This window comes from Pollachius pollachius (genome assembly GCF_949987615.1).
Source record: "Pollachius pollachius genome assembly, chromosome: 12".
In the NCBI taxonomy this organism is placed as follows: domain Eukaryota; kingdom Metazoa; phylum Chordata; class Actinopteri; order Gadiformes; family Gadidae; genus Pollachius; species Pollachius pollachius.
Genome location: NC_136945.1, coordinates 16,155,803 through 16,298,783, shown reverse-complemented (window position 1 = coordinate 16,298,783; position 142,981 = coordinate 16,155,803). Strand labels below are relative to the sequence as shown.

The window sequence follows — 142,981 nt, the reverse complement described above, 5'->3', positions numbered from 1 at the left end:
AAACAGCTACCAACAATTCCAACGATTGTCCTCAGATTTCATATTCTCTAAATTTGTTTTGTTTTTAAAAGAGGTGCCGTGAAGATTTAAAAGATAAAACCGAAGAGAAAAAACAAGAGAAAGGAAACAACAACAAGCCAGGTGTAGCTATGTGGCAGGTGACACACACATAGGAGTAGAATGCAGCAAGGCTGTGGGGGTCACTTTAAGGGGTTACCTTCAACACGATCTCAAATGTAAACATACTAGTGAAGACATAATCTGCATAGCCTAGGACCTGGAAGTAAATAAGACGTTGGGCGTGTTACTGGGTGGGGGGTGGTTGGGACACAGCAGGGGCAGGGGGTACACAGAACATTTACCTTCAACACGATCTCAACAGTAAAGATAGCCGTGAAAGCATAGTCAAAGTAACCAAGTATCTGTAAAGAGCAACGTACATGTTTAACAAAGAAACACACACACAGAACAAGTCGTGTTATGCATGTTCATTACAGAGGCAGTGTGTGAGAGAGAGAGAGAGAGAGAGAGAGAGAGAGAGAGAGAGAGAAGGAGAAAATACATATCCTGGATGTGATTAGCATCTGTGTCATAAGCAATATAAATACATATAGAAATATAGAAACGTATGCATTTACACATTTTTGCAATATTAAAATATAGTTGTTAATATCTTAACTAACAACAGTTAGGAAAACATGTCAATTGCGTCTAGGTCCCGAGGACCCTTGTCGGATTGCGTTTGGGAGAATTACACTGTAAAAGAAAAAATGTGTTTAGATCAAAATAGCAATGGTCAAGCAAACTAATATGAATCCTATAATTCTCCAAGTCAACTTTCCAAATTCCAACTGAAAATAAAGTCCCCTTCGTTTCTTAACGAGAGGCTAACAGGAAGTCTTACTACCATATAAGGTACAGTCTTACTACTATATAAGGACTTACAATGTTCCGTGCTGAGAAGTTGCGGATGGGGTCCTCTGCTGCCAGGGAGGCCGAACTGAGCATGATGAAGACCAGGATGAGGTTGGTGAAGATGTGGTGGTTGATCAGCTTATGGCATCCAACACGAATCCTAAAAAGAAAACAAATACAGTACAAACTATTGTTTCTCTATTTCTTAATGTTACTGTATTTAGTTGGATTCTACTGTATTGTGATTACACAGTTCAAGTACAAAGTACAGTAATATCTGCATTTATGGGTACAGAGCAGGATGACTATATATTCATAAATATAGTGTGTGTGTTTGTGCATTTCTGCACACGTGTGTGCATCATATGCATGTGCGCACATGCATGTGAATGCACACGTGTGTGCGTGCGCATGCACGTGTGTGTATGCGTGAGTGCGTGTGTGTGCACGTGTACATGCGCGCTTGTGTGCGCGTGTTTGCACATGAACATGCAGGCCTCTCACGGGTTGGTGTTGCTGAAGATGAAGAAGGCGCTGCCCTCCGGGATGGGGGTGATCTTCTCCTTCTTCACCAGCTCCGAGATGGGCGGCCGCGGGCCCGACGGCACCTCTGGGTCATCCTCCTCTGCTGCGTTGTCCTCGATCTCCTCCTCCTCCTCCTGCCGCCGCCGCAACACAGCCACAGAAACAAAGTCACGGGTCGGAGCCCAGACAGCACCACACGACAGACGGGTATTTATATCCACTTTACCTTCTCGTCTTTCTCGTCATCCTTTATGTCCCTGTGAAGAAAAAGCCAACAGAGAACACAGGTTTTATACTCAGAGTGGCGGTGTACTTTATACACGCCTACTTTGCACTATTAATCGCCCTGGAAAAGGGGGTGTACACATTGAAATGATCATACTTTATGTGACACTGTTTATAAAAACGTTTATACAATCTCAAAGTCACCTAATAAACTCTGCTGAAAGAGCACTTTTATTGAATCAAATGTGCCGTTCCGCAGAAGAGGGACAGTGTCTGATCACAATAAAAGTGTTTGAGCGTTCTTTGTGATTAAAAAGTTAGTGCGTCTAAAAATCCCTTGGCTTGCTCTTTGCCGACAGCGCCTTCACAACCTGCTGCAAAACCGAATGGCTGTTGTATATTTAAAGTTGAGTATTTTTCAAACTATCATCAAAAATGTATTATGCTTTGTTGCTTAACGCACACTTAAATAGCCCTTAATAACTTGGGCCGACCAACAGTTAGCGATGAACTCTATACCCACTTCTTGTCCGCAGGGTCAGTGTTGAGAGAGTCAGCGTCTGCCAAGTTATCCACAGCGATGGCCAAGAAGACGTTCAGGAGGATGTCTGAGGCACAGGGTGGAGTGAAGGGCCGACAACGTACCTGCACTGCGATCACAACAGACCCCTCCTTCGGTATACCGCGCTCACAAGCTTAAAGGATACAGTTTCCGCAGATGAAGAGGATGATGAAGTAGATGGAGACGATCATCCCGGTGGAGGACGGGCCGCCGTACGCCATGATACCGTCGTACATGACGGCGTTCCAGTCCTCTCCGGTCAGGATCTGCGGGCGTAAGACAACCCGGGACACCGCCGTCTACATTATACGGTATCGGTAGCGTCGGCCGTATCAGTGTGTGAGGCTTGGCGTCTTCCATTGGGTCATTTTCTTTCAGGAGGCGATCATTCCAAGGGAAACTGCAGCTGCTGTTCGGTCTAGTTGGGGGCGTCCGTATTTTGTACCATGCAAAAAACTAGTAGTTGGTCCTACACTTGTGGAATCGTCAGAGCTGTGGGGAGCAGCTGGTTTTGGGAGCTGGATTAACAAACTCCCTCAAGATTTATGAGGAGAAGGAAACTCTTTAGTAGGGTTTGCGTTGACGTAGAGTAGGTTTTGTGGAGAGGAGCACATAATGACAGAATTTGATTTGAGAATGAACTTTTGAACTCCTCCCACGGTTTACGAGCATTTCAATGTGTGAGTAAGAACATAGCAACCATCCCTCTGAATCACACACAGACCTTCACCACCACCACACACCTGAAAGACCGTGAGCAGGGCCTGGGGAAAGTTGTCGAAGGTGCTCCTCTTGGTCTGGGTCTCGTCAAAGTTGAACTTGCCCCCAAACACCTGCATGCCCAGCAGGGAGAAGATGATGATGAAGAGGAAGAGCAGCAGTAGCAGGGAGGCGATGGACTTCATAGAGTTCAACAGGGACGCCACCAGGTTGCTCAGAGATTGCCAATGGCTGGAAAACGGGAGACAAGTTGTAGAGAGAGAGAGAAAAAGAAAGAGAGAGAGAGAGCGAGAGAGAGAGAGAGAGAGAGAGAGAGAGAGAGAGAAAGAGAGAGAGAGGGAGAGAGAGAGAGGGAGAGAGAGAGAGAGAGAGAGAGAGAGAGAACATGTCAGTATTCATGGGTGCCATAAGCAGGAATATAATGATACAGGCGCGCACACACACACACACACGCACATGCACGCGCACACAGTGAACGTGGGGACCCGTACCGCGTGACCTTGAAGATGCGGAGCAGGCGGACACAGCGGAACACAGAGATGCCGAGAGGAGGCATGATCTCCAGCTCCACCAGGATGGTCTCCGTGATGCCCCCGCACACCACGAAGCAGTCGAAGCGGTTGAACAGGGACACAAAGTAGCACTGCAGCCCTAGGCTGTACATCTTCACCAGCATCTCACACGTGAACATGGCCAGCAGCACCTTGTTGGCCACGTCTGAAAAGAGGGGGCAAAGATTTGAAGACAAAATTGTTCACGTCACAATGACCGCCGCTATTTGGAAGCGTAGGAGCATCAGGTTGTTAGTTATTATGTAAAGTAGTGATGGTTTGCTGGTAGAAATTAATCGTGAAGTGATTTTTTATTGTTTGAAACTGAAAGTGTTGTGTTTGAAACTGCCACAACATTTCAGACGCGAGAAACAGCAAAACAACGTTTTCAACGCCTAGGTGAAGGTAGCTTCACGTTGATTTTACAGTACTATGACTCTCTAGTTCTCTCAATATTGTATCACCCAAAGAAACTTCCATGATGCATTCTGATGTACAAGCCCTATTGTCGATCGGGATCATGATTGGTGTACTGGTCAGTGTACACCAAAAACGTCAAGAGGTAAAATGATCAGAACAAGAATTTATCTTAGAATTCAATGCCGAAATGAAGTTTCCTCTGAATCTAAAACGGTCCAACTTAACATTGCGGCGTATTCATTTGAGAACAAAGTACCTTGGACTTGCGTCAACCAATCGGGTTGGTTGTAGTGTTCGGATGAGATGGTGAGCGTGTTGAGGAACACCAGGATGATGACCAACCAATAGAAAGGCACCGATTTCACCGCAAACCGGCAGTTTCTTCGACAGCACCTGTTCCATCGACGCCAGCGCCGACTGGAGGTGTGACGTCATCGGGCGGAGAACGCATCGAGACAAACGCGATTTTAGTTCACCTCGTGCAGGAAAAGCCAACCTACCGATGCTTCATAACAACTAGATGAATTGCGTTAATTAAATTTCTCTTATTGCCCTGCCCGATTCAATGGAGTGGAAAAAGGTATGGGGTGATACGAGGTGAAAGCATAATATATTTTATGCAAGTAATGCAAGTATTGTATATTTTTGCAAGCCGCAGTGTAAATGAGCCATAAAATAGTGCATACCGTGAGTTCTAAAAATACAATGTGGTGCATGCAGACTCTATAGGTGCCACTGATTGATTATCCACAGTTAAATTCTGTATAGTTCGGTAGAAAAGCGATCTGGGCATACTGAAAACCCATAATCTTAGGGGCTCATGCTCCAATAGGAGGGATTATAAAATCTGCAGGCACATGTTTAGTTGAATTATGTATTGATTTGCCTGTACCATAACTTTAAAACATAAATGCATGGATGCAGATAGAACATGCATTGACAAGACGCACAGAAACACATGTGAAACAGAAAGTTTAGACTGACCTGAACTTTGACTTGGAAATTTTTTGACTGAAAGAATTGAAAGTTCATGAGAAGAGTTCATAAAGACAGGCTTAAACATATGTAAGAAATAAGAAAGTAAGAGGAATAATAATATTATTTAAGAACAATAATATTAAAGACGTGAAGATAAAAAGTCAATAGACTGACAACAGAGGAGCACATGCTTATGCCTGTATTTATGTGCGAGTATGCGTGTGTGTGTGTTTGTGTGCATGCGTGTGTGTGTGTGTGTGTGTGTGTGTGTGTGTGGTCGTGAATCTGCCTGAATATGTATGTGTGTATCTCTGTGTGCATGCGTGTGTGTGAGTTGTTGTGAATCTGCATGCATGTGTGTATGTGTGTGTGTGCGTGTGTGTACATGTGTGCGTGCGTGTAAGGTTGATCAGTGCATGGTTCCTTCTCCGCACCAAAAAGGCCCACAACATGGCGCCTTCTCATCCTCTCCGTTGGGATTCTCTGTGTTCACAGACTCTGTCTCACTGGCCGGCACACTCGCTGTGAACATACAAACACACAAAAACACACACACACACACACACACACACACACACACACACACACACACACACAACCACACACAAACACACATACACGCAAGCACACACAAACACACACACACACGCGCAAACACACACAAACGTACACATACACGCACACACATGAACACACACACACACACACACACAGTGTTTGCACAGTGATGAATGTATACAATCCAGAAAGACTCCATAAGCACCCCGCTTACAGATATCAATAATCATTGGAAAAATAGCATGCAACATGTCACTGACTGCAACAAGCAACTTCTGAAGGCACATAAATAGTGAAGTTGGTCCTATGTAGGCTAGTCACTGGTTCCAGCAACAGTGGGTCAGACCACTAGACAGCTGCTCTATCAAGGCTGAACGGTACAGATGTCGAGGAGGAAAGAAGGGGAAGCACACTGAGGCCAAGAGAGAGAGAGACCGAGAGCTCCCTCACAGCTGTCCTGCTAATTCTCTAAAAGCATGGCTCATGGCGAGACAGTTAGCGTGGCCGCGTACACAGTGTCACGCGTGCCTGTACGAGAGAGCCCATAAACTAGCCAGCTGCTACTAGCGTTGCCTATGGGTAAGAGCTAGCCTCTATCGCTAGGCTGTCACCGAGGCTCCCCACTGAAAACAGCGCTTACTGCAGGGGCATGGATCTGGGTTGAGCCTTGTTTGCTACATTCGCATCACGCTATGTTCCAGATTTTAAAAATGGGACAGGTGGAGGGGAAGGCAGAGTGTGGCTCCTAATATGGTCATATTGGTGTGTGTGTGTTATTATTCCTAGTCAGTATTCCTCTTCAAGGGCATATTCGTTTAGGAACAGAGGAAGGGTTTATAAAGGCAGGGTGGGAACGGGAACACACACGGTGTGGGTTGTAGGATAAAAAACACTCCAAAATAATGTGATCAAACAGAAGGGCTGAACACAACTGAAAAGCACGAGCAGTATGGTGGATAGGACACATAGACACACATACACGCATAGTCTCTCTCCCTTTCTCTCCATATTCCTCCCTCTCTCTCTTTATCTAAAAGCATCATGTCATAAATAATACCAGTAACCAGCAGGTGTTAATATAGCTATGAATACCGCGGTTACGTACTACACTCCTCTTGCCATAAATACGTCTGTGATGCAGCGAGCAGCGCACCTTGTTAGTTTTGAAGAGGCCTCGTAGGTTAATAAACAGGTTCATGAATTAAACAGCGGAGGATCGAGTGAGTCTCGTTCCAGCGCTGGTTGTCTGTGTAACAATATACACCAGGCAGCAGATGGTGACTGCTGGCTAGAGCCATGGATCAGGCATCGGTTGAAACAGTAGCCTCTCTCAATTTCATTATTATAATAGAAAATTAATCGACACATTTCTATGTATATCACATGCTCTATCATTTTTACAGACTTTAATACAATCACACACACACACACACACATACACACACTCACACACACACACAAAAAAATACAGAATAACAAAAAAACAAGACAGAGCAAGAGAAAGAGATATGCTTGTGTGAGAAATAGTGAGAGTGAGAGAGTGAGAGAGACATAGAGACATACAGAGAGAGAGAGTAAAGGAGTGAGAGAGACAGAGACAGAGAAAGAGAAATAGAGAGTAATAGAGTAAGGGAGAGAGAGCGCGCAAGAGAGAGAGGGCGAGAGAGAGAGAGAGAGAGAGAGAGCGAGAGAGAGAGAGAGAGGGAGAGAGATAGAGAGAGAGAGGGCGATAGAGAGAGAGAGAGAGAGTGAGAGGGAGAGATAGAGAGGGAGAGAGAGAGAGAGAGAGAGAGAGAGAGAGGGAGAAAGAGAGAGAGAGAGAGAGAGAGAGAGAGATGGAGATAGAGAGAGAAAGAGAGAGAGATGGAGATAGAGAGAGAAAGAGAGAGAGTAACACACATAACAGACACAGTGACAAAAGGAGAGTGAGAGAGAGAGACACGTACTGGTGACCGGGAGCACAGGGACTTTACCATGTGTCTCGGAGGACTGGCTGAACCACCCAAAGCCCCTTCCTTTCTTCTTCTCTGTGAGGTCAGCCAGAGTCACTCCTTCATGTGCAATGCATGCAAGCCCATGCATTCACAGACAGAAGGGCAGAGCACAGCAGAGGAACGTGGCGACATGGAGGGGCGAGAATGGTGCTGCGGTCAACATGGGCTCAGAACACACAGAAGACAACACAACAACACCCGGGACAGCAGCATCCAAAATAAATACAACAACAACAACAATAACAACAACAACAACAACAACAAAGGCAAATGGTTGGACCACCGGGGGCCACATGGACTGTAGACACTGAGGAGGAGGTGGGTGGGGGGGGTTGGAGGGGTTTGGGGGGATACAGTGGGGCAGGTGCACAGCTGCTCGTCACAGTGGGGTCTCCCCACGGTGGCCGACCAGACACTGTGCTAACATGCTCCGTGTTCAAAGGAAGACGGCTTGACACCTGTTAGCACATGTTAGCACGGGTTCACCGATGAGACGCCGACGGCCAGGAATGGACGCCGGGGCCAGAAACATCCAGTGGATCCATTTCACGGACACCGAAACGACTTGAAACACATCACTTACCGTGGAAGAGAGATACATCGGCTCGCGACTAAAAAGCCCCTCTGTGCCTAAAGTTACACGTCTAAGCCGGGCTGGCTGTGTGTAATTGGGGCCTAGTTAAAAGTAAGTGTGCCACTATAATGAAAGCGATGAAGTGTGATTGTGGGCAGGAAGAGGACAAGAAGGGGGAGTTGGCCTTCAGTTAGAGCAGAGGCAGGGTCGGCCCCTCCTAAAGCTCCTTCCTTTTTATAGGAGGGTTGAGTGCAGAGAACTCTGAGCTGTCACAGGACGAGTCAGGGAGCCAGAGAGAGAGAGAGAGGGAGAGAGAGAGAGAGATCTACAAAGAGAGAGGGGGAGATAGAGAGAGATAGAGGAAGATAGAGAAGGAGAGAGAGGGAGTGAGAGCTAGAGAGAAAGTGGTAGAGAGAGAGAGAAAGAGACAGAGAGAGAGAGATAGAGGAGAGAGGGAGTGAGAGTGAGAGTGAGAGAGAGAGAGAGAGAGAGAGAGAGAGAGAGAGAGAGAGAGAGAGAGAGAGAGGGAGAGAGGGAGGGAGAGAGGGAGGGAGAGAGGGAGGGAGAGCGGCAAGGCGATCCTCAGCTCTGCGCCTAGGTGCTGGAGTCTCAGCATACTGCTTACATAAAGAGGATTTGGATTAGAAGTCTTCCTTTTCGCCCAAGTAATGATTTATCCCCCTTTCTCCTCCATTGGTACACGGCTGACGACAGCCCCACTAACTGTGTCAGAGCCGTGGTGTTGCTAGTCCGTCGATGGTTGGGATCCTCCTCAGTGAAGTTCAAGTTCAGGTGGAGGTCTTTCATTGTCAGAGGCACAGAACCGTACAGAGATTCTTATGAGACATCACCAGCGACTACCTATTCAGGGCATCCTATTGTACAACGATAAAATAGGCTGGACAAAAATAAAATGTGACAAAAGTATCACACCCCTCCAAGCGATGCTTCACATTTGACAATACAACGTTCTCACAAGAGCAGACGCATTCTCTGCTCTTTAAATTAAGTGCATTTGTTCGTATTTGCGGTTTGGAAAAAAAAAATAGACAGATCAAACACGGGGCACCACGTAACAAAACAACAGTTTTTTATCGCCGTGGATACTCGTTGGTACGGTTGCTTACGGTTACGCTTGCTCCCCTCGTCGCCCTCGTCCTCGTTCTCGGGGTCGATGTCCTCGGCCTGGGTGATCCAATCCAGGTACCCCTTCAGGTCCTCCTCCAACTGCTGCTTCTCCCGCAGCTTCTGGAAGTCTCCGCGCGCTTTGGCCTTCTCCCTCTCCTTAGAGAACTCTCTGTGTTGACACAGAGACACACACCACGCAGGCACACCGACACGCAAACACACACACACACACAATCATCAGTCATACAAAAACGTGCACGCACGCAAAACGTTCACACGGGCAAACATACTCAAGGAAACGCAGATACAGATGCACAAACATACACAAGCATACACAAACGTAGAAGCACACGTGCGCAGGCACGCACAAACATACACACACGAGCGCACGCACGCACGCACACACACACACACACACACACACACATACAAACACACACATACACACACACACACACACACACACATGTTCATACATGTATATTTATAGACATATGTTCCCCAATCATGTTAGTTAACTGTACAGTATAGCAAATATTTCAGAAATGCTTGTCACTGCAAACCACAAATAAATGTTACATGCATCATCAAAAGATCCCCACAGAAAGGATACAGTTGTTAAAGCTTAAAATGTGATTTTGACTTGGAAAGGGCAATGTGTAGATTGTCTAGTGTTGTGCCTGTAGCAGTTTTACATGTTTACCCTTTTATAATCGGTTTCTTAATATAGCTTCTCTGAGAGCAAAATAGGTTAACTCTGGAGTCAAATCTGAAAATGTTTGGATATAGATATAATAACCCTGATACAGATAAACCCTGGTCGGGGCTAGGTTTACTCTTATTATATTATATTATTCATTGTATAGTACTTCTGCATTTCTTGCATCTCTTCAATGTTTTCTTTCTACATTTCAACAAACTAGTACAGAGTACATGTTACACATTATCCTTTCTAGAAATATCCATCGTCAGTCATCTGTAGTACCTAAGATATTAATATCGAAAGACTTATCACTCATGTGTGTTTTTCTTAACCCTGACCACTGGAGGGAGAAGTTCACTGCTGAAATGACCAAACATTATCATATTCTGAATATGATAATCATAACCTCTTGTATGCTATAGCCAAGCAGGCGATATTATGTGAAAATATTTTGAACAAACTGAACACATTTACAAAATTATCTATAAACCTAGCCACTGCTTATCATTGCTATAAAAAAATTAGTTGAATTAGAAATATCTGCGTTATCGGCATTCCAACATTAAATACATTGAAAGTAAAACATTTCAATAATCAATATAAATAAGAACGTATAAAAATGTAATCCGAGCTCATGAATCAAAAAGACGGACGGCACGTTAACGTTTGCGTTGATCTGATTCTTCTCCCTTCATTATGGCAATCTCACGCGCACAGGAACTATAAGGGCGTCTGAGCTAATGATTTCGTTAACCTTGTGGACTCCATTTCCTTCTCCCCCTTTCTAAACCCTGCCTATGCTCAGTGTGGTCAACCACTCAGAGTTAATGTCAGTGTAATACCCCACCCCCCACTCCGCAGAGCTGCGCAGCCAGCACACTGTGGCTTGAGAAGCAGCTTAGGAGGCAGTGAAGGGAGAGGGAAAAATATGATTAATGTTCTGTTTTAGGAGGCTGGGGTGGCGGGCGCGGAGGGAGATGAGGCTGGGGTTATCAGCTCAATTTGGGGGTAGGAGGGGTTCGGGGAGGGTAGGGGCAGGCCTAGTAAAGGTCACGCTGAGCGCAATTCGCAAACATTGCGTGAAAGCGCTCCTACGCCTCATCATCATCATTGCTTTAATCTCTTTCTCTTTTTATGGGTCTATTAAAATTCTACAGCCGTGGCGACGGTGTGTGTAAGAGATACGAGGAGGAGAGGGTTGAACCGACGTAGACCTTCAGGGATTCTTTTCCCCCGCATCCCCTACACAGCGTGTCCGCGATACACACACACACACACGGCACACTCACTGCAAACCAATGGGAACCTCCACTGCACACAGACAGGCCTCTTACCCACTCAACACACCCAGAACCAGGTTAAGTACGAAAAACGATCCCAGTATGATCATGGTAACAAAATAAACCGCAGGAGTTCCAAATCCCATGGCGTCATTGACCTGTAAGAGCCCAGAGCAACGACGGGTTAATGACGGACGATATACACATATAGACAGAGAATCCCCCGCCCATCACCACCACCACCACCACCACCACCCCCACCCCAAGCACCACCCCACAACGGAGGGGGGATCCTCTGTCGCCATAGAGAACCAGCTGCTTACCCGCTCAACACACCCAGAACCAGGTTAAGAACGAAAAAAGAGCCGAAGATCACGAGACTGACAAAGTACACCCATGGAAGCTCCAAGCCCATAGCATCGTTCATCTGTGGGCGGGAGGGATGGCAGGAAGGCCGGCGATGGCGGAAGAGGAGGAGCAGAGCCAGAGAAGAGAAGAGAGAAAAGAGAAAGTAAGGCAAAGTGAGAGGGATCCTGAAGGTTACGAGGACTTTGGAGGAAGCAGGGAATTTAAATTAAAGCAGGAATAATCTAGTGGCTACGAGGTCTTCACAGACACTAGAGTGCCCCGGTGAGAAAAGCGTGTGTGTTAAAAGTGCTGCAGTCTTTAGTTTTAGAAACACAAAAAATCATGCAGCCATTTCAGATTGCGGAATCTAGAGGAATGGAATAAGGATCCACACAGAGTACACAAAGAGTAGGGTGAGGGACATTCTCATGGTATGTCTGGATAAGATGCTGTCTGTAGGTTTTAACAGATATAGCCATCCATCAGCATTTCCTATACAGTATATCTGTTTAGAGTTGACTGCGTCAGCCTCCATACAAGCAAATAACGATTGTGGACTGCTCCTGGCTAATTTCTGACACATCAGGGCATCTTTTGTGATTGGCTCGGGGAAACGTTCTTTCCTTTCAATAACAGGTGCATTCAATGCAACACATCCCAATTGTGGGAAAACGTAGGTAGAGAGGGAGCAGAGAGGGAGGGGGACGCTTTTTGGCTTGTTTCAAAATGATTCTCTCCACCCTTGTCTGCCCCCTCTCTCTCTCTCTCTCTCTCTCTTCCAACTCTCAAATCTTACCTACAGCACCTTTAAATCCAATGCATCTGGGGTGGTCATCGAACAGGCTCTTACATACAGAGAGAGAGCCCTGGAGGAACCAGCCAAGTACAGTACATCCAGGCAGCTCTCCCCACTCACCCAGTACAGCACATCTGTCCAGCCCTCCATGGTGATGCACTGGAACACCGTCAACATGGCGAACATGAAGTTGTCGAAGTTGGTGATGCCGTCGTTGGGGCCGTGCCAGCCCTCCCTACACACGGTGCCGTTCATGGAGCACGTGCGGCCGTGGCCTGAGATGGCACACGGAGCGGGGTTGTCCTCCGCTATGATATCCACTTCACCGGGGAGGGGAAAGGGACAGCGTCAAGGGCTGAAACCACTTCTGGACAACGGACAGCATGCTCCGTGAGGATAGAGGTGGGGTTGCGCCTCGCGCCGTTTTATGTGTGATTGTAATGAGCAGTGCTTATTTCAGCTGGTTTTGATGTTGTAAATAGGTAGGAAACATATTTTTGGGGGATTTTCTGTACTGACTTTTTGAGTCAGGTTGAAAAAAAGCAGAATCATGGTTTCCTCTTTCTCCAGAAAATTTTCATTGGCTAAAATGAATCAGTATACTGTACATTTCATAGCATAACTAACGGATATGTTTCCGTTGTAGTAAAATAATTATCGATACACAAATACATACAAGAGTCGTACCTGTGCCTGGGATATAGCAGGTAGCGTGCATCTTTCCGATGAAAAGCTCCAGGCCGATAATAGCATAGATGATGATAACAAACAAGACCAGGAGAGCAATGTGAAGGAGGGGGACCATGGCTTTGATGATGGAGTTCAGCACCACCTGTAAACCTGAGAAACGGTCAAACACGTCAGTGGTGGGACGCACTTTGAAAGTGCAGAGTTACTTTGTATTTGTCAGGCCGATCTGTATTAATAAAAAGGGTTTGCATAATTAAGTGTCTTACATACTTGGTTTTGTTGAAAATATAATAGGCTAGAATTGGCCTCTGGTGGTCTGAAATGAAGTCAATTAACTCTCATGTGCATTAACTGCTGTTTTTCTGTGCTTCAACACAGTGTCATGAGTTTCTGGGGCTATTTGTTTTGCGTAGCTCCTATCTCTCTGATCTAGGTTTTCCTCTGGGACTGTCCACACACGCTGTATGAATTTAAAACAAAACAACCATAAATCAGAAAGCTGCACATCCACTAAGAAAAGGAGTATTAAACGATTATACTATATATACAAACCGGGGTAAAGAAAAACATCCGGAACACAACACTGACTTGTCGTGAAGTGACTGCACGAGGCTTGAGGGGACTCGACATGAAACGCTAATTAACTAAGGGGGGGGGCATGGGAGTGTTGACAGGACATGGGTGCCTCGGGGGATTTGTGTTCCCCCCCCCCTGTGCTCAGAGGTCAGAGGTCAGAACACTCACTGGGTACTCCTGAGACCAGGCGCAGGGGCCTTAGCACACGGAAGGCGCGCAGGGCCTTGACGTCGAAGCCGCCGGGCTTGCCCCCGTGGCCGTGCATGGACGGGTGGGTGTTGGATGCGGCCGAGGCGGCGGCTGCAGCGGCAGCGGCGGCGGCGGCGGCCACGGCGGCGGCTTCCTCCGCCTTCTCATCTTTGGTCAAGACCTCCAAGACGACACTGAACAGTCTGCAGAGAGAGACGAGGGCCACGGAGACCGTCAGGGCGTTTCACCCCTAGGTTCGGGGCTGCACTTAAGGCTCAGTGATGGTTCCGTGTCGACGAAACGCAAGGACCACGCAGACGCTTCGACGCAGTCCTGAACCTCGCTGCTGCGTCGGCTCGACGCAAGGTTACAATTTTTGGGAGGTGCACGTCAGGCCCTTGCGGTGGACGCAAGGAGTGTCCGTAAGCCCCCTTGCGTTGCGTCGACGAGGGACCATGACTGAGCACTTCCCGTCCTGAGACAAAGTGTTTGATGAATGCTCTCGTTAGGCCCTGCGGTCTTGTGAACCGCCCCCCATGATGGTCGTATGGATTGTTGTCTCTCTACTGAAGTCTGTATCACTACTGGATGTAAAAAGTGCCCATCAGCAGCACTGCTGTATTGGCTTGCCACGATCCCCCAGTGAAAGCGTACCCCCTGCTTTAAGAGAGGACACTTCATCACACTCAGTTAGACATTCCTCACCTAGCCAACAGGATAAATCATTACGGCTCATTACATCAGAGCCGTGGATGGAGCTGCCAATAAGGACCACAGGGGATACCTTAGGCCAAGAGGTAAAGTCCCCTCACTCATGCCTCATCCCATACCAAGTCTCTAGCGTTTTATTGAGCAAACCTTTTAGCTGCTAATGTGTACCTTTATAGTGCCATGATAATGTTCCTAATTGGAATGGATGAATAAGTAAAATTCCCTACTTTATCTGACTATCGGTCTAGAGTGTATAGTATTGAAGCGTTAAAGTCCATTCATTTAAAAGCTCTTGGGGTTGCATTTCAGCCATGGCGATATTGACATAATGTGAGACCCTATAGCTTTGAGAAAGTGCTGGTGTACTGAATAGTGCCCCAGCAGTAAAAAATGCTGGCTTGTGGGAAATTATGTTTTTGTTTTTTTTCGTTTACGCATCATAAGCGTCAGGGAGGGAGTTACTACAACAACACACTCAGCAGATTCTGTTGCAGCAGGTATTAGGACAACAAAACAAATATCGGGCCCTATAGCCTGAAAATCACAGGGGAAATATATAACAACTGGCTTTTCAATATGTAAATGTCCCATTTACACCCATAGGCGTCTAATCACTTCATTAGCATGTGCTTGGCATTGGGCCTTTACTTATATCTTCTCCTGTCTATAAGGCACACTGCATGTGGGGATTTGATCAACTAAAAAATATATTTCTAACTTGAAGGCATGATGGGTTTTTGAGTTTGATGATAAATAAGTGGGCACAGACATAACCGCATAACAAAGCAGTGGTTGAAAGCCCAGTGAAAAATTGCACAAAATATGCGTTAAAAACTGGAACTATTCTATTTAGATGGCTATTGAGGGATTGATACCGCCTCCAAAGCAACTCGGAATTTGGAGGTTTCAACTCCGAGATCCCAACTTCCTACATCATTGCGTTCACGCAGTTAGTTTACTCGGCAAGAAAAAAACATGGATGGCCGAAGGTAGCTCTTCATATTGTGTTTCATTGCTGAATGCAAAAAATATATGTAGCAGCAAATAATGGTTATTTTGGAAAACATATGAAGAAGAGAAGAGACGAGCACTGGCTAATTTAGTCAGTAAATAATATAAACAATTCTAAAATATGGCCATAATGAGAGCAAAATACAAACAAACACAAACACATATTGCATAATTACACATCACGCCAACAAAAAACATAATAATAATTTCATTGCCATTAACAATGAAGGTGGCCATGTTTGATGTTGACTGCCGTCAACTCGGAAAAGTCAGAGCTCTGAAATGATACCCCAGTTTCCAACCTGTAATTTCAAACAGGATAACCATTAAATTCTAAGTCGAAGCTCATTTTTTTTTACAGAGTTGTCTTGAATGCAGCAAGAAAGCAGTATCTTAACAGGCCATGCCGAGCAGTGTTCCTGTGTGGTTCAGCTGTGTTTTTTTTTACTTGTCAGACGCCGGAGTGTCAGACGCTGCGTTTGACTGCGTGACATATCAAGCCTGCATGTTGCACACAGACAGATCTGACCCAGCTACCCACTGGACTGTATGTCTAATGGAAGAGAGTGATCGGGAAAAGGGGGAGAGAGAGATAGAGTGATGCAGCGAGAGAGAGAGAGAGAGAGAGAGAGAGAGAGAGAGAGAGAGAGCGCGAGGGAGGGAGGGAGGGAGAGGCATAGAAGGGTATACAGGGTGAGATAAGGATGAAGATAACCAGAGGAGAGTATGCGGGAGGTAAAGAAGAGAGGGGGGGAGTGTGAGGTGTGAGGTAATGTTAAGCATAGCAAGCCAGTGTACACATTTTGGGAGATCAAAATGGTAGAGACGTAACAAGGGTGGATTGGGAAGCACATAGAGCAAAGCAGGACTGGGAGGAAGAACGCAAAAGGAGAGAGGGAAAGGAAGAAAACAACATAGAGAGAGGAGAAGGAAGATGAAGAGAGGGCGAAGACATGGTAGTATGGTGAGATGGTGATGACTCACTCCAGCGGTGGTGATGCTCTGATTTATTCTCTCTGTCTTTTCTGGGTCAGATACTGTGGGTGTATGAGGGTCTCTGTTAGCAATTTGCTGCAAGAGACGACGCTTAAGAAACTTTAACTTTGACGCTGAACCTCTCTCTCTCTTCCTCTCCCTCTCTCTCTCTCTCTCTACCTCTCTCGGTCTCTCTCCCTTTCTCTCTCTGTCGCTCTCTCTCTCACCTTGACCTCGTTCACAGTGGCAGCAACACACCACACAATGAAGGAGTTTCAAAGCGCCCCATCAAGATGCGTCAAGGACCGAAGTGTGTTTCGTATGGACGGCATGAACCCAATGAGTCTGTTGCTAGACTTACCCGATCACAACAATGACGAAATCCAGCATGTTCCAGCCGTTTCTCACGTATGCATTCTGGTGTGCCACCAATCCATAAGCAATAATCTTCAGGAAGGTCTCAATTGTGAAAATGATGAGGAAGGCATATTCCACTGTTTCCTGTTGAGAGGAGAAAAACAAGGGAGTTATTTTTGTTAATGATTTTGATTAAAAAAATAACTCGGCAGGGAGGGGGGTGGAGAGACAAAGAAGAAAATGGCTATTTACGGTTAAATTCAAAGATTTTTCAGAGATAAAGAGGCCCTAATTATTATGTAAATACCTCACAGTGATGGATGTAATAAGCGGCATTAGGGTAGGCACAAACACACAGACAGATGCTCACACACACACAAATACACACACACACACACACACACGCACACACACACGCACACGCACACACACACACACACACACACACACACACACACACACAAACACACATCACAGAGAGGATGTTGTTGGATTAGCCAGTCCAGCGAGCCTAGCCCAGCAAAAGCAGGGACTTCCTGTTAATCCAGTTCATCAATGTCACATGAAGCGTTTTCTACACGTATCAAAGCCTGTCACAGCACTGCTCAATCCTGTCAATCACTCACCCAGAAGATTTGATACTGACAACATTGAAGGACAGGACAGAAGGATAGGCCTTGTATATGTGTAGAGGCCTGTCCTACTAAAACAATGTTAGAAGATCAGCAGTGTGTTGGTTTGTGTGAGTAAAATCTTTGCCTGGCTGGTGACAGTTCTAACACGATGACTGATAATACTAGTTTGTATGAAGTTTTCAACAAATCGATAGATTGTATGCTGTAGGGAAAAATGTACATTCTAATCCGGTTTATGATCAGCTGTCATGAGTGACGTGCTTACGCCTCTTGTGATTGGCTATCGTCAGTTATACCGCCACTGCTCTTGTGATTGGCTATCGTCAGTTATACCGCCACTGCTCTTGTGATTGGCAACAGATGTTCCATGGCCATTCTTGTGCTTATCAGCTCAATGCCATCAGCTGTTCAAGGCACAGCCTTCTTCCGATTGGCTTACCACTGTCAAGTGACAATATCCAATCCCATTTGACATAAGGTTGGCCTTTATCAACTGAGAGTGCACTCTGATAAAGCCATGGATCAAGCCGTAGATCATGATCCCTTTAATGAAAACAGCAAATTACTTGTATATGTGTACTGGCCAGTCTTGGCCTGTCCAATATGGCGCTGACGTTGACGTATGTCAGCAACAAGCAGAAGCAGTCAATGCAACGTCTATTTAGAGGTCTATGGATAAAGCAATCTGAATTATACACTGCTGCAAACTTGTTCTGTCCACCTAACTTCTTCTGCATATCCCAACGGTGTAATTTTTATGTATGATTCATGCATGTCATATTTGTATTCAAATTATAATCTACCACAACAAATGAACTAACAAGGTAAATGCTGTTAAGGAAAAAACTATAGATTGTATCATTTACAATATCTTGTATTAACATTAAACGTGTTACACTCTTTGTGTATGGAGAACGTCTAGAAAACTGAAAAGGTCTGAGAACATATTTTTATCAGTATGGCATCGTCTTCCGTCGACCAAACAGCATGGTTTTAATTTGGAGATCTCGTCTATCACTACATGATTATACAAAACAGTGGCTGACACAGCCTTGTAACCGCTGATGATTTGTGATACTGTGTCCAATTTGCACATGGGTTTCAGCTGGGTACACATGCCCACTGATTTGTATGCAGCATGAGATTTCCGTCACGCCCCCGGGACACACACACACAGCGTATGCTTTCCCCTCGATACTCGGATCATCCCAAAAACAACGCAATTTTGAAAATGATGTTATCTTGTCATACTGACACATCTTAATTCAAAACAACAATAGACATGCCATTCGTTGGACACTTTTACGTGTGCTTAGTGGGACTCAAAGCCCTAACCCAGGCACATAGCTCTAGCGGTTGAGTCAGACAGGACGCATAAGGAGTGGGTAACAGAGCGACCTCATGCACCAGTGAGGTGTGTGCAGAGCGCAGTGGCAGTACTCAGCGGTTGCCAGCACCAGGTGTGGCGATGGAGTGATATGCATAAGAGGGACCCGGAGAGAGGGGTGTGACTCAGCACTTCAGAAGACAATGAGCAGCGCCCCCAGAGACTTTAAACAGGAGAAAGGCCCACCTGCTCGTCCATTTTACATGAGTTCGGGCGGGTCAACCCGAGCTCTTTACACGCTGCCCGGTGTTGTGGCTACTGTATTTCAACACTGACCACTCTCTCCCCCCCCCCCCCCCCCCCTTCCCCCACCAGATAGAGTTGCGCTCAGTCAGCAGAAATGGCTCGGGTGCATTTCGAGGCTGGGTGAAGGGGAGGGAGCAGTGAATGATCTTTAACTCAGCCCATATAGGACGGCCACGGTGCTGCGCATGAATCACTTTTATCGCGGGACAAATACGTCATGCGTCAGCATAAATCCACGCATGGCAACATAAACCCAGACTTCTTTCGCGTTTCCCCTCTCGATCACTGTCTTTGGGATAGATCTTCTTTTGACATTTACGCAAGTTCACGCACACACACACGCACACACACGCACACACACACACACGTGCGCACACACACACACACACACACACACACAAACACACACACACACAGCCCCCAGGGCATTTGATACTCTGCTGCATCATGAACAGCAACAATGCAGGGGGATTGCAGGTTTCCTCCGTTTTGCTCACAGTTTACTGCTCCCTGAAAGGCTCTCTGGAGCCATGCGTACGGGACACCGGTCCCTTTGTGACCGATGCAAAAGACTGAGCGAGGCTTTTCAGCCCATGCCTCCTTTATGGAGGAGCCTAACTCAGACCTCAGGGTCCGAAGAAAGAAAAGAACAATTTGTGGGGATGGGATGATAGGAAATGTCAGAGACAAGTGAACTGTAATCGAGGCATTTACAGAGTAATGACTCGAGGTCAGCGGCAGTAATCTCTTCTGTTGGGTAAAGCCTGGAATAATAGCGGTGAATACCAGTATATTCTCTTGTTGTTTGAAAGCTTACATTAACACGTTGGTGAGATCTTTAAACTGGCAGCATTGGCATCACACAAGTGTGTTCATATATTATGAGAAGGGCTATTCATTGTGAGCTGGGTAATACGCAGAAAGAATGATATGTATAGATGCTATCATATAATAGTTTTTCAGCCATGTGGCGTTTCAAATTACAGTAATTAAAACAAATGATCCACCTATTTTTAAATTAAAGCCAATGAACAAATTACACAATTTCCCCTGATTAACCAGGCATTAATACTTAATCAGGAAATTAGATTGTCACTCCAAAAGTGCAAAAAGGGAAAGAGGGAGAGACACCTAGAGACACAGCAAAGAGCGAGGGAGGGAGAAAGAGCAAAGGAAGAGGGAAATAGGGACATGGGGGGAAGGAGAGAGCTTTGGGGTAGACCATAAATATCTCTGACTCATCTCATTTATGTTGCATTTTAAACAGGCTTGCTGGGCATCGACAGTAGTTACATGTTGTAGAATGTACAGTGAGAATATCATAGGGCATACCGTATCTTTTCCATAAACTGTGTCTGTTCTGTCTAATGATATATTGTTTAGCCATTGTTTAACATACTGCAGTTTGCAGTAAAACATAGCTTATCAAATGTTAAATGCATTCAAATGAACACCACCAAAACTCAATTGAGACAAAAACAACCTCAAATCATTCATAAAATTGATGAATGATGTGATTCATGAAGTCTAACATCAAGCAGCATGAACACAGGCTGCGTTCGCTCTTAAAAAGGCTGACTGCTGCATGTTCATGGGTGCATAGACAACCTACTACTACACTACTCGCACCTATTGCAATGCAGTATTATCACGTAAAAACATATGCAAAGGAAACCTAGGCGCCCGTTATCGTGTTGCTTGGAAAATGTAAAAAACTGTGCAGAGCAGGAGTAACATGCCAGGCTGACCTGAGGACCACGTTGGAACCGCCCCCTCCCCAGCCTGGCACAACAACCGACACGGAGGGGGCATACAACCAACATGCTATTTCTCAGCCAGGTTAACCTGGAGCTCCTGTAAGGGTGGGAACCTGGAGCTCACGCCATGAGTCTCTATCTAGAGTATGCGTCGAAAAATGGAAATTGCCCAAGTGAATCGGTATACAACATACCGGTATACAATATCTTGGATAAAAGCGTCTGCTAAATGCCCTAATTGTAACATGCGATATAAACTGTGTACTGACATTCTCTGATGACCTCTATGTTTCCTCCATGATAAATCAGTTAGATTAACTGATTAAAATAAATAATTTAAAAGACCTAACCATGATGATTAATATGGATTATGGAAGGGTGTTGCCACATGCCTGTTATTTAGCTGTATTGCTTTATCTATAATTCCGGTTATAATGAAACAGACACGTCATTCTAATTTGGCTTGTTTGCTTGACGGAATGTGCCTCAATTAGCGTCCTTAGTCCTTATACCTGCTATATTAGTGTGTCCAATGAGGTTGTAATGTACACAAATGAATCGGTCCAGTAAACAAAATGCATTTTGGGTTCATATGCTGACATGAGATTCAACACAGCATATTCTTTCAATATAATTGTTAGACACTAAAATATTACAGCCTCTTCCTAGAAAGACTGTGCCTTGTGTTGCATACAAAACATTTATAATACATTCTGTTTTGGCTGAAAACATCTTCTGTTGGACAGTTCAGACTATAATATGTTGCCCTTTCACTGATTACTCTGCCAGCGAGAGTGCTAACGGGTGCGCACGTTTGACGAGCCACATCTGTCCATGGAGCAGTCAGTACGCAGATATGTGACTCGTTGTGACATCACACCGGTTTGTGTAACAGTTAGCATAGCTTTAACCCAACAGAGACGGATCCAACAAACTACCACCCAGCTACTAAATATTGTATCACAATTAGTGCAAATGAAATGGACACTTAACAACACAGTATTATAGGATAGTAGCTATAAAGAGGCAGACCGAGGTCCAAATCTCATCACCGTCGTTAATTTGACGGATGACCTCTCTTCATATTCCATCATCTGAGTGGGTTTGTCGATTAGGGCTTGTACATCAGATTGCATTATGGAAGTGTTTGTTGGCAACACGCTACCATATTGAGAAGAGAATTGTAGTTTGGTTAAATCCTAAATCATTTGAATCACCCGTAACTTAGGCTAACGAAAACTTTGTTTTGCAACGCCTCGCATGAGAACTGCTGTGGCAGTTTCAAACACAACAATGCTTCCCCATAATCACAAGTCATTTAATGATTAAAGACTACACAATGACCAAAGAAAGAACCATTAAAACCAACACAAGAACTGACACCCAAATGCTCGTATGCTTCCAATGTGAAGGCTGTCATCGCGATGTAACTCCGCCGTGTACAAGCACTACACACAAAATTTACATTCTCCATCTTGTTCTCTAAGGTTGTACCCAATGAGCCGCCATATATGCATGTTGAGAGACGTGGTTGTGTGTCTCTTCATGCTTGGCGTTCCTCTACCTAGCTCGCTCTCCCTTGGCTTGTCTGTATAGATCATCTCCATCCAGGCGAGCCAGGGGCTTGTGGAACGTCAGCCGTGAGCTCTTCTCCACCGTCAACTCACGCAGGGTTTGGGCTGTAAGTAATGGTGCTTGAATGTGCAGCCAGACTGTACGGGGGGAAAATGTTGCATTCTGTATGTCCGTGGTGATTCTGCTTCATTGAGACCTGATGCATCATTCACACAATGGTGACTCTAAAGCCTCTGTTTCTTTATGCGGGAGGTTATTTTTGAAGTGAGGAGCCTTCCTTAACGAGACTCATAATATTAAGAACCTGCACATGGCCCAGAAAGAGGACACTGTTCGTAGCAACAAGACCGGCACTGAAGCAAGACAGGTCCTGAAGAAAGCTGAAACCTTTGTCTTTGACATTGATCTGCCTTGCCAGGATATAAATGGCAATTTTAATTTCTTTTTCCAAAGTGCCATATGGACACCGTTGACCATTCTCGAACCCCTACTGACCCCACTTGGTCTGGGCCTGTTAAGCCAAGCAGAGGCACTGTTGACCCCTCTACATCCACCCAACTCATGTAGCTGTAGGGCCGCCTCAGATATTCTCCTCTTGAATGAATTGTCTATATTCAAACAGGCATTTGTTGCAATGTGTCTTCAGTGCTTCCTATAAACATGGTGAATTTGATTTACTTTAAATGTATGGTATTTGGTATGAAGCTTTGACTCTAACTCTATTGTATACTCCACTGAGTTACTATGGCAAGTGTTGGTATGGTGTTTTCAGGTATCAGATTTGGTATGGTGTTTTCAGGTATCAGATTTCCCTCTGCTCAGTGTTTTAAACAGAAGGTCTACAATTGTGCCCAGTAAATCTACATTAACCTTAACCACTTACAATATATATAAAATTTGATTACAAATTATGATAAAAACATAATTTTTTATCACTCAGCCAAAGAAAGTAACAAAAAAAATCTGTTATGCATGACGACAAAAACAAATAAAATAAATATCGTTGTTTTTCCTGCTTCCGTCCGTTTATCTCATCTTTCCTTGATTGGCACGAAAAAGACCAAAACTAACAGCATCAGTCACACACTATCTATTATTACTATCCATTATGGTATCCAACTCCTATAATTGACTGCCAGTATCTGTGGCCGATTGTTGGCACTAACTGACTGTTCCCAATGTGAGCACTGGCAATGTTTGACTGACTATCCACGTTTACATCCATAATCAAGTGACCAACGGCATCCGCTGATCCCCTCTTTTCACACACATCAGCTCTATCCCTGGAGACGCATATTATTCACACAGTGAATTCTTGCTGTTACAATATTAGGTTGCATGCAAGGTTTTGGAAAGTTAGAACGGCATTACCTTTGCAATATCCTCAGTATTGACTGTATTTTAAATGTCATATTTTTTTGGGGGGGGGGTGGGTGACACCTCGACCAATACCAACCTTATATCAAGCACAGCCACCTTTTAGTTAACATCAGATTACTACGAAATACACCACTGAATGGATAGAGACGGTGAGTGTTTCCAGAGGAGGGCTGGCTTAACTACAGCATGGCTCCCATACAGTAGCCATCTGTCAGTCAGCCCAGAGTAGCCGCTCTGAGGTGAGCCTAATGAAGCCTGCCACGTTTCTGTTGTGAAGCAATGGAGGCTGAGCTCATTAGCAAAACAGCCAAGGCTTTGCCCTGTCCCACTTTGATGGAAGCAACGCTCGTTCACCACGTTGCCATTGTTGAGCATTGTTGATGATGAGCACACGGGTCAAAATGCTCCGTGCATTGTTTGGACACAGCTTCGGGCACACACACAATGCTTTACGTAATTAAAGAACCCCTTCTTCATCCTTCCGTTTCATACCACCTGCCCACACGCACATCCAGGCACATTCAGACACAAACACACACTCACACACACACACACACACAGACACACACACACACACACACACACACACACACACACACACACACACACACACACACACACACACACACATGCAAACACACACAGACACACACAAGCAAACGCACACACACACACACACATGCAAACGCACACACACATACACACACAGACGTACACACCTCATGCATGTCTTTTTTTTTTTCCACACAGACAATACCTGCAGACAGATAAATAAATGCACACACAAAACTAACAATTTGCAGGGTCTCTTGGTTATTGTTAACATTAATTCATAGGCGCAACTCTGTGAACCTCTGCCTTCATCCCCCTCTCTGTTGTAACCAACAGGCCTCTGCCTGTGAGTCACCGCGTGTGCGTGTGTCTTCTTGTGCTTTTGGATCTGGCAGAGTGCAGTCATGGATGTAGTGGCTAGTTACTGACCATCTGTATGTGTGGTTTGAATACACACACAATATGGCTGGAAACCAATGAGGACTGATGTTCAGTTTAGCCTTTTTGACCAATCAGTGGCATCTGGATGCCTTCTCAACTGTTTCTGTCGAAATCGGGACCTCTTAAATTGAAATGCAAACCTCTTGTCTTATGTCTTAGCCATTAAGTATTTCTCAGTTAATGAAAATTGGCTGGATTATAGTATATCAGCAGCACTGTATAGTAATACAAATAGACTAATCCATAAAGGACACCAAGATGAGCTGGAGAGTGGGTGTATCTCCAGCGTCCATTGTTTTGGCTCCAGCTATTCATCGTGTTTTCATGCAATGTCACCCCTAGTTACATGTCTTGCACGTTACGTCTGCATCCTCACCTCTCTCCTTGTCTGCATCCCTCTCCCTCGGAACCACTCCTTCACACACACACACACACACACACACACACACACACACACACACACACACACACACACACACACACACACACACACACACACACACACACACACACACACACACACACACATACACTCTAGCACACACTAGCACTATACATGTTTTTTTTAAATGATATATAATAGTTTAATTCTAACTCTGAATAAATAATATTTATTAGCACGTAAAATGTCACCATTTTAAGCGATTTTGTGTTTTGAAACACAAGATTCCAAAGTCATCCACAAGAATTGTCTTCATGTATGTGTGTTTATGTGTGTGTGTTTTCCCACAGTGGTGATTCACTGCCTGGCAGCTACACTGCTGTTGAATGCCTCATATCTGAAAGACGTCACCTGATCCGAGCACAGGACGGTTTGACATTGGCCTACCGGTCAGTGGTCACTGGTCACCACAGTGAAAATCAATTCAGAAACCACACCGGAGCATGTGGGACAGTGCACGTATGTTTCAAATATAATAGATTTAAAGTGTTTATCTGGAAGATCTCCGTTTTGTTCTCTTTGGTGCAACCTATGACAGAAAATAACAGTATACCACTGGAACAACCACTGCTGGGTAACGGAAAACAGGCCACTTACTGCGCCGAAATAGCTCTATATTCCAACAGCTAACCCTGATATCAAGTGTTTGATCAGTAACATTGGTCTACCAGTCCCTTCACTCTACAGTAAACAGAAAACAAACATGCTGATACCCCGTTCCTACTATGACCAATCAGGAGACAGGGGCCTCATTACAGAAACTTCCTAACTCTGAAATCCTATCCTATCTTGAGATAGTAAGGCATTTAGGGGTTTTGGTATTTCAGAAGGAGGTTTCCTAACTTAATTTTGGAAGAAATCCTATCTTATCTTAAGCCAGGAATTTAGCCATTACAGAACTATCCTAAATTAGGAATTTCTTAAGTTAGGATACCTAAGTTAGGTGGCCATACACCCTGTCCTAAATTCAAAATAACTGCCAAAAACGGTAAGAAATGGCAGCAGCACTGTTAGTAGGTCTGTTTGACAATGAAGACGAGGAACATCACAACAGAAATGTGATGGCTGAAAGGCTACCGAGACCGCATAATGATTTGTTAAATTTTCCTGACCATATTTTAATTTCATTTTATCGCCTGCAAAGACATTTAATTTTTAATTTGGTGGAATAATTACTTTACTACTTTATTACTCCTCTTCTTGTTCTCTGTACCAATATCCACCATGAACGTAGTACTAGTGCTACTAGCTTGCCGTCATTAACAAAGATCCTTTATCAACAGTCTCTGTTAACGTTAAAAGTAACTCGTTCTATCAATCTCATGCACATTCTGTGCATGAGATTGATAGTGCAGAAACAGACATGACGATTGCCGATCGAAAAATCTGATTGACAGAACAGTTAGGATTACCTAAGTTAAGATAAGATAGGAGGCCACAGATAAGATAGGAAATGGCCAACAGGTTAGGGACTGCTTCTGTAATAGGAAGTTAGGATTTTTCCTATCTTTAAGTCCCTAACTTACCTAAGTCATCATGCTGAATATACCTACTTAAGCTAGGATTTTTTCTGTAATGAGGCCCCAGAACTCCACAAAGAGGAGGTCCTCTCTGCACGGTGACCGGCAATTCGGAGGATGGAGAAAAGGGCGAAACTACCGATTCCAGCGCTCCCAGGAACAGCTTACAAAACCGATACGAAAAAAGAAAATGACGCAAAGAGAGCTGCTAGGACAAAGAGACAGGAGTCGCCCAAGACACACATTTATGGTGATGTGGGGAGGATGAAGGGGAGCGCTTACTGCGAAAACAGACCATAGTGAGCCCAAACGACGTCGAACGAACGCTTACACCGCCTTCAAAAAAGTTTTCTGTTTTTCTTCAATTCTGAGGGTTAACAAACTCTTAATCTAGCAACTTCTTTCTCAGGATTCAGTTTGGTTTATACACCTTCAAAAACTCTTGCATTGTAACTGACACACACACACACACACACACACACACACACACACACATACACACACACGTTTAAGTAGGCCGGCAGGTGCAGAGGGAGTTGTGGCTGGGGTTATCAGCTCAATTTGGGGTTCGGGGAGGGGTAGGGGCGGGCCTAGAGAAGTCACGATGAGCATAGTTACCAAAAAATTTGTGAAAGCGCTCAGACACTTCATTGTCACGACTTTAATTTCTTTGTCTTTTTATGGGTTTACAATTACAATTCTACGGCTGCGGCAACGGTGTTTGTAAGAGATACGAGTAGGAGTGGGTTAGACCCGAATAGACGATTTCCACCACTTCCCATACAAAGCAATCAGTGCCATGGTGTGTGGCTCACTCACACACACACGCACGCACGCACGCACACACACACACACACACACACACACACACACACACACACACACACACACACACACACACACACACACACACACACACACACACACACACACACACACACACACACACACACACACACGGACCGGATTCTCTCCTCACATATCCGCATTGAGGATAACAGGCAGGGGCAGAGCTGGCGTGAGCGGCAAATGAGCAGTTTAGTTAAGTGACTAAACACACACTTCCGCGCTCCTCTCCCTGGGAGTCCACAATCTAGACCGCGCCGCTCCTGCCAGCCACAGTAACACCCACCGCCAACTGTTTGTTTCTGTCACATACATACACACACGTACATGCATACACGCTACTACATCTCGTTAGACAGCCAAAACACTGACACATGCTCTCCGAGCGCAACGCCTCTCGTGGATGTAGGCCTATGCCCCGTCAAACACGTCCCCCCCCCCCCACCCCCTGTCCCCTTGTTGCAAACACACCAAATTGCAGCGCTGTGCTCGGCGCTAGGGCTGGCCGTCTTTACCGCTAACAAACATCCCAAACGTGCTAACCACATGGCCGGGGTGCAGTGGCGATGGCAATCCAAATGCGGAATCCAAACCCAAACCAGCGTTTGAACCGTGCTGTGTTCTGTTTCTCCTCACGACGCATGTGGGAAACACCGGGCGTAGCTTGAACGGCTATAGCAAGACTTCCAGCAGCCTGAGAATAAATCATTAGCTTCTCTTATAGAGGGCGTGCTGGTGCTGTAGAAGGTGATGACGTGGAGGCCAGTGTCCCTGGCAGGATCGTGCTCGATCCATTCACACGGGCTCCGGAGGGACTGTTTTACACAACGCAACACAACACCCTGCATGGCAATCAAACGGCCACAACAACTCAGCAGAGTCGTTGTAGGATCTCTGAGCCACCACAATATGGCTGTTGATAATTACTGCTAATTCAACCAAAGGATCCAACAGAGCTCACACAGTTTTCAATATATCAATAATATATATATATAATTTCAGAACCGTATGACACAAATAAGCAGCGAGTCATATAGCGTAAACACAATATAAAGGTATTCATTGTGTGTGAATAACAGTGTGAGAGCAGCCAATAGCAGCAGCTCCTCAAGAACGGTAGTCTCTGAGTGCTTTCCTGACGCTACCGCCCTATTGGGTGGATGTGCGGTCATTTCGCTCTTTGTGAGATGGTGTCCTCCTGTCCTCCTCAGTACAATAAATAGCCTGGCGACTGGGAGGTTATGCAATGACAGCGATACAGGGAAATCATGCTTGACGAGAAGCATGCTAGATGCACTGCATGTTACCTGGTGAAGGGTAAGATACATGAATCACATCCATCGCGGAAAGGTCATTGTTTGAGAGTGCTCTGTTACCTTCAGCGGGGAGCTGTCCGCAGTGTGTGTGAAGCAGATAGATAGGTCAGAAATGACCTTAACGCAAAATAAAGGGTGTGTGTGTAAGCGTAGGGGGAGGGGGTCTGTTGCGGCTGAGGTGTGTGACTGTGTGCTCCTTTGACATGGTGGAGAGATAACACAGGCGTTGGTGTAAATGTGTGTGTGTGTAGTGTACCCCGAGCATACAATGGAAAAGGATACAGCCTCGATGTAACAAGAGAAAACAGGCCAATAGAGGTGGGGGCTGAGTTACTGAATCTGTGTGTGTTTTTGTGTGTGTGTGTGTGTGTGTGTGTGTGTGTGTGTGTGTGCGCGTGTGTGTGTGTGTGTATGTGTGGTTGTGTGTGTGCGTGAGTGTATGTGTGTGTGTGTGTGTGTGTGTTTGTGAGTGTGTGTGGGGTTGTGTGCACGCGTATGCATGCGTGTGTGTGCATCCGTGTGTGTGTTTGTGTGCGTGTGTGTGAGACTACTGCTCACTGGTGCCTCCTGGTGGTATAGGGCCTGGAGTCTTAGCCCCAGGGAAAATGTGTCTTTCTTTTTAGGTCTATAATGAGCAGCATTTGAATACGCCTAGCTAACAGGACCAGTGGACCAGAACCAGTGCATTGTCGCACTGCAACGTATCAATGTTCATCCAGCATGTTCTACACTGTGTTTTCCAGCACTGGATAATTCTTCAGTATCAAACAACACACCACGGTTTGCCTCGGTTTTCCCCGCATGATCTGCAGGAAGCTCTGAAGCTAGCTTTGCAGGACAATATCTGCTGATAACCGTTGGTCGGTTGCTTCAAATGGTTTCTGTGTGTCTTTCTTTGTCTCCACGCTGTGCTCAGTTCGGCGGTGTGTGGCTCTGCAATGATTTTGCAGCTAAAGCTTTCTCAGCAACACACACCTTGAGTTCCACAGCATCTATCTTGAGCTTTAGAGCAAAGCGGTGCGAGATGGCACACTGCTCCACAGCCCGGCCCGCTGGCTGCCACATCAAGCCACTTCAGCATTTTCTCTCTCTCGCTCTCTTTCTTTGGCTTTCTCTCTTGCTCTCTCTCTCTCTCTCTCTCTCTCCCTCCCTCTCACTCTCTCTCTCTCCCACTCTACGTCTCCCACTCTCTCTCTCTCGCTCCCTCTCTATGGCTCCTTCTCACTCCCTCTCTCTCTCTCTATGGCTTCCTCTCTCTCCCTCTCTCTCTACGTCTCCCACTCTCACTCCCTCTCTCTCTCTCCCTCTCTCTATGGCTCCCTCTCTCTCTCTCCCTATCTCTCTCTCTCTCTCTCTCTCTCTCTCTCACACTCCTCCGGTGTGTACGGTATGGATACTGTATGAAACCACTGAGGGCACACTGGTACACCTGCCCTACAAAGCGTGCTGTTGTTCAACCTCTGCAGTAAAGCAGCAGGAACATAAATAAACGTTGTACTGTGTTGACTGGGCTCTGAACTAACGGTGACACTGCAGAATCGTATCCCATACCAAACCCAGGTCGTGTGGAGCTGTTTTTTACAAGTTCCCTTCAACACAAAAAATTCTGAATAAGGACAACGAAATTGTTATTTGTGCTCTTGTTTTTCTTTGTGTGATCACTGCGACTGCCACATGAAATATGTGATAGAAAGCATGATGTCGACTCATCAGCTTGATCTCTCATATGGGACCCATGTCATAGACATAGATGACCTAACTGCATCAATACAATTATGCATTGTGCATCATATTATTTCAAGTTTTGTACTGTATAGTGAACAAATTCATCATTCATCAAACATCGCTCAGTATGATGAAGATCCATGAAAAAAACAGCACACATTTGAGTCTCAGGGACAGGTAGTAGAAAGAATACAAATCCAAGGCACCATTATAAATACGGTCCTCTTTTTTACTCAATAACCTCTACAGACTCCATAACCGCTGCATACATATTCCGGTCATTCTGCAGAAACTTCTCCTTGCCTAACTTTGGTTCCCAGGTAGTACTGCCATCCCAAATGATACAGTGTCACACTGTATTGTCTCGGGTGACCTACTTTCCTTCAATGCAACACCAGCATGCAAACTCACCGCCGGAGGTCATCCTAACTGAGGTTAAACTGGAAGGCACACACCGGCACACACTTCTCCAAACTCCCACTGACACCCAAGGTTTAGCTTGGTTGTGTATACAGCAGCACAGTCTTAAAAGTGTTCTAAAAACATACATTCTGCCTTAATTCCCTTTATGGCCGTCTGGTAACCCGTACAAATCCGCTCGCTTTAAGATGTCACTTCAAAGAATATTCTGCGCTGGCAGACATATGAGCCCTGTATGAATCATTGAACAGAGGCACTAAATACTGCGCTGGTTAAAAAAACGAATCTGTGTGTTGTCTGGCAGCCACAGTACAGCACACGGGTCTTCAGCTGTGGAACATTGCTTACAACACTACATCACCCATAATTCATCACATAGACATATATGCAAAAGGTGCACCGAATGGTGCAGTGATGAGGAACCCTAAAAATAGAAAGCTGAATAATACCTCCATAGAGGATAAGCTATGACATGATATATCACCGGCGAGGACGGTGGTGGAGATGTTGCTCCGTATAAGCAGTCAGTATTCATATTCAGCATGATGAAGCAAGCCACTGAATACACAACTTAACGCCTCTTCTGTTTTGAGAACAGTGGCTAGAAACTCAACAAAGCCTGCTATGAGTCCGCTTATGCTGTATGTGATACTGCACATTGAGCGATCGGATGACACGTCAGATATTTCCCAGAGACAACACAAATAACAATAACAGAGCGATTTGAACTTATCGGTTGAGGCTTAGACTGTGTTTTACTCACCAGGTCGTGGTTTGTGGAGTTGGAATCATCTGCAGGAAAGGGAATATAGACAGCTAAGGCCATACAGTTGGCAAAAATAGCAATTAATATAAAGATATCAAATGGCCTGAGGAGGAATGTTAAGGAAAGCTCAGATTGTTTTTGAACATAGATCACACATCAAGTAAAGTAGGTGCCCTTTTTAGCATTCAAGTTTAGCATTGCTCTAAATACGATTCAATATGTAAATGGAAGCTTAGAAGCGGCAACTTAGCTGATTGACTATTAACATAAACTGTAGATACCTGATGTTTACAGTATAGATATGTATCTATAGACTAACACCACATCTGACTTAGGACACAGTTACCGGCATCTGTGACATGGCTGGATGTCAAAGGAAGGTTTTCCGTCAAATCTCAATCAACAATACACCCACAAACACTGTATTCTGTAACCAATATGTATGGTTAATATGTAACAAAAACATATTAACCAATTAATTTACACCCACTTACAAATATATAGTAGCCAATGCACATATCGATATATATACCCATCAACAACAAAAATATAACCACCAGTACAATCCACTAACAAAAACATAGGATATACACACAGACTAATACACTAATACACGTCCCAGTCCAGACATGCACTAATAAACACGGCACACCTATTCACATCCAGCCACTCGTCCACACCCAGCCCCACGGCACAAAGGATACTTCCACTCCACCAGGCTGATGCAGGCCCTGCGTATGGGGTTGTTGAGTTTGAGGCAGAACAGAGCCCTGGGCGGCCTGCTGTTGGCGTTACTGCCCTGCTTCTTGCTTTTGGCATACTGCTGCCGCTTCTTCTGCGCTAGCGCCCCGACCGGGATGGTGGTTGTGGCCGCCGGGACGGTGGGGGCGGGGGGCGGCGCTGGGGCCGGGGTGGGCGCCGGGGTGGGCGCCGGAGCAGGGGGGGGCGCTTGTGGGGCTGTAGGGGGCACTGGGCCTGGGGCGGGCCCGTTGGCGCTCATGCTGCGGGCGTGGCTCTGAGACTAACATCCAGCAGCATGGACCTGCCAGGGTAGACAGCAACGCTAGAACAAGGCAGCAGGGTCTGACCGGTTGGCCCGCACCTCACCAGGAAGAAAGACGCCGGTGCCGCTGGCATAGCTTTGCCTCTGAGGGGTGTCCGAGGTGGGGTGGAGGGAGAGAGAGGACAGGAGTTAGTTGGATACAGCACACACACACACACACTCAGTACTGCACATAGTCGGGTACACCGCGCCTCGTCTATACTAGGGGGGTACGTTCTGATTCTGGTCTCCCAAACCCAGGTGTTCAACTAAACCAGTGATGCTTCTCATTGTATTAAGCTATAGACCTTTAGGGTTTTCTATTGGTACAAAGGTGAAGGATGGGGGCATGACGATTATCCTGGTTCAATAGGAAATAGCCCAAGACGAGGAGCGAGTCCTTTAAGGTCAGAGGTCACATCATTTAAGTGAATGTGTCTTGTTTCCCAGCAGTGAGCTGAACATGTAGACCGAAGAGAAGCATTCAAGCGGGAGAGGTTAGATGGGTGAATAAGCCTGTAGCTTAATGTTAATGTCAATAACACCCCAGCGTGGTTCGCTCCAATGTCTTCACAGCTAGCCAACGATATCCGGGTAAGTTTAATGTCAGACTCGTCAATCTTCCTCCATAATCATAATTCATAAATTGCTCAGGTAATTTTGGTGATTTGACAAAAGAGAAGATATCATGAAGATAGCAAGATAGCAAATCTATCTCTGTCCGTCTATCTATCTATCTATCTATCTATCTATCTATCTATCTATCTATCTATCTATCTATCTATCTATCTATCTATCTATCTATCTATCTATCTATCTATCTATCTATCTATCTATCTATCTAGGCCTATCTATCTATCCATCCATCTATCAGCTACCTGTCTATAGATTTAGATATGCAATACATTTCACTGTATCATCGTTTTACAGTATCCATTATTCATTTAGCAGCAATGAAATATCACCACTGCTTGAAAAATGAATCCCGACCCAAAACACATGCAGATTAAGCATGTAGGCTACATTCACACTAACACAACACTTGTTCAAATCAGATGTGTATGTGCTTGAACTACGAACAGGCCACGCATAGAAAGAACAAAACAGGGTCATATTAAACGAAAGTGGCAAAAAAAATATGAATCTGTTAAATGTGATGTAAGATCTGAATGTTTTTACGACTGTCGGCGCTGTTGATATGATTGCCTTGAGAGAGCCACGTCGTCCTCTACGATGCTGTGCTTTATTCTAGCCTACGGTAGTACAAGGCCAATGTGCGAAAACAATGTATCATATAATCGCATTTTGGATTATTCATATGAATGCCACGTCTATAACAGGGAGCACGGGACCGTGGTGAGAATAAACACAGACATTACACCCATCGAGTCGTGACAAAGCCACCACGATTGAAACTGTCACAATCATTTCTCCTTGAAAAGCGAGCAAGGTAAAAAAAAAAAAAAAAATCGTTACAAAAGATTATAATCCCAAAAACGACGTGAAATGACAGCCTGACGCGAGGCTCTGACAGCGGTTGAAAAAAAAAAACTGAGCAACGCATCGCCGTCAGGTCTTATCGACGCTCAGCGGAAAACAGCTGGCCGAGCTGTTACAACAAAGCTGCTCTTCATCCCTGGCGGTCCGACGACCGACGGCTCATATAGTGGCCGGTCCGACATGCAACATCCCCCTGTCCAAATGGGTTACGGGTTACCTACCGGCCAGCCTGGGAGAGACGCGTCCGCGTCCGCAAATTGCCCACCGTGTGTACCGTGCATGTAACGTGATGCTCACTGCAACAATAAATAAATAGAAGCCTCGCTTATAAGTGTGAAGGGCAACCGGTCGCACGGAAATTGGCCATTAATAACTCTCCTCTGTCCTCTGAAAAGCATGAAAAACAGCGACATCATTGCCTATTTAAAACCGCAGCTATGCTAGGAGGCTAACTTCACACCGCAGACTACATACAAGGAACCATACAATGCCATACCTTCACTGGAGACTTAATTGTTGCCACGGTCCTCCTCTCCATACACCGAGAAAAGTCCAAGGATTTGGCGGACGATATAACGCAGGACCGGACTCAAAGGGCAAAGGAAAAGCACGGGCTGCGGGGCAGGAGGGACACATGAGCTATGCATTAATTAAGCCCCTCCATGATGCTCGTGGGGAGCGGGAGACAGGAGAGAGTGCGCACGAGAGAACAGAGCATCCTCATCATCATCTGCGGCGTGCAGCCAGTTCATCGTCACGGCGTCAGTGAACAGTAAAGAGTACATAGCTCTCTCTCTCTCTTCCTTCTGGCTGTGAGTCCCTCCTCTGTTCCTTCACATGCCTTTTGCTTATTTGCATTTAAGGTAAGCTAACAGAGCAAAAGAACAACAACAGTTTAATGTGTGTGTTTTGCGTGTGTTTGGTGAAGTGCTTTTCCCTAGGCTGGTACGTTAAAAAATAATTGGGAGGTATTAGGGCCACATGGTGTGTATTAGTCCATGGAAAGACAACATTGGGCCAAAGGATTCATTCAAAATGGCACCAACGTTCCAGCATTGTTTTGGTTTTCGCTAGATTTCCTTTGCCCTACAATAATGCAAATTTGATTCAACAAATGTGAAAGCATAAATATGTATACATTTGTGCCAGTGGAAAAAACAAAAACCATGTGAGGGTTCATCACAGTTTATGTTAGAATGGAGGATATGTGGATGTTATGTGGTAAACGTCTATCCCATAAGTGTGTGACCTTGGCAGCTGACACCATCCTCTGAACCCACCACTGCTACTATACTAGCCTTTTGGCAATGAAGCTCTGACCAACCAGTTCAGAAACGAAGCTCACAACACTTCCCATTAAAATCCAATCCTTTAAAATAAATAACATGATTATAATAATAATTTGACGTAATTCGATAAATTAAAATGTAACACATGTCTTATTAATCCAGTTCATCACAATAATAATATCATCTATTGGTCTAAATGGTCCTTTGGTGACTAACTCTGGGCCTAACTCTGCTAACCTTCAGCCAACAAAGTCATCCCCAATGAGAAAGTAAGTTAACACCAGAGTGCCTGCTGCCTCTCTTCTTACAGTTACTCATACGTTCCAGAATATTCTTCACGGGAATTACACGTGTACCCCATGGAGACGATCTTTATGCATATTTGTTATGTTTATCTCTATTGCATTTGTAAGGCGTTCTGTCTCTGAGACAGGCCCATTGTCATAAAACTATGTCCCCCGTTGTTAAACAGTAATGAGGAAAACTGCCTACAGTTCCCTGTACGGCCCAGCAATCTGGCTATTTAACCTAATTTACTAAGCAAATTGAGATCAACAAATTGGATTGTATGAATTGGTCAATTAAACCACTATTACATTAGCTTGGCCTTAACCATAGCGTAAACCCATTCAACTGCAGCCTTAACCATAGAATAAACCCATTCAACTGCAGAAAAGTGTCACCAGTCCATCTTAATAGCTAATGAATAAAATAAAATAAAATAAAATAATAAAAAAATATTAAACTGCCTACTTCATTCATACATGCAGATTCCCTACAGAATAGTAATTTAACCTACCTACCTTCTGTTCTCGAGGAAAATCCTTGGTGTTCCCTATAAGTCACCGGCAATAACAACAACACAAACGTCACAGAGACACATACTCTGTTGGCCAGAAGAAGACTCAGGATTAAGCGATGGGTGGCGATAGCAAGAGAGAGAGACTAGGCTCACCTGCTGTATCACCTTACCTGTCTACCCAAGATAATGGTTTCTACGAGAATGTGTCTGAATTATTAAACTCTGGACAGAGTACTCTGTGTCCATGTGTGTAGCTTGGTGGTAGCAGAAAAGCAACCAATGTATGCAGCTGTGTTTAATGCAACTAAAACGTTTATTTTCTCTGTTTAGAGTTACATGGACAATATTGGATCAGATCCCTACTGATACTACTGATACTCATGTTGACTGGGTGAATTAAGATCGAAAGGTCATACCATGCTTGTAAGATCCATATGAGAATATATGTACGATAGCTATTATTGTACCAAAATAGTTATTGGTCTGAAATGCATAATATTGTGCAGTGAACTTAAATGTAAGTACAGGATTAGAACAAAATACTTAATAAATTATGTAGCTCTGAACATCTCTTACACTTTGACATCTTATGTCACTGTCGGTCAGCAACACTCCCACAAAATATAGTTTCCATTCTGCATCCATTATATTGGTCAGAACGTTGCCCTTAACCAACCTGCTTGTGTGTTTTAAATGTAGTTCAGGTTCCAAGATCCAACAACTCTCCAGCGTGTCCTCTCTCAGACCCACCTTTAGTGTCCTTCTCCTGAGTCTCGCATGGCCTGGTTTCCCTCTCTACCTGCCACAACGATGATGTCTCATCGCTTAAAGACCACTCTGTGGTTGTGGGGATGGTTGAAATAGCAATTATACACAATGTTCATTCACCTGAAATAACTGATGCTTGCGTCTGTGTTTTTTATTTTTTGCATGGGGGATGGGGGTTCCTGTGCATATGTGTGTGCATGCACGCCCATGCACGTGTGTGTGTGTGTGTGTGTGTGTGTCTGTGCAAAAGCTTTTTCCCCTCCCGTATGAGAACGATACAACTTTTCTCCTCAGGTCCTGTACTAGACTGGCGCATTGCAGTTTGTTTCGAACTAAAAATGGAATAAAAACACAGATCGCGTTGCAGTGGCCCCACCAGGGAGTGTGGAAGCCATTTGGCTCTATATGTTAACCTGCTGTCTAACAACGGTACAACGGTTGAACAACCTCTAGGAAATCCTTATTCTTTACCCACTCTCAACCCCCACAAACTAGCTAAAGGCTCCCTTTTACTTGCAGCTGAAATGTTTGCCCAAAAGTTGTCCAATTCCCAAATACTACCTTGACACATATGCTTTTGTAGGTGTTAGCCCCGCGGTTGTCATGCAAGCCAAAATGTATCATTCATTGTGGTGAATACGGCCTTACATGGGAATATCTGGACCGCTGGTTTCTGTGCTACGGCCTACTTTTGAATGGGAGTAATGAGTCTCTTCCAGCTGTTAAAATGTCTGTGTTTCTTTTACGCTTGGCATTCATGAAAAACAGCTGCTGGTGTATTTCTGGCTCTCCTATACATGCGTTTTGCTTTATCTCTGCGCACCCTTGTCCTCTGTCTCCCATATCGACTCACTGTACCCCCCCCCCCCCCCCCACCACGAGTCTTTTCAATCTGATTGTCTGGAAATCTCTCGCCAGCATACAAGAGCTTCACTCAAGCTACGAGCCAATCATCAAAATGCTAAAAGACTCTATTTTTCCTTTCGGGAGCATGTCCTGATTCAATCTATAATTTAGTATCCGCTTTGAATGTGGCCCCAATGGGTGTGTTGGGTAAAATATAACGAAAACTCATATGTGTGTGCATATTGTGCGCATGTGTCATGTTGTTCACTTGGGCATGTCTAATGTAGCCTTTTATAACATGCCCGCCTTGTGGATGTGTCTCAAGTTAGCATCATTTAACAAACGTCGGTCAGCAAATTTTAGCCAGCTCTAAAATGTGGTGCGGTGTGAAGGTGGATAGCCCTGTGTCTAAACGGAAGCCTTATCCAAACACTCACAATCTAATCTGGCTCCCCTTGCAGTGCGGCTTTGTGTTCAGACGCCATAATCAGGTGTTTTGCATTTCTATGAGGCTGAACATGACATGTTAGTGAGCTTGTCACTGTGTCTAAGTGTGTGTGTGTGTGTGTGTGTGTGTGTGTGTGTGTGTGTGTGTGCGTGTGTGCACGTGTGTATGCCATTGTATTTCTGTGTTGAAGAGAAGAGAGGAAGCAAGAAGGAATAGAGAGTGAGAGGAACCAAGTGAGAGGACGAGAGAGTAGAGAGCGAGAGAAGAATAGGAGAGAGAGAGAGAGAGAGAGAGGGAGAGAGGGGGAGTGAGGAAGAGAGCGCCATAGAGAGCGAGGGATGGAGAATGAGGAGAGCAAGAGAGAGTGAGATAGAGATAGCTAGTGTGTGTGTGTGTGTGTGTGTGTGTTGGTGGAGCTGCTTGAAGGAGAGCAGTAGTGATGTAGCCTGAAAGCCCTGCGGCGCAGCTGTTCTCCAAGTACATCGTCAACTTCACCGCTGAGCCCACTGTCTCACAGTGGATCTCTATATCCCTCGCCCTCTCTCTCTCTCGCTACCACTCTGACTGTGTTATCTCTTGAATAACAACCCCTTTGTCCAACTCCCACCATTTTACACCATCTGCTGTCTTAGTCCTCGCCTAGTCCGACCCTGTCCATCATCTTCTCCTCTCTAATGTTATTGTCTCCATTTTGTCTCTCCTCTCAAGGTCTTCCCTCGGCCTCAAACCGCACCTACCCGTCAAGAAGGATCAACAACGTATATGCCAAGGCGATCAAGTGAACATCTGCTGATGATGGCTGTGTTGATCGGTCAGCCATTGATCTTCTGCTGTTGTCATGCATTGTCAAGGGGGCGGGACGTTGGGTGACGGACAGCCCTTGGATTGAAGGGTAAGTGCTGTGACCGCTGAGCGGTCCAAGGCAATGGAGTGATTAGAGCAGGAAGAGGCCCAGGCCTCAAGGAGTAACTGGCATTAAAGCAATGGAACACGCTGTGTGTGTGTGTGTGTGTATGTGTGTGTGTGTTTTTGAGCCTCTGTGAGTGTGTGTGCAAGGATGTGTGTGTTTCTCATCTCTGTCTGGTTTGCATGCTTTGGCAAAGAGTATATTTTTTCTTCCGTTACCGCTTGTGCATGTAGGTGTGTGACTGGTGCTTGATCAGAAACAGACACATATATCTCACCCAACCGGCGTCGTTTAAACGGTGAAAATATGCACGTACACATGCCCTGTGTTATATTAAGGCAAATGGTTTGAAAAGCGGTCGCATCGCTCCTCGTTTTTCTATCCGAGGGAATAAAAATAGAAATGTTCGTGCACTCTGAACGTACATTCCCTCCAGGAAGTGTGCCGCTGTGGAGCCTTAAGATTGGTTGCGCCGCGTCATGTGGCGTTCTCTTCGCAGGCGTCCATTGGCTGGCACCTGTGGGGCTCTTTGAGGAAGAGCCTTTCTGACGGGACTCAGGAGCCCAGAGGAGCTGCATGGGAAGCGGGGAGAAGGACAGCGTCGGTGGGAACGGGAGGGGGGGGAGAGCAGAGGGGGAGGGAGGGGAGAGAGAGCGGGAGGGAGAGCAGTGTGGCAGCACTGGAGCTGGAAGGTTAAAGGTGCTGGGGTCCGATGACTTCACAGGCACGCCACAGAAGAGGAACACAGGGAGATGATGTGTAGAAGCAGCGAGATGATGCATAGCAGCCCTGGGAAGCATGTCACACGGGGGGAGATAACCACTGAGGAGAGATCAGCCTTTGGTGTATCCATGATTCTTTAGGCCTTGGTTGTGTTTTGGCAGTTGAAATTAAAGAAGTCACAACTGTCCGTTTATTGGAGTCATTAATAAATGAAACATGAATCAGAAACATAATAAACACAAGACAGGTGATTAACTTGATAGATCAGAGACTCTGCTTGACCCCGATGTGGTTTCAAGGAAATTCGAGAGAAAACAGAATTGATTTTACTTCAACCATCATGTGAAAGATATGCAGAAAGTACACACACGGGCACACACACACACACACACACACACACACACACACACACACACACACACGTGCACACATGCACTGCCTAATATTTGAAAATGATCACATCATTAAAGAACAGCTTTCCTGTTATTAATCTATTTTAATATAAATATTGAATAAATATAAAAATATGACAAGAGTTTACATTACACAGGAATTAAGTGACAGTGTCCTCTAGTGTATAATATGTGATAATACAACTCGTGGGGACAGAAAGCAGTGATTGTGATGTTATAATTGAGCTTTTCATTGCATATAAGTCATTTTGGCTATTGATGATTTAATTTCCCTATTTTATAAAATTGTATTCAGAGCAATAATAATTACTACTCATTACAAGGTATGCAATCTTTCGCAAACATTGCATTACATTTATAGATTTGATAGATAGCTTATCTCCCCTGCATTCACACTTCCTGTTTTTTGTTCAACCTAACATAGATATTTGCAAATACTAATGAAATAAATACACTAGGTAGTTTCCTTCAATCATATTTTACAATTTTAATGGTAAAAATGTAAAATATTTCTATATTATATATTATATAATATTTCGTCATTGTCTCAAATGAACTAATGGATACACTGTAAATGTTGGTATATGCAGTAAGTTAACTATATTGATTGATTGTTGAAAAAAGCCACATGCACGTTCAATGTTATCCTCTGGGTGGCAGGCTAGTCTTATACCTACGTTTTTTTCTACATCGCTGCACATGCATGCACCCCTCACTGCACACGCTAGTAGGCTGTAATATCATCCACAAAGCACTATTCTTCAATTCATTATTTTACATCATCAGAGGTGTACAACAAAATAACTGAATGTAACTTTCTATTGCATTCATTGATTGATATCTTGATATATAAATCCTACAAATAATATACACAGACTACTACACTACCATACTACGGACATAGTCACTGACCGTACATTTGGCACAACACAAGAACAGTTCAAAGAGGTGTAGAACAAGATCAATAACTCTAATTGAACATGTTTATGTCAGGATTTGAAGGGAAAGCTTGAGGAAACTTAGGTTGAACGCTTGTTAATACAAAATAAATGTTCCTCACGAAGATCTCATTGCTGCCTCTTTACTCTTTGTTTTGTCACATCGACTCAAATAACATCTCCAATCTAAAATCCTAACAGTCGGCGACGCTGATTCAACCGGGAGTATGTGATCCGGTGGGGGCTGTGGGGTTCAACCACGGGCCCGGGGGGGGGGAGTGTACAGAACAAAGAACGGCTAATCGCTCTGATCGTCTCAAGTTATGAGTTTTGACAGTAAAGCCAAATGAATTAACTGCTACTGCATGCATCAAAGATGTCTGCCGTCCTGTCGTCCGCCCATCTGCAATACCCCCCCCCCCATCAGCCCGCCCCCCCTCTCCAAATGTGTCCCCACCCGTGGCCTAGTCTGGGACCCGCCCACCCCACTGCGTCCATGTCACACAGTAACCAATGAAACGGCTGCGGTTTGACTTCGGCACAGAGACCCATCCCTCGTCACTGGGCAGCACCCTCCTGTGTGTGCGTTCATCCGTGTTAGGGTGGGGGTGGGAGGGGCGGCGTTGGATGAGGAGGAGGACGATGAGGGTAGGTGGGGGGGTGGGGGTGGGGAGTTATTTTCGCCCGACAGGATAAATCCTGCTTCTCTCCCCTTTCTCCCTCCTTTCTCTCTTTCTCTCTCTGCTGCCACTCAACACACAAGTCCTACCCATCCCTCGCTCACTGTACTCCCACACGCACACACGCACAAACACACACACACACACACACACACACACACACACACATTCCTGAAGTATTTGTTCCACTTTTTTGTTGCCCTGGAACTTTTTCAGTTTGCCTTCATGGAGGACTACCACAAGCCAGACCAGCAGACCGTCCAGGCTCTGAGAAACATCGCTATCCGCCTCAGGATCAACTCCATCAAGGCCACCACTGCTGCCGGCACTGGGTGAGTCCCCTATATATCATTTATACCTTCCTTATAGACGTTCACTTCACTTCTCAGGCTTTATCAAGGCCACTGCAGGTGTTTTCTGTACCGGACATCCATAAAATGCAACGCGCCCCTTCGGCTCGTCCGCAACGCTTTGCAGACACGCGTGCTCACACGACGCGAGACACAGCTGCGCGCAAAGAGCATCGGGAACAGTGTGTCCCGCTTTTGTTCTCATGCGACACTCGCAGGCTCGCTAGACGCATCTTAAGGTGACAAAGGAATTGCTTTAGGATTTACTTTCCACATTTTAGTAATTTGGGAAAAATTGGGTTCAGGTATATTGTTTATGTATCGTTAAAAAAATAATCCATGTATGACAGTCTTATATTTTGTTAATATTTAATTTTACCATTAAGGATACTATTTTACTTTTATGACAATCATTTCTTGAAAATGCTAAAATATTCCTAAACAACAGCATTGTTATGATATCAATGTATCCGCCTTGTCATTTTCTTTTGAAAAGAAATTGAATTACTTAAATATTAATCCTGCATTTACTTTCATTCAAACAGAATAAAGTTATTTCATTGAGAAAATGATCCAAAATGATAAAAAATGTTTATTATATTGAATGAAATCTATGTAGATAATCCTTGACCTGATTCCAGTTGTCTCAATCGATAGGGACAAGATCTTTGTTAGATGTGGATTTACACACATGGCCTTGAGGTCTGCCTGCGTACTCTAATCCCGTAAAGCTTTTTTTATTTTAATCATTCATGGCAGGTTACATGTCCTTAACTCTCAAATATCTTTATGGAATCTGTCTGGCTTAGAATTACTCAGATATGCTTTAACAGCACTTTTCTACAGATAAAATAAATTCAATTTCATCAAAATGTTAACATGAAATATGGTAATGCATTTTGAATAAGGTTCATATTAATATTTAGGCCTCCTGTAATAGGTAAGGCCACATCCCACATACATAGCTGTCGTGGTCCAAGCCTTTGTGCAGAACAAAGGCTTTGGGTGAAGCATGGTCTACGTCAGCATGGCTGCTAACAGAATATCACTATTTACTCGCCATGTCATTTTATTGACTTGAAAGTTTCAAATCCAGAAATACAAACCATTAAATCCTATTTCAGTAACACAATATGAATCATATTTTCAATATTAGATGTCATCGTGGTCGAGGCAAAAAGAACGAATTGCAGATATTAGAAACCGGTTTATACTTATACTATACATATTATACAATTATATAACCGCTTGTACACTAAACTGTCACTGGGACGACAGCATCATTGTGAAAGCAGAGGCCTGTTTATTTTTCTCCTCGATGACTGTACGTCACAAAGCAGTAGTGCACCAGTGCTCCACTCATGGCCCTCTGATGAGAGTACAAAAGCCCACCGATGCAGTGGTCCAGCGGTGGTCGTCGTTGAGACGTGTCCATGGTGACATGTTGGCTGTGTCCTCCAGGTACCCCACGTCATGCTGCAGCGTGGCGGAGATCATGTCGGTGCTGTTCTTCCACACCATGAAGTACCGCCCGGAAGACCCCCGCTACATCAACAACGACCGCTTCATCCTCTCCAAGGTGAGACGCAGACCCCTTTAAGACCCCCCATGGCGGTGAGGGGTGCGAGGAATGGTAGAACAGACCTTTAATTAGTCGATGTGTGTGTGTGCGTGTGTGTGTGTGTAAAAGGAACAATGGGTCAGAGAGAAAAAGAGAGAAAGTGACCCTATGAGTGAAAGAAGTGAGAGCTGGAAGGGCAGACGAGAGGCAGACAAAGGAAGTGTAGAGGCACTCCCATTGGACGGACCGTTGATGTGCCGTTTGTCCCCAGGGCCACGCCGCCCCAGCCCTGTACTCCATGTGGACGGAGACCGGCTTCATCAAGGAGAGCGAGCTCCTCACCCTGTGTCAGGTGGACTCAGCTCTGGAGAGCCACCCTACTCCTGTAAGAGTAGTCCCACGTACCGTATGTCCGCCATCCCTTCCTTCACTCTTTCTTCCGGCATGCGTTGGTCACGCAGAGTCCTACTCTGCTGTGTAGAATAGGATTAGAAACCCAACAGTCGCACGAGCTGCTGCCCAAGTTTAGACCCACTTTGGGAAGGATACCACTTATTTTGTCATCTGGGTGTATGCGTGTATTTGTGTGTGTGTGTGTGTGTGTGTGTGTGTGTGTGTGTGTGTCTGTGTCTGTGTGTGTGTGTGTGTGTGTGCAGAGGCAGCAGTTTGTAGATGTTGCCACAGGATCTTTGGGGCAGGGCCTTGGAGTGGCCTGCGGAATGGCCTACACAGCCAAGTACTTTGACAAAGCCAGGTAAGACCCACTGACACACACAAACGCACACATGCACATGCATACACCACGCACGCATGCGCACGCACACCCATACACACATACACACACACACACACATGCCCACAAATACATGTGTCTACACTCGTGCACACAAACACAATAGATAATGGAGGGATATTGAATATTGCATACTTAAGAACGTGATCGCGCATACAATTCCTAGTGAGAGTGAGGGTTTCCCGTCTGGGTGGGAGTGTAGACTGGCTTCATGCTTTACGCTCCCAATTCTTCTGCTCTAATAATCACAGGCCCAGCAGCCATATTAGTGGCTGCGCTGCCATTCCACACTGATCTCGCCTCAACATCACACTCAAAATTGGTGCATTCAACCTGGTGTCCCTTTGTCCTCAGTCTATTGTCCTGGATTATCGCCGTACATTGACTTCAGGTCGCTTTATGTTCTAAAAATGCCAAATCAGCTTTTTTTTCTTCAGTTTTGCCTAAGCAGCCTTTCCAGATGAATAAATAATTGGTCAATAACATTCTGAAAAAAAAAAATACTTAAATTATAAAAAAAATACTTTTTATGGAAAACTGGATAGCTGAGCGCTTTATGACGCAGAGAAAGGTGTTGGAGGTGGGGAGTCAATCATGGACTTAAGGGAATTCCTCAAGGCCAAGATGCTTACCAAGTGATTCTGTCAAATGGAGAAACCTTAACTGATCGACTGGAAAACTGTCACGGTGCATTAGTGTCAGGCCGACACACCCTTCTCACACGCTCTTTTCATCCCCCTTTTACTCTCTTTCTCAATATAGATTTCCCCCACACACACACACACACACACAAGTGCACTCAACACACCCACACCCAACAACCCCCCACCCCCACACACACACACACACACGCAACACACACACAAACACACATGCACACCCAACACAACACACACCCACACAGCATGTCTGACCACGCCCATGTCTCTGTGTTTCAGCTATAATGTGTACTGCCTGCTGGGGGACGGTGAGCTGTCAGAGGGCTCGGTGTGGGAGGCCATGTCCTTCGCCTCATACTACCAGCTGGACAACCTGGTGGCTATCCTGGACATCAACCGGCTGGGCCAGAGTGAGCCCGCTCCCCTGCAACACCACCTTGACAAATATCAGAAGCGCTGCGAAGCTTTTGGGTAATAATGAAGGGCTTTTGGGAGGGATTGGGAGAACCCATGAGGGTCTGCCAGTGCGATTCCTGACCTACATTTAAATCAGGATTAACCATCATGCAGTCAGTGCAGTGTGTGTTGTTAAAGCAGCGTCAGGCCGTTACGCAATTTACACAAGCACATTTCATTCGATTTTTACAAATAAAGTCTCTATGTTGTCTCTGTGATCGTGTTTGTGTGTGTGTGTGTGTGTGTGTGTGTGTCTGTGTGTGTGTGTTTGCTGGTGTGTAGGTGGCACACCATCATCGTGGACGGCCACAGTGTGGAGGAGCTGTGCAAGGCGCTGAGCCAGGCACGCCACCAGCCCACTGCCATCCTGGCCAAGACGGTCAAAGGCAAAGGCATCCCAGGTAACCCCAGCTCCCCTGCTCCACCGCCGCCTCCCTAGACAGGTAGAAAGGCAGCCCTCTACTGCTGCGTGAAGCACTTTGTGCCAGGGATGAATAGTGCTAAATAAATAAAGTATATTATCATTATTATTATAACTCATACTACTACTACTACTACTAGTACTACTACTAGTTCTACTGCTTATCCTACTTCCACAACATTTACATTTACATTTAGGGCATTTGGATGCTTTTATCCAAAGCGACTTACCACCAGTACTAATGTTAATAATAATGTGCTCCGACAAGACACAAATCTAGACATGCAGAAAGATTAAAAGATCGGTGGACAGAAATATCACAAACAGAATAAACAAAGTAAGGCTAAGACGGTGTAAAACTGAACATATATGTGAAGAGTGGTGGCGCGGGTGTTTCGGTGTCTGGATTCACCTGATGCTCTCCTGGTTCCCTGGGTCTCAGCTGCCGAGGACAAGATGGGATGGCACGCCAAGCCGCTGTCCAAGGACATGGCGGAGGTGGTGGTGAAGGAGCTGCAGAGCCGCCTGGTGAACAGCAGCAAGCGGCTGTACCCGGCCCCACCCACCGAGGACTCCCCTCCGGTCAGCCTGAGGAACGTGCGCATGCCCAGCGCCCCCAGCTACAAGGCCGGCGAGAAGGTGCCTCACCGCACACCGTCAAGATGAATCAAATACAATAGCACTAACGTAACACATAAACGGAATAACATATAGAGTATATTGTTTTATGCATTTTATCATTTTTACTTTATACATTTTATAGATTAAGGCATTTATTTTCATTCATTTTTATGACATTTACTTATTATGTTCATAAGAGATCAAAATACGTTTCAATTCCACACACGACAAATCCAATACAAACTACTCATAAAAAATGACAAATAATTACAAATAATTCTATAGTATTCTCAAACAAGAGGACTCAAAAGTCAGTTGGATTAGTCGAGTCTTCGTCTATCCCTACAAAGACGAGCATGGAGGCGTCGTGCACACCCACTCTCACACGTGCGCTTTCCCCTCGACCGCCCGTGGCCGCTCCCCGTCTCTGTGCAGGTGTCCACCCGCAAGGCGTACGGGACGGCCATCGCCAAGCTGGGCCGCTACAACGAGCGCGTGGTGGCGCTGGACGGAGACACTAACAACCTCACCTACTCGGAGATCTTCAAGAACGAGCACCCCAACCGCTTTGTCGAGTGCTACATCGCTCAGCAGAACATGGTAGGACGCCTGAACGAGAATAATGTTCACACAATTAATGTTTTGTTTTATTTAAATTAGGCTTGCTGACACAATTGGATGACCTTTTCTGAATCAACTGACATTTTGTCATCGTCCAACCGAAACCATGAATAAAACTAGTCAGAGAGCATTCCTTTTATGCATTAGTGAGTGCTAATTGAACTATCGCCACCGCCTCCTCTCTTTTTCTCTCTCTCCCTTGCTCTCTCTTTCTCTCTCACTCTCTCTCACTCCCTCTCAGGTGGGCGACAGCATAGCTCTGACTGGATATAATTACCATAATGGAACTTCTGTGTATACAGCGGCCTATTGAATAATACATAACATGTCCATATGTAATGCACTAATGGAGCCAGACATGACCTACTTACTGAAGAAATCAACCTTTTATTTACGTTTCTTCTGACCATCGCTTCCCTCCGCTAATTACAGAGCTGACCTTAGTGTAATTAGAAAGAGAGGCCCTTTGTTCCTCCTGCTGGTCTGGAAGGGAAGCCAGTTGGGAGCTCGCTCAGACGTGCATGTGACGAGAAGTGGTTATGACAAGTCTATTGTGAAATGAAATATTCATAAAGTCCATCGGGGGGAGCCATCTGCTGAAGTGCGTGATAAACGAAGTGGATTTCGCAACTTAACGATTTTTTGTGCATTCAGAAGTCACAGCAGTTAAGCTGAGAACAGAATAGAACCAATGTGATGAGGATAATATACAGTTATTACATTTTCTCGTCACCCACATTTCAACTGCCAGCCACTATGTGCCATGGACCGTTTTAGCCTCTGGAAGGGCAGAATAAAAGGCATTGTTCCCCCCTCAGGCACCCTGGAGCTTTAAACAGATCTAGAAAAACAGACAGGGGGATTGAGGACAGGAAACAGGAAATGATGCGTTAGGGGAAGTATGTTGCTGATTCAACATATGTAGGACTCCAGAGCCTTGAAATATGTTCTTCCCCCTCGTCTCCCCCCCAGGTCAGTGTTGCCATGGGCTGTGCGGCCCGGGACCGTAACATTGTGTTCGCCAGCACCCTGGCCTCCTTCTTCACCCGGGCCTATGACCAGCTTCGCATGGCTGCCATCTCAGAGAGCAACATCAACCTGTGTGGCTCACACTGCGGCGTCTCTACTGGTTGGTCCCAAGAACAACAAACGTGCTGTCCCAGACTTTCTCTCCAACTCAACACCTTTTTCCACTTCCCACACCCTTTGACTGTTAGAGCCTCAGTACCTCCCAACCTTGTAGTTAAACACAGCTGAACCTCACTGAACTGCTCCCTCTGTTGGTGTGGATGTTTTCAATCCTTTTCCTGTTAATACCTGTGTCTTCTCCTCACCCCTCACACCCTTAGCCCTCAGCCCTTCCCTCTTTCACCTTTCCCGTCTGTCCTGGAGGCTGTCACCCTTGGAACCCTGTTGGTAAAAGGTACTCTGCATGCCACTCTGTCTGTCAATCCTACCTACCCTGTTTTGGCACACTTTGCACGACTGATCCTTCTAATAGTAGATAACACAATCCATTGCCATGGATGCTTTAGGTTTTGTATTGATTGTCGATTGTTGTAAATGTGTGTGTGTTTCAGGAGAGGATGGCCCATCCCAGATGGGTCTGGAGGATATGTCCATGTTCAGGGCTCTCCCCACAGCCACCGTGTTCTATCCCAGTGACGCTGTGTCCACTGAGAAGGCAGTGGAGTTGGCTGCAATCACTAAGGTACGCCAGATGTCAAAACCTCGAACTCCCACACACTTTCAGATGTAACGCACGCGTTTCTCAAGAATGATAATAACGACATGGCAAATTGTGTATCTATGCATAAAGGGTGTCTGCTACATCCGAACCAGCCGTCCAGAGAATCCCATCATTTACAACAGCAATGAGGACTTCCATGTTGGACAGTCCAAGGTGAGTCATTTTTTTATCAATATGTTGTGACACACACTTCACCCATCGTAATGGATAGTGGTTATGTGACTGCAACTGTGATGGTCCGTCTCCCCAGGTGGTGTACCAGAGCAAGGATGACCAGGTCACTGTGGTGGCTGCTGGGGTCACTCTGCATGAAGCACTGGCTGCAGCCGAACACCTGAAGAAAGGTACAGCATGACCAACAATGACTCATTTAAACTCTGATCAACTGTCTGTCCTTGGCAGATGAATTTAGGCCAAACATTCAATGTCCAAAGACATTCTAATCTTCCGTACATTTTCTGTCGCCTTTTGGGACTTTCGCGTTGTACTAAATCGCTCTCCAGAGAGGATCTATGTCAGGGTGATCGACCCCTTCACCATCAAACCCCTGGATGCCAAAACCATCATCGACCACACCCGCGCCACCAAGGGCCGCATCATCACCGTGGAAGACCACTACTACGAAGGTACGGGCCTCGGGAATATGTTATAGAACACTAACATCTTGGCGTGGAGGGTAGACAACTGCTCTTCTGGCAACCAAGAGCCCGGCTGTACGACCCCTGCAGCACTAAGGGTCTTCTCATTGGTCCATAAGGCAACATGAGTTGTGGTGGCGTGTTTGTATGGCTGCTGCATTGCTGAGGAGCGATCCGATGGCATCCAGTCATTGGCCACGCAGAGGTCCTTGGGCATTTGAGCTGGCATGGAGGGGCTGCTTTTAGTGCAGCATGGAGGGTCGCTGAGTGGCTGAGGGCCGGACATGCAGAGCGCTGTCAGATTTCCTGCGCTAAGCATGCGCCCACGGGGCTCACTGTGACCTAGATAACACTGGCGGCCGTGGCCAGCCCTGTGTCATGTGATATGATGGGTTGGAGCACAGGCTGCTGGACCTAGGATGCCTTGCATCTGCAACCACTCGGATGTCTGGCAGGATATTCTTCCTACCGCTGAAGCCTCTTCAGACGGACTGACCCTAACGCAACCTGAGGGCGACACACTAGATGTGTGTTACTAGAAACCTATTGTTTGGAATCCGTAGTTACTGTTCTGTAAATCTCCCTTTGCTTTTAAGAATACAAATGATGTTCAGGGTTTGGTAAGCGCGATTCCGTAGACCTCACCCCTTAGGTGGGTCCACTACCTCACAAAGACAGGTGTATTCCCCTTGTGTACTCTTCCCTTGCAGGGGGTCTCGGCGAGGCTGTGGCCGCAGCGGTGGTCAACGAGTCCAACTTCAGCCTGCAGCGCCTGGCGGTGTCCCACACCCCCCGCAGCGGCAAGCCCCATGAGCTGCTCAAGCTCTACGGCATCGACCGCGACGCCATCGTCCTGGCCATCCGCAAGATGCTCAACAACTCTGCCAACGCCAAGTAACTCTCTCACCCCCCGTCCGCGATCTCCACCATCGCCATCACCTCCCACTTCCCCCAAACCCCCCCCCCCCCCCCCACACTTCAACCACACACAGGGTGTGTGTCTTCAGTTCACACACAAGGGGCCCTATCTCTCGGGGGCCGTACACACCTGTGAATGCCCAACTACGTGTTAATCTAATGTAATGTGAGTTTGTGTCGTACAACTTTTGATGTGTTCCACAGTCCACTTTCTTTTATCTGGTCCACTTTTCTTCCTCTACACACAGAGCACTGCCTGTTCCCAATATTTCTTATCCCTGTTTTTTGTCATTCATCTCCACCATTTCAGGTTCTGCTCAGCTGAAGTATTGGCTCAACATATTTACTGTACTCATTGAATGGGATTTTAAGATTTTGATCATGCCACCTTACTGGAATCTGTTTTATAACTTTTATAATACTCTTAGGACAAGGTGGGGCCTATCGTCATCCATTAGATCATCATGCATCTAATATTACATGACTACTGTCTCTCGGAATGAAATGGAATTGATGTTTGTAGAATTTAGTCTTGAAAATAAAAAGTCAAATGTAGATGTAGCCATACAAATCTATCCTGTTAAACCCATATTTCAAAGCCCACTGCGCATACTTACCGGTTAACCCTTTAGTTAGCAAATATCTGCTTTCATTTCTAAACTGTTTTATTACGTTTCAAATAAACAAACCATTCGACTCAGATCTGTCGTACAAACTACTCAGTTTGACCCTTCAGTTATGACGTTTGTATGGTAGTTGGTGACAAAGTCATAGGGGGATGATTGTTATATTCATCAGCTATCTGGCACAATAACACCTTGTTTTGATTGAGATGTTGTCTGTACCTTGCTTTCATGTAATAAAGCCTTCTACATTTGATTTTAAGAATGTTTTGATTTTAAATATTTATGCTGACGAATATGTCCACATTCTCTAAAGGGAGATTACCGTGTATTGGCTTCTTCATTGGTCATTGGTTTCTCATACGCAACATAATAGGACTCATTTCATGATGATAATCATTTGTTTCTGATGATAAATCAGCAGACCCAGTAATATCTTTATGAGGCAGATTGCCTTGTAGAAATATGTGTGTGATATATATCTAATTTGAGTAGGTTACTATTTCAGTCAGGTAAGAAGTAAAGAAAAATGGAACATAATATAGAAATATGATATCAAAAAAGATTTATGAATATTTCAATGTCAGGGATGTGTTTCGAAAGCCATTTTTGTGGGAATAATTATTTTTAGACAAAGTGGGTAAAGCCGTATTCAAGGTTTAAGTTTATAATTGTTCATGTGACAAATCTGAGGTCAAATGTTGTGACCTTTAAAACAATGGTTTTGATAAATGAAAGATCCCATAGCACACTACACAGAATATGAAACAATACAAACATTTATTTGACAGCCTCATGCAAACTTCCCATATAGCTGACAAGGAAAATATTGCACAAGTATTCTATGCAAAGCCTGCATTGACGCGTCATAAAAAGGGTTGGAAATTCACTTTCTTCCAAGAAAACATTTTTAGTGTTGGTATTTCAATTGTCAGAGTTATCGCTAGGTGGCAGCACTGCCTCGAATGCAGGTCGGGGGTTTGGCTGGGAAACTCCTCCAGGAGAATTCGAAAAAGGTCGCAAGGCATTGTGGTCATTGGCGTTCGATTGTAGAAATTGACGTACACGTCCTTTGTAATGTCAGCGTGTAAGAACTACATTTCCACTGCCGCATACAGGATTGTGAACCAGCGTGCTGGTAGCCAACCGATGATCTCAACTTAGTTTCCTTCCCAGACTCACGGAGAGCCCAAAAAAAATTCCAATGATCTTCATGCACTGATAAGATAGTCGAGAATGTTAGCGTGCTCTCTCGGAGTATGTCTTGATGTATTTTGCGCCATTGGGCTGAGGCATCTCAGAGGTAAAGCAACAACCATGTCGTTAAAACACAAAGGGAATCGATTCCCATTGTAGATTTGTTGCAGTTCTTCGTGGGCTGGGTCCAGGGGTATTGTGTGTAGTTTGTATACCCCAGACCGACCAAGATGTCCACGAATGATCAGGAATATCCGGAGGCGACCCTGGTTAAGGAAGCTGGACCCCAGTGGGCCCATGTGGAGATCGAACGTCTTTCCCGGGAGTTGCGGGAAACCACCCATGAGAAGATCCAAGCGGCGGAGTACGGCCTGGCGGTGCTGGAGGAGAAACAACAGCTCAAACAGCGATATGACGAGTTGGAGACCGAGTTCGAAACAGTTCGACAAGAACTGGACCACCTAAAGGAGGTAACCGATCCCCGATGGATGGAAAAGATGAATGTACATGGGTTCTTGTTAATTCAACCAACCCTGTCGATCAAGACACATTATGAACTTTAAATAAGTTGTCTGCCGGGTCGCTGTGAGCTGTCATATAGTCAGCAGTGATCCAACGTGATTTATAACAGTGTAATTAAAAATGGCCAAGTGATCCGTACCAAAATAAACTGTAAACCAGGCCCATATTGTTCAAGTTAGCTGACAAACACTCGTTTGTTTATGGAGGAAGTCCCCAAGCCCATCTGCTCCCGCTCCACACAAACCGACGTGTTGTCTGACCTTGGCTGGAGCTTACCTCCTTATACTATTAAGTTACATCTTTATTAACCTTATCAAATCACGTTTTAAGTAACCACCTGAAACGCAATTGAATAACCCATCACGGTATTGTCATACAGCTTCTACTTTACTACTCATCCCCGTTTTCTTTCTGCTATCTAATGCCACGGCGCTGTATCTCTGGAACAGCCCTCTGATGACAGACGTCAAACGTGAGCCACACAGTCCTATGTCTGGGACTCTCTTGCTCTGTTAGAGCAGGTTGAATAATGTAGTGTTTTGCAATCATGGTGCAAAACAACGCACACACACACACACACACACACACACACACACACACACACACACACAGTAAAAAAAAAAAAAGGAATACCATTCTTTGCACAAAAAATGTCTACTAGTATGCAATGACCATAGACAGTGTCAGCCATGATGGAAGTCCCATCTGGTAGACTGCAGTACTTCCTGTCTGGACCCTGACAGCTACCATGCTTGTAGCTCCTACTGTGAGAGAAGATTGAGGGAAGTACACTTTCCTTTCCTTCAATGGCAGATGTTTAATCTGTGTTTGAGGGCATGGAAACTGATCTCTATTCCAAAACTATTGGCTGATGCTTTATTATTTGGTGTATCCCGTTTTGGCTTATTATAACTTTTGTCATTTGACGCTATTATAAACAATAGTATTACCTGTCTAGACGTGGTTCAGCCTCACACATGTGGCTGTTTGAACCATGTAGCATGAGTGTTATTGCAAATATGGTACTTCAGCCTCAGTCTATACATTCTCTATGTTCAGGACATGTATATCATATACATTTATGGTAAGGTTTAAAATCAAAATAGGATTTCTCTGAGACAAACACGACTGATCACCAGTTCTGACACATCTGCTGCTCATTATGTGTTTTTTTTCCACTGGTTACTTCAGCCAGTGAAACCCAGAGCCTTATGTAGACGTCTTACTGTGAAGCCAACATTATGTAAATGGTTCATGTGACTGAACTGAGACTTTTGGCTGTTTGTGTTCCTCTGTCTGATTGAACCTGTCAGCTGATGTTCCTCTGACTTCGCAGTTGTAGTTGTCCAGGTTTTGTCACTGATTCATGATTGTATCAAACGCTTCCTCCATGAGTGACCTTCCAAGTATCTAATGCTGACTAAGCCCTTCCATGTCAGTCAGACGTCTTTAGACTTCCATGAAAATTAAACCCTCAGCCAATCGTGTCTCCTACTCGATACTATGCTTTTCATGCTCTCTTTTGGCATATTCTGAAAAGGAAAGGCAGAAGGGCAGGAATTGAGAGATGTGTTGGCAGGATCTGTCGAACTGTTGGTGGCTTCAAGGCCTTAAGAGACCAAATATGATAGCCACCACCAGTCGGAACAGAGACTCACTGGGTTGTATGGGTATTATTAAGGGCAGCTAGCTGTGGAAATGCAGAGTCTTCATTCTTCCCTATTTGTCAAATGTTTTAGCTGTGTGCTAGCTACATCGCATGCTGCTATTATATGGGCCCAGGGGCCATAAGGCCATTAGAATGACATCATAGATGCCCATTAATATCTCCCTGCTGGGTAAATGACGCTACTGTGTCAATGAGTCGACTGATTATGTTATGTGTAATCTCTTAGACCCATCTAACCTCTCAAAAGAGTATTCAAATACTAGACATATGCACTCCGTCAAGGCCACAATAAATCAAAACAAAAAGGGAAGTGGTTGAGTTTCGCAGACTGAAGATAAACATTACTTCTACAAAACAACAACGTTTACATTTGTGGCTCCGTATCGTAACCTGATACCAACAGCCAACCAGTCAATCGATTCAATCCAAACATAAATCTAACATGTGTGTTCCCCCCCCCCAGGCCTTCGGACAGGCCCACCACACCCACAGGAAGGTGGCGGCGGATGGGGAGAGCCGGGAAGAATCTCTCATGCTGGAGTCCGCCAGCAAGGAGGCCCACTACCAGCAGAAGGTGCTGGAGCTGCAGAATGACCTCCGGCAGGCCAAGGCCTCGGTGGCCAGCACGCAGGCGGAGAACGACCGGCTGGTTTCCATCGCGCTCGAGGCTAAAGATGTGAGCCTTCCTCGTAGTGTCTCCCTGCGCCGCGGGGATGCCTCTGATGTGGAGTTATCCCTGAGCACTCTTTTGAGGAGCAGTGGGCGGCCATAGGGCAGAGGTTGTACAGTTCTTTTGCCAGTGCCTTGAGCAAAGGGCTTGGCAGGGGTATGATGAACAGGGGTACGCATTTTCCAAGTGCGGGCACCTGGAGATGGTTAACATTCATCATCAGGAATGAACAAATATACCAATACTAAGCACTCAATTTTGCTGTGGGGAAGATAACTGCCTGTAAAGAAGCCTCTGCCACCTACTCTCTGAAGTGGGTCGAAATGGCCAGGGAAATGTGTGTATACCACTGCTAAGGTCACTGGTATCAGTTGCCAAATTCATGCCTCACCTGTACATTCATTGCTGTCTCATTTATTGATGTGTGTGTGCCCGTGTATGTGTCTGTGTGTGTACCCGTGTGTGTAGAGCTCTGAGCAGGTGGAGCTGCAGCGCATTCAGATGCGCGATGACATCAGGGAGTACAAGGTGCGAGAGGTCCGGTTGCTGCAGGACTACAGCGAGCTGGAGGACGAGAACATCTCCCTGCAGAAGCAGGTGTCGGTGCTGAGGCAGAACCAGGTGAGACACCGCAGGCCCACCCTTACCTCGCCCGGAGCCGGGCAACGTTTACAGACCACGATGAGGATATTATCTCGGATCCCTAGTGTTGGAAGTTGTCCTCGCTCTGTTCCAAGAGGAGGAGCTGTTGATTAATAACTTGTTAGACAGAATATGATACGATGTCTAACAAAATAAGAATATGAAAGATGCCTCTAGCATCTGCCCATCCGATCCACATTGTGGGTTTAAAAAAATGTGTGAAATGTAGTAAATGGTTAATATGGAGGTATTCAGGCTTTCATGTACGAATTATATTATTCGTAAACGAATATGAACACATGAACGAACATGGGATTGACAATGCCGCCTAGTTCCAGGGATAGCTTCTTTATAATTACAACTTGAATATTAGACAAATATCCATTAGATATCACAATGTCTCATACCTTAAAAGGGATATTTAAAAGCCATGTGTTTCATTGGCAGATATCTAGTCAGTGTGAATCAGGAACACTTCCTGTCATTTAGTACTGACTGTGATAAATGAACACAAAATTTTCCATGACGTCTGTCAGTAATGGGATGTGAAAATCAGTAGTGGTTAGTCATATTCTGATTTTTTATAAGTATGATATATTGTTCCTTCCTTAATTTTGTATGACTACACATAGCTTATGCAATAAGAGAATATATCAGTTCCTATTTACAATAGCATTCTGCGATAGAACAAATATAATTTCTTTCTTGAAAATCACTTTGGGACTGTTATCAAAGTACAAAGTTGGACATCTAATCTAACTGAATCCCCATCTAATCTATGAGCAAATCTACCCGGCATGTCTAAATGCAGCGAGGATATCTTCAGAACAGCGCAGTATCTTGTAACAGAAAATTACATTGGCTTAAACTGCATCCTTTCAGAAATGTCCTTTTTATATTGACTAATATTAAAGACATTTGTAATAGCACTGTAATATAATCAATAGACACTTTATACTTCTTACACATCAAGAGTTCCAGTAACCGAAGGTCTTTTATTTTGTATTCCCGGATACACCATCAATATCTCATTGGTGAATTAAAAAGTGGCCTGCACTGGCCTGCCTTTCATGAGAATTTTTTGCTAAGGAAAGTGCATTTCTATTTCATATAATTTTTTTTCATTTTGTTTTCATAACACACGCACACACACTAGCTCTTCTTATGGAATGGGCAGAAGGTTGGGTTTAGTGGTATCTAGACTAAGACAACTCAGACCCAGCCCCAGTCTCTTCAAGGCTTACTTCGACAGTAAGTGGTACTAGATGATGGAAACTCAAGTCAAGTCAATTTTATTTGTATAGCCCTACATCACAGTTATAGTCTCAAAGGGCTTTACAAGCAATATATTTCAATTGCCCCCTAACCCTAGCCCCCCAAAATGGCAGAAAAGATCCTCCCTTAATTATCAAGGAAGAAATCTTGAGAGGTGCGCAGAGTGGGGGATCCTCCCTTCCAGGGGGGGTTAAGAGTGCATCGGTGCCATCATTGACATACAGAGTAGAATTCCAGCAAACATTTAAAGGAACAAAAAAGTTTTAAAAAAAATAAATACTTGCCCTCGAACTCTGAGCTAGATTTAACTCCAATGGCCGTGTGTCGTCCCCCGATCCAGGTTGAGTTCGAGGGCCTGAAGCACGAGATCCGGCGGCTGGAGGAGGACTCCCAGTGCCTGCAGAGCCAGCTGGAGGAGGCCGTGCGTCTGCGGGAGATCGCCGAGCGCCAGCTGGCCGAGGCCCTGGAGACGGTGAAGACGGAGCGCGAGCAGAAGGCCTCGCTGCGCAAGGAGCTCTCCCACTACATGACCATCGGCGACTCCCTGTACCAGGGCTCATGCAACGTGTCCGTTGACAACCTCAAGCTGGCCGACGACCCGTTCGGCGGCGAGGGCGACGGCCGCGACCTGCTCCGGGGCCTGGAGAACGGCCTGGCGTCGCTCTCTATGTCGACGCCGAGGAAAAAGGGGGAGTCGACGAAGCCGGCGCCCAGCCTGGTGGACGACCTGCTGAGCGAGCTCAACATCTCGGAGATCCAGAAGCTGAAGCAGCAGCTCATGCAGGTACAGGCAGCACACTGCGGCTTGCGCGGGCACAGCGGCACACAACGGGACAAGGAGCTGCCCCTGTTGAAACGAGACACGACATGGATCACCAAGTCGTTTGGTGAACGAGGGAAAAAACGCTTTTGGAGAGTCACGCACTTTGATTGTGCGCACTCAAAGTGGAGTCCGTTAATAGGTTCAAAGAGTGGTATTAATGTTTCCTATTCATTCAATTATTTCATTACTGCATGTTGCTTTAGTATGTTGACTAATTGTTTGTCAACAGTTATAACCAATAACTAATTTATGGAATAGGAGTATTGCATTATTACTCATCCGCAGAGACCTGTCCTCGTCCCCGTCAGTGTGAACGCGGGTTCAGCCTCACTAACAGACCGCTGTTCCCGCAGGTGGAGCGGGAGAAGATGTCCCTGCTGGGCTCCCTCCAGGACCTGCAGAAGCAGCTTGAGCACGCCCACGGCACCCTGTCGGACCAGCAGGAGACGGTGGGCCGGCTCACGGAGAACCTGGTGGCCATGCGCAAGCTGCAGGCCACCAAGGAGCGCCACTCGGCCCTGGACAGCGAGAAGGAGCGCGACAGCCGCGAGGCCGGCGACGGCGACTACTACGAGCTGGACATCAACGGGCCGGAGATCCTGCAGTGCAAGTACACGCTGGCGGTGTCGGAGGCGGGCGAGCTGCGGCAGGAGCTGAAGACGCTCACGGCCGAGTACCAGGCGTGCCGCGGCCGCTATGAGGAGGAGCGCACCCGGCTGGCGGCCGAGGTGCGGGAGCTGAGCGGCGGCCTGGCGACCCTGGAGAAGAGCAGCCGCGCCGACCGGGAGGAGGTGCTGCGGCTGGAGAAGGAGCTGCGTCTGGTCAGCGCGGCGGCCGGCGAGTCCCTGGGCAGCCTGAACGTGGCGCAGGACGAGCTGGTGGCCTTCAGCGAGGAGCTGGCCAACCTGTACAACCACGTGTGCATGTGCAACAACGAGATGCCCAACCGCGTCATGCTGGACTACTACCGCGAGGGCCTGGCCAGCGTGCGCGGGCTCCCCGCCGCCGAGGGCAAGGAGCAGCACTGGGCCCCCGTGCTGCTAACCAGGGGCCTGATCCCCGAGAACGACCCCGCCCACACCACCGCGGCGGCCGCGCCCGAGGCTAACGGTACCGCCACCGCCGCCGCCGAGGTGTGCCCCGCCCCCGCGCCGCCGCCGCCGCCTAGCCACGCCCACCGGCCCGAGCCCATGAACATCTACAACCTGGTGACCATCATCCGCGACCAGATCCGCCACCTGCAGCAGGCGGTGGACCGCACCACGGAGCTGTCGCGCCAGCGGCTGGCCAGCGCCGAGATGAACGGCGTCGGGGACCAGGACAGGGACGCCTGGATGGGGGACATCCTGAAGCTCAAGTCGCTGCTCAGCACCAAGAGGGAGCAGATCGCCACGCTGCGGACGGTCCTCAAGGCCAACAAGCATGTCAGTCGCGTCGGTTCTAACGTTAACTTGGGTGTTTGTTTTTGGTGGGGTGTGATCGTGAGAGTGTAGTGACTAGTGTAGTGTTTGAAAGGGATTGTACGACTCAATGGGGGCTGGGGGATAACAGTCGGAACCAAAGCACGGTACGACGGGTTTGATGATTGAATGGATGGCTAGCCTTGCGAACAGGTTAGTATAATGTACTTGCTCGGCCCAGCTGTAGTCCTGTACAACGTGAGGAGGCCCCTGTCTACAAATATACTGTGTGAATTGTCTCTGAAATAGCAATCAAGGCTTCAATGAGTGCTAACACGCTGCCGTCCGCCTGCAGACAGCTGAGGTGGCGCTGGGAAACCTGAAGAGTAAGTATGACAACGAGAAGGCCATGGTGACGGACACCATGATGAAGCTCCGCAACGAGCTCAAGGCGCTGAAGGAAGACGCCGCCACCTTCTCCTCACTGCGCGCCATGTTTGCGACAAGGTACGGTTTCTTCTTTTTCCTTTTTTTTTAACAAGCCTTTTAAATATTTAGGCGTTTAGGACACGCTTGAGCAAGTTAGTCCAGATGCAGGAACCGCCCTAGCCAGTACACTGCTTTGTTTTATATTCTTCACATGTACATTCATATATGTATATTTATATGAATATAAATTGTTCGCTTAGGAGTCACGTTATTTTTATTTAGAATAGTTGTCGAGCGAATTAGGATTGGTTTACTTGTCTAAATTTAGGTCGGCACAAAAAAAAGCAAAAGAACTTCTGCATATGTGAGAGGAGCAGAGCATTGTGGGAAATGTCTGATGTAATAATAGCTGGAGTCAGAGGGCTGGCAAAGTCATCATCCCTGCATCTGGCAATTGCAGGCTGGGGGGGTGGGGAGGGTGGACAAGAAGTCTGCTGTGTTAATCCTACCACCTGCTGGCCATGGAGGGTAACTTACTATTTATTCATTTAGCAACCACCCTTATCCAGAGCCATGGACCGTTATAACATGTAGAGGTCAACATGGAGCAGGTTCAGTACAGAGTGGGGCTAATTTCAGGAACTAGTCCGGTCCGTTGTGCGTCAAGAAAGGCGGTGTGGCAAATGATGGCAAGAAAGCAGATTACAATATGTATAACACTGTCGTTTATATATTTGAAAAAGTTATCAACCAATAACTATAATGTCAGCGCTGTGTGTAATGTAAACCCACAAGCAAACCTAACATAAGAGGAAATTATTCAAATTGTTGTATTTATTTTTGGAAGTTGCAAACGGCTTCACACTCCACACTGTGAATCACTTTTCTTCCCCCGCCCGTAATCAACATCCGGGCTCCAACTCGGTGCCTCTCGTCCGGGAGTCAAACACCCCCGGCCGCTACGCTGCATCCACCCGCCCTCCACTGCTGTGACGACCGTTACCCTTTCCCTCCGTTAACCTCCCCTCCCTGTGCCTCTCAGGTGTGACGAGTACGTGACCCAGCTGGACGACATGCAGAGGCAGCTGACGGCGGCCGAGGACGAGAAGAAGACGCTCAACTCCCTGCTGCGCATGGCCATCCAGCAGAAGCTGGCCCTGACGCAGCGGCTGGAGGACCTGGAGTTCGACCACGAGCAGGCCCGCCGCACGGCCGCTGGCATCGGCCCCGTCGCTGCCGGCGTCAGGAGCAAGCCCAAGGGGAAGGGGGCGCCGGTGAGCCACCGTGTAAGTCGAAGGCCCGCGCACGCCGCCGCCGCCGCCGCAGGCTTTAGCGACTAACATCGGCATCAGCATGGTTCCTGTGGTGCGCTCTTCCTTGCTCCGCGGGTCCGGTCGGGGGCCATCCCTGCATCAGCCTGTCGCCACCGTTTCATCATCAACATGCTTGGGTTGATATGCATTTTTTCCTTTTCTTTTCATTTTTTTTGTTACTTGAAAAGACATGGATGAGTTTTGCACGATTCAGAGCCCAACTGTTGACTGAAATTCTGGCATGGGAATGACCGCTTAGATCCCTGATGGTATTTACTGCCTGTGGCTGGCTGCTAGACACTCTAAACGGATGTTGCTTATTGTTTTATTACTAATTAACTAATATTTAGTTAAGTTCTAGGCAGAATCCTAAACCCAAAACATACAGGACAAAATTGTTTTCCTTTTGGATAGAATTTACATTATGACATTATTGCTGTATTATTATTTAGATTTAGATTATCTACACTGTGGAGTAGTTCTCGATTCCTTGCAATTAAAGTGCCATTGTAATGTTTCCAGTGAATGGGACTCAAAGGGCTGAGTCACACACTGTTCCATGGTGTCACGTGACTTTAATGTTATTCACAGGAAGTTCAACAAAGCTTTTCTGTCGCTTAAGACATTGGATTGTCATTGGAGCAAAAGCCACTTTGAGTCTACCGAGGAACCAAGCATTTGTTGTTAATCAGGGACTTTTACAACCTGGGAAGCAATGTCCAAGGTTATGTTAATAAAATAATACACACTTCTATTTTGCATTTTGCTGCAAAACTTGAAATGAAAGAATGGCATTGTAGTGCATTATCCGAATGCCAATAGATACTTAGTCGTTTCAGCTTCTCGCATGCAAAGAGAAACGCGCCTTGACTCAATCATCCTATAAAATGTCTCCGTCTTTGTAATGCATCGGTGTTGTCAACGGCTACAGTTGCCATTGGCAACCGCTGTCAAAGGCAACAAGGCAACCTGCCACATGACTTGCTCCAAGTGTGTGGCGCTGTGAAAATCCAACATCCAGCCAGTTATGATCCCTCTCATGAGAGCCACAGCTACTGGATCTCATCTACATTTTTTTTTCCTTTGTCACTTTGTTTAACATTTCATTCCTCACTTCACTCGGGACACCTCGTCACCCCTCTTTAAGAGAACCGTGCACGGTGGCTTTGGGGCGTCGTGAGTCTCCCTGATCCCCGCAGACCCCACCACTGCACACCTAACCACCTCGTAAGCTCCATCCCACTAATGCATCACCAACCTCCACACTCATTCAACTTCTCCTCCCAGACGGATGGAGGGATTGCTTGGTTGACCTTGTCTTGTTGTTTCATCTCTCCCATTTGCAGTAAATGACTTGAAGGCCAACGTCACTATGGAGGTCCGGCGTCAGCGCGTGTGTTTGTGTGTGTGTGTGTCGAACATGCCGCTGCCGATGGCGTCTGCGGGGATGTAACCTGGAGGTAAAGACAAAGGCAGTGGTCAAGACACATGTCAGGGAGGGGGGGGGCGGGGGGCTACACCGGAGTTAGCCCCTCTTTCCCCGTCGCTGCGCTCGCGCCTGTCATTGTAGCACACCTGTAAATGTAAATGAACCCCCCCGAATCACCCAATTCCAAACGTTTCACTCCCAGCGGCATGACTGCAGAAGGCATGACTGGCGGTGTCTCGCTGTATGTTATAATCCCTTCATTTCTAAAGCACACGATGACTCCGTGGTAGTGCGTCCGAAGCAGTCTCACCACACCTGCATGTCCTGTGTTTCATACTTTGCTGACGAAGCACTTTGTCCTGTGTGCTTTGTGCTGTCTCAGAGATACTCATGTTAATTATTTTTAGTATTAGCATCAATGTGTTTTTTGTTAACATTTCTGCCCTGGCTAGCGACATGAGGGGATAAAGAATATATCTAAATAACACCACAATGACTTTTCCATATTTATTTTTTAAAGTTTATTTTGTACAAAGAAATGGTTGATTTATTTTGAACGGGGCTGATGAACCATGAAACCTGTGCTGTTTTAAAGGTATCTTCCAGAAAGATTCTGACACAACGAATCAAGGGATTAATTTTTGATTTCAATGTCCTCCCCTCTCAGTTATTTACCTTTTTAGCCTTTGATTTAGGTGTGCCTTTTTGGACTATTTCTTTCCAGGAAGAAGAAAAGAGAGTACAGATGTGATGTAACCGCAAGGGTGCGAATACAATTTCAGGGTCTTAACCAGCTTCTGTTCAATAAGACACTTAGTAGTTTGCCTTAAAGACACATTGTTCTTCGAAGGTATTTTTAAGTATGCGTGATGGGACTTAGGAAAAGAATAATGCAAAATGTATATTTATATATGCAAGCTTTATAATTTAAAGTCATGTGATTAAGTTAATATTCGTCATCAATGCTAAGTCATAAAGAAATGCTAATAATGTTTTTGTTTTACTGCAATGTTAAAATCTACTACAATGCCAAGCAATTATGGAAGATAAATGCATCTTCATAAGCATGCAGTGCCAATTTTTTGTCCGTATTTTTATAAAGTGCAATTTATATCAAGAATTTATTAATAGTTCGTGTCATTTAAACCATTGTACGTTTTCGCTCACGTTTGCTCACCTAGCTAAGTTGTATGTTTTTATTTTAACCTTTCAAGTATCTATTTATTTAATACAATGTCAAACTGTTACAAGTATGGGTGCCTTTTGTTTCAATGAAGACTTGGGTGTGATGCTTGGTCAAATATTCAACAAACAATAACTGTGGTAACACGCTGCTATGGTAAATGCCTTAGCTGGTGTCCCTGCTTAGTTATAGTTTATAACTAATGCAAATAAATAAATCTCACTGTTCAAGACCTGGCCTTTGTGTTTATTAATGCATCTAAGAATTTAGCTATCCATTATGAATATCTCAAGAAGCATGCAATAAATGCAAGTATTTGCATCAAAACAACAATGGTGGTAAACGGGTTTAAAATGAGGACTGAAAACATGAAAGGGCGTATTGGTTAAGAAACTTTCCTCTGTCATTTCCGGTCTGCCACTCCTGTCAGTAGACGACCTCAGGGGGAGGAGCCTAACAAAGGACGGTCCGGGATTCTCTGCAATGGGAGGTTTGTGTTTTAGTTTTTAAATACATGTTGCGTTTTCCATACCATTGAATAACATTTTACTGATTTGTTTGAAGTGGACGATTGTTTCGCGATACGTAAAAGTTCCGCGATTCCCAGTTTCCTTACTTTTTTCCATACAACCTTGCATTCCCTGTCCTAAGGTTGTTTCCTCAAGTTTTCTCGCTGCTACAATTCGTCTTTTAGATCCGCTGTATTTGCAGTTGTTTCTTCTTGAAAGCCGAAATAGAACATGGATCTCATTCCGGTAATGCAACGTTCGACAGCATTTTGCAACTTTCAACACGTTGAAACCTGTTGGCAATCTGCAGCTATCTGAAGCCTGGGTAGAAACGATACGTAACGAGTTACTTCAGTACTTTTAGCGCGCTATCCATGTATGTATCGGTGAAAGGCACAATGCGGATGGTTTTTCACAAAGCATTCTTCTAAGGTACTTTCTATTTACATTCCGCAGACAGCTTCCACGACCAGCTGCTGGAGGACAGCCGGTTCCTCAGAGCAGACCAAAGATTGGATACAGAGCTAGTAGATAAACTCATTCTGCAGCTGAACAGGATATATCCCCAGATCCTCTCCGACAAGGAGGCCACCAAGGCTAGTGATGCTGAATTTGACAATACAGCCCACCCTACCTAGCGTATATGTCTACTTTATACATTGTGGTTTGATTTTGTAATGGACACACAGTTGTTGACATATGTGCATAAATAATTACTTTTCTTTCTTTAAACGGTCTAGTTCAGAGACTTGGATGTGCCCACCTGTGTGCGCCTTGGTGAGCTCCTAACTCACCTGCAGGAGAAAGGCGAGGAAGCCTGCAAGGAGTTTTATCGTGCACTCCACTTGCACGTGGAAGAAGTTTATTACAGCTTGCCCACACGCCTCCGTCTCAAAGGTTTTTCCCATTCCATTAGTCGCCGAGACTCTAAACATACCTAGACCGACCAGCTACAAATGGGAATTCCCAGACAATGTTGTAATGTCTTTATTTCAATGCTGATTTATGCTGTAATTTCTTTCTAGTTCCATGATTAATCATTATTTTTTTCTGAAATGGTTGTGAAACTTTATGTTTGAATCCTTGTCATGTTCCATCCCCAGACTCTTCTGACCCGCTGAAAAAGAGAGCTGTTCCTGGACAGAGATATGACCTCAATGAAAGAAGTAAGACGTGCCATTAGAAAAACCTGTATGATATCCAAATGTGTTTATTAGTTCATGGGGTCACGTGACTTTGTTCAAGTATAGAAAAATCATTTTCAAAAACGTATACTCTGCCAATAGTAGGCTGTTGCGTGATATATACTTTTAAGTAAAATAGGAAAAATGAAAAATGCAAATTTAAAATTAATTTTAGAAGTCTGGTTCAGAAGATAGATACAGACGTTTAAATATCATCCTTTCTCCTTCTCTTCCAGGCCCCATGTTCTTTCTCAGCTGTTTCAGTTTAGCGGCAGGAGCGGCCATGTTGTATTACTACAGCGGTGGGTCTCTTGCACCCTACATGTTCACTACCTTTTAGACAAATCACAAACTTACCTTAATTTGTCGTCTCGGTTAATTCAGCTTTAAATTGTACATCCAAAATGTCTGAAATGCTTGTTCTCTCCTGTAGAGTCCAAAGTGTCTTGCGGCAGCCGGGTCGTTGGTTTGGCGGCCCTCGGGCTGAGCAGGCAAGCCAGGGAGGTCCTTATCTGGTACACTGAGGAAAGGTCCACCAAATAGTGGTGGTGCTGGTGGTGGAGAAAACCTTTTTGTTACTACACGTGTTGAATACTATTTTTGTATATAACTAACTATGTTGCCTTGCTGATCTAAAAAGGGACGAATTGGGTTTTCCACAAGTATGTTTTGCCACAAAGTTGTTTTATTTTTATTTTTTTAATATGTGAGTGAATTGATCTAAAAGATTAATGAATTGGTTATAATTAGGTGGAGTAAATATGCCTTTTTCATTCATATACTTTTTTCAATTTGTAACAACATGAAGTTAGACATAACCTTCATAGATTGTAATGGTACTCCGTCCTTGTTTTATTTGAAGTCCCCATATAATAGATTATTGGTTTCTGTTTCTAAATGTTTTGTGAGGTCCCAATGTACTGTGACCTCTGTGCCGCAAGCATGAATAACCGAGTGTGCTGTTATACATGCAGCCTACTATTTATTTCTTGAAATATTGCTTAATTCAAAGTAACATGATATAGCACACAATGGGGTTTGAAACCAGCCACTTGTAGTCACAAATAGGCCTACACATTTATATGAGTAATATGTGAGGACTGTAAAAAAAAAAAAAAAAAAAAAGTGAAGGGTAAAGGGGTTAGGCACGCAATGCCCTTTATCTAAATCCATGTCTCTGATAAATGCAATATAAATTACATTTATTTTGTTGAATTTTGCTGCTCTCTCCTGGCCACCAAGAGGCACTATATGTTCTTACAAATCTGCGACTATTTCGTGCGTTCATCGTTTGGTTTTAATCCGTAAAAAAATAGTAAGATTAAAATCCAATAAAGAAAGGTATGATGGCAATCGGTTTCTGCCGGCTGAATACATTTAAAATGGTTTTCTGTATGCGATTCCACAGTAATATTCTGATTGGTCGGTCGTGAGCGGTGCATTATGGGAGTACAAATCAAAAACATCGTTTTACATTATACATTATTTAGAACTATCTATCACTATCATACATCACTTGAACGAGTATAAATTGGAGTGGAACGGTATTACTATTTTTATGATCCTGTCCAAAGTAACCCGGAAGCACAACCATAACAAGACGACGATCAGTATCAGCCTGTGTATAAAAAGACACGTCCGCCGTATTGTGATGTGTTGTATGAAAGGAGAGAAGGTTAGCACTCCCCTTGACAAGGATGGAAGAGGCCCTTGTGGCCTTCAACACATATACGGTTAAGGCATTGCCACCTACTTCGTGGCATCTCTGACCAAGTTTTTTAATGACACGGATCTCTTCATTTCGATTAAAATCAACATGGATTATTACAACTGCGTAAACTAGACTGACCGGGATACTCGAACTGGAATATTTAATTTGCCTTCAATTTACTTATTTACTTGTTGTCTTCAATATGCAAAGGTCTATATTTCTACTTCGATTAAACTTTAAATTAATAATAAAATAAAGAATTGCCAAACTGATGGTTGCACAGGTATACAATATTTATTAAAGAAAATATTCTAAGTAGTTTATTTCAATGTAAAACCATGGCCCACACCTTACAAGCGTGATACAATGTTTTTTGGTTAATGTACTCTTCACAATGTAAGTACTTCAGTTCCTTGTTTTGTTTATTTAATGAAATGTTCTGTAAGTTTGAAAGGAAATGTAAGTGTACTGGAAATAATGATGTTTAGCTGAAGCATACAGTATGTTGGGTTCAAGTGGTAAGAAAGGTTAATTATAGGCCCACAGGTGTTGCCATTTAGTATATTATTATATTATAATACATTTGTTTTAACCCAAACCTCTCATGCACTTCCAATCCAATAAAATAATCTACGAGACACATTTATTTTTTGCCATTTATTTTGTCACTCCTATAACTGCTGTATTTCGTCAACAAACTCAAGAATATATCACAACAGTAAAAAAAATACTAATAATTTGGTCCTCTTAATGAGTGCAAGAGGTCAACAGTGTATGACTGTTAATTTCATGTGAACCTACACCGTGAACCTATTATTAATAAAATAATAATACCTAGAAAACAAAAACATCACTAACTTAATCTTCTGCATAGCGCTTTTATGTACTCAGCATTTATGGTCTGTTTTCATGATTGACTGTAAAAATAGCTGTGGTTCAGTTCCAACAGGAAGCAGTTGTCTCCTGTGACAAGGCCCCATGCTAGGCTTTATACAGAGATTAACTTCCACCCTGAACCCAATTGCAGCAAAAGCCCAGAAGGCCAGTACACATGGTCAGTGTAGTTATGAAAAGTGTTATAATAGTCATAATAATAAAATCTTACACGTTCTAATGAATTGCGAGCTCTGACATTGACTTTGGATTAAAGCAAAGTGATTTCTTTGTTTTCGTAAGACATTTAACACTTTCTTTCTACCAAAAGACATGATGGTACATTCATTCGCTCAAGAGGCCCATGCCACGATAATTATTGTATTTTATTTTGTGCATAGGGCCTCTGTTACTTACATTAAATGCTTCTGATATGTAGAATATATTAGACAAGGTAACCAAAAGCACACCCTACTAATCTGGCCATTACCAGGAGAAATTTGGTGTAAAATGGATCTGGGATATGTTTGGGTAGGGGCCCCTATAACGATAGGGGCATGTCTCATGGTAAAAACGAAATCACTATTTTAAACCACTTATAAGGCTAGAAGTAGCCCAACACTTATTTGGTAGTATAATAAGGGTCTTAACATATAAAACCATATGTAAATTGGCAAACACAGAGCTTGTGACATCCGTCTACAACACGCAAGCTCTTTGTTAGCCAATCTACTTATCGAGTCTTAAAGACAAGATGGCGTCACAGGGGGAACTACTGATGGTATTGTGTGTAAAAAATGTCCTTTTTAATAAACAATCTGTACACTTACAAAGTCATCAATGCCCCTATCGTTCCAAGTTTATACCGTTTTGGTAGAACATTCCAACTCATTATCATACTAAACCTCCCAGATTCATTTTACACCGGATTTCTCCTTTAATTTTTATCAGTCTACGTATTGATCGACTACCACACAGCAGAATGCCTCTCTCGCCTGTATTTTCTTGAGAGTCATTCCTGGACACACAGACCTGAGAACTGAAGGAAGACCAACCCTGGGGCAGATTCCAGAGAGTCACATAAACCTTTCTCCTTGTTTCTCCAATGTTTACGCCAAATGTCTATCAAAGGGAGGACGAGCCAAGTGCCGTGTTTAACGTGTTTATAGAGAACACTATGATGGGGTGGGGGCGGGGAGGAGTTGCGCGTAGGGGTCATCCCTTGGCTACAGGTCCATGGACTCCGAAGGCGGTGATGAAGACGTTGACGACGACGATGATGAAGACGAGTGCCGTGCTGACGTTCTCTAGGATGTTGAGCTTGTAGTGCAGGGTTGTGTCATTCAGGTTCCACTTCACTGTGGGGCGGAGGAATGAGAAGTCAGGTTACTTGGAATCAGGGTGGACTCTGGGGTTGTGTAATAATTATTATGTTATTTTTGAAAATTCCCCACTCTCAGTTGGTGTGCCTGTTTAGCATAGACAAAATGTTACATTGAAAGGGAAAGGGTTTAAGAATAAGGAACCATTGAGTTTACCAGGAACCATGTGAACTCTATAGTTCCCCAAAAAGTTGTAATATTAGTTTCAAGGATTCCAATTGTGTCATTTGTTTGTGTATGCAAATTAGAACCTCATTTTATTATTCATTGTGGGTGCCATTAACTTTAACTGCCACCGATGGCCCATTCTGGTAACACAACTACAATGAACAAAGCCTATAACATACAACATAGTCACAAAGGCTCAACAAAATGTCCGGGGGTTGTTATGTGGTTATGTTATGCTATTACATAATCTGATAAAAGCTGGCAGGGGAGGAAACAAAAAGTGTAAATAGTAGCACTATAGCACTTACTATATAAGACTGGGACGATGTGTGTGTGTTACTACATGATAACAGGACTCATGATTATAGGATACATGATTATGTTGGCCCTTGGAATGGGACTACTGATGGCAATAGTCCTGGATGGTAAAATCATACTATTCAACAGACCAGTGTGCGAAATACCCGTCAATATTCGCCATCCCCATCCCCCGATTATCGATCTTAATTTGGTCATTTTTGAGTGAAAATTACCCAAAGGAAATTTTATATACCTCGAATTTCTTATTACATTCACATCCATTTGATTATTCCTTCATCCAAACAGTATTTTTTCCTTTCACCTTTCAACCCCCATCGTTCCAAGTTTATAGCGTTTTGATAGAATCGGCTAAAAACAGCCAACTGAAGAAAGCGTCTATATACGGTTTTTGTGCTCCAAAACGAACGTTTCAACTCGTTATCATACAAAACATATCCCAAATCCATTTTACACAGGAATTACCCTTTAACCATACAATGCTGGCGGGAACACTGATATTTGTGAATACATGATTTGAATTCTGAATACTGGACTTGGTGAGTTTAAAAACATTTAAGTGATCATTAGTGACAATAAATTTGAGACCCCCCTCAAATTTTGCTTTTGAGGCTTTCAGAGGGGCTCATGGGTAAATCGGGGGGGTCGAGCCCCCACAGACCCCCCCGTATTTCGCACACTGCATCAGACCATTCTGTGTTCAAACCAACCAAACAACCAACATAAACAAGTTTTGGAAAGAAAATACTATTTTCGGGGAAATTGCAATGTGTAATTATAAAACGGCATGTGGACCAACATTGTTCATCTTATTTTCCCCCCCCAGAGACACCTACCGATGAAGATAAGTAGAATGCCCACAACGATCTGCAGGATGAGCGAGATGCTCAGCAGTACAATGAGAGGTATGTAGAATGTGAAGCCAGGGCCTTGTGTCAGCACGGCCTTCATCTGGGAGGCGTTGGCCATTAACAGAGCCACGTCCAGCATGCTTTCCACCGCACTCTTCTTGTTGGCGTAGGTATTCATGTTTATGGGCCGCCGCGTGTGTCGCCCGTCCCACGATGGCCTCTGAGCAAAAGCACACAAATCAAGCAGAGGTGAGCGATGACGATTCAGGTAACTCAGTGGGAACATGAATTTGTCATTTGTTTTAGGAATGGAGGTATAACCTATTTTTAATTATAGGTCTCTAATAACATGATTCACTGATGATCAAATGGTCATTCTAACATCTGAGTTTCTTCCACTAGCAATTCATCAAACGGAAAATACAGAATGGCTGACTTGCAAAAATGATTCACTTTTTGTTGCACTACTGTAATCTTTCAAGTAAATTTTTTGACCTTATCGTCAGGTCATGCTATATTTACTAGGTGGATAACAATGACAACGGAACTTTCCAAAGAGGAACAGGGAATACCACTTACAAAACACTTAACTGCAAGGTTTGCAGTTTGTTTCATTCTGACCGAGGTCCACCACAGACCTCGAAGTACAAAACAGGAAACCGGATACAAGGCATGTATGTTCCTGTATGCGTGTTCCCCATTCTTTGGAATGAGGCCTAGAAAGAGAAACTGAACTGCTAGTCATTTCCACAAGAACACAACTTTTATTCCTGTTAAATATGAAGCTTTTTTCTTACTTTTCAACAGCATGGTGAGAAGTGAAAAGTCAGATCGGTTTTAACAATGACTTAACCAGAGTTTCTCAAGGTTCCCTTTTAGGACCCATCCTATTTTCTTTGTCAGCGCTTCTTTTGGAGCGAATCATAAGGAAACACAAAGACTCTTTTCATCGCCATGGTGTCAGCCCACTCCCACCAGAAACCATTTAACAGCCCTCCATAACAGCACCCCATATTCGGGAGACTCGGTTTGGGTTTGGCATTTGGCAGTGATGTCAACCATGGCGTGATATTTCCAAAAGCTGAGACTAATGACTCAATCTACATAAAGCAATACAGGAAAATATATGTCATCTCTGTCGGACTCTGCATTAACCCACTTCTTCTAACCAAACCTACTTCAGGCCCCTCAACATCAGGAGGACATGTCCGTTCCTCAACTCGAAGGCCATGCTTTTTTTCGTCCAGACTGCAGGCAGCAGGCAGTTGCAGTAGTCTAGACCCGAGATGATAAGCATCTCGGGTCTAGACTACTGCAACTGCCTGCTGCCTGCAGTGTGCCATTCAACATCTGCAGCTCGACCAGTGTGCATTAGCCTGGCTGGTCTTCCAACTATCCACTGCTCTCCCGCACCCTGCAGTGGCTACCAGTGGCTGGCTGCTCGAACCCGATTCAAGTCACTGGTTCTTGCCTCCCGTACTGCGAGCGGCACATGGCCCGTCGATACATCCCAGCCCGTCCACTATGCTCTCAGCGACTGTTTTCAGTCAAACTAACGCTTGCGGCATTCTTTTGAATTCACAAACCCTAAATATAAGATAGATAGATACAACTTCATTAATCCCCCGTAGGAGAAATTAGTTTAATGCAACAACCCAGCAGCAGTGGAGAAACACAGTGTAAAAATAGAACACAATATATATACAAAGTACTAATGCAAACAAAACAGAAACAAATCAATATGAGTTTGGTGAATGAATGAAAGGTGGACCGGGGAGGAGGAACAGCAACAAGGCTCGACGTCATCTTCTCTTTCTATTTGAATGAATGAATGAACGCCGCTCACCAATGTGTGGGGAGAAATTATCCCTGAACAGCGAGACAGCGCTAAAGTAAACACTGGCAAGGAGGGAAAGTAAACATCCCACCGTGGAGAACAATCCCACACTCTGCAGTCTGTATCCCCCCTCCGCAGGAATCTGCCACGGTAACCATAGCAAGCCACCACGTGTATTAAGACATGGTACTAGCAGTGGTTAGTAGCATGGCCTCTGACTCAGCTGGGACTGAAACTGAAACTGGGACCTGACTGTTTTTTATAGAAAGACAAAAGAAGGAAAACGATATAGTTTAAATGATTAATTATTTTAATAATGGATTATCCCAAAGAACTAACCTTATGGGTGGTGACGCCAAACATCTTCGGTTTGTGTGGTTCCCTGGTATTATGAGGCAATTTAATGTTTTTCGGGTTATTTTGACTATACCGCTCAATATTTAAAACTAAAGGTGCTATTTATTTTTCTTTCTTTATTCTTTGGCTGACAGAATCCAGACAAATGGCATATTTTCCTATTGTCTGTCTCTTTTCCAGTCTTTGGTCTCCACAAATGTCTTTCTTGCGAATAATATTTCCTTTATGAAAGTAGGCTTTATTTATTATGGAAAAGGCATATAATTATGTGATAAGTTATTACATATGTGAGTATAAAGGCAAGATCCTGAAGACTAATGAAGCACTATCATGGGTTTGAAGAGTCCCCTGCTGTTCAGGTCTATGTTTAAAGTTATTTTTAGAGAAAGTACTGGCATATGTGTTCTAACTTTGTATAGCAACTCGACGTTGTATCCAGGTCACGGCTTTCCATATTCAAAAAAGTACACCCTGCTATTACATCGTATGTTTTGACAGACCCATATACAAACCCACTCAGTATGAAATTGCTCACCAAATGACAGGGGACCCTTTACAATAATAATCTAGGTAAGGCCTATCAACTCTTCTACGCCAACGTGAACTGTGTATTCAACAGTCCATTCAGGCTTGGTAATACATTTACAAGCATCCTTAATAATATTGTAGTAGCCTACATGCTCTTTCCTACCTGGGGGCGCACTAATCCAACACCGTGTATTAGTAGGATTTCGTTCAAAGCTGGAGGCTATTAGCCCTCTCTCATGTGGCGTGAGAGTGAGACCACTACAACTAACCAGATTAAGCACTTTCGCCATAGCTCGAATGAACTGGACACACTCGGACATTGGGGGTTATTAACTCAAATATGCAATTGCTTTTATATGTAGAGCAATGCAAACGAGTTGCTCCTGACCAGATGACCAGGGAACATCTGACACAACTTTGATTCAGTTACACCTGTATTCTCGAATGGTTGTCTTAAAACGTTAAGGTTAACGGACGCATTGTACCCTGGATATACTACCTTCAGTACAGTATTGGGTATAGTATTAAGTAAAGTACTTTTGTAAAAGTAAGACACCGATTGTCTATAAACATCAACTGGTAGTCATCGGGTTGTGTTCAGCCTACACACACACACACACACACACACACACACACACACACACACACACACACACACACACACACACACGGTGTAGGTTCACATGAAATTCGCATTGCGCCTCTAATAGCAAAAAACATCTGATTGCTATCATAATCGCAGCCATCTCCCCATTGTTGCCGTCTCTGTCTGTTATCTTACCTCTCGCTCTCCGTCAGCAACTCCGTTCATCTCCAAAGGTTCGGACGCCATCCTCGGTAATAGTGGGAAAGACTAGGCGAGGTCCTATGTTTTGCATGTAGTAGGCTAGTAGTAGACGGAACTGTTCGTTGTGTTGAGTTTCCACCGTCAATGGTCCCACCGAGCTAGTCGGTTCGGGTGGACTTGGGGCGAGAGACAATTGGCTTGACTACCGCCCCTAATCTGGGGGGAGATTCCCCATACAAGGGGATTCCCTTGTGTTGTTGAAACCCCCCCAAAAAACATTCTTTGTGTGATTCTAAATTGAGCTATTTGTCATTGTTATATTAACACTTACATGCGTCCAGAAGGAAAACAAAAGCGAAGTTCGGCAAGTCAATGTGTATGTGAGTAGGCAGGGTAACCGAGACGTCAACGCCACCAGCCGGATGCATGCAGTATCGCAACCTAAATGAGCAAAGCTCTTTTTGGGGGTAAATAAGAAACCCCATCAAATAAATCACGAATAAAATAAACCCCATTAACTATGAATATTTCAGAATTGTCTTAACAGTTTTCGACGCGAACATGCCTTTACAGATTCTGGAATGAATTGCTGCGCATTCTGTTTGTTCAGCTCATATGGCCTTTTATTGCTATCGAAGGTTAAATTAGACCTCTAAAATATATAGCAGGCCTAGATAATGAGGACTAGTCTACTGTGTGAACTACATACGGCTGTGTGTTAATAGGCCTCATTATAAACTGATGATAATCAAAAGACAAATCAATTTAATAACAACATGACTATGTACATATTTTATATTTAAAAAGTAGTAATAATTAAATAAATATGATGAATTACCGAATAAGTAAAAAAACAAAATGTTTTTTTTATAATAGTATAACTTTACATTCATTATATCCATATAGAAGTGGAGCTCCCTCTAGTGTTAAAATAGAATAAGAGAAAATTTAAAGTGCAGCTTTCATTGTGTATCGTAATTTAGAGATAGGCTTGCTTTTATCTAAACTAGTGCTGAACACATCGTTATCCACACATTCTAGCACATAGCCTGGGCCTAATGTTACACGGCCAATGTATTTTGTTATATATATATTTTTATATTATAAATTTTTGTTATATTTGTTCAATCAAATGCATTGAACATCTATAAATTACATACAGGCGGGTACGTGGATAGAAAAGTAGCAGATTCAGGCAGTGGTGGGATCTGAATCGAATATTGCCTTATGCAAATCATTTTTACAAATACTCTGTATATATAAGCTATATTTTTTTTCCCTTCCCATTAAGGCAGAATATGCGACAGCTTGCTTACGTGTTTTGGGGGCAGCGCATTGGAAGGGAAATTCTAATTATTTAAAAGTAACACCAACCATATGATTCAGCCCATAACTTGAACTGTTAAAGTATCTTCGGGCTTACGGTAAATTATGCAACACAAGTTGCCTACGTGCAGGCAGCCCACTTCATTGTGGTTCACTTGTTCAAGGTTAAAACATTTAAATATCGCATCATAAAATATTCACACCTAAAATTACCTATTGAAAGTTAAAAAGGCCGAGGCCTAACTTGGATAATATTTCAGAAGCAATATTTCACCAATATTATATATAGTCTTCATTAATAAAGACACAGGGGCCTTTAATGATCAGATATGGTCGTGTTCTCCCAAGAGCACGTGGGCTCTCATCCATAATACAGCAGGGATGAGCGCGGTGCTTTCCCGTTGGAAATGTGCTGCGTCACGATATGGGGCGGACGAGGCGACGGTGATGAGGCCCACAACAAGCCGAGTCCGAGGAGGCTGATGGTGCAGCCGCGGAACGTGGGGCAGGCATTGGGTGCGTGTTGTTGCTAGGGGCGTTTGGCTCTGCGTCGAAGGTAGAACAAGTATCAGCGTGTCGATACATGGTCGCGGGGTGAAAGGTTCTGGAAGACACGGACTATATCTTGGCGAGGTCTGTGTATGGGCGACGCGCTGCTACGCACATCATATTCCAACGCCGGAGGCACGCTGCCGCAGTGGGCATTTAATCGGATAAGCGCCTTTTTCCCCGCTCCCAAGACAACGCTTAGAATACAAAAGTATTAGTTCTGGTTTAATACAGGGTGTTTTCAGGTCACTTCATTAACGACAAATTCTGATTTGTTTTGTCTCCTGGGAACTAGCCTACCAAACTAGTTATTTTATTATTAACCAGCATTGTGAATCGCACCTTTGCGTCCAGAGGATGACAGCTGCGCACTGGGCTCATGTCGCGTGACCGTGTCTTCAAAGAGACCGCTGAGAGTCCTGGACTCACGCGCGCACACCCACCTCGCCTCGCTACCCTTCGGGGGTCTTTCATAAAATTTTCCTAGACGCCATCAACACGGGGACTAAAGCGTTAAGAGGAACGAAACACATGATTTAATGAAGGTAGCCTATACCGTTCAAACCACAATGGCACCGGACTAAACTACGGGCTATACGTGCTACTGTGGCACGGGTGATCGGCGGGTGAGAGGGGCTACAGAGGAGCACGGAGCGATGCGCCCTTCATCCCAAGTTGGACATTCGGTTCACATTTGAGAAGTTCTCCCGAAGACTCAAGATATCACATCCAGGTTGAGTCTTTGTCACATGTGAGAAGGCTGCGTCATCCCCCGGCAGGTGATGCAGGCGCTATGAGCCAAGCATAAGGTGAGCTTATTCTCTCCTATGACTGGAAAGAGGCTGTGAGGCTTGATGTTTCCGCTAAGCGTTTGAGGTTTCACTATACGGATGGAGTCGGCGGACGATTCGGACGCGCCGTTGGGATCCACATTTTCCTCGGTCCCAAATTTGGAATCGGACGAAAATGCAAATGCCATCGGGCATATATACGAGAATGGGGCGACCGACTACAACGTTAACCTACAGAACGAGGCGATGCGGGGGTCCAGCGACCCCACGGCATACCCCGCCGCGGACTATCGAGGGATGGTCCGGCAGCGGTTCATTCGCCGGAGCCTGTGGTTCTCCGAGACGGAGGACCCGCAGCCCGAGCAGACGGAGAGTCTCCACAGCAGCCCGGTTCTCAGCTTCCAGCTGCGAACCATCGTGGATCGAACTCGTAGCAACAGGACGGTGGTTGAGACCCTCAGGGCCACCCAAGAAGACCGGGCTGAGACAGAGGTCTTGGCGGTGGACGCACTGGTGAAGCTCAGCCTGAGCGCCACGGACAGCGTGAACACGGACGAGGACAACGTCTCCAACGGAGACAACAAGGGAGACGTGCCGTCGGATGTCACCGCAGGAAGTGACGAAAACGAGGAGGAAGCCGGCATGAAAGCAGTGTCAACCTCACCCGGAGGGCGTTTCCTCAAGTTCGACATTGAACTTGGGAGAGGGTCTTTCAAAACGGTCTACAAGGGCCTTGACACTGACACGTGGGTCGAGGTGGCGTGGTGTGAGCTGCAGGTGGGTGGTCATTGTTCTTCATGTCACCGACTCACTAGGCCCTAATTCTTAACTCAAAAGCAACATGGTCTACACACTTGGCTTCACACACAAACACACACACGCACGCACGCACACACACAATGATACTAATACAGGCTATTATAACCAACATGAGCTGTCACAGCAGTCAAAGAGAAAGACATCACTTATATGAATTAAATGTGTCTGGGTGGTAAAGTTGAAGGTTGGGAGCATGCAACGTGCAACCCTCCAACCGCAGATCCAATGTATCCAAACTGAATAAAAAGAAACAGCAATTGTCGCATTTGGGCAAATAATGCTCATAAGGAAGACTTTGCTATTTATTATAAGTTTGGCAGTGGTTTGAACAGCTCATATCGTATTTATCATACAGTTACCTTTAACTAAACAAACAACAGAACATAAAATGTAAATGGTTCGCACTTGTACTACATGTTACTACTACTACTACAATACTTGTACTGTATTTCATTTCCTGTGGCAAAGATGCATTGAGTATGTTAGTGTGTGTGTGTGTGTGTGTGTGTGTGTGTGTGTGTGTGTGTGTGTGTGTGTGTGTGTGTGTGTGTGTTGTGTGTGTGTGTGTGTGTGTGTGAGTATGAGACAAAGCAAAAAGCATGGCAGCCATTATTGGTCACATAAATAAAGAAGAAGATGCAGTTTAAAAGATCCTCATAAAATCGAATCCTCATAATGTTGTTGAGTCCTCGACAGATGACCACCCAGGTCGCTTAATTATCCGACTCATCCTCAGGTAGCGCTCCACCGCGGTGGGGCTCGACCCCAGCATGACTCAGGGGTAATTGGCCTGATGGTAAATCTCTACAGCACAGATCCATATACTACTTAGAAACTGTGATGGGCTAATTGTACGACTAAATACGAGGCCAATCCCGCGGGGGGGTCCTTACGAAGGTGCAGAGATGTGTCTGGGGAGGGCAGGGCTGCTGCTGACGCAACAATCTGCATCTACGCCGATCGTGGGAGCCAAACTGAAAGGTGTGGGAGAGGGCAGGTCACACGAGGACAGCGGCTAAGCCCAAGCTTCTGTTGGACGGGGGTTTAAAGAGGTCCTATACACCAGAGCGCTGGATCCTAATCGCTAACGCCAGACAAATCTCATCCACCAAACTCCCCCCTTCCCTTCCTTTTATGATGTGTAAACACAAACACGTTATTATGTGTTGCTTGTGGGATCCTGTTATGGCCGCACCCTGCTTAGAGAAGCAGATCAGATAGCAGTCCACCCCGTGTCATCTCTTTATTTGTCTTTGAAACCCTGTTCTACCACCGGCTCTCTCACAGCCCTCTGAACAAACATCCTCTGCCCTACGTGTATCCCCGGAGCACCTACAGCAGGGTTACATGTTGTGATTTTGCAACATCCATTGTCTTATTTGTTTTTAAGTTTTTTTTTTCTGTGGAGCAGACACATGCGATGCAGAGTAGTTGTAGCGTTAGCTGCAGCCCTAGCGAGGATATGAAATATGATGCTACGTCCTTCTGCAATGATCAATGCGAGGAGCTGCAGAAGAAGAGGATTTGCATGCTTATTACTGACATCTTAAGAAAATATATGCACACTCATGGTTCCCCGCATAGGCTTGGTGAAGACGGGGCCAGTGTGCTGGGTTTTATGGCCGTCTTTAGGGTCACACGATGATGGCCGTATCAGCCCTGCTGAGTAAAGAGAAACAGCAATGTGGAGGATCTTTGGTGTCAGCGGTTTTCTATTTATACGACAGTTCGGTTAAGGCTGGGCCCCGATATTGATCAGGCTGTGATACATTTATCTAACCGATTGATGCTGTTTACTAGGATTACGCTTTCCATGCAAATCTAATAATCCAGAAACACAATTTACTGTAAATATTGAATTGTTTCCCTTTTTTTTCACATATTATACAAACTAATAATATACATACTATTAGTTTGAACATTATACAAACTAATAATATACATACTATTATAATGTATAATGTAATACAACCAACAATAGCTGTGTTAATCTACAAAGGTGTTCCTTCGTAGTAGCAGAAGTGTGTGGAACTTGAAATTATGGTTAGGATACACACTTGGGTCATGTCTTTCATTTAAAAAATATTTTCCATAGCTATACACCTTTCCTGCACCACAGAAAAGGCTTTGCAGTTGAATATTTTCAGTACACGGTTGTAATAGGAGGAGTATACGGTTCGGTCCCCTACGTTAGGGCCAGCTTTAGGGCCTGGCCAGTGTTTACTATCAACACAGTATGGTCAGATCTCTGACAGAGCTCAGCCCACTAAGTTCACACGTCACACTTTCTAAGGCTTCTCCTCACTCATCGCAGCTATTATTTCCTCCTTTAGCCTTAAAACAGGAAAGAGTTTATTCACCATAACCATTTTCTGTCCTACAGCGTTCCCGTCCCCTATAGGGTAAATAAAGTATCAACAGAGTTATACGACAAATCGTGTGACTTGAGAAATGTCTGAGAAGCGATATGAGGGGAAATGGAGTGAATAGAGCTGCTCAGTGAATTACTGTATCCCCCTTCTCCTGTCTTCTTAATGTCTCAGGAACGAAAGCTCTCGAAGGTGGAGAGGCAGCGGTTCAAAGAGGAGGCGGAGATGTTGAAAGCACTGCAGCATCCCAACATCGTTCGCTTTTACGACTTCTGGGAGTCCCCGGTGAAAGGGAAGAAGTGCATCGTCCTGGTGACGGAGCTCATGACCTCAGGGACACTTAAAACGTAAGAATTAAAGACACTAAATAACTAAATAAGAGCCTGTAAAGCCCCTTCGATCTCGCAAACAATACCTTTTACGGCTTTGATCTCTCTCCATCTCTCACTGTCCATTTCTCTGTCAGCCTCACTCTCTGTCTTTGTTTCTCCCTCGCTCTTTCTATCTGTACCTCAGCCTCTCTCTTTGTCTTTGTTTCTCCCTCTCTGTCTCTGTCTGTCCCTCCCTCTTTCTCTGTCTTTCTCCCTCTCTCCCTTCCCCTCTTACTCTCTGTCTCTCTCGCTCTCTCCATCACTCTCTCTCTCTGTCTCTCTCTCTCTCTCTCTCACTCTCTCTCTCTCTCGCTCTCCCTCTTCCTCTTTCTCTGTCTCTCTCTCTCCCTCTCTCTGTCTTTGCCTCTCCCTCTCTCTCTCTCTCTCTCTCTCTATCTCTCTTTCTCTCCCTCTTCCTCTTTCTCTGTCTTCCTCCCTCTTTATCTGTCTCTCTCCCTCTCTCTAGCCCCCCTCTCTCTGATAAACCACCATAGCGTCTTAACACACCAAACTTTATTTCGATGCATCTTCTCCCAGGTATCTGAAGCGCTTCAAGGTGATGAAGCCCAAAGTGCTAAGGAGCTGGTGCAGACAGATCCTGAAGGGCCTCCATTTCCTGCACACCCGGACACCTCCCATCATCCACAGGGACCTCAAGTGTGACAACATCTTCATCACGGGCCCCACGGGATCCGTCAAGATAGGGGACCTGGGCCTGGCCACACTTAAGAGGGCCTCTTTCGCTAAGAGTGTCATTGGTTAGTACCCCGTAGTAGTAGTAGTAGTAGTATCAGTAGTGGAGCTCAGCTGGCTTATACACGTGCTGAATATTTGATGACTTTGAGTTGAAACCTGAGCAGGGTCTGTTTTCCGCCATGGAAGAGATCGATTTTGCTAGTTACATGTGTGCTCTGCAGGTTCCTGGCATGTTTTTACATTTCGATGTTTTGCGTGTATCTCTTGTTTAAGAGTAATGCTTGAGAAAAAAATATCTATATGTATAACAATAACTGAATCGTTTAAAATGAGAATAATACATATGTTTAAATGGATTCAAACATAATGGACAGATTGCGTATAAAACAGGAACAGTAACATTTTAAGATTATCACCCACTTATAGACCAAAGAAAAATACAAATCTTAAGAATGTTGCACAAGAACAGGAATCCAATAACGCATCAATCAAGCGTTCAGAAAAGGCGGTGAATCATCTCCTTACAACAGTCAGCCTCATTGATCACCCTCTGCTCCCCAGGTACCCCAGAGTTCATGGCCCCTGAGATGTATGAGGAACACTACGACGAGGCCGTGGACGTCTACGCCTTTGGGATGTGCATGCTGGAGATGGCCACCTCCGAGTACCCCTACTCTGAGTGCCAGAACGCTGCGCAGATCTACCGCAAAGTCACCAGCGTGAGTACACAAGGTCTACTGTCACTCAGTCTGTCTTATTGTTTTTGACTGACGGTTGGTTTGTTGTGGATTTTAAACACACTGAGCTCAACTTAAGTCATCAGTCTGCTGTTGTGGTTCCCGTAGTTGTTTTTTTCCCTTTTGTGAGTTTGTAGGTGTGTGCGCTGCAACGGCCGGCCTTTGTTTGGAGTCTGTACTCAAAAGGATATCTGACACCTCAAACAAGAGCCAGGTTACATGCTGACCTGCTAACTCGTGACCTGACATGATGGATCACAAACACGTGTTTTTTGTCGTGTTCTGTGTCACTTCAGGGAGTGAAACCCGCCAGCTACTGTAAAGTCAGCGACCCGGAGATCAAGGAAATAATTGGCGAATGCATTTGTCATCGATGGGAGGAGAGGTGAGTGATCCGGACATTTTTGAATGTCATTTGAATGTCGGTTTGGGGGGGTGATGTGTGTGTGAGTGTCCCCTCTCATTTGAATTGTGGCCGTCCTAAACACAAGTGATTTCCTCTGCAGTCTCAAGACTGTGTCACGCCAGTATTTTGGTGTCATTTTCTACTGTTTGCGTTTCTCTCGGTTGCACCTCATTAAGCGTTGACCTTGAACTCTTGCGTGTGCATTTGTTCGCCACAGATACTCCATCAAGGATCTCCTGAACCACGCCTTCTTCGCTGAGGACACCGGCGTGAGGGTGGAGCTGGCGGAGGAGGATGACGGGAAGAAGTCGGCCATCGCCCTCAAGCTGTGGGTGGAGGACCCCAAGAAGTTAAAGGGGAAGTACAAGGACACCGGCGTCATCGAGTTCAGCTACGACCTCGAGAAGGAGGTCCCGGACGGGGTCGCTCAGGAGATGGTAAACACAATGGCTCGCAGGGTGCGATTTGGGGATGGGCGGGATCCTCTCTGTTTTTTTATTTATTTTTTGGAAAATTAAATGTTTCATGTCTTTTAGTTTGCATTAAAGATGAATGTTCAACTGTTCAAAATGTAGGCTAATAGGGCCTACCATTAACTTCAAAAAGAATTAGGCCTGTTGATTGCCTATTTTTTCGTGATAAAACAAAACATCCCCCCCTCTGTTTTTTTGACCAATCGCATCCTGGTAACTCGAGTGACGTACCCTTAGGGAGGGGAAACAGCGTGGCCGTCAGAATAGGTTTAGAAGATTCTTCCCAGAAAGGGAGATTATTGATGGCAAGATAATCATAATTCCACCCTTTAACCCTTGGGACTCAATTATGTGGACAGGCCCACTCTAAGGGGATTGAGCCATGTCCTCCATTGATTGAAACAAGATCAGCTCAAGTAAATTGAGTGGATTGATTAGTAGCCTTAAACATTTTGATAAGCATAGAACATGGATGTGTACATCCATGTTCTAGATTGGGAAACTGATGGGCAATCCATATTTCATTCAGAGTATTGTTATCAGTCGGTAACCATAACGGCAATACATCAGAGTTCTTAATTTACTTTCTCCGATATATCAAAGTAAATTGAAGGTGACACATTATACCAAAAGGTGTGAGTTGGAATAGCCGTTACAAGCCGCTTTTAAAATCGGCCTCTTCTGACATCACAAGTGACCTAGATGTATGACGGATAGATTAGCAACGTTTGCTACAGTCCACCGCTGGTAGACTGATCTGCCCAGCACACATCTAGGACGGTGGACACGCCCGCTTGTGACGTCAGAAGAGGCAGAACGGCGTGTTCCGCCTGATCACTCTCACACCTGGTGTTATGATCTGTCCCCTTTAAACCCGGCGTCCGTCCTGCAGGTGGAGTCGGGTTTCTTCCTGGAGAGCGACGCCAAGATCGTGGCCAAGTCCATCCGGGACCGCGTGGCGTTGATCAAATGGAGACGCGAGCGGACCGTGGCGCCCGGCGAGGGCGAGCCGCCCGCTAAGAAGCGGCAGGCGGCGGACGTCCTGCGGGTGCCGGGCGCGCCCCCCGTGCGGCCCGGGGTTGGGGGGCCGGCGGACGGCGACCAGGAGGAGGAGCCACCGGTCGCCGTCTGCTACGTGGTGCCGGACGCGCCGTCCATCACATGTGAGAGAAGCCGTCGTGTCACACACACGCACTCACACACGCACACACGCACACACACACGCACACGCACACGCGCACACACACGCGCGCACACACACACACACACACACACACGCGCGCGCACACACACACACACACACACACACACAGAGACCCGCATTCCAGGCTCAGTTGCTAATCACCATAAGCTGATTAGGCCGTTGAAAGCGTTTTTGTGATGGATACATGATAATTAAGGACCTGTTTAATGGTTGGTTAGCGCTGCGGGCTGGGAAGTGGAGACAAAATGACTGATCGTCGTCGTGTTATTCTGTGTGTGGAGACAGAAGTGAACTGCCGGCGAAGGAGACAAAGCATTGGACCTATGAGTCATCATCCCGAAGTTGATCTGAATAACAATCAGTAAAACGCTTATTCCCATTCCTTCCTCATCCTCTCCTCTGCTCCCCGCTGTGTGTGTGTGTGTGTGTGTGTGTGTGTGTGTGTCCGTGTTAATGTCAACTGTTTTCTGCTTACCGTTCCAGCCGACAGCGCTGTGAGCTCCACCGTGCAACCTGATGACAGTCAGCAGAGGGCCGCCGCCTACCCGTCGCTGCCGGAGCCCGCCGTCCAGATGCTGTACAGCCCCCCGTCCCTGCCTGATCACATGCCCCAAGAGGCCCTACCAACGCCTAAACCACAGCCCCCGCTCGACAGCTACGCACAGGCCTCCACGCAGCAGCAGCAGGCAGCCTACCAGCAGAACACCCAACCCCTCCAAGTAGCCTACCCACCGTCTGCACTCCTCGGAGCCCCGGGGCCCTACCAGTCCCCAACAGTGAGTACCTCCGCTCTCAGTCTTCTGTGTACTCAAAGTGTCAGCCGTGGGGGTATAAACCCTTTTATCTTGGTTTTCTGTCGTCGACTTCGTACGATAACAGCATGTTCATTTTCTTTTGCCGGACTGCACATTAGCAGCTCCATTCCAGTGAGTCCTATAAATGCCAGGGGGATCCCCCCCACAATGAAAGCACTCCGTGCCTAACGCGTGGAAGTGCCTCATTGGTCTTCCGATGTCGGACGATGTCTCTCCCTATGCAGCATCCTCCCCACCGCGACCCCTGTCCAAGAAGGGGTCGGGGTCACGCAGGGAGTGTAGAAGCCCAGACGGACACAGTACACGCTAGTAGCCTCAGCTCAGAAGCTATCTGTGAATCTCCCGGTTCCACGTCGCCTTCCTCTCATACGCCCCCTCCCCACCCCCACTGCCACCACCACCGCCCCGGCTGCCGTCATGACTCTGCAATCCTCCCCGAGTGCGATGCTGTCCCGGGCCTGATGCCCTCGAGATGTCCCTCTGGGTTGCATCTCGGCTCCCAGCGCGGGTCAAATTCCCCCGACCGCTGCAAGGCCCGCGTGTCCCTCCTCCAGGAGGACGAGGCGGAGGACGAGGGCCACGTCGTGCACCAGCTCTCCGGCTCTCTCTGCCAAAACCCAGCCGCCGACTCGTCCGCGTCGCCCACGCTCACGTCGACCACAACCTCTGGACGTCTGCCCGGTAGCCTGGCAGGATCCCCGGACCATTCGCCCTCGCGCGGCACGTCCGGTTCTCGGATAGAGCTCAGCCATGCGGGTGTTAACGGCGACGGAGGGCTGGGTCTCCTTCATCAATGTCTTCAGAACATCGTGAGACGCGGCCGAACCTGTTCAATGAGTCCCCTGGAAACGGGTGCCGCGCACCGCCCCGCTCGCAGCCGTGAGGTGGACGGCAGCCCGTCCCGGCAGGCTGAGAGGTATGACCAGGGTCAGGCGTGGGAGAGGGGCCAGCTGTCCCCGCGCGGCAGCCAGGGCAGAGCGGGTCCCACGGTAAGCGTAGCGACGCGGGCGGAGGGTGTGTGTCGCCGTGTACCTCCAGTCCACAGCCTAATGCGGCAGACTGGGGCCAGGGGAAGCTCCGTATACTTCCATGATTCTTGACCTGCTTTGCTCAACACCTGCTTAACACCTGCTGTACTCCTTGTCTAACCGAGCATGCACTTCCCCACTGTTTACCCCGCAGATGAAGGTGGTTCGTTTTGATGGTGTGTGTGGGCGTCATGGTATCAACAAGTGTATAACATTGTGAAGTGGTGTGGAAATTGAAAAGGGCAATTAGCGGCAGGCGCAGACTAACAATCTAATGGTGTCAATCATCCGTGCGTGGCGTGGCGCCTCTAATTGCAAATACCGAATCACTTTCCACGTTGACAGGTCTGTCTGTCTTGAAATGCTGAGCCCTTTGGCATTGGGTCCTTCTGCTTTGGCTTTCTGAATGTGCTGCTGAATGTAGTGTAACAGTATTGCTCCTTTTCTTTATTTATAAATGTTGCATTTGTTTATTTCACTAGGAAGGTGAACACGTATTTATTGCACTAGAAATAGCTATGAGCAAATTCTTGAGTCCCTGAGCAGGAGTTGTAAATACCACGCGCCACAGACATTTCAATTGTAAACATCAATACATAAGTCATTCACGGAGCTAGCATACAATCAAATAGTGTTAGGTTCAAAAGATAAACGGTGTAACTCTTCAGCAGAACTTTCCTTCTTTCTGCCTTAACGTGTTTACGGGTCAGACTTTCCCTTCGCTATTTCTTCCCACATGATTTAATAAGTACTGCTCTCTGATGGTGATTGGTAAGGTGCCAGTGCCCCGCTGCCCCAGAACTACTGGGGGGAGACGGCTCAGATTCTTGGCCTGACACCACTGAAGGGCTGGAGATAGGCCTTGTATCCTGTTTTGTGTCAAACTGATTTGCACAAGTAGACGTCGCTTTGAGAAGTGTGTTTAAATGGAGTATTTCTCCAGCGGTCCTCCTTTCTTCTTGTATATGAATGAAGCCCAGAGCCTGGCTCCTCTGTGTCCCTGACAGACGGCCGTTTGTGCTCCAGCGACACCGTGCCCCTCAGTATACCAGAGTAGACCCGCAGCACAAAGCTACCTGCCTGCAGACGCCACGGCTCCACCGCCACTCGCTGCCCAGCCCGGCCACGAGCAGGTAGGAGTCTGCCTAGTTTACTTTGGCATGAGATAGATAGATGGATGGATAGATTCCAATATTATAAGGCTGCATCGTTGCTCCGCCTTCATATGGTTTCATAAATACCAGCATTTTAGCTTAGTTAATTTGTTGGTTTGTGAATGAATCAGTATTTGTCTGTGCAGGTGTGTGTGATTGTGTGTATTTTTGGGATTTCTATGTTAAATTGTATGCGATGGTCGTGGCAGAGCAATAATTGATTGTTTTGTATGTGGTGCTAGTGGAAGATATGCTGTGTGTTTGTGTGCGTTGAGTATGTGGCAGTGATGGAAACGTTGTGTGTTTGTGTGCGTTTATGGTTCACTACAGCAGAGATGAATTGGTTGTGATGTCGTTAATGTTGTCTTTTGTGTTTCCTCCCCCCCTCATTTGTTTGTACTTTACTTAGTATCATGTCCAAACAACTGGTATCCTTCCCCAGGTAGAATCAGCACCCGGGGGCCGCAGGCGGGGGATGGGGCAACAGACGGGGCCTGAGGCTGGCCCCACAGAGCCACACAAACACACACGCTCCTCCGTTGACCTGCTCATGAATTGTAGAGAGCATCATCCAGAGCTGACATTTTGATATTTTGTTGGAAAACATTCCTATGTTAGTTCTGGTTAAGGAAACAGCTGAAACCCTTGTTTCTGAGACTTTACCAGAGTCATGACCTGATACCGAAGCGGTTTCGTAATGCATCAAATACATAAAACATAGGCATATTACGTATTGCATAAGGATTACATATCTTGCCTGTTGAGTGTCTTTAATTATTTGTCACTCTGCTGTCCATGTTTTATATCTCCTGTCTATCCAGTCATCTGCTGGTCGGGCAATATCTCACCTCAGTCCTCCTGACATGACGACAAGTTTCTCCCTACCCTTCTCCAACGCTGATCCCACTCTTCCTCCTCTTCTTCTGAACCCACAGGTGTGTTATTGTGTCACTTGAGCCTGTTATTTAGATAAATACTGTGATTAGGGATAATCAATGGGCCGCAAGCCGGCCTTACGATTAGCTAGAGACCGACCAAAGGGTCTGAATGTCTTCTTAAAAATGTTGCTTTCTTACTTTATGTTCTTTATATTATATATCGTTTTCCCCTTTTCTTTCTCAGTTTCCCTCACCATACCCTAACACTCCCACGCTGGGCTACGAGCCCCCTTCCTGCCCCCCGACTCCTCTTTCATCTGCCTACATGCTCCCCGTCACCCCCCTCCTGCCTCCTAGCACCTCCCACTACCCACCCAGGGCCCCGCCCCCCTCCCTGCCCCTCATCCTCAACGCCGCCCTGCCGGACACGCCAGCGCTCGGCACGCCGCTGACCCCCGTGTCTGTGTCCGGGTGGGGGCCCCCTCCGCGTCTCCCCGCGCCGACGCCCCCCTCGGGCCCCCCCGGGGGGGATCATGGGTACCCCTCCATCTCCCAGCCCAACTTCTGCCCCTTCCATCTCACCCATACCCTGCCTCTCTCCCAGGTGCAACCCACCCTTTACCCCGCCCCCAACCCTGAGCAGGAATGGGCAGAGCCGCCTGTCAAGGTGAATATGTCACTCAGGTACCACCATCGCAAAGGGGTTAAGACCTGTAGAATCTGATAGATTCGGGCATATGCTTATCCAGGACCTGGCGATGGTTTTTCCTCTCATTATTTGTCTATTTTCTCGGTATGCGACACGTTTTTTACGTGCAAATACTTTAACTTTTGGATGGAGATGCTTTCCACCGTTATTGTCCCCATTTGCCGGCTTCGCCTGAGTTCAATCCAACTCCCATCCTTCAAATTGCGATTTGGTTGAAATCCCCTTGAACGCAGCACTAGAGGTTATCACCGCCTGGCTTGGCTCATAAAGATATCTAAACAATGGCTGTTTTTCCAGGTGCAAGCGGGTCCTACCCAGGAGGGCCGCGGACATGTTCCCGGCCTGGCTCAGAGCCAGCCCCCAGCCCTGGCTATGGAGACCCCAGCCTGGGGAGGCGGTGTGCAGGCAGAAGCTGCTGCTGCGGCAGCCGGTCTGGACCTATCTGCAGTGTCCTCCTTGAGCCTTCCTGCCCAGGCCCCGAGCCAGCCCACCTCGGCTCAGGTGGCACCTCCAGCCCCTGCCTTAGCGCAAGCTCCAGGGCCGGGCCAAGGTACGGCCCTGCCCCACCATCAGGCCCCACCGCCCGCCTCTGTCCCGGTTCGAGGCCTTGCATCGGGGCCGTCCGCCGCCTCGGCTCTACCTCTTACCCACCCGCAGACCAACGGCGGCCGCCCCATGTTGTCTGCGTTAACTTCAATCTTAGATCCTCTGGAGGTCACAACCCAAAGCCCTAGCGCATATTGTGCTTCGGGTCAGCCTTCCTCCCTGGCCCCGGGTCTGATCTCCGTAGCCGCGGGTCCGGGGGAACAGCCAGTGTCTGTTCAGCTCGCTGTTGAACAAGCTGCCCCAGCACCAGGACCTCGTCCAGCTCTCCAGTCGGCTGCCATGCAGACTATTCCCCAGGCTCCTCATGCGGCCCTGGTTGCAACTCAGCAAAATTTAGACTCTGCATCAGCGTCTGCAGCGCAACAAACAGAGCCGGCTGCGGAGGTAAAGATACAGCTCTTAATCTGGGTCTCTCCCCGCGTTAGACGACTGTATGTTCACATTTATACAACTCGTCTGTTCTGTTTTTCATTGCGGTTAACTATTAAAAGCACCATGTTGCAAATGCGATTAGGTTCCCCTATACATCGTATTCCAGTTTATTGCACGCTAAAGTGAGATGCTGTGTATTATTGTTTATTGTACCTCACCCTTTTCTATCCTTAGGAAGTGCTTCCAGAGAAGCCAATACTTTTACCCAATTATGCTTATGAAAGGTGTGTGGCCCAATCGTTCACACACACGCACACACACACACACACACACACTCAAACTGCTCTTTATATCTCACTCAACAGCCAAGCCGCAGCAGATATAAACGTTGTGTGTTAAAGGGGACGTATTCTACCACCAGGTATGAGTGTGATTAGCCTTTACAAGCAGTTTTGAAAATCTGCCTCTTCTGACATCACAAGTGGGCGTGTCCACCTAGATGTGTGGTGGATGGGTCAGCCTACCAGCCTACCCAGTGGACCGTAGCAAACGTTGCTCTTCTATCCGTCATACATCTAGGTGGACAGGCCCACTTGTGATGTCAGAAGAGGCCGATCTTCAAAACGGCTTGTAACGGCTAATCACTCTCACACCTGGCGGTATAATATGTCCCCTTTAACAGCCGAGCCGCAGCAGATATAAACGTTGCTGCGTTAACGTGTGTGTGCTCCTAGCACCCACTCCGACGTGGCGTCGGGTAAGGAGACCAGCGACGGCTGTGAGGGTCTGGCCGCCGGCGGGCGGACGGACGGAAAGCACCGGAAGCACCACCGCAAGTCGTCCCGCACACGCTCCCGTCAGGAGAAGATCAGCAAACCCAAGCTCAGCATGCTGAACGTGAGTCCGCCTAGCGGCCTTGCGACGCATGACCGAGGCCCGATGTGTATCCCGGTGGTGTAGGGGGGATTTTTTTAGTGGGGGGACTATGTATGACGTCATCAAAAAGGAATCCCGCGTGCACGCGCACTCGCGCACAAACTCAGAAGAAGATTGAGGTTTGTTACTTGCCGAATACGGAAAATGTAGCTAGTGATTGTAATAGGCCTACCGGCAGGTCTAACCAAACACTCAACACACTTATGGAGCAAATCCAAAATAACTAAAGCTTCTAACATCGCCACACTAGCACCAGTTTACAGGCAGGCTTGGCCTGCAGTCACGACAAAAATTGTCTATATATATATATATATTTTTAAATTTATATATTTTGGAACAGGCTGAAAAAAGTAGGCGGACGCCTTGCCCCCGCATCCCCCGCCCACTACACCCCTGATGTTTCCTGTTGTCATGTGACAGTGGGTCTCCTCCCTGCCTGTAGGTGGTGAACAAGGGGGACAAAATGGTGGAGTGCCAGCTGGAAACGCACAACCACAAAATGGTGACGTTCAAGTTCGATCTGGACGGCGACGCTCCAGAGGAAATCGCCACATATATGGTTAAGTAGATACAACCTTTGACCTGCGGTGGTTTGAGCCCCGATCTAGCCTTATGTGTGCAGGATGAAGCATAGATTTAATACTAGAGCTGTAATGATTACATTAATTTAAAAAAAAAATGATTCAGAAGATTGTATTTTTCTTGTAGCGGCATTCTTACTTTTCCCTTTTTTTTATCTATTTGTGTACGCTTTTCTTCTCAGGTAGAAAATGGCTTCATCTTACACGTAGAGAAGGAGATCTTTATTGACCAGCTGAAGGACATTGTGGACAAGGCTGAGGACATGCTGAATGAGGACGGTGTGGAAGGAGAAACCGTCTCCACATTAGTCGGAAGTCCCCAACCAGGCCAGATTGAAGGGCTAATGAGTGAGGTGAGAGAGAGAGAGAGAGAGAGAGAGAGAGAGAGAGAGAGTGAGAGAGAGAGAAAGAGAGAGAGCGAGAGAGAGAAAGAGAGAGCGAGAGAGACACAACACAGACAGAGACAAAGACAGAGAAACAGAAAGAGAGTGACTCAGACAGAGAAAGAGAGTGACTCAGACAGAGAAAGAGAGAGACATTAAATTGTGTTGTTTGACTGAAATGTGTCTCTTACACAGCAATTACGTCTTCCTATTGCAGAATCAGCCTCCTGGGGTGTCACAGCCGGTCTATCAGCAGAATGGTAATTCTCAGATTGTACTTTTCCTCCGTGTCATCGGACCTGTTGTACTCACTGCATGTTGGCCGGCTGCCTTCCTGCGGGCGATCTTCCACCCAGACCTGTCCTGATAAACACACGCCCCTGGTCTTCTCTGACTGCCCAGTTCTCCATACAGGAAAACGCTGGTTTATAATCTGCCCTGTGGAGGAGACCCCCACATCCAGCCAGGAGACCCCCTCCGAGGCCACCACCACCACCCCCGGGAGCTCAGCCGCCACCCAGCCGGCCGACGGGGGCCCCCCAGGGCCCCCCACCGCCAGAGGTGACCTTGATCCCCTCCAATGGGAAAACAGCTCGGTGCTCATGTGGCTCCCTCCGGTTAACCAATCACAGACACAAGGCGTTCTTCTTTTATGGGCATTTATTAGCTGTTTCATGTCTTGTACGATGCCACCACACATGCCGTGAGAGCTAAATAAAAACATAGAAATCACATGTGTTAAAGAAACACGAATAATCTCACAGAGAATAGCATTTGAACAAAATATACAAAACGTGCAATTAACTCAGTCAGTTATGCTTTCACATTAATTATTAAACATAAAATTCACTTTTCATACCTCGCTGGCCGCGTAAACGCCAGGGGAGTAAACAAAGTAAAAAAGGCAACTTCTCTTTTGGTGTGTCTCCTCAACAACAGACAGAGCGCAGTGACAGCTACGATTCATACGGCAGCACGCTCGTCTGCAGTGGCGTTCACACTGGGGACTTTAGAACCACTTGTATCTTTACGGGAGCTGACGTTTCCTATTCCTGTGTTTCCGTTATGTTTTCGATCCTTGACGCTGGCCATCCTTTCGTCCACCCAGACGAGGGCGGCCATCGGCACGGCTCCTCCTCCACCATGTCCGGGGGCAGCGGGGGCTTCATCTACGACGGCTACGCCTTCTGCAGCCCCCCCATCATGTCCAACACGGACCCCCTCCTCCTGGCCGCCCTGTCTCCTCCCATCTCGGCGCCGCCCCCGCTCCAGCCGGAGGAGCCTCCCATGCAGCTCCCCCAGCCCCCCGGGGGTCTGGCCTCCCTGGCCCCCCTGGACGAGGCCCAGGCGCCGCCCCCGCCGCCGCCGGCCCCCGGTTCCCCGGGGCAGCACGCCGCCCAGCAGGTGACGGAGATGGCGTGCACGGCCTCCATGGTGGACGAGGTGCCCTGCTGCCCGCTGGTCATGCCCCTGTCCCTGGACGTGAGGGGGTCGGAGCCCCCGCCGGCCCCGCAGGAGGCCGCCCTGCCCCCCCTCTCCTACGCCTCCTCCTCCTCCTCCTCCTCCAAGATGGAGCGCTCTGCTGCCCCTCCTCCTCCCCCTCCTGCTCCGCAGCAGCAGCCGCCCGTGGTGCTCCACCAGCCCTTCTCCAGCGTGGCGGGGGCCAAAGGCTCCTCCCTCCCCCAGAGCCCGGGGCCGACCCAGCTGCCCGCGGTGGGGCCCGGCGAGTCGGACGGGGAGGGGCGGACGGTCCGCGGCGGCGGCGGCGGCGGCGGCGGCGGCTTCGTGGACAGCACCATCAAGACGCTGGACGAGAAGCTGAGGAACCTGCTGTACCAGGAGTACGCGCCCATGTACCCGTCGGGGACCGCCGCCGAGACCCCTGGCTCGGGGACGGAGTACGTCCAGTCGCCCCCCGGGCCGGACAGTGCCGGCGGGACCCCGGGGCCCATGGGAGAAGGGCGGTACCGCGCCGGGGAACAGCTGGTAAAGCGTAGTCGGGCCGCGGTTGGGATGCCGTTCATCCATAGTCGAATCTCATTGGTCAGACTGATCGTTGGCTGATGGTCCATTCCTATTTTTTTTTTGTGTATATTGCATAATGATACCTCATTTGTTAAGACTTCTGCATGGTTTGAAAAGGATCAATTGGCTTATCAGGGTTTTTCAAAGATTACTTTAGGGAAGGCACAGTGTCTCTTTAAAACGACAGTTTAACATTAGTATCGTGTTATTGGCATGGGGTGCCACATCTGGCAACCCATCTCCCCAATGGAAGGTCCCACCGTCAAAACATTAGAATCGCCGAGATTCAAGCTTAAGGTTAAACCATAAACCAGATGCTGTCTGATACTTCATCACACTATTTTCCACATCACTGCTTAGTCATTGTTTGATGTCCTCCATGTCCTCCCTGTTGTCAGCGGTAACAGTTGTTTATTACCCTGGCTTAATCGTTCCTCTGTCTGACCCCCCCCAGCCTCAGATCCCAGAGAGGATGGACAGTCTGAGCACCCTGAGTGACTCGGCAGTCTGTGGTACGTACGGCGTCCGCTCGTCCACCTCACACACATTTAACAGACCAATCACATCCCTGTGATGAATGTTTTCTTAACCGTTCAAACCCGCATCCCTGCCCTGATGAAGGCTTAGTTATATGGTTCCACGTCGACGCAACGCAAGGGGGTTAAGGACCCATTACGTCCTCGGGGACCCTCCTTGCGCCTCCGGAAAATTGTGAGCATGGGCTGTGATTGGTCAGCTTGCAAAAAAAAACAGACGCAGAACTAAAACAGCTTCACGACTGCGTCGCAGTATCTGCGCGGCCATTGCGTTGCGTCGACGTGGAACCATAACTGAGCCTTCAGTGTTGTTGAAACCGCCCCCCCCCTCCTGCAGCTCCCCTCTCCCGGAGACACGTCCCTCACTCCGCCTCCTGCTGCGGAACCAGAGGCCGCTTCAAGGTACGGCGGGACGGGAACAACAACAACGGTGTCCGACACAGAGCTTTGTTGTCGGGTCCCCGCCCTCCCTCTGACGTTCCCCTCTCCGTCCCGTCCGTCTGTCCCTCCAGCAGCAGATGATCCCCGTGGCTCCCGAGGTGGTCCCCAGACGGGACGTCAAGCTGAGGAGCTGGAGCACGGCCGCCTCCCCGCCGCACCCTGGCGGCGGGGCGGAGCTCGCGGACGTCGGCGGCGCGGCCGCCGCCTCCGCCACCCGGATCGGCCGCTTCTCCGTGGTGAGCACGGAGGACGACCTGACGCAGAGGACCTGCAGCAGCCGCTACTCGGCCCCGCCCGACTTCTACCTGGACACGCCCCCTCCCCTGGCCAAGCGGCCCGCCATCCCGCACTCCCTCACCTCCCCCGCCGCCGCCGGGCCCCAGGACGCCACGGCGCACGCCCGCTTCCTGTCCTCGGACTCGGGCGCCGAGAGCAGCCCGGTGAAGCTGGCCTACGCCACGCCGTCCCGCCACGCGCGCTCCGAGCGCCGGGGGAGCGACCTCATGAAGAGGGCGGTGGCCTTCCTGCGCCGCCCGGGTCGCAGCAGCAGCGTGCAGAGCTCCGATTCGCCGAGCCGCCGCACGGGCCACCCGGGCTCCGCCTACGGCAGCAGCGACAACGACTCGGAGATGGAGGAGTCGGACATGAAGAGAGAACTGCAGAGGCTGCGGGAGAAGTGAGTGCCTCGCGGTCGACCTCAGCGTGGGTCTCTTGTAGAACGCCACTCGTGCGTACCGTATGTAAAGCACCCAGCCCTCTGATTATGTAAGGCTCCTGCTTTGTTCAGGGGTGCTGTATAAATAAACCACCCGACCTCGCTCTGCTGACATTCGTCCGTTTGGTAGTATTCCTTGTAGTATTCCTTGCCTTTATCATAGTTTTTTAGCATACTGCATGATTTTCTATTTGTGCCTCCGCCCTCACAGACATCTGAAGGAGATCTCTGAGCTGCAGGCCAATCAGAGGGGAGAGGTAGAACTGCTGTATCACCGCCTTGGCAAGAACCCTCCGCCCGGCCATTCACACACAGCGCCCCCCACTGGCCGCAGGAGGAGGTCCAGTAAGCACAAACTCAAAGCTGGAAAACTCCTCAGCCCCCTGGTGCAGCAGTTTAAAAACGTTACGACTAAAATGAGCGACAGTAATAAAGCCAGTAAGTATCTGCTAAGAATATACTGTATCAATTTCAGTGTGTGTGTGTTTGCGTGTGTGTGTGTGTTTGTGTGTGTGTGTGTGTGTGTGTGTGTGTGTACACATAAAAACCCTATGGCTCTTGCCTGCTCTCTATGTTGGATTTCAGTCACTGCTTACCAATCTCCCTGTTTAGAGGCTAGACCCAAGCAAGCTCATCTGATATCTCTTAGCTCTTATAACCTAGTATATCTCTTATACTAGGTGTAATTCTTCTCTAGCTGTTGGCTAGAAGCTCTTGCCTCTTTGGGACTCCAGAGAATTCTCCCATAGTTTTACTATTTCATGCACAATCAAGTCTTTACTTTTCATCCCTGTGATAAAGATGATGTTTGTTGAAGATTTGTTATTTTACCTTTTATAGCTTGTTGGTTGGGTCTACTTTAGTGTGGTTAAGAAAACGAAACACCAGAATGTCTTAAGTCCAACCCCTTTGGAGACTTGATGTGTTCATTAAAATAATAGTATACAATGAAGAAGAGATTACCTTCCAAGTCTTACATGGGAAAGAAAAAAAGGGCAAGAGAGGCAAGAGAAAAACGTTTCAAAAGAAAAATCACTCCTTATGAAGGCGTACTCCTTTCTACTTCATTGCTTCCTTTGAATCCCCTCCTTCTATAAGGAAAATCCTGTGGATGTGTTGCCAATATATTGCTATCTATTTTTTGTGAATATCTATTTTGATAACGCTGCCAATAAAGTTGCTGACTTCACGGGCCCTGATTGCCACGTGTGTGTGTGTGTGGGTGTGTGTGTGTGTTTGTGCACTGTTCAGCCGTGTGTCACATTGCATGAATGCATACAAAACAATGTCCTGAATGACATCTCTGAAAACGTGTGTGTGTTTATCTGGGTGCGTCGGTACGTTGCAGGTGGAGGTGAACCGGCGGTGAGTTTGAACGGGTCTCCAGCCAAAGTCTCTCTCCCCACACACAGCCGTACTCAGTCTGGCACCGGCCACCTGGCCAGCCCCCCTTCGGAGCCCGTTCAAACCCAGCAGCCGTGCTCGCTGAAGGGCTCCCTGTCCTCGGATAATATTTACACCGGTCTTCATGGTGAGATGACCTCAACACAACCCCCCCCCGGACAAGGTGATCGCACGACACTGTGTACGTGGCAAGGAGATTAATCATGTTCTTCTTTGTGTTAAGTTAAGCCGGCAGCAAATGATGAAGTGACCAAGTGTGTAGTTTAACGGGGTCAAGCCGTGAATTATATTTGAATGCTACATGTCGCGCTGTATTGTGTAGAACCTAAAGGCAAACGAGACCATCAACGCCGAGCGTGACAGTATCCTTGCAGATTTGACTTGTATGTAAGCTAATGCTACTACATTACCACAGTTACCGATACTGATCAGCAGAGGAAGACCTGCGTCAGTGAGTTGAAGGAACTGTGCGTTGAGTTGATGCCGTCTTTATTCACTGCAATGGCTTTTGATTGGATGTTACGTAGTATGATTTTTTTGTCTGTCGTGAACGTATGACCCTCTGACACTGGTGCCCTCTCCCCTCTTCTCTTCACTCCCAGGCTGGTCTAATAACCCTCCACCATCTGAGAGAGTGACCCATAAATCGAGTAGCAAGCCAAGAGCTAGATTTCTCAGTGGGCCTGTGTCTCTGTCCATCTGTTTGTATCTCTTTGGTTTCCCCCTAGCTTTCCTCGTGGCTTTCCCTTCCTAATCCCTATCTCTCTTCTTTCAAACAAGCTGGATATATTTTGTTGCATCGGATGTGTAGTTTCTCGTACAGCTGATTCGTCCTTCATTTCACACCTACCAAAATATTTAAAAGTAATACGGTTGTTATGAGACGTTGCACACGCCGGACGTTTATATAAGCCCCATTTGAGGTTGAGATGAGTCAAGTTTCAGCTGTACAGGAACACATTTAGAATTAAGATAAATATTACCATTAATAATGAAGTATACGGCATGCTTCTTGACTTCTTCCAAAGTGATTTGCTTCACAGGAACCTCTATCCTCCTCTCTCCTTCTTCTTCCTTCCTGCATGAACATTTAATCACCTATTCATTCTAAATAAAGACTATTAATTAACCTTCCCATAGTTAACATAGTGATCATGTCTAACCAATTTATTTACTATAATAATTCTGTTGGCCGTTGCACCCTCCTTTTATGTAACTACTACCTGTAATACCAGCTGTACGTTAGCTTGTGTTGTCTAAAGTTCTCTCTGTTTTTCCTCCAACAGGGACAACACTCAAACGGTTGTGTCTCGGCAAGGAACGGGGCAGTATGTAATTCTTACTTTTCCTTAAAAAATGTATTCCCACTAATATGATTCTGAGGAAACTAATCAATACGTTTGCACCTATGTGTTTATGCATGTATGTCTTCCCCTGTCTGTGCTTGTGTGTTTTTGTGTCTGTGTGTGTGCTTGTGCGTGGTGTGTTTGAATGTGTGCATGCTTGTGTGTGTGTGTATGCGTGCGTGTGTGTGTGTGTGTGTGCGTGCGTGCGTGCCTGTGTGTGTGTATGCGTGCGTGCGTGCGTGTGTGTGCGTGCATGCCTGTGTGTGTTTGTGTATGCGTGCGTGCGTCCGTGCGTGTGTGTGTGTGAGTGAGTGCGTGCGTGCGTGTGTGTTTGTGTGTGCGTGCGTGTTTGTGTGTGCGTGTGCGTATACGTGCGTGCGTGTGTGTGTGTGCGTGCGTGCCTGTGTGTGCGTGGGGTCGACTGTGAATCCAGGGTCTGGCGCAGGGCCGGGGGCTTCATGTCATCCGCCCGGCCAGCCGGCGGCCACTTCAACACCCCCACCCCACCAGCCGGTGGTGGGCCCGGCCCAGTCCCAGGTCAACAACAGCAACAACAAGAAGGCCAGCTACTGCGGGAACTGGATGGGCATCAGCGAGGGCTGCCTGAGCGATGAGCTCCAGCTGCTGATGGACAACTGGGCCCAAGAGGTCCTGGTGGTCACCCAGAGACCCCGCAGCAACTCGCTCAGACTCACCCAGGAGCACGTCTGCTCTGCACACATGGTCCACACCCAGACCCTGGATAGACAGGCATGTCTTCAACAGGCCATCTGTATCAGCACGCATGAATGATGTTGGACGGACAGACAGACAGACATTTTATTGTACACAAAGTGGAGACTTATCTTCATTTTCATGGAACACATAAAACAACACGCATTATAAACAACAGATGATCAGTAAAGTTGACCTAGCGATTGTGAGTGCTTTGCACTTGGTTATGTTAACATCCTTATTGTACTGAGAGTAGGGCCGGGCGATTGATCGAATTTCGATCTCGATTTGGATTTTAGCGTCAAACGATCACAAAATTAACATAATCAAGTTTTTTTTAATGTTTTATAGAAACAGCTGGATACATATCTGTACATTATTTTAGTTTACATTTGGACCATTTTGTGTGTTTTCTTGCGGTGAAATTTCAAAGTTCTCAGTTACAAAGTGTTTTTGAGAGAGACAGGCTGTATAAATACATCATGTTTTCAAACTCGTAATCGTGTGAATAATTGTGATTTCAATATTGACCAAAATAATTGTGGTTATGATTTTTTCTCATAATCGAGCAGCCCTAACTGACAGCGATATATTGTTTCACATACTCATCAGAAATGTACTTATTGTAAGTGGCTTTGGATAAAAGCTAAAGGCCCTAGATGTAAACGTGCGCTCTGCGGTCTCCACAGGTTCCACCGCGGACGGCCTTAGATCCCGCTCGGGGGCGGCAGCAGCAGCTCCTCCATTCCTGGCCAATGGGTGAGCGGCGTTCCTCGGCCACGCTCAGCCAGCCCGGTGCCGCGGCGGGGCGCCGGTCCGGCTACCCCCTAGACCTGTCCTCGCCCCTCTGTGTGACGCAGTGGCCGAGCCCCCTGGCACCCCTCCCCGCGGGGGTGTTCGCCTTCCCCGGGGTGCCCTCCCCCGCCACTCAGCACCCTTCCTTCGAGGCCCCCGACCCCAAAACGAGGACTCTGTAACCTTAGCTGCGTCACGTCTTCCATCCACCGCGACACAAAGAAAAGAAGAGAAAAAAATCGAGCGCTAGACGAACTGCAGTGTATATGCTGTAGGCATTTAACCAGCATGTGTGTTCGTAGTGCCCCCCCCCCCCCCCCCCCCCAGTGTACATAGCCTATCATACGTCTTGAGTTCTACTTGATCTACTTAGCATACACATACCTCATGTTTTGCACACGTGCAAAACCATTGCTAGTAGTCGGATATCTAAAAGTAAAATAATTAGAATGTTTTAGGTTTTATGAATTATCGTATGCTCATTTAGAACCGTTATGTGCTTCTCTAGACTACATGGTTGGTTCGTACTTCCAATTGAAGTACGGCACTTGAGATTTCTATTTAAAAATCGGTTTATGTTTTGTGCCCATGATAGCCATGTGTCTGTAAGAGGACATGTATATAAACTTCCAAACGGTGTGTACATAGCCTGTGTGTTTGTACAGTTAGCATCAGATATCTTAATACATCACTTGCTATAGGTGTTGCAGATTACGATTGCAACGGCACCAAGGCATTCTCCGATTGCAACATTAGTGAAACGGTCCGTCACCGCCAAACCATCACTGTGAAGCCTTGTCCTTCCGGTCCCTTCTTCAACGTATATGACTGGCTGCGTTCCGCTGCCCGATGCGATAGCTTCCTGCTCTTATTCTTTTATCGCTCACAGCACAACAACAACAACCATTTGAAATGTCCTCAACTGAAAGAACTTGAACTTTGCCGTCAGGTGAAACATTCCTGAGAGAGTGCCTTGAAATACAGTTTCAGTTTTTCCCGAGAACAAAATTGGATAATTTAATATAGAATAGAAAAAAAACAACTGATTTGAATGGGCTCTTGAAAATAATGTATCTTTAATGTAACACTAACAATGTATCTTTGATTCAATTTAAGTGGAATTCAACATCATGATTTGCCCCACAAAGCATTTCCTAAAATGTCCCAAATTTTGGTAATATGAATAATATCTTATGGACTGATATTATTCACTGATATCAGGCACCTTATTGGTAGCCTCTAGGATATAGCTGTAATGTTAACCAAGTGCCACATAGCCTGCATTATCCACTGTTATTCTGAAAGTGCACTGGGGGTGGGTTTTGTGAATGATGCCATGGCAGAGTGGTCTTAGTTTGTCCAATGAGGACGGTTGAAGGGTGAAGTGGTCTTAGTTTGTCCAATGAGGACGGTTGAAGGGTGAAGTGGTCTTAGTTTGTCCAATGAGGACGGGTGAAGGGTGAAGTGGTCTTAGTTTGTCCAATGAGGACGGTTGAAGGGTGAAGTGGTCTTAGTTTGTCCAATGAGGACGGTTGAAGGGTGAAGTGGTCTTGTTTTGTCCAATGAGGACGGTTGAAGGGTGAAGTGGTCTTAGTTTGTCCAATGAGGACGGGTGAAGGATGAAGTGGTCTTAGTTTGTCCAATGAGGACGGGTGAAGGATGAAGTGGTCTTAGTTTGTCCAATGAGGACGGGTGAAGGATGAAGTGGTCTTAGTTTGTCCAATGAGGACGGTTGAAGGATGAAGTGGTCTTAGTTTGTCCAATGAGGACGGGTGAAGGATGAAGTGGTCTTAGTTTGTCCAATGAGGACGGGTGAAGGATGAAGTGGTCTTAGTTTGTCCAATGAGGACGGTTGAAGGGTGAAGTGGTCTTAGTTTGTCCAATGAGGACGGGTGAAGGGTGAATTGGTCTTGTTTTGTCCAATGAGGAGGGGTGAAGGATGAAGTGGTCTTAGTTTGTCCAATGAGGACGGTTGAAGGATGAAGTGGTCTTAGTTTGTCCAATGAGGACGGTTGAAGGGTGAAGTGGTCTTAGTTTGTCCAATGAGGACGGGTGAAGGGTGAAGTGGTCTTAGTTTGTCCAATGAGGACGGGTGAAGGATGAAGTGGTCTTAGTTTGTCCAATGAGGACGGGTGAAGGGTGAAGTGGGAGTTCCTCCTGAACCATAACCATGCTACATCTTGACAACGCCAATAGCTTTATCTACATTGTTGCCTTTGTGATTTTATTCAATTATAGAATTGGAAAAATGGATCGATGCTTTGTCTTAAAACCAATATGAAAGACCAGAATGTGCGATGGGTGAGCAAGAATATGATATTTCAATCCCAAATGTGGCTTGAATAGCTAATTAGATACAAGACGGCTGCCTTTATTTGGAGGTTCCAAAACCGAATATGAAACTAGCCCAAAACATAATGAATGACTTGCAATTCGTTATTTTCCACCATCAAGTGTACACAGAGAATAGAATCACAATCCCAGAAGCTGAAGCACGTGCATATACTTCTGAGTGTTATGTGAATGAGGCAGACCTTTCTTCAGGTCAGTGATTCATGATATTTGAGTAGATGGCCGAACAGGTTTTGACCTCTGTATGTTTACTGCACGACACTTTTTGCCCAATAAGATTACTGCTGAACTATTCAAAGTATTTCAGCATTTTATCCCCCTGCATAGTATGCAGCTAGATTGTTTGAAAAAGTATTCCTCTCTTTTGGCTTAATATCTTAAATGAAGTGAATACAGATATGTAGCTTTTCACAAACATGTCACCTATGCAGCTCTTCATTTCTTAAATAAGACTATTGCTTGCCGTTACAGCTCTATGTTTGATTGCATTCTCTCTTTTCATTCACTGTGCAGACCTGCAGTATCCCATTTGCTGTAAATAGGCTACTTAAAAGACAGAACCAATAAATATTTTTTTTGCTTGACACCTGAGTGGATTCTTACTGCGACTTTCTTTTTGACTACAATGAACTACAAGATTGTATGTGCCCTACAGAAAAACTCCCAGATTGTATTTGGATAATTCTGTGTTATCCGTGACATCCCGTTATGAAAACGAAAGATAAACTAAACGAATAAATAAATGATAGTAAACATTCTGGAAAAAACAACACAACCTTAAGGTGAAGAAGCCAAGAGTTGGAGTAGCCTACCTCTTCTTTAAGAGCAGAAAAATCACGCTGTGAAGCTTCTGTATCTCTGGATACAGTCCTGTAGAAAATGAAAGAAAAAATCTGAAACGCTTTCATTTATCTCAAGTCCACACTGCCCCCTAGAGACCACTGAGCGAAAAACTGGAAAGGAGGAGAACAATGTTTACCATCATTCAGTCGACGCTTTTATTTAAAGTGACTTAAAGAGTGAACGTTCAGAGACGCTCATTAAGGAGCATGTAGAGGTTAGGCATTTTGCTCAAAGATGCCTACAATTAGGTTGCAAATATTCGTAATCGGACCTAGTAACTTTCGTTTGCGTGTGAAAGACTTCTCACCTTTTTCCACTCCCCTCTCATAGCTGTCTGGTACAGTTGTTATTATACATCCATTACCCCGCCCCTCCGCGTCCTTTTCAGACGCTTACAGTAAGTTAGGACAGAATTGAGCACGGTTAATAAGTGCTGCAGCCACTTCCAGATCTGCATTGCGTTCCAGCATTTGGCTGGAGATCAGCTGATCTGTGATGTTCAGATAAGTAAGATCCTATCTTTTCACAGATGAGAATGGTTAAAAATTGTAATAGCCAGATACTGAAACAGGCCTGTTCGGCCTAGAGGAGGTGGACACGCCTCCCTCCCTCTGGACATCCAATGTGACATATGGAGACAGCCGTCAATCACAGCAGAGCTCCCCTACTGTTGATGGAACAGAGATGACAGATATGGCCAAGACACTGCACAGACCGGTTGACAGCAGCTCAATTCGGGTGGTGGCAGAGGTCATGACCCTGATGAAGTCATGCCAGGTCTGACCTGTGGCAAGGAAAGACATTTCAGGCCACCCTTCAGGTAGCCACCACTAACATAATGGTTCTCAGTCACCCATGTACACAAAAACACAAAAAGATCATTTTTGGTAAATTTATTAGTGATATTTATTTTCTAAAGATGCTCAAAAGCGGCATATTCTCCGTTGAACAGCATGATAGTTGTGTAAGCATTATTTATTTATTTATTTTACAAACGATTTGAATATTATGTTACCACGGCACGCTATCTACAGTATGAGATAGAGATCAGCAGGCCAACCTAACGGTGTACAGGATTTTATGAACATCTTTTTCCTACGAAAATACGCCCCCTTGTGGCTGTTAAATAGAATACAACGTTAAAGATACACCCACATATACATAACCACAGATACAGCCACATACTCTCACAAGACACAGCAGGCCTCACCAGCACCCCCTAGTGCTGCTGTATGACAACAACTACCCTCTACTGCCCAAATGCTGAACAATTTCTTGAGTTAAGACTTCGAAACGTCCTTGGGTAGTCATTGTCCATGCCCACGTCAAATAGGCCTGTACGCAGTTATTATTGTTTTCAAAACGCAACTTTACTCAATGCTCTTTGTTTTTGTATCTATTTCTATATGTTGTCACTGTAACATTTGAATTTAGAGCCGTCAATTTGCTAATGTCGGCCTGCTGCCAGATAGGCAAGATACAGGCAATATGTAAAAATGCAAATATCTCACATATAAATACTCAGATGACTAGAGGGAAAATGTTGGGCTATTAACTCATACATTCATAAACAAAATGAATAAATTAATATGATCAAATTCAGAAAGCATGCAGGTCATTCGATATGCATCCTGTTTGGTTACTTTTATGCATTAGGCCTTCTATTATCATAGGTGTTCAGCTTTAGTCGTGCAGTTTTAAAGTAGTTTCCTACCACACATTCAAACGGCTAATTCTCTGCAGGAAGTGTTAATCGCCAGCCTCGCCGTTAACCGAGATGCTAATCCCAGTTAGCTTAGTGTGACTGTGGGCACGCGGGACACATCCAATTTGTCTAGTTTATTTTAGCTTTCTCCCCAGAAGCTTATCAACGCCTCCAAGCTGCTACACCAATCCCATTTGGGGCTCAGCTTGGTGGGCCACATGCTCAGAATATGTACGATGAAAACGTTTTTTATTACCCTATTTAAATCGAACGAAACATGACCGTCATGTATATGCAAAGTGGTAGATAGATGCATGCGAAAATCGATTCTTAGGATGTGTTATAAAGGGCTATTCTGGTATGGATATCATTTTAATGTTATATTGTGTTTCGTTTTATTTTTTTTATTGTTTTGCAAAATATCTGTAAAATACCGTCAAAGTGGCAAGAAATTACATGTAATGTCATCTTTTGACCATCTTTTCAATGTGTTTATTTATTGTAATACATGAATAATATTGATTTCTGCTTATAGGTAGAGTTTGTCAAAGGTAGAGTTATATGAAATACAAATCGAATGGGTTATAATACCTTATGGCCTTCATGCCTTATTAAAATATCGTCAGACCAACCATTAGAGCAGGGGTCTCAAACTCGGCCCGGGGGCCAATTGAGGCCCGCGGGATGATATTTTGTGGCCCCCTACTTGACATCAAAGTTTAGTGTTAGTGCGGCCCGCGCGTTGTTGTCAAACGCACATTTTTGCTGAGTGTCTTGCCACACTTTTTTATCACTTGTGATAGGGTGACCAGCTGTCCCGGTTTTGCCGGGACAGTCCCCTGCTATGTAATCGCTGTCCCAGCGATTACATAGCCAACGTGATCTTATTATAGCCCGATCATTAACTTAGATTGGGTCAGTTGTTCTCCTTTTTTCTGTGGAATACTTGATGCGGCCCAGCCTGACACAGACTCTACCTCCGGCGGCCCCCAGGTAAGTTGAGTTTGAGAACCCTGCATTAGAGGAACCTGGATGTGTGCTATTTAATTATACTCGAATCAGTGTCAACGGAGAGTGGATAATAAGAGAAGTAACAATAAATCATAGGAGGTAGTGCTGGGACCGCAGGGGGGATAAAATGGCCCTGGGTGGAAACAAAACAAGCAAGCATACCATTTAATAATGACCTTACGACTCTTTTGACCACTGACGTCCGTGTGGAGGTGCAGTGAGCAACTTGACATTCGGATCGGATTGAGAGTGACAGGTGCCATGTCCGACACATGGTCGTAGCTTGAGCTTCGCATTAGGTACGAGGTGGGAATCCAATTTGTTAGGCTTTATGGATTAAGGGGGGGAGGAGTGGTGAACAAACCCCCTCCTCGTTAACAGCATGTCGGGGAACTTTTTGTACATTAAGCGGATAGAGAGAAGCTCCTTGGCGGGAAATCCCCCTCGGAGACATTGACATATTAACCAAGATCTATTGACAAATGTTGCATGCTTGCCCTTTTCTAACATCACTCTCTCTCTCTCTCTCTCTCTCTCTCTCTCAAGCACTCTTGCTCTCTCTCTCACGCACCCTCTCGCTCTCTCTCTCTCTCTCTCTCTTGCTTGCTCTCTTGCTCTCTTGTTCTCTTGTTCGCTCTCTCTTTATCCCTCTCTCTCTCTCTCTCTCATTCTCTCTCTCTCTCTCTCTCTCTCTCTCTCTCTCTCTCTCAAGCACTCTTGCTCTCTCTCTCACGCACCCTCTCGCTCTCTCTCTCTCTCTTGCTTGCTCTCTTGCTCTCTTGTTCTCTTGTTCGCTCTCTCTTTATCCCTCTCTCTCACTCTCTCTCTCTTACGTTATTGGTAATAGGGTTAGTTAATAGGGTGATCAAACCTTTATTTATACAGGCAATATCGCTTGTCATCGCAACATCACATCGCGTTGACCTCCATTTTGAAAGCAATGGAGCATTGGTATGTTAGTTATTGTTACGTAATCAATTATCAAATGACAATGTTTCATTATGGGAAGACTTCATGTTTGAAACTGGCACAGCTTTTCTCCTCCTAGGAAAAGAGTTTTAATTAGCGTAGCTTATGGTATATTTATGTTGACTCAGGATTTTACAGAACTGCTGTAAAACTCTCTTCAGTGTATTCTCAATGTGACAATATATTCTCCAAAACTCCCATAATGCATTCGGATGTAAAAGCTCTATAGGGTATATGAAAGGGCTGCTTTACAATGACAGCCCTCCATGTCTTTGGAGTTGGGAATTGTTAGTAATGTTAAATTCATAAGTTTAACATACAAAATTCACTTACGAAATTCACTTGCGAAATTCATTCATAAGTTATGCATATTGCCTAATGCTAAAAAAGTATATTTGCCAATTAATACACATATATGCTAATTAATACACATTGATTACAATGAGTTAATATACGACAGGGATTTTATCATATATGGCTTCAAAAATAACAAAAGTGGTTTTAGTATGTTATCACCCAGTTAGTTCTTAACATTATTGTGAGCGGTATCTGGTTAGGGAAAATAAAAGGTTGTTGAACAGGCCTATGAGATTTGTTCGGTACAGATTATTAACCATCAACGAATGTAAGGAGGAAGCCAAAATTGGATTAACAAAAGTTCTAAATAATAAAGTGAGCTTAATTTGTGTTGTGGCTTTTCGCCCTCAAAATTATATAAGTGAATAGAATCATCTTCTCTCTATGATAAAATGTCCTCACTACGGGCCGGAAATCCCCAACGGTTGCCTCTTGATTCAAACCCAGAGCATCAGAAGCCTGGCCGGCAACCGATCAGCAAGGTAGGCCTTTCAGTGCACTCAAGGGGATAAACAAACCAACTCCTCTTCCCCCCCTCCCCCTGGATTAATTATTCCAAACAAGATTCATAGGTTGATTTTCAGAAATGCACTTGAAGACTCCTCGTTCAATACTTAATAAAATGATTACCTTAGATGACTTAAAATAGTGTTTACTGAACTAACTATATAGCAACACACAGGGCGTGACACATAGACCTCTACATGCTCAGTGAAGGCCTTAACTGAGCACTGAGTTCTCACGGTTAGCATAAACAAAGGTCAAAGTAACTGCCTTTTCATAACGGCACACCCATTTTGATTTCATCCTATGCCAAAACAACAAAAAACAATAACGAAAGGAATAGGGGGTTGCTTTTCTTGTTCACACACATACAATTAATTCTAACTGTCTTTTCATAATTATTCTAACTATATCTTCGGAAACAATGCTGCATGATCTCTGTTTTAACCAACGTTTCCTAAACTTGTTATTTGTTTGACATGCTGACCACGGGGATGTGTTAGATTAACTTAGAAGTGATCATTTCATGGAGTAATTGAGTTTGGGAGTCTATTGGTTGTTCAAGTAATCACATCACAAGACTGGAACGGTCTAATGAAGTAAACACAGGAGGTCATAACCACATCAACCTGTGTTTGACGGATCATAAAGGGATTACCGTAGCTACGGTGAACACTGGTAATGCAACTGAATGCAATAAAGATTCAACGTCAATCAATACACAAACAACACAAATCAAGAGTTTACAGTTGAATGATAACACGGAAAATTATACCAATCGAACATGAACACAATCTATCACGAACGCATAACATAAATAACTTGCACAATGTGAATTTAGATATGCTACAATGTAGGCCTTGTCTCAAATAGTTAAATGTATGTTTTGCATAATGTGTGCTAACATATTGATCTGTGTAACACGTGAGGATCTGTGTCCCAGAGACAGCCTTGCTGGGACTCCTTCCACATGCGTCCCACTAGAAAACCTCTGCTCCCATCCTGAGCCTCCTGACCAGCTGCCTCCCAGCCTGCATGCATTCATCCGTTTAAAACCAGGTTAGATGCGTCCAAACTTAAAGGATAGCGTCCTAATGAAATTACACCTTCGGACAGCATCCACTTGAGGCAATTAAATGGCCTCACCTTGATGGGCAGCGGTCCCATGCCAAACGTAAAGAGTGCTCAGTTACTGCAAGCCGGCGACACTCTCAGAAGGCAGTATTTGTTCACCATTTAAAAGAGCGCCTTCCTCTCGGACACCATTTCCAAAAGATCCTTATTTCTTCATAAAACATTGACATTTCTGATCGTATTATATTGAGGAAGTGTTATCGTGTCTTATCATAGATAAATGGGGGGAGGTGTTCTGGTACATTTAGGCATATCTTGAATCCCATGGACAGGGTCACAGTCAAACGGTGAAACGAAACCATCAAATAAATTGTAAAACTTAAACACACGCCTATACTCTTCCTTCCTATGTTTGTTCTCATTGGCTGAATCATGTGGTTGCTAGAAAATCTAGGTGTGAAACCAGGGATGTAATCCATTTAGGATTATATTCCACCCAGGCTCTGACCGCTACAGTAGTAGAGAGGGGATTTATGAAAACTAATTTCAATCTCTGGATGGACTGGGAACATGAAGACGACAAACTACAAGTTAGGGTCAGATGGCAACCAAAGATTGAGTGTGCGACTTTTAAATAAGTGATATTGTTTGACACTTGAAGTGATGTTATTCCCAGTACACCATACTTCCCAGTTTGGAGTGAAGACATGTTTTTTCCCTTCATACTGGGAGTGTTTTGAGTGTCGGTGACTATATCTGGCCTGCTCTGGTTTCTCTGGCCTAATGCGATACACACTTCCTGATCTTCACTTCATGTGGGCTGTGTTCGTCAGTATAGTAAAAGTATACAGGGTAAAATAGTAAACATTAAGTAGAAAAAGGGAGGACCCTGGTGTCTATCGTCTTAGACTTCTGGAGAGAAGCCCATGCCACCTGAATAGTTGATAGCACCAGCGGCTGAAGTAAAGAGGACATGACAACAAAATCATATGCATGCATTTATTTATATATCTATGTCTAAGTGTTTGAGTCAATTATAAAATACAAGATGACAACATCCATGAAATAATTGTTGTACTTTCCACCAAAAAAATATACATTTGTTTGTTCCTGAAAGCATGAAGGTCCTTTAACAGTATTGATGTGTGTTCCCATCAACTTGAAAATACTTTGTTCTAGAGAACACCAAGACATTCTGCTTAGATCTCAGAAAACCATCTTTCAGAAAATGCCATTTCCTGCCATGATGGCCTAATGTAGGTGAATGACTCCCTCACCTGCGGCCGAGTCTGACACACACACACACACACACACACACACACACACACACACACACACACACACACATCGATCGCAATGAACAGCTGATGCGGTCCAGACTGTTCTCTTGGGTCACAGTGAAGTGAATGGATGCTAACAGGTGTCCTGTTTTTTCCTCAGATATGATGAGGTTCAACCCATGGAAAGAGTTATTCCAACCAAAGTAGCACGGAGAAGAATGTCCAGAGATTGTAAAAATGTCTTTGCATTCAGAAACCACAAACCAGAAAAACACACAGTTTTCGGGTTATCTTTACGAGGCTGTGGACACACTGGAGACTTCTGTCTTGCTGCCAGACACTGAGGACTCATCATCCACTGCGCTTCCCATTCCAATGGTGCTGAGCATGCAGTTACGGAACTGGAATGAGACAAGAAAGCATATATTTGTTTACCGTACAACATACGTCAGGTTACAGGGTTGTAGAAACTGGAACCGAAAAGGGAAAAGTGGACTGGATGATGTGAGCGATAAACCCACCTGCTTGTTGAACAGCACATAGATGACGGGGTTGTACAGCGCTGAGCTCTTTGCAAAGAAGGCAGGGATGGCCATGCTGATGGCAGTGAATTGGGCTCCCCTGTTGAAGAAGATCCAGGCGGTCAGGGAGGCATATGGGGTCCATGCCACCAGGAAGCCTAGGACCATCAGGATGCACATGCGGGTCACTTCCTTCTCAGCCTTCTGGGTGGAGGCAGACTCCTGCTGTTGGGCTGCAGCCTATATATGGTGGAAGAGAACAGATGAGAATAAACGTTGAAATAAGGTGCTTTAAAGTTACCTGGTTTTCCACTAAGAAATGGTTGTCACGTATTAAGTACAATTCCAACACACGTTTTGGATACAGGTCACTTACAGCTTTGACGGTCAGCACAAGGCTTCCGTAGGTGAAGCAGATGAGGAAGACTGGAACGATGAAGTGGACAACAAACATGTAGATGACATATGACTCGTTGTTGTAGCCTTCAGCCAGGGTGTAGTAGTCTGGTCCACAGGAGCACTGCATGCCCTCTGGAAGGTACCTGGGGGAGATTTATTATTTCGTGAGGTTAATCATTGATCAGGATATCAGCAACCATTATGTTGATATTTAATAGAAAGAAAACTGGGACATCAAAATTTGATGGGAACAATTCTTCAATATAATCGGCACGTTCTTCCATTTTTAAACACGTGATGTCACATACCTGGACCATCCGAACAGCGGTGGGCCGGCGCAAGCGAAAGCCATGATCCAGGTGAAAGCAACTCCGGCACCGGCGTGGGTGTTGGTGAACTTGAAGCTTCCCATGGGTTTGCAGACCACAATGTATCTCTCCACAGCCAGGACCACCAGGGACCACAGAGCTACTTCACCTGGAGAACAAAAGTGTGGGGAATTGATCAGGATTCACTTGACTCCTTATTTGTTGTACTGTTGTTGCATCAATTGTGATATGCATGTTAAAGCTTTACAGTAAAGCTAATAATCAGCGATCGAAAAAACAGGGTTAGAAAGCAATGACGACGAATGCCAAAGCAAGGCAGGAAGAGGTTCTGGTCTTTACCTCCTAGCGTAGCCATGAATCCCTCCACGGCGCACGCGGTTGCTCCCAGGATGAAGTAGCCGTTGACGGCAGATGTGATGGTGATGGTGAAGCCAAAGCAGCACATGATGAGACCAGCCACAGCCAGGTTGACCAGGATGAAGTTCAGGGGTTGTTGGAGCTTCTTGTTCTGGAAGGTGACCAGCAACGTGAGAGCGTTGATGGGGGTTCCGGTGCAGATCAGGAAGAACATGTAGACAGCCAACATCTTGAACATGATGGGATCGGCAAGATAGTACTGCTGGTATTCGAAGGGGTTTCGTACAATCCCAGTCCTGTTGGACATGGGGATGTAGAAGTTCTTTCCTTCTGTGCCGTTAGGCTCATTGTGTCCACTGTCCCAGCCCATCTCTAGCAGCTCCAAGCAACCGTCTTGATCGACTCCACCAGTGAAGGCCGGTTGGGAGGCTTTATACCTTCCTACTTAGCCTTAAACTGGTGAATGTTAGATTACCGGGGGATTGGGAGGGGGGCTTGCGTCAAAAAGAGGTGGATAATTGATCTTAACACCTGAAAGAAAATGCACCGTGTCCCTCTATCCCTGTGTGCTACTTTCTACCTAAGTCCCCGACCATAATCTTGGTTTGAGTTCGTTGACCTCCAAACAGAAGGTCAGGTGTAGGGTGAAGTGCAGTTGAAAATATGTTTTAATAAAGTTTAAGATGCAAAGGATTGTTTAAAAGTTTGAAGATTAAATGGAGTCATCATACAAGCCATTTTAAAAGGTAAAATAGCTGAAACAAATAAAGTGTAAGTTAATTAAACAAATAGCTAAACTGTGATAAATATGAACAGATCAAGTTGAAAGATTGAATAAAGAGTAGCAACAACTGTTAATAAGTGATATCCGACAATTACAACTAAAGGGGAATTGTCTTCTAGACTAGAGGCATCAGCATTGGTGTGTTATTACTTTTAGATCAAATTTTAAGGTAATGATTCCAAAATATAGATTATCTGAATTTAGTGAAACAGTCTAAACATTTTTAAAAGGGAGGTTTATAAGGAGAGTAATAGTATTGTAATATTGATGTGAAATGACGGCTAAGGCGTAAAAGTGATTTAGCAGAATAAAGGATAGGCCTAGTGGTATAACTGGTATTAACCTGTAGTGAGCAAATTTCCCAGCATATGAGCACAGTGTCACACATGAAAGAGATTGAACCATTACAAAATGTTTTGCAGCAACAGATGCCAGAAGCCAGAGCTCCAACTGATTAGGCACGTCTAGGTCCCCCCCTTTAAGACATCCTGAGGAGGTCCATCAAATAGTTTACCATCTGGTTAACCAATACTATAGTTTTAATGAGGGGTGAAGCTGTTTTCAGCATCCTGGCAACACTGTATTAGAAGTCCTTGCTTTTGTCAATGCATTGGACTTCTCCCTGCGGAGTTCTTTAAGAGAGGGCAAACTCCCATCTGAGGCCTCGGATCTACGTTTGTTAGTATGTTTATTGTTTGTTTGTTGTATGTTATTGTACCTTTAGAACCCAAATATATGACCCTAATTGTTAAAATTTCGGATGACTCTTTATTCCTGCTCAGTTTAGACAAAAGATTGACGTGATCAAGAAATTCCCAGCACACGTCTTATCTACACAATGAGTGGTCAACGCAACAACCAATCAAGTTGATTTGGTCTGAGCTAATGATGGGTTCCTGAATCCTCGGACGCCAGCCTTCCGAGTCGGAAGTCGGGAAATCTTTATTTGTTTTGTGTTTGAGATTCATTTTCTTTGTATTTGTACAACGTTCGTCATTTTAATGTTGATTAGAAATGCTCTTACACACTTGATTACATTGCTACTTTATTCCGGTCACCAATTAATGCATTGCACGGTCTTGCTGGGCGTGCAATACAATGTAAAGTTGTGTTGTTTGCCCCGCAGCTCGGAAGGCTGGCGTCCGAGGATTCAGGAACACACCATAGGTACGACCCTCTATGTGTGACGTCATTACGTACCCATATTCTACCCATGCCCATAGACCTCTGAAGAATAAGTCCCGCCTCCGAGGCTCCGGTTTCATCGGTCAAATGTCTATGGGAAATAACATGGGGTTTTTGAATGATCGTACATAACAAACTCTCTAGGTGGCGAAGAAGTAAAAGCTGCTCACGTTTTGAACTACACACTTTTTCCATTAAGATTCCACTTGGGTTTTCGATTGTCGGTGCCGTAAGTAGTAAACGTTTATAAATGCTACTTTAACGGCACGGACAATCCAGAACCCAAGTGGAATCTAGATGGAAAGAGTGTTTAGTTCAAAACGTGAGCAACTTTTACTTCTTTGCCACCTACAGAGTTTGTTATGCACGATCATTCAAAAAACCCATGTTGTTTCCCATAGACATTTAACCGATGGAACCAGGAGCCTCGGATGCAGGACTTATTCTTCAGAGGTCTATAAAGAGTGAGGATTTACCTATCAGAACCTGTGGGCGTGGTTTATTTACCGTTCCGCCCATACCAATATAGACTGAACTCTACCTAGCTTTCGGGAGACGCTTCATGAACCACCTCTAGAGTGCAGACCTGTTTACTTTGTATCTCTGAATTTGAATAAAACACGTGTTGAACATTTACATTCTACCTTTTTTGATATTAGGAATATTGAGTTTTTAGTAGCCTAATTGCAACCTACCACAAGGGCAAAGGGAGAATTTTGATGGTATAATAATGTATTTTAATGAATTGTACTACATTTTTTTGAACAAACAATTTATTAGTATTTGAATACTTGAATACAATATCTGCTGATACTTCAATTATAATTATTTTTAACCATCATTGAAACATCATGCCAACCTCTCTCTCTCTCTCTCTCTCTCTCTCTCTCTCTCTCTCTCTCTCTCGCTCTCGCTCTCTCATTGACGTCAATGGGAGGCTAATTCTATCCCCTAACTACAAGCACGTGAAACCAGGCAGAATCTCGTTGTACGTTCACACCGCTAAGTCGCCCCGGTGGTGTCGCAATATGACCTTTTGCCTCCCGACGCCATCTGGACGTATAGCTTAAACGTTCCTGTTTCTTCTTGATTGGATTCACCTTAATTACCGAAGTTTAACCTGTGATGTCGGAGGTGGAATAAAGCTCGCCTATTCGCGGGCACTGCACACAGTGCACTCGCTAAAGACTCCTCTCTTGATCTCCCTTAACCTTCGTAGAATGTTGGCTTTGGTCAACGTTATCTATTTCTGATGTAAATATTTACAGTTTATCCCAATTAATAAGATTGCAACCATGCAATGTTAAATTATGTTGCTTATTTTGTTTTGACAATGAAATCAATAAGTTAATTTAAAGATAGCAATCTGACCAATCCAGATTGTGATATACTGCCCCCTAGTGGCGATGCAGAAAAACAAATGTCTTTCTACATGGGTTAGCCCTGTATAAAACTGAATAATTTATTGAAACCATAGTTTTTTCATAGAAGCTTACTTAATCTGATAAATTAACGTATTCATATATAATATATAAACGAATATATATATTCACATATCTTAGCCTCACATTATTATACACTAATGTTTATGTATGTCTAAAGTTAATTGTCATTAAGTAAAACTTGCAGTTGACGATACAAATGTAAACTAATATTTAACCAGTCTTTAGTCTGGTTATTTTACTTTAGCATGAAAGTCTACGTTACAAACCTTGCTCTGTGCACCCCAAAGCAACACCTTAACTTGCAGCTTAGTCGATTGACATTGAGCCAAACGATTACACGTTCCAATCCCTTTATCTCGTGTTAAGATATTTTATACCATCAGCAATTACTACCAACTTCCTCCCTAACCTAATTTGAAGCTGGGATCAGTTGGATATATAAATGAAATGCTTCGATACAGCCAGCATTCTCCGAGGTGGACCTACTCTCGTAGCGCCCACAGACACTGCACAACAGGGACTCCATCAAGAGAATGAGGATGGAGGCCAACGGAACAGAAGGGAAGAATTTCTACATCCCCATGTCCAACAGGACTGGGCTTGTGCGAAGCCCCTTCGAATACCCGCAGTACTATCTTGCCGATCCCATCATGTTCAAGATGTTGGCTGTCTACATGTTCTTCCTGATCTGCACCGGAACCCCCATCAACGCTCTCACGTTGGTGGTCACCTTCCAGAACAAGAAGCTCCAACAACCCCTGAACTTCATCCTGGTTAACCTGGCTGTGGCTGGTCTCATCATGTGCTGCTTTGGCTTCACCATCACCATCACATCTGCCGTCAACGGCTACTTCATCCTGGGAGCGACCGCGTGCGCCGTGGAGGGATTCATGGCTACGCTTGGAGGTAAAGACCAGAACCTCTTCCTGCCTTATTTTGGCATTAGTTGTCCCTCTCTCATTGTCTTGGAGCTAGAACTTGTAATGGCTATCTCCACAGGGACGATAAAGTATGAAATGGTCTAGACACCTGAATCTATCTCAGCGTCACAAGGTGCAGTTAATGAATCAAAGCTATGTTTATAGTTTAGACACTAGCAAAGCAAGAGCACTAGGTATGTGGGCCTGCAAGCGTCATGCATGGCTACTGGTTTATGAACCAGTCAATTGCATCCGTTTTTTCCTTATATTCAACTCTCAACTCGCATACCAGGTGAAGTAGCTCTGTGGTCCCTGGTGGTGCTGGCTGTGGAGAGATACATTGTGGTCTGCAAACCCATGGGAAGCTTCAAGTTCACCAACACCCACGCCGGTGCCGGAGTTGCTTTCACCTGGATCATGGCCTTTGCTTGCGCCGGCCCACCGCTGTTCGGATGGTCCAGGTATTTATGAAACAATGGCCCCTTGTTCTAATCATAGTGATATGACCAGAGAGACTGTGTGTAAATATATTTTATTCTGATGAATCTTCCCTGCTGTTCTACAGGTACCTTCCAGAGGGCATGCAGTGCTCCTGTGGACCAGACTACTACACCCTGGCTGAAGGCTACAACAATGAGTCATACGTCATCTACATGTTTGTTGTCCACTTCATCGTTCCAGTCTTCCTCATCTGCTTCACCTACGGAAGCCTCGTGCTGACCGTCAAAGCTGTAAGTGAATTTATTTAACAAGTTAAGCCTCTTCTATATCCTAAGGGATTTTCTCTATGCTAGCTACAATGGCAGTGCTAGTCTGATCCCTTATGTGTAGCTAATATATATTGTTTCATTTATAGGGAACATCATTGCGAAAACAAAAAAAAACATATTAAAAACATATTAAATAACCTTTATACCTTCAACCTAACAATCAATTGAGCAAACCGAAACATTGTGAAACTGGAAACTTATTTATCTCAACGTGATCCTTCTTCCTTTCACCACAAATCGATATAGGCGGCAGCCCAGCAGCAGGACTCAGCCTCCACCCAGAAGGCTGAGAAGGAAGTGACCCGCATGTGCATCCTGATGGTCCTAGGCTTCCTGGTGGCATGGACCCCATATGCCTCCCTGACCGCCTGGATCTTCTTCAACAGGGGAGCCCAATTCACTGCCATCAGCATGGCCATCCCTGCCTTCTTTGCAAAGAGCTCAGCGCTGTACAACGCCGTCATCTATGTGCTGTTCAACAAGCAGGTGGGTTGTTTCACACTTGAGGATGCTCCATGGTATTCTTATGGGCCTATTGCACAGACCTGTGACCAGTAGTCTATCTCAATTACATAAGTCCATATCCTTATATGTGCTGAGTATTTCTCATACACACAAAGTTTTTAAACATATCTGTCTCTCTAGATCTCTTCTAGTCGGTTGCAGTCACACTAGATGAACCTTTACCATTTATCATTTATGTACTCAAAACTCAAATTACCTCGAGAACCGCTTTGGGTGTTTGTTTGCACAGTCTTGAATCTCAGCTGCCTACAACTTTAATATGAACCATTTTCTCCTCTCCATTCCAGTTCCGTAACTGCATGCTCAGCACTATTGGAATGGGCGGTGCTGTGGATGATGAGTCCTCAGTCTCAAGCAAGACAGAAGTCTCCTCTGTGGCTGCATAGAGATCTGCTGTCTCCCACGTATAAAGACACTTATGAATCTCTGGACCCTCTCCTTCTTCATCCCTTCCTATTTCTACACCACTCTCTACCTGGACTCAATCAAGTTCTTCTATGGACATTGCCAGTTTTTTGTTTTTTTCCATCGATTGACTTTCGCAATGGTTAAAAATTCTCTGATGCGCCATGGTCACATGGTCGCAGTGTATGCCCTGTGTTTTGTTCTGTGAGACAACTTGCAAAGGTTTCTTTCCTCTTTGGAGTTCAGATGAAGTGTTTGAGTTTGTGTGATGCAACTTGTTACTTTTAAAATCCCAAGGTTACTCTATATTCTGTCAAACTAACCCTCATCACTGGCAACACATTTTTGTCTGAACGGATATGTGGTCTGATCTACCGGAAGACTTTTTTTTTTTCTATCTGTGAGTCTTTATGGATGTGGATCCATTGCTGTACATTTTATAAATATTGAAAGCTAGACATAGCTAAATAAATGCAAGCATGAAAATGATATGGTGTGTTTACTGATTGATTTCATAATGGCATTATCACTGCCAAAGAGCCAGCTAACACTATCACATGATAGCAATATATGTACGATAATCAATGTAACTACATGTGCTACTTTGGGACATGGTTAACATTACAGTTTTTCTCCTTCGTATACACACAAAAAATGGAACTATGCACAAAATTCGGGAAACACAAAGCTCATGTATCAACAACAAGACTCCAGACTGCAAAGCACAATTCCATTGTTTTCGCTAATATAGAAATTCTAAATCACATTTTTGCAAAAGCCTAAGCACAAAACGAATCATTTAGCACACTTGGTTCACCTGGAAATCACTGGCCTTCAAAATGTCACACCTAATTACCAATTAGTTTCACTTCTCACTTGTTCAAACTCAACTGGCAAAAAACACTTCAATCATGTGTCAGAGCATGAAAAAGGCCTCAGGCCTTGTACTATTCTGTCAAACTTTTGACTGCTAAGAAAGACTGAGCCAGAGAACACTAGAGGGAAAGAGAGCGGGAGCAACAGAACAGGCCAGAGCAAACAAGAGAGAAAGATAGAAAAAATAGACAAAGCGGTATGGAGGGAGAGAGAAAGGAAGAGAGATTGAGGGAGAGAGAGATAGAGGGAGAAGGGAAGAGAAAGAGAGAGAAAGGGAGAGAGTGGGAGGGGAGATAGAGAAAGAAAATGGGCGAGAGAGAAAAGTAGAGACAGAGAGAGTGAGAGAAAGAGAGCGATAGTATCCACAGTAGGTTAACCCATAGGTAAGCCTGTGTAAAGTCACTCATTTATTAAGCACATTAAGGGCTCCACACATCGCCGGGGACACCTAAAGGCTTAGAGAAAGGCTTCTTAGAGAGCACAGTTAACCTACCCACCACCCAACCTCCTACAGTAAGGTGCTAATAAAGAACTGATAGATGTGGTATTAAAAGAACACTGGATGACGCAGGACAAAGAAGGGGCTCTCCTCCACATCACCGCCCCGCCTTACCTTACAATAACAGGACAAGCCGTTGTGGTGTATCCCTTACACAATGCACACCCTTCACCACTGGAATTTTCACTGGCCATTGTATATAACTCCTAAATAAATGGTCAACCTCTGTTTTGCCTTCTCATTCTGGGGATTGAAGGTAGTGGGTAACGTACTAGTGATGAATTAGGTGATTAGAATGTAGAGTTAGACTTAGAGGATGGATAGAGGGATAAACTGATTTTCCGTGATTTTATGGTCAATGTAGTTGGATATGAATCTAGGAAGGTAAATATTGATGAGTTATAAATTGTAAGGTCTGAAAGTAACTGGCAGACTGAGACTCCAGTTGCTGCAAAGGGATTATGGAGGTTTGACTTTGGAAACTAGACTAATTATGTTTAAGTCAACAGCGCACTACCTGTCGTTAAGACCAATTAAACTGGCAATCCTCCGATAATCTAATTTGGTCAGTTTGAGTGTGGGGCTGAGGTATATAAAGGGTCTGGACTCGGGACGACCCTTGTGTTTCTACCAGTCAGGTACAGAAACCCTCTAAAGATGGAGGCCAACGGAACAGAGGGAAAGAACTTCTACATCCCCATGTCCAACAGGACTGGGATTGTACGAAACCCCTTCGAATACGAGCAGTACTATCTTGCCGATCCCATCATGTTCAAGATGTTGGCTGTCTACATGTTCTTCCTGATCTGCACCGGAACCCCCATCAACGCTCTCACGTTGCTGGTCACCTTCCAGAACAAGAAGCTCCAACAACCCCTGAACTTCATCCTGGTCAACCTGGCTGTGGCTGGTCTCATCATGTGCTGCTTTGGCTTCACCATCACCATCACATCTGCCGTCAACGGCTACTTCATCCTGGGAGCAACCGCGTGCGCCGTGGAGGGATTCATGGCTACGCTAGGAGGTAAAGACCAGAACCTCTTCCTGCCTTGCTTTGGCATTCGTCGTCATTGCTTTCTAACCCTGTTTTTTCGATCGCTGATTATTAGCTTTACTGTAAAGCTTTAACATGCATATCACAATTGATGCAACAACAGTACAACAAATAAGGAGTCAAGTGAATCCTGATCAATTCCCCACACTTTTGTTCTCCAGGTGAAGTAGCTCTGTGGTCCCTGGTGGTCCTGGCTGTGGAGAGATACATTGTGGTCTGCAAACCCATGGGAAGCTTCAAGTTCACCAACACCCACGCCGGTGCCGGAGTTGCTTTCACCTGGATCATGGCTTTCGCTTGCGCCGGCCCACCGCTGTTCGGATGGTCCAGGTATGTGACATCACGTGTTTAAAAATGGAAGAACGTGCCGATTATATTGAAGAATTGTTCCCATCAAATTTTGATGTCCCAGTTTTCTTTCTATTAAATATCAACATAATGGTTGCTGATATCCTGATCAATGATTAACCTCACGAAATAATAAATCTCCCCCAGGTACCTTCCAGAGGGCATGCAGTGCTCCTGTGGACCAGACTACTACACCCTGGCTGAAGGCTACAACAACGAGTCATATGTCATCTACATGTTTGTTGTCCACTTCATCGTTCCAGTCTTCCTCATCTGCTTCACCTACGGAAGCCTTGTGCTGACCGTCAAAGCTGTAAGTGACCTGTATCCAAAACGTGTGTTGGAATTGTACTTAATACGTGACAACCATTTCTTAGTGGAAAACCAGGTAACTTTAAAGCACCTTATTTCAACGTTTATTCTCATCTGTTCTCTTCCACCATATATAGGCTGCAGCCCAACAGCAGGAGTCTGCCTCCACCCAGAAGGCTGAGAAGGAAGTGACCCGCATGTGCATCCTGATGGTCCTAGGCTTCCTGGTGGCATGGACCCCATATGCCTCCCTGACCGCCTGGATCTTCTTCAACAGGGGAGCCCAATTCACTGCCATCAGCATGGCCATCCCTGCCTTCTTTGCAAAGAGCTCAGCGCTGTACAACCCCGTCATCTATGTGCTGTTCAACAAGCAGGTGGGTTTATCGCTCACATCATCCAGTCCACCTTTCCCTTTTCGGTTCCAGTTTCTACAACCCTGTAACCTGACGTATGTTGTACGGTAAACAAATATATGCTTTCTTGTCTCATTCCAGTTCCGTAACTGCATGCTCAGCACCATTGGAATGGGAAGCGCAGTGGATGATGAGTCCTCAGTGTCTGGCAGCAAGACAGAAGTCTCCAGTGTGTCCACAGCCTCGTAAAGATAACCCGAAAACTGTGTGTTTTTCTGGTTTTGTTATGACTTTAAATTGTTTCATCTGTCTTAACTATTGCCAAATGAACACATTGAGAAGATTTCTTGTGAGTAATGAATGGACTTTCACTTCAATTCAAAAACATTTGCAAGCTGAATGAGAACCACACCAAGTGAGTAAGTGAATGTGTGAGTTAATGAGCATTACATCATTGGAAATGGTTACTATAGTGTGGTCTTTCCACGTTTCACTCATCCATTCATTAAGCATCAGGCATTTGAATATGTTCATGTAATTATATCGTTGACAATAACTTCACGGTTTGAACAAAATGTCACTTGTATATATTTTATAAATAAGAAAAAATAGTAGCTAATAAATTATTGCATGCAAAACTTGTTTATTATGCGTTGATTTTTGTACCTACAAAGGTAGGCCTACTTTGATGCAACAAAACATGCACCCATAACCATTATTTTTTACAATATCAGCAACTGAAAGGCCAGCTCGTCCAGTCATGATCTGTTACGAGCAGATTCTGATGAAACAAGTTAGGCCAAAGTGCAAACCCTGAGGCAGCTTTTATTTATTTATATATATATAAATGTGTCACCATCCTTTTGCGTCGCAGCACCGCGCATAATTAATTTAGGCACGAGGGTCAACTGCTGACAGGTGATACGTTAGCTTGTTCTCCCCAGACGCTACAGGTAGTCTTTTCCTACGAAAGAATGGGACATATAGCGCCCCCCTTTGGAAATAAGTAATAATTGCAAGAAAAAACTCTCGACCGTATATCGACGTTTTAGGGAAGCGTTTCGTGTTGCCTTCTTCTCTGGATACTGTTGATGTGGATGGTGAGAGCGCAAGCCTTCTAAATGTAGCCTGCTGGGATGAAATGCAAATGCGTGCCCACCTCATTATCTTTCCGAACGCGGCTCTGGCACGTAACCCCCCATTTCCCTTGATAGGATGACTGTAATTGCTATATTCGGGATATGCCCACACACTATAATTTCCTATAGAACGGGGCACCTGCACGCGTTCAGCTGGGTGCAGGGTATGGTGACCACCGAATACAAACATATTGCCTCTGTTTGAAAGGATAATGTCGTGACCATGAGGTTAACCAAGGTGAGAGAAGTCACATCGTCTTCATAACTAATAATATATTAGCATATTTCTTTACCAAGCGTTTATTTTCATATTTTAGCATTTACTCTCTAAATGAGTCCCAACGGATGTGTAGTTTGGAATACGGCCTCTTCATTATAGTCCTCGTGATCGCTCGCATGCCCGTAGCCAGCTATGAGGTCACCGAGGTTGGGCAAATATGTCCAGTGGTGATTGCCATTCAGACAAAGTGTGATGTTTATGCAAAGCTGTCGTCTTGTCAGTAGTATAATTGTTATCTTCATGCATTCCACGGGCACACAAAGTTATTCGTGGTCATTTACCTCCCGGAAATGGACGCTTTTGTTATTATTATGAAACTGCTGTGGTTGGATATCTTTCTCCCATGATGATGGTGGTGGTGAGGTTTTGGTCGATTGGTATTTGTAATGGAGGAGGGAAGTATTCACAATTGATGTTACAATGAAGCAAGGTAGGCTAAACATTGTCAACAAACATTAATGTATTTTTTGAACAGGTCTTCAAATACACATCTTAAACAGTGGGTAGCAGACAGGTCAGCAATGTTAATGATCTTAAATAAACATTACAATTTGGATATTGGAAGTAACTGCAATGGCCCAAATAAACAACATAATATGTATACTATATACTGTATGCTAAAACTAAGAAAAAATTACACTACATTGAAATCCATATTTTCTTCGCTTATTGAGCACCCGTATCATTACACATTAGAAGATCATTGTTTTTTTTTTCCTTGACATGATAATGTAGGTATAGTAGGCTATCAATATATGTACACTGATTCTTATTACAGATGTAGCCTATTGGCTACATCTAAATTGTGGCCTACAGAGACTCAAATTAGCTCTTAAATATTAGCTACGCCGTTTAGCACCTTTACTTTGTTTTAAAATAAACATATTTTAGAATTGGCAAGTAGAAGATACATGAATGTTTCTTGCATTTAACACTGATGGGGTCAATAAAAACCTTTCCCGTCTACATCATGTTTGTTATCAGAATAAAAGAGTCCCCAGAACAATAATAATTTCTACAAAATTGGCCACATGCAAAACAACAACATTAATAATCACTTTTATTATTCAAATAAATATAGCTGTGTGTAGCGGTTGACTCACCTACCTACCAATTTATCCCTTTTCAATGCAGTTCTATGGGCTTATTCGCTGTTCAAAACACAATCACCCTAACAATAGTGTGTTATCTTGCAAGTATTAAACCAACTATTTTGTTTACCATTTCAGGCATCATATGCCAATTATGGCAGAAATTAATAAATATCTAACATGGAATCCCTAATCTAATCAAAGATAATGTGTCAGATTAGGCTGAAAGCGAATCCTTACATGATTTATTCATCGCTTCCCGTTTGGATATAGTTGAGGCTATATCTGCTTGCAAGTGTTAGATATATCAGATGAATGAGAATGGTCATGGTTAATTTATGGTGAAAAGAAAGCAACAGCTTTTAATAAACAATTGTTCAGGTATTAAATATGTGGAGATCTAACCTTTCACCAATCTCAACCATTCACTCATTTGTTTGTTGTGTATTATTTACTTAAGGACCTTTAAATGTGAAGCTGTAAATCCTGGATAATGTTGGATGTCAACAGAGAAATGAATCTGTTAACACGACCAACATCCCAAGAGTACATGAGTACTAAGACTAGTATAGGCTACCTAGTTGGGTGTCAATATGCCACCATAATGCCCAGGAAATGGCCTCTCTTTTTGGCACCGTTCTGTTTGGCACCTCCACCATCACCCAATCTAACACCTAAATCTTGTCAACAATTATCACCGGGCCTTTGGAGTTGGTGGGGCTACCCTGGCTGTACGCCATCGGGGGGCAGAGGCGGGTCTGGGGCAAGCTTAAACTTTGAACTGGTTGATTGAGGCTACCTTGCCTGTAGATTTGCGGGTCAAGACTTCCCTCAGACAGAGCGATACTCTGCTGTCTGTAAAGCTGTCGGCGGTCATCACTGTCGGCTGGCTGGTCAAAGCTGCTCTCACTGTACAGACGCTGCCTCATGCTGTTGGCGCGTTTCCCAGAAGCACTCCTGGTCGGGTATCTCTGACCTGTCTTATACCAGCCGGTCTCCTTGTAGACAAACCAAATATTCCCAGCCCAGAGGGTTAAGTTGACAAAGCCAAACACCTAAAACAGAAAGCACAGAGTACATCTTTTAAGTTCAGTTCAACGATAAGTGCTCTCACCGATGATGTCCGGCCTCGTTCTCTGTTTGGACCACGGCTACCCACCACTGATGTGTTCAGACGGGACCAGACGGGCTCATGGGTGACCGCGCATCTGTTGGTCTGGGCTCGGCAGGCAGTGATGAGCAGGAGCACCTGGGTTGGGTCTGTGGCCGTCTTGATGTCGGACAGAACCTTGGCCCAAGAGCAAGTACTGACAAGCCACGCCAAGGAGAAAACCACTGTGATAACGAAATCCTGTTCGGCAAGATTGAAAGAGACGCACACGTTTGTTAATTGTTACTCCTTTGTTTTCTTCAGGAATACTTTAGAGGTTAAACCTGTGTTTGAAAAGCTCCTTCACTGACCACCAGGGGGCCTCTGTTATTCTCTCGGTATTTGTTCTGGTAGAAGATGTAGACGATTGTGGCCAACAGGGAATACAGGAAGGCAAGTACCCCGACGGTCAAATAAAACTGAGCGGAAGGGGAAGAATCCCCTGATAAGAAGAGGGTCTCTTGTCGATTCTTCTCACACAGGGGAGCTTGGAAATGGACCTGTTGTAGTCTACAAGAGAGAGGAAGACTCAGCATGATGTTTTTCTTTTACAGGGGAAGGAATATTAGAAGTACCGCGTAGGCATGGGTATAAGATCCCTTCAGGACAGGGTCCAACTTTTAGTAATCCTGAAATTTCCCCAAACTAATAAATATTATTGGGTAAAAATGTCATAATCCGTCGGTGAGTATAATTTTCTGCAGATAATATCAGACTGAAATCCCATCACAGATGTATGCGCCCAATTCCATTCTGTCTTACATGGCCTGCTGGGATAAGACATATCTGAATGTGAGTTTAAACTGAATATATTTCTGTTTACTTCATTCCTTATTCAGGGGTATAAATAATTGATTTTATTATGCATCCTTTCAATAACACAGGTAGAAAAAGCAATTGATCATATTAGGAGCTGTTTGTAGTGTAGTATGTTTAAATAGGAAACGACTATGCTTTATAGTCATGAATGTAATTATAAAAGCATTTTTTATATTTTTTTATAATTTGCATACAATCACAGGAAACACAGAAATATGTTTATATATATATATAATCCCAATGAGGTGAACTGTAAGGAATTGACCTATCTTACTATCTTATCTTACCTAAAAGGGTAACCAAAATCAATATTGATGCTGAGGTTGCTCTGTTTCCTGTCTGCACAGTCCACTCTAACCTGCAGGTGACCAGTGTAGCCCCCACATGTTGCAAAAGCACAGATGGCAAAAATCTGTGAAACAAACAAACATGGAGTGGTGATTTCTTGTGGTTTCGGAAAATAATCTCTCGACAAATGACCGTAGGTGGTATACTAAATTGAACACAAAAAACAACAATGACTGTTTGTCTTCAACAAAAGGCAGAGCCCTGATCATTTGAAGGGGGTTGGAAAAACCTTAGCTTGGTCAAAAAAGGAAGGAAAACATACTTTATATGGATGCCGAATCCAATATTACGAATCTGCTAGGTGACATTTTATACGTTTATCCATAATGCATGTTCACCATTACAATTTATAACTGAGCTTTATTCAGCAACATTTATTTGTCATATTTTGCAGTCCTATTAACAACTTTATTCCCTGGGCCTTCTCCTGTTTGGCGTAGTTCTGTTTGTAGATCTACCCTTTTTCCAAATCCAAAGTGAGTCATCACACAGTGATCCCTCACATCATAGAGAAAGTGACATTTTAAATCTCACTGAACATTTGATGAAAACAAAACCCACTCTACCCCTCGCATGGAAAATCCATACAGATTCAGGCTGGAAAGGGCAGTTCATGTTCCATACCACGTCTCAGCCATCAATAAATTACCAATCTCAGGATCCAAGGTTCATAATGAGTTTTGGAAAACAAAACATGAATAATTGAAAAGATGGGAAGAGCTACTTGCTGGGAACCAGAGGGTGGTCACAGTAGTACAGAGACGGGGCTTGAAGAGACACTATACACACACAGACCCTTTTTCTCTCTATCTCTCCCTTTCTCTCCATGCCCCTCTGTCTCTCTATCTCTCTCTCTCTCTCTGCCCCTCTGGCTCTGTCTCTCGCAAAACAACATCATATGGGATAAAACAAAACAATACAGCATTTATTGAATAAAAAAGAATCTGTACCTGAAATTTACAGCATTAGAATTACAACCAACTATTTAAAATGAACTAAAAAAAAGCTATAGACATGTAGTTATTTGAGAACTTAATGAACGAGTGATCAGTATGCAGAACATGAGAGATATAGACGTAACACTTACCGGAGCAAAAATTACCATGCACATTTAAAAACCACAGCGCAGGTTTCAACTCCACGCGGTGTTCAAACAGCTTTTCATCCCACTGTTGCTCTGTCACTGGAGTGCAAGGTGAAGAGAGCGAGAGTACTGTTAGTGGGAGGGCAGAGTGGGCATCGATCTGGTTTTGGGAGGAGATTTGGTGTGTAATTGTATCCCTGTTGGCTCTATCTGTGGGCACGTCTTACTCTGTGTATACCCCCTATCTATGAATCGATCGTATTTATGTAATTATGTATCTATGTATCTATGTATATACTATGTGTATGGGCCTATCTATCAATATAGGCCTATCTCTATCGCTCTCTCTATATTTATATCTATCTATCTATCTATCTATCTATCTATCTATCTATCTATCTATCTATCTATCTATCTATCTATCTATCTATCTATCTATCTATCTATCTATCTATCTATCTATCTATCTATTTATTCAATCATCAATTAATCTATCTATCGATGGATGATTGAATGATCTATCTATCTATCTATCTATCTATCTATCTATCTATCTATCTATCTATCTATCTATCTATCTATCTATCTATCTATATCCATTCAATCATCCATCCATCGATCAATCTATCTTTCTATCACTATCTATCTCTTTCTATCTATCCATCCATCCCACCATCTTGTATTCCCTGTTGCATAGTCTTTCCAATTTCAAGAGTAGTTAAATTGGCCTTGAATTTAGCATGTGGAGCTCCAGCAGTCCCTGACCCTGCCCCTGTCTCTATTCTCGTGCTTGTGGACAATTGATCAGTCATAGCGAGTCCTAATCACAGTAATTACTGCATAATGAGGGCCTTTTTATTCGTCCTGTTTTTTTTTCACCCAGCTGGGTCATGGCTGAATAGCTGGCTTTTTTTCTTAATATGTTAATATGACTTCAGTCAGTTGAAGGCTTTTTTATAATGATGTTTCAATTAATTTTGCGATTCACATGTGGACGACTTTTTCTGAATGAAAAAAACAACCACCCTCACTCGTGGAATAACTTGTTGCCATGGAAACAGTAGCTCAAGACGTTGCACAAAGTTGACAAAAGCCTTGCAAGGACACAACTGTGTTTGACACATTGTGGCTATTTGTTGAAGTAGATTAGGGAGAGGTGTATCCTGCTGTTCCTACATTCTCATTAGTGCATGTGAAGCGGAGCCCACTGCAAAATATCAGAACAATATAACAAAGATAAATATAGTGTATAACATAAAGGATTATATATATATATATATATATAATATTATATTTAAAAAATTCAAATAAAGTGAATAAGCTACATTCAGCATAACACAATAGCCAGCCATATTAAAATGCATGTGCTTTTACTTTTTACAACATGGTAGTAAAATGAAAGTGTAATTCAAAGCCTATTCACCATGTTACCCAGCTTTGATAATATATTGATGAGCAGACAGTATCTGTCAATCATTTCACTTATTGATATGGTAATATTGCGCATTACTAGGCTATATTGGTTCTTATTGGTTAAATTATTCATTTATTGTGATTTATTGTCTTTGTATACCTTGCAGTATGAAGCGCAGTCCTCAGGAATAGACCACCGCTGACCTCTGCTGGTTAGGTGCCTATACTGCATATCAAAAGTGTTAGAGAATTGTATGTATTTGATAACGGTTTCGAATATGTGGGATTAAATGCAACATCTTTAATATAATCACCTTATCCCAGGAAAAGTGTGTAGAAAAAAGTTTAACTTTGGGTTCTCATTCGATATGTTCAAAGTAACTGGAAACCCAAAACCAAAAATATAAAACTAATAAAAAACAAACTATCTGTGCTAACTAGCATTTATAAATTACATGTAGAGATGAATTTATCAATTTTGATAGTTTGATAGCACTTAGCATTTGTGTGTGTGTGTGTGTGTGTGTGTGTGTGTGTGTGTGTGTGTGTGTGTGTGTGTGTGTGTGTGTGTGTGTGTGTGTGTGTGTGTGTGTGTGTGTGTGTGTACTGTTACTACGTATGGCTTGGTACTGCTGCAATGGTTGGCCTACTTGATGCATTCCCATCAATTAAATGTAACTGATAAATGCTTAGTAAGCCATACATTAACTCTAGCTGAGCTCATACAAAATTCTTAACAATTCTTTCAAACTATCGGAACTATTCATGAATAGCGACATTATTTAGTGATGACATCATTGTTTACATATTGTATATCGTTTGTAAATCATTAACTTGTGCTTCATCAGTTATTTAACTCATGATCTTATTCATATTTTTGAACAGATTATGAATTGCATACTAGCGCCTATTCACAAATTAAGGACCAAATCCTCTATACATGATTAATAATTATTCACTGTGAGTGCACTACGTACTACTTTGTTAACGCTTCAAAGTTGCAATTATCCTAAGGTCATGTATTCACCCATCCCTACTTTGAATACGGGCTTGAGAGGCGAGTGGGAGGCCATAGCGATTAAATCACCATGGGGTGGCTGCCAATTATTGTTCTTTACAATAGTCGTGCATAAGTAGTGAAGTCATGTCATTAGTGCCTGATTTAAGAGCTGCCCAGGCCGCGCCGGTCAGACACCCATTCGCACTTAAGCGTTGGAGTGTTCACGCAGGTCTGTGACCGCCGGTACCCCGAGCTGACGTTGCTCAACCCAGCCTCTGATTTGTCCGCACTGGATTGACAGTGATCATTAAAGACACGTGCCGTCCGCTGGTGCAGAGCACGTGATGAGGAGAGGAGGGACGGCCGAGCTCAGGGAAATCATACACCTTTCATCCATGGGGCAATCCATAGTGTAGGGAAAACGTGGCTGCCTTTCCCACCACGTTTGATTGGCGTGGTGCCTGCCCTGGGCTGGAGAAAGCTTATCTTTGTTGTTGGTTTTTAGTTAGCGCCACACAGCATCGCCTGAACTTCCCAGGATTTGGGTAATCAGTGGGAATTAGACATATTATAAATCCAAAAGGACTTATTGTGGAGAGATAGTCAGAGATCTAACATGCGTTAATCCACAGTTGGTAAGTGGGTCAGAAGGGGTTTTGGTGAGGGGCTGATGAGGAATGTAAAACAGGTCTTAGCTGTGAGTTTCTCATCCAACGAGTTGTTTTGAGTAATACATAGTTATCTTCAAAGGTGTCATGCTGAAGACGATGAGACTCCATAATTACTCATCATTCTACAAGGACGTGTGAATAGAGAGCGGGCCACTATAAGGTCTGTGCACATATGCAAATTGTGTTCTCTGAATTGTTTAATGTTCCTGCATCAGGCCTTAATGGCTTCTGTCAGAAACCTCCTTTGAATTCATCAGAATATACTAATGCTACAGGACAGCCCGTGCTCGCCTGCCAAACGGTTCTGCGTTAAATCCCCTCTGTCCCCGGCCTACCTGTGAACAGCCCTTAACACGATACCTGTCACTTCTTTCAACCATACCTGTGTTCATGGCATGCCCCTCCGGGTGAAAGTGCCTCCTAAATGAATAAATCGTCCTGCCAAGCAGGGGGTTGAGCCTTTATCCACTAGAGTTCTACAGTGCTCTGGCATCAGCGGTCCACATACTAAACGGGAGCTTGTTATTCCGTGTTCCAGAACCACAGGAACCCTGCTCGTATTTATTAGATTCACACCACAACTGAATGGTAATTCTGAGAAAAAGAACATATGCCTGTGTATTCTCACAGGTCTTCTGTTTTGTGAACATTTTTGTTTTCTTTTACACAGTTAGGGCATTGCCAGTTTACTAAGCACCCTTTAAAAAATCTTTTTCTTCACGCTGACAGAAATCCAATTTTAAATGCATTAAGTATGCATTTTAAATGATTAGTATGAATAATATGATTGTCTTTTAATCAAAACATTACAGGCCAATCATATCAAGCTAATCTCAATTAAAAGTACAATATGGTAAACGTGCGAACAACAATTAAAAAACATAAAACATGGAATGGCTGGAAATCACTTCATTTGGTTGCCTTAGATCGAAACCAAAAGTTGCCTTTATGTAGTTATTCTGGGCCATGGGCAATCATAAACTCTTTTTTTTTCACAGTTATTTCTCTTCGTTCCCAGAAGTTGTTTGCCGCAGGAGAGTTCTGGCGAGGTATACTACACACATGTCTGGATCTTCTCTTTTAGAAGAAGATGCACTTGGTTGCCTGAGGATTGTGCCAAATTAAAAAAAGAGAAAGAGAGAGTGAGAGAGAGAAAAGAAAAATAGAGACAAGGAGAGCGAGTGAGAGGGAGAGCATGAGATATTTCAGTCAGTCTTTGCATTATTGATGAATTCATTTTTGGCACCATCTCCTTACTCTACCTTAAAATGTCTGAGAGTCTGAGAGAATGAGCAAAAAGCAGGTTTGTTGATGTCCTTCAGACATCGCTATGCAAAGGAGGAAGTGAAGTGTCGACGGAGAAACACATTTTGTTTTATTTTTACTCTTCAGCCGCGGGCGTAATGGCTGAGCGTTTAAACTAATGGCCGTTGAAAAGCTGAATGTGTTTTTTTGGGGTTTGCTGCATGAACAATTCATTATTCCATTATCTTGTTAATTAAAACTATTTGATTCAATTTTTAACATGTGCGCTCTCACACACACACACACACACACACACACACACACACGCGCGCGCACACACACACACACACACGCACACACACACACACAGACACACAGAGTGACAGATCATCTTCGGGCTCTGACCTTGGATTTTAAATCACTAGATTAGATCAGAGTCATGATGATTTTTTTTGCATTTCCATTTTTGTATTTCTTTTTTCAAATTCTATTACTTTTTGTATTATCCTTTTTTTTCATCCTGCCTTGAACTAATGACTCAAATTCCGCAAGCAAATCAAGTTATTTTTTCAATATCCTTGGTGAAAAACATCATCATATAACTTCCCCTGACATCAGATGTTTACCCAGTCCATTTGTCTAGGGTTAGGTTTAGTGTTATTGTGCCTTGTTGTGTATATATCTTTTTATAAATCATCTGTTTGTTATGTTGTACCAATGTGAATAACATTAGGTAATATCAACATGAACAGAAAGCAAATGGCCTGAAAGGATGTATCTGTCCTCATTGATCAAATGGACATCGATACTAAGGGAAATGACATGTGGTTCAATTTGAATAATGCCTACTTATAATGGTTAATGGAAAAAGCATGGAAGTAGAGACACAGTGTACAGTTTGTATTCATTCATGTACATGGCTCTCTCCAGGAACATCCAATGTAGGATTTATCCAAATCAGCCTTTATGGGCTACAATAGAACACAAATCACCCAAGATCACAAGGATGCTGTACACAAATATACACTGCATTGAATATATGCTGTTTGTTTTATCACCTGCTGATGAGTGTTCGCTCTGTAGCTATGATATAGTAGCCACGCTGCTAACACTGACCCTATTACATCACTCTCAGTTTAAAGCACTCCCAGCATTTTAATATTTCAAAGAGCTCCCAGCTAACTCCAGAGAAGCTGTGTACATGCATTAGCTTTATTTAGACACACCCTTCTCCTAACCCTCCATTTGAAAATGGCCCACAGACTAAAAAAAGTACATGGTGTAGGCCTCTGACAGCTTGCTGCTTCGTGAAAACCATGGACAGGATGAAACATCTATGTTGTTATTGTAATACAATAAAATCTCAATTTATAAAAGTCATCTACAGATACTGAACTGACACCACAATCATTCAGTCAACGTCATCCATCAAGCTAAATGCCGCCCGCTGGAAAGGTGATGTGATCACTGAACAGTGATTAAAAGGGAAATAGGGAAACATTGAAAAAAAAAAATATATATTTCAACCTACATCAAAAAATGATTTTCTACCACAATATTCTAAATAAAATAACACACAAATAAATAAATAAATGCCAAATGCTGTGTAAATCAAGTTGAATTGTGCCCACAGAAGTCTATGGAGTCTTCAGTCTGAGGCAGTGAGAGAACATCAGTCAATTATTAATGCGGAGGAGGCTGGAGGAGTTGGCTGAAGAGGTTAGTGCGAGACGGCTCCCTGGAGAGCAGCACGCCGTGGGAGGAGCTCCGAGGAGGAGGAGGAGGAGGAGGAGGAGGAGGAGGAGAAGGAGGTGCTTGTCGGGGCAGACTAACTAAATTGGCCTATATCGCAGCTAGGAGGTGTATGTGTGTGTGTACGCACTGTACATGTGTGTGTGTGTGTGTGTGTGTGTGGGGGGTGGGCTCTCCACCAGCTTGAAGGGGGGGGGGGTACTGGGGGGTAGCTGGAGGGTGGCATTACAATGGGTGGTTGCTGGAAATGTGGAGGGGGAGGAGAATGCGCGGTCCAAACAGGAAGAGTGTGTCCAGTAAAGCAGAGGAGCAGGTGGAGGAGGTATCCATGGAAGGAAGGTGTTGAAGGGTGTGTGTTTTTGGGTAGGTGGGTCGTAGGGTCATCTAGGGAGGCGCTGTCACATGCCATCACAGGGCTTGAGTTGAAGGAAAGCCACTGTCGCTTGTTTACCCAAGGCCCAGCCTCCACCCAGGGGCTGACCTCACAGGTTCTCATCGCTCACATGCAGGAATTCACCAAAATCATGAATTTCGGTGAATGGATACTTTTCATAACATAATGGTGCCAGCCCTTTTATGTGCTGCTGACATAAATCGACAAATATCTTGTGTTTCTGACTTCTGCACTCTATATTAGGCTATTAAAGTGTGAGACCACTGAACTTTTCTTTTTCAATGAATATACATTCAGATACTAATATGATAAATGCTTTGGCTTTGATGAATACTAATCTTACACAGCACATTTTTTTAATGACAAGAGGAGATGACCAAGGTACACCGGTATAGTGCACATAACATAAGCCTGATCTTGTATCAATCTCTCACCCTGGTAGTCTACTCTGTTGGTCACTGTTTGATTGAATGGGTATTTTTTTTAAATTTATTGTCACTATTGAGAACCACTTGGTAGGCTACGCATATGTTAGGGATACACATGTAAAATAACATGGTAAACACAACTTCCTCTCCTAAAAAATCACTCACACATCCTGTCACACATCCTTGCTTCCACAGCAATGCAAATCCTGAAGCCTACTGAAACCTACAACAGCATGTCAGTGCAACCCCGCCCAAGGGCAGGGGAGGGCTGGAGGTGGGGGTGGGTAGCTCAAGAGGCTGTATATGTACACTCTAAATAGGCAGCAGACGTTTTAGATACATCCTCAACAAATACAATTCTCTTCTCATTGACAAATCCATTGAGTTGTTCGGCAGCCATCTTAGATGTAGCAATGCATCAGCATCGACTGTAGCGGCAACATTTCTCTGATGGACCGTTTTGTTGTGTTCAGCTTCAGGACCACAGCCAGCTCCCGTACTAGCCAGTCCTAGCCAAGCAGGAAGAGGCCATCGCTTGCTCAACAATAATAATAATACAAAAAAAAAAAATCCCTCTATCTCTCCCTCACCCTCCTTCTCCCCCACTCTATCTCCTACCCCCTCCCCCCTTTCTCTCTCTCTCTCTCTCTCTCTCTCTGTCTCTCTCTCTCTCTCTCTCTCTCTCTCTCTCTCTCTCTCTCTCTCTCTTCTATTCAACCTCGCCTCCTCTTTCCCCCACCTCCCCTCTTGCATCTGCTGCGGTGACTGGCGAGTAAAAGATCCCAAATACGTAAGCATCGACGAGTCCTCGGCGCAGGCGGAGAAGGCTCTGCGTGCAGTACGCTATCCCAGCCAGCTACGAGCACTACATCCGTGCAGCTGACTGCATCTCTGCTGCGAGCCCTCAGATCAGCTCTTTCACAAATTTATTCCGACTCCACAGTCATAGTTTATTTCGATGCTGTTTGGACACTGAGACCTTGTCAGATCACAGCCTTTGATTTTTTGTTTTGTTTGGATTGACCGATTAGTAGATTAAAGAAAAGCTGTAAAGAGCATCGTCTGTGAGGCAACAAAATGTTGGATCCATCGTCCAGCGAGGAGGAATCCGATGGGATAGTGGAAGAGGAGAGCAGCAAAGAGGTTACGGCACCTCAGGCCGGCGGATCCCGCATTTCCCCCAGCCGGACCAGCGAGAGCTCCGGCGGGCTGGCACCCAGCAGCAGTCGCACTAGCGCCCGCCCGACCAGCCCGAGCCCCTCGGCCGCTAGCGAGCAGGAGAAGGAGGAGGTGGAGAAGCTGCAGCGGGAGGAAGAGGAGCGTAAGAAGAAGCTCCAACTCTATGTGTTTGTGATGCGATGCGTCGCGTATCCCTTCAACGCCAAGCAGCCCACCGACATGGCGAGGCGGCAGCAAAAGGTAAGATGTAGTATCTTCATAACGCCACGCTGACACACCGTCCCCCTTTCGCACGGCAGACGCTGTCATTGATGACCTACATAAGCCTCCGCCACCGTGTCGCTTTTAAGGCCAGTAGGCCTATACTAGCGCACATGCAGCACATTCACAAATTAAAAAATAGTGATTGTCTTTCGACATTAACACCAACCATGAAAAACCTGATTTAATCAATCGCTCCATAACCCGAGCACAAGGAGGCAATTTTCGAAGCCCCCCCGTGGTGAGAGCAGAGATAGTAGGGCCTACTGCATTGACTGTTAGCGTAATGACACAAACACAAGTTGAACCAATTACAGAGCCGAGCCTCAGAACCCATTGATAAGGCGTCCGGCTGGAGACGGCCAGCCATTTGGAGCAAGGTGCCGTCGCCCTTGATGATCCCTAGTCCTCCGCTTCATTCAAGAGGCAGCAGCCCTGCTCTCTCCTCTGAGGGGATAAGCCACCATCTAGCCCCTCAATGTGTTCTTCCAAGGTGACTTCTTATGATGCACATTGACTGTAGGAAGGAGGGGGGGGGGGGCAAACTCAACGAGAAACTAGTCTAGGCCCACCTTTCGACCAGGAAAATGACTGCACCATGGGAAAACAAATCTGTTGGTAGTTTGCTTTAATTGGGTTGAATGGTCCGGTTGCATGTGTTTAAAATGATGCTGGGAAGGAAAGAAGCAGTTTGAAGTGACTGAAAAGCACAAGGCCCAGAATCGTCCGGATAGCCCCTGTGGTGGTCAATAGCATTTTGGGACATGTTGCCCTTGTGTGTGTGTGTGTGTGTGTGTGTGTGTGTGTGTGTGTGTGTGTGTGTGTGTGTGTGTGTGTGTGTGTGTGTGTGTGTGCGCGCGCGTGTGTGTGTGCGTGTGTGTGTGTGTGTGTGTGTGTGTGTGTGTGTGTGTGTGTGCGTGTGTGTGGTTCCAGGCAGACACACACACAACAAACACGTTGGGCTATCTGCAGTGTCAAACAGCGGACCGATCCATGCTGTTGCCTAATGCACTGACAGTCGATGACAGGATTGTTTGGCGTGTTTACTTCCTTACACCCAGGAGAGCAATGGAGACATGCTTGTTCCAAGGTCGAAATGATAGTACGGGTTGGGTTTGCATGAATAAAATAGACCTACTTATTGTGTGGTAAATGGTGACATCTGACTATGCAAAACTGGATTCAAAATACTTGAATGTGATTGGTTAGATGCTTTAGCTCAGAGTTACTTTGAACTGTGTTTACAACAGTGGCAGGTTGATGGGAGTTCCATGCTCATCCATTGCAATAGGATCATTGTATACGAAACAATGTATTCCTGGACAATAAAGTTGATAAAAGTTATTACCTCTTTTTTACTCGATTTGTTTGAATACATTTTTTGGATAGAGAGAGTAAAGACATTTTGTATTATTTGCTGACTCACGCAGTTGTAGCCACACAGACATAAATGCTTGTCGTGTTTGCTTACATTCTTATAGGTTGATGTCTAAATAATGATTTCTTTAACGTAAAACACACCTGAAGCCACTTGATTTTAGAGGATCTCTGATGTTAACTCCATTAACGTTAAGAGGCTTTTCTGTCATTCATGTCATAAGTCTTATTCATATCGCTTGTTCAAGTGTTATTCATATAATTTCGTGACATCTGACTGTAAATAAATACTTTTAGTTAATTACAAACCCCATACAAATGCCTCCATAACCAGGCCTACATCAACAGATTTACAAATACCTATATGTTCATTAATGTGTCCATGCCATTACTAAATATCTCTTCTTGTTAAAGTCTGACCATAATGGATTTTGCCTCTATGATATATGGCTTCATTCTGCACTGACAAATAACTGGCAGGGCTGTTAAATTATAGTAGGTATTTTTATTGATTCCTTGTATAGATGTTATCGAGAAAAAAATATTTAATTATGGTCAACGTGAACATATGGGCGAATGCAATGACGTGTGGCAGTGGTGTTAACTACCCATTCTGTAACTACATAAATGAATAACACTTGAATTACTAAACGTAGCATATAGGTATGAATTCTGAATCGTAGATCCTGAATCATGGTGGACATAACATTTTAAAAGATGATTACAATTATTCCTGTAATATTCACTGTGTGTTCTTCAGTATGTTAAGTATACAGCAGGCTCCGTTATAAGCATTTAGCGCCAGAAGAGATCGAGATGAACGTACGTAGGGGTTGATGCGCCACCAAAGGCAGCGCTATGATGAGGAGGATTTGCTCGTGAGGACAATGGAACCTGGCTAGGGTTGGGTTGCAATTGAGAATAAGGCTATCTTTATAAGAAAACACAGGTCTGTAAACTTGCTCGCTGGAGGTCAATGCGTAACACAATATCTATAGAACACGACTACATGCGCTCACTTTCCTCTTAGTGGCAAGGAAACTGATTTGAGTTTCAATTCCCAGCCTGACACTGCTCAAAAACCACATCCTGGCTTCTTGTTTTATAAAATGCTTGCTGGGTTGTACTGGTGATAGGATGAGCACAAAGGGAAACATGCCAAGATATACACAGCAATATATTGTAAAGTTAAGACAGAAAACGGTTTAAGGGTTCATTCTCTACATTCAAGCATTAGAATACGTGGAACATATCAGACAAGAACAAGTATGCCATGCTTATATTATCTTCAAATCAAATCAGAGCGTTACAGACCATTGTTAGGTCCGGTAGGGGATTATTCATTAAAATAGAGATTACAAAAGTATGATTTTATTTCAAAGAAGATTTTCATGTAAAAGACAGTTAGGGCTGCTACTCGCTGACCAAGGTAACCCACTGGGGATTGATCTTATGGCCCACTGATGAAAGTACTTGTATCCGCAGTATTATGAACATTAGGAACTTGGGGTCGGTGGTGACACTCTTTCTATCTTTGGGTAAAATGTCAGCTTATTGCAAAAGGTGTCGTCAAAGGGAATGAGACGGAAATCTTCATGAATGCACCTTAAAGCTATAGCCTCATAAATTGTCATACAGGTTTGAAAGCTTTAGTTTCAGCCATTTTGTTTTCTCCAAGGTCAAGAGAGCAACGACATGTTTTCAAGTTGTACATTTGTATCTCAAGGTTATCACTCATTTGGCAAGGTCACATAAGACATAATTTAGAGAACGGTATTGGGTTTATGTTCTCATCATTGATTGATCCTTTTTCTGAGATGTCTTGGATCTTGTTACTCTTAAAAACAAATAGTTTGCTTTATGATTCAATATTCGTTTTTGGAAAAACGTAATCAAGGCTGCTACCAAGACACGGCAATATAGTCATCCTCATTTGTAAGATGTAAGCTACACGGAAACATCGTTATAGGAGATTAAACCATTAGGAAAATCAAACAGTATTATCGAAAAGGCCATCATGTTTTTGAGTATATGGAGAAAGAGGCCGAGAGCCAAGGTTAGAGATTTAGAGAGGATAGGCTTTTTTGGCAGAGCTTCCCATATTCACATTAAACTTAACAGCAGAGGAAGAGTCAGGTGAGCTGAAAATGAAGGCAGAGGAACTGTTCACGATGAACCAACTGAAATAAATCCATGCCTGGTATATAGGTCATAAGGAAATAATAGGTTGAAGACTTGACTGCAAATGTAAGAACTGAAATCTACTGTATGTTGAAACAGGTTGACTTTTAAAATGCAAAAATACAAATGAAATAGCTTGATATATAATATGCTATTTGGTGGATGTGTTTATCCGTCTGTCTTACAGCGTATCCATTTCATTGCATGGGTGTCGACTCCCCCCCCCCACCCTCATGGTTGTAATTCCTTTTTTTACCATCCAAGCCATAGTTATATATAAACATTACTTAAAAATATCTAGAAATAATCATAAACAACGATGCATCATTTATGATGCGCAACATATATGATGCGCATCACATAGAAAACTAAAAGAGAGCATTCTTTGACGTGACATGAAGCAAAACAAAATAAGAATGGGAAGAAATTGCCGGAAGAGGATCATATTGTTTTAATTTGACTGTTGATTAATGTGATCTATTTAATATTGAACGGGTATTTACACGTGGTCAAAAGTGAACAGTGCTGCTGCTGGCTCCAGCGATACCCTTGCATCGCACATCCCTGTCTCCCCCTTTCTCCCCCTGTCTCCCCCTGTCCCCCCTGTCCCCTCCTGTCCTCTCCTGTCCCCTCCTGTCCTCTCCTTTCCTCTCCTGTCCTCTCCTGTCCTCTCCTGTCCCCTCCTGTCCTCCCCTGTCCTCTCTTGTCCTCTCCTGTCCCCCCCTGTCCCCCCCTGTCCCCCCTGTCCCCTCCTGTCCCCTCCTGTCCTCTCCTGTCCTCTCCTGTCCTCTTCTTTCCTCTCCTGTTCTCTCCTGTCCGCTCCTGTCCTCTCCTGTCCTCTCCTATCCTCTCCTGTCCCCTCCTGTCCTCTCCTGTCCTCTCCTCTCCTGTCCTCTTATCTCCTGTCCCCTCCTGTCCTCTCCTGTCCTCTCCTTTCCTCTCCTGTCCCCTCCTTTCCTCTCCTGTCCTCTCCTTTCCTCTCCTGTCCTCTCCTCTCCTGTCCCCTCCTGTCCTCTCCTGTCCTCTCCTTTTCTCTCCTGTCCTCTCCTGTCCTCTCATCTCCTGTCCCCTCCTGTCCTCTCCTGTCCTCTCCTGTCCTCTCCTGTCTTCTCCTTTCCTCTCCTGTCCTCTCCTGTCCTCTCCTTTCCTCTCCTGTCCTCTCCTCTCCTGTCCTCTCCTGTCTTCTCCTGTCCCCTCCCTGTCCCCTCCTGTCCTCTCCTGTCCTCTCCTGTCCCCTCCTGTCCTCTTCTGTCCTCTCCTGTCCTCTACTCCCTGGCCAGCAGCCAGCACTGCTTTTCCTTGATTATATTTTGAAGATGAATGGAGACGATGATAATTGCTGAAATCGTCGAGATCTCGAGGAACAATCTCACGGGGAAAACGAGTAGGATAGACTAAATGAAGGGGAAGTATTTGAATCAAGGCATGAACGCTTTGTGAAGCAGTGTGGAATGATGTCCTTGTCCAGAGTGAGATCCATCGCAGCGGAAACACGGTGCAGAATGGAAGGTGCTGAAACGTGGTTCCACCGGCTACCTGTCTGGCCACTTTAGTTTATTGTCTAAATCTGTTGGACCGTGTTATATGTGTGAGTGATTGATGGTCACTTTGGAATAGACAGATGGCCTCCCTCCTGTCCAGTGTCATACTTCCCATGTCTTCAACCGTAGCCATCAAATAAATTCAAATTAATCGTCATACCTACAAGGCATTCTTTTGCAATAGGTTTGTGTGTGTTTAATGTTTTGATATTCAACACTTATAATTACACATATAATATAATAACACATATCATATATATAAAAAAATAATACAATTAAAAACACAAGATTAACACTAGCAATACAAGCAATTAAAATAACAGAAATAATGAGTGTTAATCATTTTTTAATTGATTCTAACTTGTACTGTTTGCTGCATTGGTCATTGGTCAATCTTGAGTATTTTCATGCAAAAGACTAACTTACCCTACCATCTATGTACATCAGTGGCTTGTTTTGTAACAACACCCTCCTGATATGCAATTACAGTGAGACCTGGCAGATATTACAGTCATAAACCTTTATAAATATGCCTTCTGTAGTTCACTTTTAATTAAACGCAACTGTGCAGAAAATGAACTCTCAGAACAAAGGTCCAGTTGCTCTTATGGTAAAGGAAACATAGACACTTTCTTCTTCAGGGATTAATTAAGAAACAGAGGAAGGGAGTGTGTGGAGGAATATCTGTCACATATGCATAAAATATACTCACATAATGTGCAGTCAATTTTCAAGCTCTTACAAACTGCCACAACCAGCCCCATGCAATTGCATCATATTAAAATATATAATGTAAGATAAAGTGAATACAGATTCACTGTAATGAGATGCCTCTCAACTAGTTTGGGTTTTAGCATCCGTTGTTAGCATTTCAAATATTAGTATCTTATGAGCTACTGTGCCTCATCTTGATCTCAAACATGTCAGTCACAGAATACAGACATGGAGGAGAAAGATCTTTTAGAAGATAGGTAAGAATATTATGGGACTGGGATTCTACTTCAATGGGAACAGATATGCAATAGTTAGCAAATAAATAAAATTACAGTGAAAGAAAGCTACTCAAGTATGCAATAAACATATCAATAATTAGTTGTAAAATCAGTAGTTAGTCAAACAATAATGCATAAATGAAAGGAAACAAAGAGAGCAGACCAAGAGAAGAGCAACTTAAGTCGCAATTAATCAAATCTCAAGGGTCTCAAAGGGCTTCACAGGCCCAATTTACACATGCTTGTACGTATAGGGTTTGTTGCTCAGAGTGTAACCAATGTAACCAATAACCAATTAAATATAATGCCTATGTAAATCATTTTCTCTGCTCGCCCAACTATAGGTCTTCCAACTATGCAATCTCATTGAATTTTTGAAACTATCCACCATGGACAATTTCCTATCCAGAAACCAACCAATCAAGGGCAGCAGAGAGAGATGTTTGGACAGATGGAAGAACGGGGTGTGTGTGTGTGTGTGTGTGTGTGTGTGTGTGTGTGTGTGTGTGTGTGTGTGGGGGGGGGGGGGGTGGATAGAGTTAATGAAAGTAATGCATCAGACAGCGGTTGCCAATGCAGAGTCAGCTAGTTATCCTCTATCTGCCAGCGTTCAAGTTCATCATTTGGCACGCGTAATTGCAATGACTTCTACACATCCCGCCCTAGCCATGAAGGACACCAGAGCACAGCCCACCATAGCCACAAACAGCCCGCCCACCGTCCCACTGTAGCCGCGGACACCATACCACAGCCAGGAACACATAGCCATAGCAACCATCAACCCCCGTAGCCATGACCACCCCACTGTAGCCAGGACCACCCCTCTGTATCCAGGACCACCCCACCATAACCAGGAACAGGTGAACCAGTAGCTAGGAACAGGTGAACCAGTTGACAATAGAGAGCCTTCGGCAGAAACTGAGGTTCTAAAGGTGACCACAGGATTAACAGTGGCCATGTGACGTCAACTCTGCCTGTTGGTGGCTGGTCGGTTTGTTGTTTTGTCAACGCACACCTGGCTTCTTTTTGAAACCATGTTTTGGTGTCGAACAAATGCATTTGTGTGTCCAGCTGATTTGAGCGTGTGCACAACTCGCGCTCTTTGTGTGACATGGCTTGATGAAAGGCCATTGTGCGGGCATTATGGGGTATTTACCCAGGGTATCCGTCAGCACTCTGAAGTGCCTCGGGTGTTTATTCAGATGGTGGCAAGGCGTGTGTCATCAGCAAAGTGGATAACCCTTATAATACATTAATTGCTTTGGACTGGCTGGCAGAAGCATTCATCATGTGTTCAGTTACAACTAATAGATGTGCTGAGAGGTGAAATAGCCCATTTGAAGCACAGCTAAATATTTTTGAAAGCTATAATTAATCCTTGAAATTCTTTTATATTTTGATAATATATCAAATATTTATTTTGCCATTATTTATATTCTTACTTAGATGTACTGTAAATATAGTACTGTTTGTCCTCAGCCGTCAACAGTTAACTAAATATATAGGTGGTTATTTTATAGGCAGTGTTAATCTGGTGTTAACGTGGCTGTAGGCTTTATTGAGTTAGAGTTACGTTGAGAAGATAGTTCAGTTTTTATTTTTTTCTGTTTACCTTTTATATTTACCAATAGTATTGTCTGTCTAGCCAACCGCCACTAG

The 142,981-nt window shown here is 45.0% G+C and overlaps 10 protein-coding genes across 32 annotated transcripts in view; 6 read left to right on the top strand and 4 right to left on the bottom strand.

The window, feature by feature from the left end:
- cacna1da (calcium channel, voltage-dependent, L type, alpha 1D subunit, a) overlaps positions 1–32,794 on the bottom strand; it is a gene marked incomplete at both ends in the record, with an annotated part of 57,102 nt that extends 24,308 nt beyond the window's left edge. Inside the window, 21 exons of the mRNA XM_079747664.1 lie at positions 218–277; positions 363–422; positions 946–1,075; positions 1,420–1,574; positions 1,667–1,697; positions 2,189–2,273; positions 2,373–2,493; positions 2,971–3,178; positions 3,439–3,664; positions 4,175–4,335; positions 4,903–4,929; positions 5,331–5,418; positions 7,428–7,505; positions 9,150–9,319; positions 11,457–11,560; positions 12,398–12,597; positions 12,965–13,117; positions 13,712–13,935; positions 16,791–16,930; positions 31,792–31,897; positions 32,499–32,794. Of these exons, the coding sequence (XP_079603790.1) occupies positions 218–277; positions 363–422; positions 946–1,075; positions 1,420–1,574; positions 1,667–1,697; positions 2,189–2,273; positions 2,373–2,493; positions 2,971–3,178; positions 3,439–3,664; positions 4,175–4,335; positions 4,903–4,929; positions 5,331–5,418; positions 7,428–7,505; positions 9,150–9,319; positions 11,457–11,560; positions 12,398–12,597; positions 12,965–13,117; positions 13,712–13,935; positions 16,791–16,930; positions 31,792–31,897; positions 32,499–32,794 (2,823 nt within the window). The remainder of the gene's footprint in view (positions 1–217; positions 278–362; positions 423–945; positions 1,076–1,419; positions 1,575–1,666; positions 1,698–2,188; positions 2,274–2,372; positions 2,494–2,970; positions 3,179–3,438; positions 3,665–4,174; positions 4,336–4,902; positions 4,930–5,330; positions 5,419–7,427; positions 7,506–9,149; positions 9,320–11,456; positions 11,561–12,397; positions 12,598–12,964; positions 13,118–13,711; positions 13,936–16,790; positions 16,931–31,791; positions 31,898–32,498) is intronic.
- Positions 32,795–42,375: 9,581 nt separating this feature from the next.
- Positions 42,376–50,918, top strand: tkta (transketolase a; the record flags this gene model as incomplete). Its single annotated transcript, XM_079748229.1, has 14 exons — positions 42,376–42,482; positions 43,962–44,079; positions 44,333–44,446; positions 44,718–44,815; positions 45,793–45,984; positions 46,252–46,370; positions 46,833–47,029; positions 47,447–47,611; positions 48,605–48,761; positions 49,213–49,343; positions 49,452–49,535; positions 49,633–49,726; positions 49,886–50,008; positions 50,731–50,918. The coding sequence occupies 14 exons, from the start codon at positions 42,376–42,378 to the stop codon at positions 50,916–50,918; spliced, it is 1,887 nt and encodes a 628-aa protein (XP_079604355.1).
- A 1,822-nt stretch (positions 50,919–52,740) lies between these two features.
- Positions 52,741–64,305, top strand: LOC307084074 (protein bicaudal D homolog 2-like). Of its 5 annotated transcripts, XM_079748226.1 has the most exons (9): positions 52,747–53,228; positions 55,413–55,625; positions 56,088–56,240; positions 57,877–58,320; positions 58,713–59,783; positions 60,115–60,266; positions 61,231–61,474; positions 62,649–62,728; positions 62,848–64,305. In XM_079748226.1, exons 1-8 carry the CDS (start codon positions 52,989–52,991, stop codon positions 62,679–62,681), a joined length of 2,550 nt encoding a protein of 849 aa, XP_079604352.1. In that variant the 5' UTR covers positions 52,747–52,988; the 3' UTR covers positions 62,682–62,728; positions 62,848–64,305. The 5 variants fall into 5 exon arrangements, 4 of the variants coding, with proteins under 4 accessions (XP_079604354.1, XP_079604352.1, XP_079604353.1 ...); XM_079748228.1 differs by having other exon boundaries at positions 52,741–52,864; positions 53,007–53,228; positions 61,231–64,305; XR_013812300.1 differs by having other exon boundaries at positions 61,231–62,728.
- A 254-nt stretch (positions 64,306–64,559) lies between these two features.
- Positions 64,560–68,155, top strand: card19 (caspase recruitment domain family, member 19). The gene is made up of 6 exons (XM_079748232.1): positions 64,560–64,603; positions 65,079–65,218; positions 65,363–65,519; positions 65,726–65,788; positions 66,043–66,108; positions 66,240–68,155. Exons 1-6 carry the CDS (start codon positions 64,597–64,599, stop codon positions 66,347–66,349), a joined length of 543 nt encoding a protein of 180 aa, XP_079604358.1. The 5' UTR covers positions 64,560–64,596; the 3' UTR covers positions 66,350–68,155.
- Positions 68,156–68,159: 4 nt separating this feature from the next.
- LOC307084080 (ninjurin-1-like) lies at positions 68,160–74,968 on the bottom strand. The gene is made up of 3 exons (XM_079748235.1): positions 74,613–74,968; positions 71,095–71,329; positions 68,160–69,748 (listed from the first exon to the last, which is right to left on the bottom strand). Exons 1-3 carry the CDS (start codon positions 74,661–74,663, stop codon positions 69,606–69,608), a joined length of 429 nt encoding a protein of 142 aa, XP_079604361.1. The 5' UTR covers positions 74,664–74,968; the 3' UTR covers positions 68,160–69,605.
- A 1,460-nt stretch (positions 74,969–76,428) lies between these two features.
- wnk2 (WNK lysine deficient protein kinase 2) lies at positions 76,429–102,708 on the top strand. Of its 12 annotated transcripts, none has more exons than XM_079748206.1 (30): positions 76,429–78,061; positions 80,647–80,819; positions 81,381–81,601; positions 82,101–82,258; positions 82,573–82,661; positions 82,900–83,119; positions 84,048–84,318; positions 84,843–85,135; positions 85,276–86,163; positions 87,210–87,335; positions 87,766–87,798; positions 88,178–88,291; positions 88,839–88,901; positions 89,241–89,933; positions 90,156–90,205; positions 90,656–90,818; positions 91,300–91,416; positions 91,621–91,791; positions 92,039–92,081; positions 92,224–92,382; positions 92,930–93,807; positions 94,301–94,358; positions 94,720–94,784; positions 94,895–95,499; positions 95,750–95,976; positions 96,887–97,105; positions 97,545–97,643; positions 98,229–98,270; positions 98,722–99,038; positions 99,692–102,708. In XM_079748206.1, exons 1-30 carry the CDS (start codon positions 77,384–77,386, stop codon positions 99,977–99,979), a joined length of 7,521 nt encoding a protein of 2,506 aa, XP_079604332.1. In that variant the 5' UTR covers positions 76,429–77,383; the 3' UTR covers positions 99,980–102,708. The 12 variants fall into 12 exon arrangements, 11 of the variants coding, with proteins under 11 accessions (XP_079604332.1, XP_079604334.1, XP_079604333.1 ...); XM_079748208.1 differs by having other exon boundaries at positions 85,273–86,163; positions 92,236–92,382; XM_079748207.1 differs by having other exon boundaries at positions 85,273–86,163; positions 94,898–95,499.
- A 7,477-nt stretch (positions 102,709–110,185) lies between these two features.
- Positions 110,186–111,868, bottom strand: LOC307084076 (green-sensitive opsin-like; the record flags this gene model as incomplete). Its single annotated transcript, XM_079748230.1, has 5 exons — positions 110,186–110,293; positions 110,414–110,653; positions 110,790–110,955; positions 111,121–111,289; positions 111,481–111,868. 5 exons carry the CDS (start codon positions 111,866–111,868, stop codon positions 110,186–110,188), a joined length of 1,071 nt encoding a protein of 356 aa, XP_079604356.1.
- A 3,577-nt stretch (positions 111,869–115,445) lies between these two features.
- LOC307083711 (uncharacterized protein) lies at positions 115,446–121,226 on the top strand (the record flags this gene model as incomplete). Its single annotated transcript, XM_079747663.1, has 10 exons — positions 115,446–115,818; positions 116,125–116,293; positions 116,398–116,563; positions 116,849–117,088; positions 117,415–117,501; positions 119,565–119,931; positions 120,123–120,291; positions 120,457–120,622; positions 120,759–120,998; positions 121,119–121,226. The coding sequence occupies 10 exons, from the start codon at positions 115,446–115,448 to the stop codon at positions 121,224–121,226; spliced, it is 2,085 nt and encodes a 694-aa protein (XP_079603789.1).
- Positions 121,227–124,161: 2,935 nt separating this feature from the next.
- synprb (synaptoporin b) lies at positions 124,162–126,915 on the bottom strand (the record flags this gene model as incomplete). The annotated part of the gene is made up of 5 exons (XM_079748231.1): positions 124,162–124,542; positions 124,647–124,838; positions 124,949–125,147; positions 125,744–125,868; positions 126,892–126,915. 5 exons carry the CDS (start codon positions 126,913–126,915, stop codon positions 124,162–124,164), a joined length of 921 nt encoding a protein of 306 aa, XP_079604357.1.
- A 7,953-nt stretch (positions 126,916–134,868) lies between these two features.
- LOC307084072 (calcium-dependent secretion activator 1) overlaps positions 134,869–142,981 on the top strand; it is a gene marked incomplete at its 5' end in the record, with an annotated part of 62,430 nt that continues 54,317 nt past the window's right edge. For all 8 annotated transcript variants that reach the window (XM_079748222.1, XM_079748221.1, XM_079748218.1 and 5 more), the window contains one exon: positions 134,869–135,210. In XM_079748222.1, the coding sequence (XP_079604348.1) occupies positions 134,869–135,210 (342 nt within the window). The remainder of the gene's footprint in view (positions 135,211–142,981) is intronic.

Coding starts and splice junctions, on each gene's coding strand:
- LOC307084080 (XM_079748235.1), bottom strand. CDS start 74,663: ATGGCGTCCGAACCTTTGGAGATGAACGGAGTTGCTGACGGAGAGCGA. Junction 71,330..74,612: donor TTGCTGACGGAGAGCGAGAG/GTAAGATAACAG, acceptor GCTTTTGCTCAG/AGGCCATCGTGGGACGGGCG. Junction 69,749..71,094: donor CATTCTACTTATCTTCATCG/GTAGGTGTCTCT, acceptor TCCGCCCCACAG/TGAAGTGGAACCTGAATGAC.
- card19 (XM_079748232.1), top strand. Junction 65,520..65,725: donor CACACGCCTCCGTCTCAAAG/GTTTTTCCCATT, acceptor TTCCATCCCCAG/ACTCTTCTGACCCGCTGAAA. Junction 65,789..66,042: donor ATATGACCTCAATGAAAGAA/GTAAGACGTGCC, acceptor CTTCTCTTCCAG/GCCCCATGTTCTTTCTCAGC.
- LOC307084074 (XM_079748225.1), top strand. CDS start 52,989: ATGTCCACGAATGATCAGGAATATCCGGAGGCGACCCTGGTTAAGGAA. Junction 53,229..55,412: donor AACTGGACCACCTAAAGGAG/GTAACCGATCCC, acceptor CCCCCCCCCCAG/GCCTTCGGACAGGCCCACCA. Junction 60,267..61,230: donor CGCGCCATGTTTGCGACAAG/GTACGGTTTCTT, acceptor TGTGCCTCTCAG/GTGTGACGAGTACGTGACCC.
- wnk2 (XM_079748203.1), top strand. CDS start 77,384: ATGGAGTCGGCGGACGATTCGGACGCGCCGTTGGGATCCACATTTTCC. Junction 82,259..82,572: donor TCTACCGCAAAGTCACCAGC/GTGAGTACACAA, acceptor GTGTCACTTCAG/GGAGTGAAACCCGCCAGCTA. Junction 97,106..97,544: donor ACAACCCCCCCCCGGACAAG/GTGATCGCACGA, acceptor CTTCACTCCCAG/GCTGGTCTAATAACCCTCCA.